The sequence below is a fragment of the Hyla sarda genome, chromosome 4 (genome assembly GCF_029499605.1).
Source record: "Hyla sarda isolate aHylSar1 chromosome 4, aHylSar1.hap1, whole genome shotgun sequence".
Taxonomy (NCBI): domain Eukaryota; kingdom Metazoa; phylum Chordata; class Amphibia; order Anura; family Hylidae; genus Hyla; species Hyla sarda.
In genome coordinates this window covers 375,716,222-375,860,400 of record NC_079192.1, presented here as the reverse complement: position 1 = coordinate 375,860,400, position 144,179 = coordinate 375,716,222, and the positions used below count along the sequence as shown (strand labels likewise).

Below are 144,179 nucleotides of genomic sequence, written 5' to 3'. Positions count from 1 at the left end.
TTTAGGGCCACATATGGGGTATCGCCGTACTCGGGAGAAATTGCCTAACAAATTTCGGGGGGTATTTTCTGCTATTACCCTTTTTAAAAATGTAAAATTTTTGGGAAAACAAGCATTTTAGGTAAAAAAAACTATATATTTTTTACATATGCAAAAGTCGTGAAACACCTGTAGGGTATTAAGGTTCAAATTACCCCTTGTTACGTTCCCCGAGGGGGGTCTAGTTTCCAAAATGGTATGCCATGTGTTTGTTTTTTTTTGCTGTCCTGGCACCATAGGGGCTTCCTAAATGCGGCATGCCCCCAGAGCAAAATTTGCTTTCAAAAAGCCAAATGGGACTCCTTCTCTTCTGAGACCTGTAGTGCGCCAGCAGAGCACTTTTCACCCCAATATGGGGTGTTTTCTGAATCGAGAGAAATTGGTCTTCAAATTTTGGAGGGTATTTTCTGCTATTACCCTTTTTAAAATTGTAAAAATTTTGGGAAACCAAGCATTTTAGGTAAAAAAAATATATATTTTTTTACATATGCAAAAGTCGTGAAACACCTGTAGGGTATTAAGGTTCACATTACCCCTTGTTACGTTCCCCGAGGGGTCTAGTTTCCAAAATGGTATGCCATGTGTTTTTTTTTTTTGCTGTTCTGGCACCATAGGGGCTTCCTAAATGCGGCATGCCCCCAGAGCAAAATTTGCTTGTGACAAATGTGACTCCTTCTCTTCTGAGCATTGTAGTTCGCTCGTAGTGCACTAAAGGTCAACTTATGGGGTACCTCCATACTCAGAAGAGATGGGGTTACAAATTTTGCGGGGTATTTTCTGCTATTAACCCTTGAAAAAATGTGAAATTTGGGGGGAAACACACATTTTAGTGAAATTATTATTATTTTTTTTTACATATGCAAAAGTCATGAAACACCTGTGGGGTATTAAGGCTCACTTAATTCCTTGTTACGTTCCCCAAGGGGTCTAGTTTCCAAAATGGTATGCCATGTGTTTTTTTTTTGCTGTTTTGGCACCATAGGGGCTTCCTAAATGCAACATGCCCCCCAAAAACCATTTCAGAAAAACGTACTCTCCAAAATCCCCTTGTCGCTCCTTCGCTTCTGAGCCCTCTACTGCGCCCGCCGAACAATTTACATAGACATATGAGGTATGTGCTTACTCGAGAGAAATTGGGCTACAAATTAAAGTATAAATTTTATCCTTTTACCCCTTGTAAAAATTCAAAAATTGGGTCTACAAGAACATGCAAGTGTAAAAAAATGAAGATTTTGAATTTTCTCCTTCACTTTGCTGCTTTTCCTGTGAAACACCTAAAGGGTTAAAACACTTTCTGAATGTCATTTTGAATACTTAGGGGGTTGCAGCTTTTGTAATGGGGTCATTTATGGGGTATTTCTAATATCAAGACCCTTCAAATCCACTTCAAACCTGAACTGGTCCATGAAAAATAGCGAGTTTGAAAATTTTGTGAAAAATTGTAAAATTGCTGCTGAACTTTGAAGCCCTCTGGTGTCTTCCAAAAGTAAAAACATGTAAATTTTATGATGCAAACATAAAGTAGACATATTGTATATGTGAATCCAAAAAAAAAAATATTTGGAATATCCATTTTCCTTACAAGCAGAGAGCTTCAAAGTTAGAAAAATGCAAAATTTTCAATTTTTTCATCAAATTTGGGGATTTTTCACCAAGAAAGGATGCAAATTACCACAAAAATTTACCACTATGTTAAAGTAGAATATGTCACGAAAAAACTATCTCGGAATCAGATTGATAAGTAAAAGCATTCCAGAGTTATTAATGTTTAAAGTGACAGTGGTCAGATGTGCAAAAAAGGGCTGCGTCCTAGAGGTGAAAATGGGCTGTGTCCTTAAGGGGTTAATAACCCCATACATTGCACCATAAATGTTGAATTTTAAATTAAGCATGTATGTATGTATTTCAAAAATCCTAAAATTAAAGGCCCAAGCCCAGAAGCATCATGACGTCAAGTAGTTCCTGAAAGACACAGGAGCAGTCAGGAGCATCAGCAGTACCCAAGAGGCTTTAATAACCCCTTACATTGCACGATCACTCGCGAGATCGAGCAATAACAGGTGTGTTATGCCCTCAGAAGTCCGGGGCTGCACGCGCACTACACAGAACGGACCAGTGGGTGTCTATCTTTCACCGACAGGTGTGGGCAACCCGCTGAACCCCGTTCGCGATAGGGATCAGGGATTGCAATTATTTGCCAGGAAAGAAGAATCACAACTAAGCGCGGGTCATAATCTCGGGTCCGTTAAGTCCCTGCCCTTTGTACACACCGCATGTCTCTACTACCGATTGGATGGCTTAGTGAGTTCCTCGGATCGGCCCTGGCGGGGTAGGAGAAGGCCCTGGCAGAGCGCCGAGAATTTAAAGATCATTGTTGAAATTTGCATTAAGCATGTATTAGCTACTGCTAAACTTCCAAACATTGAAGGCCCAAGGCCTCAGGCATTAGTGAGGCAATTATTTCCTGAAAGACACAGAATGAGTCAGGACCAGTCAGGAGCAGTACCCAAGAGGGTTTCATAACCCCTTGCATTTAAAGATCAATGTTGAAATTTGCATTAAGCATGTATTTAGCTACTACTAAACATCCAAAAATTGAAGGCCCAAGGCCTGAGGCATCAGGGAGGCAAGTAGTTCCTGAAAGATACAGAATGAGTGAGGAGCAGGCATTTGCAGTACCCAAGAGGGTTTCATAACCCCTTACATTTAAAGATCAATGTTGACATTTGCATTATAGCATATATTTAGCTACTGCTAAACATCCAAAAATTAAAGGCCCAAGGCCAGAAGCATCAGTGAGGCAAGAAGTTCCTGAAAGACACAGGATGAGCCAGGAGCAGGCAATCGCAGTAACAAAGAGGGTTTCATAACCCTAATTGATAACCCAAGAGGGTTTCATAACCATAATTGGGAAGTGTTGGTGTAGCAGCATGGTCAATCTACTCTGAGGCATCTGGCATTGGTGGCTGGAAATCCTGGCTGATCCATCCCTGATTCATCTTGACAAACATCAGTCTCTCCATATTTTAGTGGACAAACGAGTTCGCCTTGGGGAGACTATGGCCCCGGCCGCACTAAACACACACTATTGGCCAGGCACGACAGCTTTTCCAGGGCAAACTCTGCTAGTTGCGGCCATAAATCAAGTTTGACAGCCCAGAAGTCCAGCGGATCTTCAATGTTTGTTGGCATGGCAATGTCAAGGTATGCCACCACCTGCTGGTTCTGGTCCTGCTCCATGTCTACCTGCTGCTGGTGAGTTGCTTCACTATGCGGGTGAAGAAAGCTACTCATCAGCGACTGTAGACTCAGGCTGCTGCTGATTGAGCTGGTACTGCTCCTGCCACCCCTCCCCTTCCCAGCAGCCATGGCAGTGGAAGGTGAGCGCAGAGGGCCCCCCGAGTCAGACCTGCGAGTGGATGGACCATGTGGCCGATAGGCATCAGCCAACTGACTACGTAGAATCTCTCTGTAGTAGGTCAGTTTGTCCTCCCTCTCACTGGGTGTAAAAAAGGCCCCCATTTTGGGACGGTAGCGAGAGTCTAATAAGGTGGAGATCCAGAAGTCATCCCGCTGACGAATTTTGACAATTGAGGGGTCACAATGAAAGCAACTGAGCATGCATCGTGCCATTTGCGCCAGTGACTCGGAGGGACTACCTGCCTCCATCTCCACTGCATACTGCCACGGTGTGTCTGGGTCCTCTGTCTCAACTTCCTCATAACCCTCCAGCTCCTCTGGATGCTCCTGCTCCTCCTCTCCTGTCCGATGACAAGAAACACCGGCCATCTCATCCAACCTAAACTGTGCTCCGCTCTGCCCATCATCATCCCCTTTCTCCAGTTCAGCCCCCACAGGGCTCATGTAGCCTTGAGATGTAGGCGCAATGTCTCCATTGCCGTGACCAGCCAAGGTTTCAATAGTTTGTTGTAGGAAATGTAGGAGTGGAATTACGTCGTTCATGGCGTAATCCAGGCGACTCACAAATAATGTGGCTTCCTCAAAGGGCCTCAGCAAACGGCAGGTGTCACGTATGAGCTGCCACTGGTTCACATTGAAGTTAGACAGGGGAGTACTCCTATCTGCTTGGATCAACAAGAAATCAGTGATGGCTTTTCTTTGTTCGCATAGTCTGTCCAACATATGGAGGGTGGAATTCCAACGTGATGCAACATCACAAATAAGACTATGATGTGGGATACCATTCTGATGCTGCAACTCAAGAAAGGTGTGCTTGGCGGTGTACGAGTGGCTGAAGTGCATGCACAGTTTCCTTGCCATTTTCAGGATGTTTTGCAAATGGGGGAAGACTTGAGGAAGTGCTTAACAACCAGATTCAACACGTGTGCCATGCAGGGCGCATGTTTCACACTTCCTTGTTGCAGAGCGGACACAATGTTGTTCCCGTTGTTGGTCACCATGGTTCCCATTTCCAGATTTCGTGGAGTAAGCCATACTCAGATTTCTTTACGAATGAACTTTAGCAGTTCCTCCCCTGTGTGACTCCGTTCGCCAAGGAAAACCATGTGAAGAACAGCTTGACACCGCCGTGCCCTACACACATGGTCCGATGAAGGGCCACTGAGATTTGGACGTGCGGTGGAGGTAGAGGACACGGTGGAGGATGAGGAGGCGGTGGAGTCGCACACTGTAACAGGACCAACTGCCTTGGAGCGAGAGCGTGGAGGAGGAAGCGGTGCGACCTGTCCAAGTTGCTGTTGTGGTTGTGCAGGAACCACATTTACCCAGTGGGCCGTAAAAGACAAGTATTGTCCCTGCCCGTAGTTACAGCTCCACACGTCGGCACTGCCGTGCACTTTTTAACACACCGACAGGCTCAAGGACTGGCCCACCTTCTCTTGTACAAACTTATGCAGGGCTGGTACTGCCTTCTTTGCAAAGAAATTACGGCTTGGGACTCTCCACCTCGGCTCGGCACAAGCCATCAATTCTCTGAAAGGTGCACCACTTGAAAAGGGAGGGACTGCAACACTAGCAACTTGGACAGGTGCACATTCAACTTCTGCGCCGTTGGATGAGTGGGCGCCTACTGTTGTCTCTTGGACATGGCTTCGCCGATGGATTGTTGGCGGAATGGCTGACTAAAAGTGGGAGAAGCAGGAACGACAGAAGGAGGGTTTGACACACAGCTCCCTTTGGCTGAGGTGGTGGAGCCTTGGCTGGATGAAGGAGGGAGCAGAGGGCCACTGGGTGATGCAGCAGGCTGGACCACTACATCGGAGCCACAGTTCTCCCAGGCTGCTTCATGGTGGTGAAGCATGTGTTGACGCAGGGCCGTGGTGCCAGCATTGGGACCCTAGTCACGCTTCACCTTCTGCCAACAGATCTTGCATGTGGCTACGTGAACCTCCTCCGGATGCCTTATGAAAAACTTCCACACCACACTAATTGACTGCTACTGGCGCCGTCTCCAGGAACCCCTGTTCCACTACCTCCCGGAAAAGTAGACTGCCGCGAAGCAGGTGTTCTCCCCCGGGCATGTTTGGCTCCTGAATTTCCACTCCTGCCACCACACTGACTGCCAACCGTGCTACCGCCTTGCTGCCTTAAGGGCAACCTTCAACTCTCTTCTCCTGATGATTATGAAGCCCCTTCTGCACCCAGCTCCCAATTGCGATCGGCTTCATCATCATCCACAGGTGTGTGCACGTCACTGATGTCCTCCTCAGGTTCCCCAACAGTGTCTGTTTCAGGACCCTAAACCCTTGCAACACCGCAACCCACGTCACTCTCCGCATCACTACTTGGCCGGCTAGCGGAGCAAGCGGTGCATGTCTCCCCCCCTTCTTGGCTGGGCAGTAGCTGCTGACGGTCCTCTATTAGATCATCCTCAGTAAATAGTGGAGCTGAACCCACAGCATAAGATACTTCTTTAGGAGAGGGAACAGCATAGGACAAAGGCAATGGGAGGACAGGGACTGCTCCCGGGCCATGCTAACTGAGGGTTGTGTCTGAGGAACCCACCGACTGTTGACTGGGGGTGTCAGATGTCACTTGTGATGATGTGGATGAGCGTGTTAACCAATTGACGATGACAGATGGGTTGCTGGTGGAGACACGACCGCTGGCTGATAACGAGAGCTCAGGCCTCTCGCTGCGACTCCTGTTGCCACTCACCCCAAGTCTGCTGCCAACTCTGCCTGAAGTATTTAGGCCTCTGCCACTCCTCTGTGCACGTCCTGACACTTCTCTGCCTGACATACTTAGTGCGTTTATGAGGGTATTACAATACACTACACTACTCTTTAAATAGTATTTGTCTAGAACAGCAGCAGGTGAATACTTACGGCTGTCCTTGAACAGTATGTAGGCCCTTGACAGATTAACAGGTACAAAATGGTACAATACTTGGATGTACCTATGTGGTATGCACTGATGAGGGCAGTAATATGCCTAACTATACGCAGAAAAAAATCAGTATTTTTGTAAAACACCAGCCGGTGGATACTATTGTTTGGACTTTGACGGTATGGAGCACCTCGACAGATTAACAGGTACTAAATTGTACAATACTTTGATGTACCTATGTGGTATGCACTGATGAGGGCAGTAATATGCATAACTATTAGTGTTGAGCGGCATAGGCCATATTCGAATTTGCGAATATTCGCGAATATATGGACGAATATTCGTCATATATTCGCGAATATTCGCATATTCGTTATATTCTCGTTTTATTTTCGCATATGCGAATATTCGCGTATGCGAAAATTAACATACGTGAAAATTAACATATAAAAAATTAACATACGTGAAAATTCGCATATGCTAATTTTCGCATATGCGAATTTTTGCACGCCAGTCTCACACAGTAGTATTACAGCCTTCTTTACACCATACAAGCTGGAAGCAGAGAGGGGTGATCACTGTGATGTGTACTGTGAAGAAAAAAAAAAATAAATAACGAATATTCGTAATTACGAATATATAGCGCTATATTCGCGAAATTCGCGAATATGCGATATTCGCGAATAATATTCGAATTGCGAATATTCGCGAGCAACACTAATAACTATACGCAGAAAAAACTCTGCATTTTTGTAAAACACCGGCCGGTGAATACTATTGTTTGGACTTTGACGATTTGGAACACCTTGACAGATTAACAGGTACCAAATGGTACAATACTTGGATGTACCTATGCGGTATGCACTGATGAGGGCAGTAATATGCCTAACTATTCGCAGAAAAAAATCTGTATTTTTGTAAAACACCAGCCTGTGAATGCTATTGTTTGGACTTTGACGGTATGGAGCACCTTGACAGCTTAACAGGTACTAAATGGTACAATACTTGGATGTACATATGCATTATGCACTGATGAGGGCAGTAATATGCGTAACTATACGCAGAAAAAACTATTTAAAAAAAAAAAAAAACTGCCGGTGAATACTATTGTTTGGACTTGCACAGTATGTAGCCCCTTTACAGATTAACAGGTACAAAATGGTACAAATGCACTATGTCCACTGAACAATCACATATTTCTGAACAGCAGCAGGACCCAACAGTGCAGCACCACAAAAAAAATAATAATCCAGGGATTAAACCCTAAATTGCACCCTGTCACACAATTCTGAGCAGCAGAAGATTTGTGAAGCAAAAAAAAACAAACACAATTGGGCTTAAACATGAGGAGATAAGATTCTTCAGAAAGTTCAGGCAGCTTGGAGAACTGTATGAGGCAGCTGACAGCTATCTGCCCCTCTCTGCTGCAATGCTCAATAACGTGAATAGGAGCTTTAGCTATCAATGATCCTTCTCAGTGTTAACAGCACAGCACTCTGCACTCCTGCCTTTCCCTAATGCTGATGTGACTAGCAGTTGCAGTGTAACGCTGTGGTATGAGCTATTCACACACATGCAGTCCCGTCCTCTCTATCTGAGTGCATAGATGAAATGAAGAGAGGAAAGATGGCCGCCAATTATATAGGGGCCGTGACATCACAGGGGTCAGTGAACACTGATAGGCTGCATCTCACATGTGATTCCGGGTCAGCCCACCTACCTTCATTCCCGCCGCTGTTTCCCGCCCTCCCATAATCCCCTGCCCCATGTACTCACATGTGGATCCGCCATTTTAGGTCTCCAATAGCCTGGAACACTGTAAAATTGAGTTTAATGAAGCGATTTGCGTGATAGAATTGCGGCGATATTCTTATTCATTTCGAATCTAATTTTTCCTGAAATTCGTAACGAATTTTGGTTCGTCAACTTCGATTCGCTCATCTATTGTGAGTACCATCCCACCAAGGTAAGCTACAAATTCTGGGTATGTAAGATCCTGCTATCTCCTGCTTACAACCACCCAGGGGAATGGGAGGAGTACACAATCAAAATGAAGGAAGTTACTCCCTCAATATATAATATAAAAAACTAATATCTGTTTGAACAAAAACTGACCATGGAAGAAACTGCGTTATCTTTTTACTCCAACTTAAATGGTGACTCTCATTAAAACTAATTTTTGCTATTGCACTCCTTATGGTAAATAAAAAATATTTCTAATATACTTTGTTTAAAAAAAAAAGAAGTTTGCTATGTTTTATTTGTGCTTAAAAAAGCTCAAGAGCACATTATTCCCCATCTCATACACAGACTTTGGACCGAAGACCAAACACAGGAAGTGCAGCCTGGAGTGCTGATGGGGGGGGGGGGGGTCCAACCAACAGCATATGGCAGTTAAGTGTGAGAGGAGCTATGATTGAATGAGGCTGGACACCCCCCCCCCTCAGCCCTCCAGGCTGCACTTTCTGTGTTTGGTCTTCGGTTCTAAGTCTGTGTATGGGGGAAAATGTGTTCTTCATATTTTTTAAGCACAAATAAAACATAGAAAACTTCCTTTTTTTAAAAAAAAGTATATTGTAAATATTTTTTATTTACCATAAGGAGTGCAATAGCAAAAATTTGTTTTAATGAGAGTCACCATTTAAGTTGGAGTAAAAAGATAATGCGGTTTCTTCCATGGTCAGTTTTTGTTCAAACAGATTTTAGTTTTTTATATTATATGTTGAGGGAGTAACTTCCTTCATTTTGATTGTGTACTCCTCCCATTCCCCTGGGTGGTTGTAAGCAGGAGATAGCAGGATCTTACATTCCCAGAATTTGTAGCTTACCTTGGTGGGATGGTACTCACAAGAGATGAGCGAATCGAAGTTGACGAACCAGAATTCGTTACGAATTTCAGGAAAAATTTGATTCGCAACGAATACGAATATCGCCGCGATTCTATCCTGCAAATCGCTTCATTAAACTCCATTTTACAGTTACCCTTTAAGAGAACCTGTGGCCGCTCTTCACCTGTCTGGTTCAGTAAATGTGCATTCCGGATCCTATAGCATTTCTGGAGCATCTTTACCTATAGCTTTGAGTTGTGCTGTTTATCTTTTATACTTACTAGAAATGTATGACTAAATAGTCAAATGGGTGTTACCAGTTGAGGGCTTGTCCCTACACTGTGTGGCTGTCAGTTTTAATTGGATAGTGTCAGGCAGTGCAAGAAAACACCTCAAGCTGGAAACACTTAGATTTCTATTCAGCTATTGATCTTCAAGAGATTAATTCAATCTCAATCAATTACCGTATTTATCGACGTATAACATGCCCTTTTAAAAATTTAATTTAAGGCAAAAAGCCTGTCTGCGTGTTATACACAGATAAATCTTCTGGTCACTGATTTAAAGCGAAAACAACAGCAGCTGATTGTTAAGTATTAGCAGCATGGCCACTTTAAATCAGTGACCAGCGGCGGCTCTTCCCCGCTCTACTTTTAATTTTTCTTACCCCCCCCCCCTGCTTTTCATAGTTTTTTTTTTCCTTACCTGGCTGCGCTTCGGCGGGCCAGGTCAGGCGGGGGGGGGGGGGGGACTTGCGGGCTGTGGTCAGTGAAGCAGATGAGTGACGTCCTCTACCGGCTCCTCTGCACAGCATCAATTACATCACTTTTCATTTTCTGAAGTCGCCACACTCTGAACTCTGACTAGCGGCGGTTACAGGAAATGAAAAGTGATGTCCCTGATGCTGTGGAGAGGAGCCGGGAGAGGATGTCATTCATCTGCTTCACTGACCACAGCCCATGGGGGGTGGCAATGAGAGGGGTAAATGTGGCACAGGGACTGATAAAGGGACTGATAAAAGAGAAGGAATGATGTGGCACTGAAGGGGACAGGACCAAACTGAGGTGCAGTAGAAAACAAAGTTGGGGGGATGATGTGGCATTTAGTCTAAGCCATTTGTTTTACATTTTAATTTTTTTACTTATATAGTGTCAGGCAGTGCAAGAAAACACCTCAAGCTGGAAACACTTAGATTTCTATTCAGCTATTGATCTTCAAGAGATTAATTCAATCTCAATCAATTACCGTATTTATCGACGTATAACATGCCCTTTTAAAAATTAAATTTAAGGCAAAAAGCCTGCCTGCGTGTTATACACAGATAAATCTTCTGGTCACTGATTTAAAGCGAAAACAACAGCAGCTGATTGTTAAGTATTAGCAGCATGGCCACTTTAAATCAGGGACCAGCGGCGGCTCCTCCCCGCTCTACTTTAAATTTTTCTTACCCCCCCCCCCTCCCTGATCATTCCCCCCCCCCCCCCCCCCCTGCTTTTCAGAGTTTTTTTAATTTTCCTTACCTGGCTGCGCTTCGGCGGGCCAGGTCAGGCGGGGGGGGGACTTGCGGGCTGTGGTCAGTGAAGCAGATGAGTGACGTCCTATCCCGGCTCCTCTGCGCGGCATCAATTACATCACTTTTCATTTTCTGAAGTCGCCACACTCTGAACTCTGACTAGCGGCGGTTGCAGGAAATGAAAAGTGATGTCCCTGATGCTGTGGAGAGGAGCCGGGAGAGGATGTCATTCATCTGCTTCACTGACCACAGCCCATGGAGGGTGGCAATGAGAGGGGTAAATGTGGCACAGGGACTGATAAAGGGACTGATAAAAGAGAAGGAATGATGTGGCGCTGAAGGGGACAGGACCAAACTGAGGTGCAGTAGAAAACAAAGTTGGGGGATGATGTGGCATTTAGTCTAAGCCATTTATTTTACATTTAAATTTTTTTACTTAAATGTCCCTGTTAAAATGGGGGTGTGTGTTATACGCCGATAAATATGGTAATTCAATCCAAAAAGATCCATTACTTTTCAGTTAAAAAAAAATTTTTTTGTTTTCTGGTTGGTTCCTTTATCCCATTCCTTTATCTATTAGTAAAAAAACAGTGCAGGGCTCATCTCTCCAGGGAACTGTCCATTAATTAATGGAGGAGAGTAATGACCCATGGATCATGGAAAGCAAAGGTAAATAAACATCAGACCTATCAATCTTTGATGGACAAAATAAAACACCATATAGGAGCCCTATTTTGATATTCGCTGTAAGGCTCTCCCTTTTTAAATCTAGGCCACTACTTACTTCCAAGGACAGATCCCTTCTTAACTTGTACTGGGCATTCTTGCGGTAAGCTGATTTTTCATCTTCTTTTATTAAAAGGGTAATTAATAATAATAATAATAATAATAATAATTATTATTATTATTATTATAATAGTAACACTAGTATTATAAATCTGAAAAAACAGGGTCATATCATTGACAATAGGCAATAAAGTTCAGCTCCTTGTCCACCCTTCCTGCATAATGACTGCTTCACTGAGTATGCCCATTACACTCTTTCTAGAATTTATTTGAAATGTCTGTGCCAAATGGCTGGATTGCCACCAACTATAGAAATCAGATTTTTCTAACAAAAATTAGGCCAAAAATGGTGATAATATCAAGGGCAGTAGGAAGAAATTAACACATCCTAACAGAACATGTTTTCAAAGGTCATATAGTAGAGCCAACTTTTGCAGATTTATGTATCTATAAAGAAACATTTTCAGTTTGATCTTTTTTATTTTCCAGCATGTACTTAACCTATTATTCTTACTTGGCATCATGGCATCATTGGATCTGAAACCTTACTAAAGCTCTTCAGTCTTTTTGAGTGGACTTTTTATACATTTTTGGACAGGTTTTCTATGACAGATTAGTAAAAGATGCTCATAGGTATAAAAGGTGCTGTTCTTTATGTTCTTTTGCCTATCCTCTGTTGCATTTAATAAAACCAAGCTAGCATCTCATCTCAGAGGGCCAGCCATTCTGACATCTTATCTGTAGAAAGCAATGGTTATGTGATGCTATCACTGTCATCCGTCCCTTTTCATATTAACTGTGTGGCTTAGTGTAGTACTCTCTTGGCGGGGTCTGTAAAAGAAATAATTAGATGGGTATAAGCTGCCGCCTCTGGGGTTGGAAGCTGATATGATCTCTGACTGCTCTACATTTGCGGTTACATCACCTAAGAGACGTGGCCTGGCCAGACATTGCCGAGTAGCAGATGGAGATCAAACAACAGAATAGAAGTAACGGAGAAAAACTCAATTAAGTAGTAACCTGCCTCCAAAATTGCTGACTTTCAATATACAGTAGGTCGGCTTCTAGGGAGTCAAACACTGAGCTTATTTTTTATCCCTGTAAACAAATAGAACATTGAATGGTTAGAATTTTAAGTGCAAACTTCTTTAGGTACATCTTGTTCTCTGCCATGCAACTTTCAAAAACCGTACAATGCTGGTGTGGTTGTCCACTTCGGTCATCCCTCCAAATGATTACTCACACTGTAAATACAAGAGCAATGAGTGTTTTTTTTTTTTACAGAAACATTTTAATACAAAAATACCACAGTAATTTTTACCTACCTACACAATTCTGTAGGAATTTTTTGACCGGTTTAATATTTGTAAATGAAAATAAACAAAATAAATCTGTACGGTTTTGAGAATAAAAATATGGACACGCCGACTCCGGAAGAAAAAATAAATGTTTTCAAATTAACTGGTCCAGAAGCTTAAACAGATTTGTAAATAACTTTTATTTGAAAAACCTAATCCTTCCTGTACTTATCAGCTGCTATATGGTCCAAAGGAAGTTGTGTAGTTCTTTCCAGTCTGACAACAGTGCTCTCTGCTGACACCTCTGTCCATGTCAGGAACATGTCAGAGTAGGAGAAGTTTGCTATGGAGATTTGCTCCTGCTCTGGACAGTTCCTGACACAGACAGAGGTGAAAGCAGAGAACACTGTGGTCAGACTGAAAAGAACTACACAGCTTCCTCTGTAGTGTATAGAAGCTGATGAGTACTGGAGGGATTTCTAGTTTTAAGTAAAATTAATTTACAAATCTGTATAACTTTCTGGCACCAATTGATTTGAAAACTTTTCCATTAAAGTACTTCTTTAAAAATACAATTTATTTATGGGGTTGTTTTAGAGTTAATCTGGGCCAGTGACTCTTTCTTTGTAGCATAATCTAAGAATAAGCATGAAGAGCAGTTCTGAGCAATACAAACTGTAAATTTATAAACAGGGTGGGATCTACACTACACAAAAAAATTAAGGGAACACTAAGATCACACATCCTAGATCTGAATGAATGAACTAATCGTATCAAATATTTTCGTCTTTACATAGTTGAATGTGCTGACAACAAAATCACACAAAAATTATCAATGTAAATCAAATTTATCAACCTCATCCATGGAGGTCTGGATATGGAATAACACTCAAAATCAAAGTGGAAAACCACACTACAGGCTGATCCAACTTTGATGTAATGTCCTTAAAACAAGTCAATATGGGGCTCAGTAGTGTGTGTGGCCTCACCGTGCCCGTATGACTTTCCTACAATGCCTCTGCATGCTCCTGATGAGGTGGTGGATGGTCTCCTGAGGGATTTCCTCCCCGACCTGGACTAAAGCATCCTCCAACTCCTGGACAGTCTGTGGTGCAACGTGGTGTTGGTGGCTGGAGTGAGAGATGTTGTCCCAGATGTGCTCAATTGGAATCAGGTCTGGGGAATGGGCAGGCTAGTCCATAGCATCAATGCCTTCCTTTTGTAGGAACTACTGACACACTCCAGCCACATGAGATCTAGCATTGTCTTGCATTAGGAGGAACCCAGGGCCAACCGCACAGGCATATGGTCTCAAAAGGGGTCTGAGGATCTCATCTGGGTACCTAATGGCAGTCATTCTACCTCTGGCAAGCACATGGAGGGCTGTGCGGCCCCCCCAAAGAAATGCCACCCCACACCATTACTGACCCACCGCCAAACCGGTCATGCAGGAGGATGTTGTAGGCAGCAGAACGTTCTCCACGGCATCTCCAGACTCTGTCACATCTGTCACATGTGCTCAGTGTAAACCAGCTTTCATCTGTGAAGAGCACAGGGCGCCAGTGGTGAATTTGCCAATCTTGGTGTTCTCTGACAAATGCAAAAATGTCCTGCACGATGTTAGGCTGTAAGCACAACCCCCACCTGTGGACGTCGGGCCCTCATACCACCCTCATGGAGTCTGTTTATGATCATTTGAGTGGACACATGCACATTCGTGGCCTGTTTGAGGTCATTTTGCAGGACTCTGGCAGTGCTCCTCCTGCTCTTCCTTGCACAAAGGCAGATGTAGTGGTCCTGTTGTTGGGTTGCTGCCCTCTTACGGCCTCCTCCACATCTACTGATGTAATGGCCTGTCTCCTTGTAGCGCCTCCATGCTCTGGACACTACGCTAAAAGAAAATGGAAGAGCGCTCCATAGCATAAACCCGCCTATAGGTAATCCCCCAATGTGAATAGGAACTCTTACCATAGGAGATTGTGTGAGCTCACACACAACAATGGTAAGCATGGATGAGCAATAAGACCAGGTCTGCAGCCTCCCCAACCAAACAAACAATAGTGGGTGAAGATTTCCGAGAAGGTGGGTTTCAACGGCGCTGACCAGGCACAGGCACATCATGTAAAGTAGAGAGATTTATTGGATAAAAGAATGCAGTGCATTTCATCAGGCATGACAAGTAAGGTTAGAGGAGGATCTTATATACTAGGTCTTATTAACCCTTTCATATGTCTATTACTTCTCAGTTAATAGAATTATTACACAAGTTCTACCTATATACTAAACAGATACTTGCAAGGAATATCTATAGTTATATACATGCATCTATAAGATATATATACAAAATATATATAGAGAATAAAATATGTAAAAAACATACACATAGAATATACACCTATTAAATAGAAAAAAATATATAAATACATAAATACATATGAAAGTATGGTGGACGCGCATATATATGCATAAAGGTATCAGACATATTTTTATCCCACTAAACCAGATCAAAAACAGTTGGGTAGATCTATAAAGATGATCTGACTATATATCAAATCCATTATCCATATGTTTTATTTTATAATGAATATTCTTACAAAACTACACATAACTCTATGTGCGTCCAAACACATAACTCTATGCGCGTCCAGATATTGACATAAAAATAATCCAAAATGATGATTTAAATAAAATTAAATAAAATAGCTATACAAAAAACTATACGATATGAACCCACAAAAAGGACCCAAAAAAGCAAAAACCGTAACATCAGTAAATATCACAAAATCGCTGCATCTGAATAGAGAACCAGGATCAATTTTAACACACAGTTTCGATCATTGTTGAGTCCCTGAGGGATCAATGTTGCTAGTTTGTGGATCCAAAACGATTCACGATTAATTAAACGTTGAAAACGATTAGGGCAATCTTCTGGGATTTGTTCAAGGATAATTAGACATAGAGAATCTAGATCATTTTTATATACCACCGAAAAATGAATTGAGACACTATGCAATTATTATTTTTTTTTATATATTTGATTTATGTTTGCACATACGGTGCACATATAGTCTGTACGGTGCGTCCCACGTATTGCAAACAACAACTGCAGGATAAAAAGAAAATTGCATATTGTGTGCCACAATCGACACAATCTTTAATTATAAATCTGTGCTTTAGTGCCTGTCCAAATGAAAAATACATCATCTATAAATCTAAAAAATAAAATATATTTAGAATATGCCTGAGACTGTGCCATGTATTGGGACTCGAATTGCAACCATAAACACATTTGCATAACTAGGGTAAAAATGAGTTCCCATGGCACAGCCCCTGGTCTGCCTATAAATAGTACTATTAAATGTTAAAATATCATGCTCCAATATAAACTTAATGGATTCTAGCATAAAAAAGGGGGATTGTTCCTCTTTTAGGTTAGGATCACCTCTGAGGTAATATCCTATACTCTCTAGACCCAGTTCAGTACTGATGTTCGAATAAAGAGAACACACATCAAGGGTTAAAAAAAATAAAAAGATGTAGGAAGAGATATCTTCTTAAAACCTTGAATTCATTGTGTGGAATCTCTCAAATAAGAAGGCAAGTGTAAAACATATGGTTGAAGGAATAAATCAACATCATGGGATAAATGAGCAGTAATAGTAATAATTAATTACTAGTAATAATTAACCCCTTAAGGACCGGGGTTTTTTCCGTTTTTGCATTTTTGTTTTTTGCTCCTTCAATTTTGCACCTAAAAATCCATATGATGGTTTATTTTTTGCGCCACCAATTCTACTTTGTAATGACGTCAGTCATTTTGCCCAAAAATCTACGGTGAAATGGAAAAAAAATCATTGTGCGACAAAATTGAAAAAAAAATGCCCTTTTGTAACTTTTGGGGGCTTCCGTTTCTACGTAGTACATTTTTTGGTAAAAATGACACCTTATCTTTATTCTGTCGGTCCATACGATTAAAATGATACCCTACTTATATAGGTTTGATTTTGTCGGACTTCTGGAAAAAATCATAACTACATGCAGAAAAATTAATACGTTTAAAATTGTCATCTTCTGACCCCTATAACTTTTTTATTTTTCCGTGTATGGGGCGTGTATAGGGACCTATAACACTGCACACACTGATCATCATCATTGATCACTGGTTTCTCATAGGAAACCAGTGATAGACGATTCTGCCGCATGACTGCTCATGCCTGGATCTCAGGCACTGAGCAGTCATTCGGCGATCTGACATCGAGGAGGCAGGTAGGGGCCCTCCCGCTGTCCTGTAAGCTGTTCGGGATGCTGCAATTTCGCCGTGGCTATCTCGAGCAGCCCACTGAGCTAGTCGGCAACTTTCGCTTTTAGCCGCGCGGCTCAGCTCTGAGCGCGCAGCTAAAGGGTTAATAGCGCGCGGCGCCGCGATCGGCGCTGCACGCTATTAGAGGCTGGTCCCGGCTTCACTATGACGCCGGGCCCGTCGTGATATGATGCGGGGTTACTGTGTAACCCCGCGTTATATCAGGAGAGCAGGACCAAGGACGTACCGATACGTCCTTGGTCCTTAAGGGATTAAATCCCTGAAATAATAGGATGACCTGGAGGGTTAACTAAACTCTTGTGTAACTTAGGTAAATAATAAAAAATGGGGAGAGAATAATACTTAATATTTAAAAATGTGTGTTTCTTGAGCATAAGCTTCTCCATGGCTCCATTCACCAGATTAGTATATAGATTAAAATAATCTGATGAAAGATCGCTGGGTAGTATCTCATAGTATTCCATATCTCATAGGATCCTTATTGGCTCACAGATATAGGTTTCTCTATCCAAAATACCTATCCTCCCCCCCCCCTTCCCTTATCAGCGGGTTGGATTATAATATTAATGTCATTTTGTAATGATTTTTTTGCCACTCTCCGGATATTTTATCGCATAGCTGATTAACTCTTTCTGTACTACCGAATAGAAAGTTTCTAAATGGTTGCCTCTATGGTAAATTGGGTAAAATGAGGATGTAGGGCCATCGATAATGGGCTCAACATAGGGTTCAATATGGGATCCGTTTTCAGTTAAAGCTCTATTAGTAATGCTGAAATGACGCATTAAAGTCGATTTCTTAATATATTGATTTAAATCCAAAAATAGCTGAAAATCATTAGGATAAGATGAAGGGCAAAATGAAAGACCCCTATTTAGGAAACTTATCTCATTTTCAGATAATAGATATGTGGAAAAATTAAGTAATGTCATGGTCCGTTTCTTTGGGGAATTTGCGTGTTGGGATTGGGTGGGAAACTGTTTTTGGGTGTTTTCTTGAGGATGCTCCTCACCTGCACCCACAGGATTTCCTTTTCTTTTTAACTGATTGATCATAGGACTTGGGATTGCAGGAAAATAGTGAGTGATCCAATGTGATGTGGGTTAAAAAATGGGTGTCTGGATTAGTGCAGTGTGTGCAAGAATAGGACAGGGGTCAGAAAAAGAGGTGGATGTTTGTTCAGTGAATGTCTAAAGATATAGAATCCTCAAGAACAAGGATGTGTCAATGGAACTACTTTGTGTATCCAAGTCTGAGTGATGTACCTCTAGCTGTATAAAGGGAGAAACTGAAATGGATGGAGAGCGGGAATGTGACTGATTTGTGGAACAATTGTGTGGCAGAGACTGCAAATGGTGTTCTGGAATGGCATACTGCTGGATTGGATATTATAACAGGTGCATCTGATTGGACAGCAAGAGTCTGTTGATCAGGAACCTTTAGACTGGAAATAGACTGTTTATTCGTAGTGTATGCTGAATTAATGATCGTACGACCATATTCAGACTTATTGGGTTTAAATCTTGGAGTAATATTTTCACTTACTATTTGTGAATAACTTTTAGGTCTTGTATCTTTATTTCCACTCTAAGATGGTGCTGAGATTATTGGATTCTCTGACTTCTATGTGTAACAACATTATTTGAATTCCTATTGGAATTATTCTTATCATTAATATTATTTCTATTTCTATTGTGGCCAGCAGGATTACTGTGTGCTGGTGGAATATATATATATATATATATATATATATATATATATATATATAGGCCATTTGTGAATCTGACCACACAAGTTATTCTGCTTGTTGCAATTAAATTTATGAACTTTTTTGTTTATGGGGTCGATCTCTAATTTATGTAACCAATTGTAAATCGCACTGTCCAGTTTTCTGTCATCATGAAATCTGAGGATTACCAATGGATTTTGGGTTGCACTGTACAGCCCAGTGTCAGAAAGCTGAGTTTGCGTCTGAGATCTTGGGTCTTCCAGCAGGACAATGATGGCAACAAAGTGCTGGAGAGTTCTGAAGTGGTCAGCAATGAGTCCAGATCTAAATCCCATAGAACACCTGTGGAGAGATCTTAAAATTGCTGTTGGGAAAAGGTGCCCTTCCAATAAGAGAGACTTGGAGTAGTTTGCAAAGGAAGAGTGGTCCAACATTCCGGCTGAGAGGTGTGAGAAGCTTTTTGATGGTTATAGGAAGAGACTGATTTAAGTTATTTTTTCCAAAGGGTGTGCAACCAAATATTAAGGGTGGCAATAATTTTGTCCAGCCCATTTTTGGAGTTTGGTGTGGCATTATGTCCAGTTAGCTTTTTTCCCTCCTTTTTTTGGTTTAGTACCAATACACACAAAGGAAATAAACGTGTATAGCAAAACATGTGTTACTGCAATCATTTTCTGTGAGAAATACTTCATTTTCTAGAAACATTTCAGGGGTGCCAACATTTACAGCCATGAGTGTGTGTGTGTGTGTGTGTGTGTGTATGTATATATATATATATATATATATATATATATATATATATATATATATATATATCAGTTAAAACTGGCTTTTAGTTTTCACTGAACAACTTTGTGAAAATTAGAATCAACTGCTTTTCCCCAGTGAAAACCAGTTTTGACTGAACACTTTTTGTGAAAACTCGAATTTACTACTTTGCCCTAATTAAAACCAGGTATTTACTGAACACCTCTGTTCAGACTAGAATGTTATTGCTAATACAAATACCGAATGTTGTATCCTATATGTTATACCAAATATTGTTGTATTCTCAACAAAGAACGTCAAAGAAATTTTTTTAATTCCCAATTAACACTTTCAATTGCTTTTAACTGAAGGCACTCAGATTCTTAACCACGTAGGGACCAAGGGTGTACCTGTACACCACTGGGATTTCCGGTCCCCGACACTCACCGGGCGGGGACCGGACTGGGATGCCTGCTGAAATAATTCGGCAGACACCCCTTGCAAACCTCTGGGAAGGTTCTGAGACACCCCTAATTCAGACTCGGAAAATAAGGGGGATCGGGGTGGTTTAAGATATTCCTGTTCCCCTGAAGGGATAGGAGTGAGGTGGCAGGGGTGCCACCCCTCCTTTCCCTGCTACCAATAGCAGATCGGGGGTGGGGATTACATTTCGTTCCTCCGCTTTGCCCACCAACTGTAGTCCGGGCAGAGCAGGGGAACCGTTATGTGACCGGTGCCGGAGGTCACTTACCAGTGGTGATCGGTGGTGGGCGGCAGAGGATGGCGATGCGGCTCCCTGGTGCTGCGATCCTGGTCTGGTGAGTTGTTGCCTAGCAACATCTGGAGGGCTACAGTTTGGAGACCACTATAGAGTGGTCTCTAAACTGTAGCCCTCCAGATGTTGCAAAACTACAACTCCCAGCATCCCCCCGACAGCTGTTTGCTGTTTGGGTATGTTGGGGTTTGTAGTTTTGCAACAGCTGGAGGGCTACAGTTTGGAGATGACTGTGCAGTGGTCTCTAAACTGTGGCCTTCTAGATCTTGCAAAACTACAACTCCCAGCATTCCCACACAGCAGTTTTCTGTCTGGGCATGCTGGGATTTGTAGTTTTGCAACATCTGGAGGGCCACAGTTTGGAGATCAATGTGCGGTGGTCTCTAAACTGTGGCCCTTCAGATCTTGCAAACACTCGGCATGCTGGGAGTTGTAGTTGCGTACCTCCAGCTGTTGTATAACTACATCTCCCAGCATGTACTTGCAGGGAGTTGTAGTTTTGCAACAGCTGGAGGCACACTGGCTGGAAAATACTGAATTAGGTAACAGAACCTAACTGAAGGTTTTCCAACCAGTGTGCATCCAGCTGTTACAAAAGTACAACTCCCAGCATACACGGTCTGTCAGTGCATGCTGGGAGTTGCAGTTTTGAAATAGCTGGAGGTTTGTCCCCCATGTGAATGTACAGGGTACATTCACATGGGCAGGATTACAGCGAGTTTCCTGCTTCAAGTTTCAGCTGTGGCAAATTTTCCACCGCAGCGCAAACTCCTAGCGGGAAACTCACCGTAAACCCCCGCCAGTGTGAGAATGTACCCCAAAAAGACTACACTACATTACACTAACACATAATAAAGGGTAAAACACTACATATACACCCCCTTACACTGTCCCCCCCCAAATAAAAATGAAAAATGTATAGTACGCCAGTGTTACCAAAACAGAGCCTCCAGCTGTTGCAAAAAAAAAAAAAAACTGTCCAGGCATGCTGGGAGTTTAGCAACAGCTGGAGGCACCCTGTTTGGGAATCACTGGTGTAGAATACCCCTATGTCCACACCTAATTTAGTCCTCAAATGCGCATGGCGTTTTCTCGCTTCGGATCCCTGTCGTATTTCAAGGAAACAGTTTAGGGCCACATATGGGGTATTTCCGTACTCGGGAGCAATTGCACATCAATTTTTTTTCTCCTTTTACCCCTTATGAAAAGGAAAATTTGGGTTCTACACCAGCCTGTTAGTGTAAAAAAAAAAAAAAAAATTATACTAACATGCTTGTGTTGCCCCATACTTTTTATTTTCACAACAGGTAAAAGGAAAAAAGACCCCAAAATTTGTAACGCAATTTCTCCTTAGTACAGAAATACCCCATATGTGGGCGAAAATGCTCTGCGGACACACAAAAAGGCTCAGGAGTGAGAGCGCACTATGTACATTTGATGCCTAAATTGGTGATTTGTACAGAGGTGGCTGATTTTACAGCGGTTCTGACATAAACACAAAAAAATAAATAACCACGTGTGACCCCATTTTGGAAAAAACAGCCCTCACGGAACGTAACAAGGGGTATAGTGAGCCTTAACACCCCACAGGTGTTTGATGAATTTCCGTTAAATTTGGATGGGAAAATGAATAAAAAAATGTTTTACTAAAATACTGGTGTTACCCTAACTTTTTCATTTTCACAAGGAAAAATAGGAAAAAAGCCCCCCAAAATTTGTAACCCTATTTCTGCTGAGTAAGAGCATACCCCATAAGGGGATGTAAAGTGCTCTGCTGGCACACTACAATGCTCAGAAGAGAAGGAGTGCCATTGGGCTTTTGGAGAGAACATTTTTCCAGAATTGAAGGCCACATGTGTTTACAAAGCCCCCAGAACAATGGACCCCCCCACATGTGACCCCATTTCTGAAACTACACCCCTCATGTAATGTAATTAGGGGTGCAGTGAGCATTTAGGCCCCACAGATGTCTGACAGATTTTTGGAACAATGGTCCGTGAAAATGATAAATTTAATTTTTCATTTGCACAGCCCACTGTTACAAAGATCTGTCAAACGCCAGTGGGGTGTAAATGCTCACTGTACCCCTTATTAAATTCTGTGAGGGGTGTAGTTTTGGAAATGGGGTTGCATGAAGGGGGGTCCACTGTTCTGGCACCACGGGGGCTTTGTAAACACATGTGGCCTTCCATTCCAAACAAATTCTGCCTCCAAAAGCTCAATGGCGCTCCTCCTCTTCTGAGCATTGTAGTTCACCCGCAGAGCACTTTACATCCACATATGTGGTATTTCCATACTCAGAAGAAATGGGGTTACACATTTTGTGGGGCATTTTCTCCTATTACCCCTTGTAAATATGTAAAATTTGAGGAAAAAACTGCATTTTAGTGAAGAAAAATGTTTTACACATCTGACTTTAACAAAAAGTCGTCAAACACCTGTGGGGTGTTACGGCTCACTGGACCCCTTGCTATGTTCCTTGAGTGGTGTAGGTTCCAAAATAGTATGCCATGTGTGTTTTTTTTTTTTTTTTGCTGTTCTGGCACCACAGGAGATTTCGAATGCAACATGCCCCCCAAAAACCATTGCAGCAAATTTTGCTTTCCAAAACCCAAGTGTGACTCCTTCTCTTCTGAGCCTTGTAGTTCACCCGCAGAGCAGTTTATGTCCTAACATGGGTTATTTCCTTACTCAGAAGAGATGGGGTTACAAATTTTGGGGGGGCATTTTCTCACATTACCCTTTGTAAAAATGGCAAATTTGGGGGGGAAAAAGTGCACTTTAGTGAAAAAAATATATTTACACATCCGAATTAAACGAAAAGTCGTCCAACACCTGTGGGGTGTGGAGGCTCACTGGACCCCTTGTTACAAGCCTTAAGAGGTGTAGTTTCCAAAATAGTGTGCTATGTGTTTTTTACGTTATTGCACCATAGGGGCTTCTTAAATGCAACATGCCCCCCAAAAACCATTTCAGCAAAATTCACTCTCCAATATCCCATTGTCGCTCTCTCCCTTCTTAGCCCTCTACTGTGCCCGCCAAACACTTTACATACACTTATGAGGTATTTCCTTACTCAAAAGAAATGGGTTTAAAAATTTTGAGGGGCTTTATCTTCTATTACCCTTATAAAAATTCAAAAACTGGGTCTACAAGAAAATGCCAGTGTAAAAAATGAAGATTTTGAATTTTCTCTTTGCTGCTATTCCTGTGAAACACCTAAAGGGTTAACAGACTTCTTGAATGTCATTTTGAATACTTTGAGGGGTGCAGTTTCCAAAATAGGGTAATGAATGGGGTATTTCTAATATGAAGGCCCTTCAAATCCACTTCAAAACTGAACTGGTCCCTGACAAATTCCGATTTTGAAAATTTCGTGAAAAATTAGAAAATTGCTGCTGAATTGCCTCTGATGTCTTCCAAAAGTAAAAACATGTCAACTTTATGATGCCAACATAAAGTAGACATATTGCATATGTTAATCAATATAAAATGTATTTGGAATGTCAATTTTCCTTACAAGCAGAGAGCTGCGAAGTATCAACAAAATTTTACAACAATGTTAAAGTAGAATATGTCATGAAAAAACAATCTCTGAATCAAATTCATAAGTAAAATCATCCACGAGTTATTAATGCTTAAAGTGACAGTGGTCAAATGTGCAAAAAATGCTCTGGTCCTTAAGGTGAAAATGAGCTTGGTCCTTAACTCCTTAAGGACTCAGCGTTTTTCCGCTTTTACATTTTCCTTTTTTCCTCATCATCTTCTAAAAATCATAACGTTTTCAATTTTGCACCTAAAAATCCACATGATGGCTTATTTTTTGCGCCACCAATTCTACTTTGCAGTGACATTAGTAATTTTACCCAAAAAATCCATGGCGAAACAGAAAAAAAAATCATTGTGCGACAAAATTGAAGAAAAAATGTAATTTTGTAACTTTTGGGGCCTTCCGTTTCTACGCAGTGCATGCTTTGATCAAAATTACACCTTATCTTTATTCTGTAGGTCCATACGGTTAAAATGATACCCTATTTATATAGGTTTGATTTTGTTGCACTTCTGAAAAAAATCATAACTACATGCAGGAAAATTTATACTGTAACGCCGAGCTCTCCGGGTCCCGTATCCATCCCGGAGCGCTCGCGGCGTCTGGTCTCCTGCAGCGGTCTCTCACTCTGATCGGGAGTGCTGCTACAGTGCTGATGATGGGGATACGATCTGCATGATGGCACTAGTCCGCTTGCGGATCGCATCCCGTTCTGATTACCTGCCCCATCCTCTGTCTCAGCCCCGGCGCGCGCGGTCCCGCTCTTTAGGGCGCGTGCGCGCCAGATCTCTTAGATTTAAAGGGCCAGTGCACCATTAATTGGTGCCTGGCCCAATCTGTTCCTAATCAGTCCTGATTATTGTGGATACTATATAAACTCACTTCCCCTTCCTGTCCCTGCCGGATCTTGTTGCCTAGTGCTTTGTGAAAGCGTTTAGTGTGTGCCAAAACCTGTGTATCCAGACCTTCTGCTGTTTCCCCTGACTACGAACCATTGCTGCCTGCCCTGACCTTCTGCTACGTCTGACCTCGCCTCTGTCTAGTCCTTTTGTACCATCTCAGGGTTTTGGTGAAAACCAGTAACTCCTTAGAACCGGTCCCCTGGTATGGCCGGCGTCAATGCCTCACTGACCAGAGGATCCACTACCGGCATACCAGTCCGGATCCTGACATATACGTTTAAAATTGTCATCTTCTGACCCCTGTAACTTTTTTATTTTTCTGCGTATGGGCCGATATGGGGCTCATTTTTTTGTGCCGTGTTCTGAAGCTTTTTTCGGTACACTTTTTGTGTTGATCGGACTTTTTCATCGCTTTTTATTCATTTTTTTATGATATAAAAAGTGACCAGAAATACGCTATTTTAGACTTTCTAATTTTTTTGCGCGTACGACTGACCGTGCGGTTTAATTAATGATATCATTTTATAGTTCGGACATTTACGCACGCGGCGATACCACATATGTTAATTTTTATTTTTATTTACACAGTTGTTTTTATGGGAAAAGGGGGGTGATTCAAACTTTTATTAGGCAAGGAGTTAAATGACCTTTGTTAACTTTTTTTTCACTTTTTGTTTTTTCAGTGCTATAGCTCCCATAGGGAGCTGTAACATTGCACACACTGATCTCTTATGCTGATCCCTGCAAAGCCATATCTTTGCACGGATCTGCGAGATAGGGGCTCGATTGCGCAAGCCTGTAGCTCAGGCTTGGAGCAATCAAGCCCCGATCGGAAGCGGCAGAGACAGGTAAGGAGACCTCCGCCTACGTCCCTGCTGATCGGAACATCGCGATTATATTGCGATGTCGCGATCAGCCCGACTGAGCTACCGGGAAGCGTTTGTTTTCGTTTTCAGATGCGACGGTCAAATTTGATCGCAGCGTCTGAAGGGTTAACAGCGCGCGGCACAACGATCAGTGCCGCATGCTGTTAGCCCAGGGTCCCGGGTCTGACCCAGTGTGATGCGGGGTCACGGCTTGACCCCTTTTTCACACCAGGACCGGGCTCAGGGCGTACAGGTACATCCTGAGTCCTTAAGAGGTTAAGGGGTACCCTGGTATTTTACTATATAACTGCTTCTTATGCGCTACAATCTTGTGCTTTTTTTTTTGGACTTGTAATTATGCCCTCCCATTTTATTCACACTTTTTATGTGTTCATATTAGTGCATAATACAATGTGGTATTTGCACTGTGCACTTATATACAACCATCTAGATTTCATTAGGCGCTTTACATTTGCAATTGTTCTATTGTTCCATTTTTTGGGTGACAGTGCAATATATAATGTAATACTATTTTACTGACATATTTTTATGATTAATATTCTTATAATTTACTCTAAGACTAACATTGTCATCCTTTAATTATCAATTGTACCTTTGTTGACTCTTGTGATGCAGATGTAGCAGAGTCGTGTTTATCATTTTGTATCTCATCGAGCGATTTGTGGTATTGCACAGGAGTATGACTAACACCTTAGCTGCTGCTTGACATTTTATGTGTTCTATATTCCAGTTACTTTGCTCTTAGTTCTAACACTTTACCTGTGAACTTCAAGAATCAACAGAGAAAAAAAATGTCCCATTAATGGATATCATGTATCTATTTGCTTTCTAGCACAAGAGGACGTTACGTTTGTAATGAGGACATTACGTCAGTAATGTCTACTACTATGGTGGGTTACAGTGAGTTCAGCTGAAGACCTATACACTAGTACAGAGTTCACTAAATGAGACTTATATATCAGGATGTCTCATATGGCTTGCCAAAAAATCTGACAGCTTAGCGGCCTCTTCTTTCCCTGGCTGATCAGTTGTGCCAGATTCACTTATATCTCAGAACAAATAAGTGTTACTTTTCCGAAACATTTCACCCGGCTGCCAGAAGGTTGGAATGAGATCCACACACAGTCTCTTTACCCAACACAATGAATAATTTAACTTTAATAATGACATACAGAACCTTATGTAATGATCAGTACAGAGGGAGGGGGTGTTAAAGAAAAAGAAGGCAGAGCGCAGCGTGAAAGCAAGCGTTCTGTAAGAAAAGGTAATTAAATAAAATGTATCCTAAGGAAGGTGCAATTAGCTGCAGAGTTCCCTCTCCTCACTTTTATCAAACTGCCACAATTATTTACTTAGAAAAAAGGAGGATAAAGTACAAAGAAGGTTTTAAAGGATTTTTTAAGTTTAACTAGAAAATGTAAAGAAATTCATAATTTGTTTTAACCCCTTAAGGACTCAGGGTTTTTCCGTTTTTGCACTTTCGTTTTTTCCTCCTTACCTTTAAAAAATCATAACCCTTTCAATTTTCCACCTAAAAATCCATATTATGGCTTATTTTTTGCGTCGCCAATTCTACTTTGCAGTGACATTAGTCATTTTACCCAAAAATGCACGGCAAAACGGAAAAAAAAATCATTGTGCGACAAAATCGAAAAAAAACCGCCATTTTGTAACTTTTGGGGGCTTCCGTTTCTACGCAGTGCATATTTCGGTAAAAATTACACCTTATCATTATTCTGTAGGTCCATATGGTTAAAATGATACCCTACTTATATAGGTTTGATTTTGTCGCACTTCTGGAAAAAATCATAACTACATGCAGGAAAATTTATACGTTTAAAAATGTCATCTTCTGACCCCTATAACTTTTTTATTTTTCCACGTACGGGGCGGTATGAGGACTCATTTTTTGCGCCGTGATCTGAAGTTTTTATTGGTATGATTTTTGTTTTGATTTGACTTTTTGATCACTTTTTATTCATTTTTTAATGTTATAAAAAGTTACCAAAATACGCTTTTTTGGACTTTGGAATTTTTTTGCGCGTACGCCATTGACCGTACGGCTTAATTAATGATATATTTTTATAGTTCGGACATTTACGCACGTGGCGATACCACATATGTTTATTTTTATTTTTTTTTACACTGTTTTATTTTTCTTATGGGAAAAGGGGGGTGATTCAAACTTTTATTAGGGAAGGGGTTAAATGACCTTTATTAACACTTTTTTTTTACTTTTTTTTTGCAGTGTTATAGGTCCCATATGGACCTATAACACTGCACACACTGATCTTTCATCCTGATCACAGGCGTGTATTAACACGCCTGTGATCAGCATTATCGGCGCTTGACTGCTCCTGCCTGGATCTCAGGCACGGAGCAGTCATTCGTCGATCGGACACCAGGGAGGCAGGTAAGAGCCCTCCCGGTGTCCGATCAGCTGTTCGGGACGCCGCGAATTCACCGCGGCGGTCCCGAACAGCCCGACTGAGCAGCCGGGATACTTTCAGTTTCACTTTAGAAGCGGCGGTCAAAGGGTTAATACCGCACATCGCCGCGATCGGCGATGTGTGGTATTAGCCGCGGGTCCCGGCCGTTGATTAGCGCCGGGACCCACGCGATATGATGCTGGATCGCGGCGCGACCCCGCTTCATATCGCGGGAGCCGGCGCAGGACGTAAATATACGTCCTGCGTCGTTAAGGGGTTAAGGGTGGGTTGACCAGCTCTAACTTTCCCAAAACCATTGTCACTATTAGAGAGCTCCTGTGTGTGGACTCTGCAGCGGTAAATATGGGACCGCAGCCAGACATGCTTGCTGGGAGAAACCATTCAGAATTAGCAGCTTAAGGGGGGGAGCCGTGGAAGGGGTTCGGGATGCAAAGAGATGGTGGCAGCTGGAGCTTGTATGACACCGGATTGATACAATGCAAAATCTTGAAAGGACCCAGGAACCTAGGACCAAGTTTGTTACTGGGGATCTTTAGATGTACATATTTGGCAGACAGCCAGACTCTGGCCACAAGAGCAAAAACCGAAGGTGACCTTCTCTTCTTGTCAGCCTGTGACTTCATGCGAAAGGAGGTGAGAACTAGAAAGCGCCAGGTTTCAGGCCAAATAGCCATGAAGTCCCAAACCTGATCATCAATGGCAGGTACCCCAGAAGCAGGAGGAATAGGAAGGGGTGGAAGAGGAAGGCGACTGTAGACAATGAAGAATGGAGATGTTCTTGTAGCTTCAGAGTCCCGGTAGTATAGGAAAACTCCGCCCAAGGTAACAGATTGGCCCAATCATACTGTCGAGCAGATACAAAATGACAGAGATAATCCCCTAGAATTTGATTCACCCTCTCTACCTGGCCGTTGGTCTGCGGGTGGTATGCCAAAGAAAAGTCCAACTTAACCTTGAGGCGAGAGCAGAGAGCCCGCCAACGTTTCGAGACGAATGGGAGTCCTCGATCTGAAACAATGTGTAACAGAAGTTTTCCACCGGAGTACCCCTTTAACCTCTTAGGGACGCAGGGCGAATGCATACGCCCTGCATCCCTGATCCTTAAGGACTCAGGGCGTACCTGTACTGGTGTTTAAAATGGGGTCACGCCGTGACCCCGCATCACACTGGTTGGTCCCGGCTGCTACTCATAGCCGGAACCCTGGGCTAACAGAGTGCAGCACCGATCGTTGTGCCGCGCGCTATTAACCCTTCAGACGTGGCGATCAAAGTTGACCGCCAAGTATGAAAGTGAAAGTAGCTCAGTTGGGCTGATCGGGACATCGCGATAAAATTGCGATGTTCCGATCAGCTGAGACGCAGGCGGAGGTCTCCTTACCTCTCTCCACGGCGTCCGATCGGGGTTTGATTGCTCAAAGCCTGAGCAACAGGCTTGAGCAATCAAGCCCCTTTCTCAATCATCCGTGCAAATCTATGGCTTTGCAGGGATCAGCATAAGAGATCAGTGTGTGCAGTGTTATAGGTCCCTATGGGAGCTATAATAAGGCTGGGTTCACATCACGTTTTTGGGTGGGGACTTTAGGATTCAAATGCGCATGTGCAAAATAAAAACGTATACATTTCTCCTGAATGGAACCGTATACATGTGCGTTTCCCATTGACGTCCATGTTAAAAAAACGTATGCGGTTGCAGTACGGTTTATAAACCAGAGAAAAAATCGTGGTCAACCACGGTTTTGATTCCGGTTTAAAAACCGTTCTGCAACCGCATACGTTTTTTTTTAAACAAGTCCCCACCCAAGACCCCTCCCATTAAAAATGGACAAAATTTTCAAAAAAGTATGGTTTTTTTTCCTATAAAAACTGACGGAACTGTATGCACTTTTAAAAACAGTATACTGTTTAAAAACGCATACGGTTTACTTTTTTCCATACTGTTCCATCCGTTTTTTTGCCAGACGGTTTTCTTTAGAAAAACGGATTGAAAACAGTATGGCAAAAACATGATGTGAACCCCTCACACTGCAAAAAAAAAGGTAAAAAAAAAAAAGTTAACAAAGGTCATTTAACCCCTTCCCTAATAAAAGTTTGAATCACCCCCCTTTTCCCATAAAAAAAATAAACATATGTGGTATCGCCGCGTGCGTAAATGTCCGAAGTATAAAAATATATTGTTAATTAAATCACACGGTCAAAAGCGTACGCGACCAAAAATTCCAAATTCCAAAATGGCGTATTTTTGGTCACTTTTTATATCATGAAAAAATGAATAAAAAGCGATCAAAAAGTCTGATCAATACAAAAATGGTACCGATAAACTTCAGATCACGGCGCAAAAATGAGTCCTCATACCAGCCCGTATGCGGAAAAATAAAAAAGTTATAGGGGTTAGAAGATGCAAATTTTTAACATAGAAATTTTCCTGCATGTAGTTATGATTTTTTTCCGAAGTACGAAAATATCCAACCTGTATAAGTAGGGCATCATTTTAACCGTATGGACATACAGAATAAAGATAAGGTGTTATTTTTTTACCGAAAAATGCACTGCGTAGAAAAGGAAGCCCCCAAAAGTTGCAAAATGACATTTTTTCTTCAATCTTGTCACACAATGATTTTTTTCCCGTTTTGCCGTAGATTTTTGGGTAAAATGACTAATGTCTCTGCAAAGTAGAATTGGTGGCGCAAAAAATAAGCCATCATATGGAATTTTATGTCAAAAAATTAAAGCGTTATGCTTTTTAGAAGGTGATGAGGAAAAAATGAAAATGCAAAAACGGAAAAACGCTGAGTCCTTAAGGTGAAAATAGGCTGAGTCCCTAAGGGGTTAAGGACTCAGGGCGTACCTGTACATCCTGAGTCCCGATAATGGGGTTTAAACCGTTCTCACGAGCGGAGAACGGGTTAAACCCTGTGGGTCCTGGTTGCTACAGGCAGCCAGGACCCACAGCAAATGCCGGGCACCACTGATAGGGCCAATGCCTGGCATTAACGCTTTAGATGCCGGAATCAAAGTTGATTGCGGCATCTAAACTGAAAGTAAAACTATCCCAGCAGCTCAGCGGAGCTGATCAGGACTATCGCGACATAATTGCGATGTCCTGATCAGCTTACTGGATGACTGGAGGGTCCGCACCTGCCTCCTCCTCATCCGATCAGTGATCTACTGCTCCATGCCTGCGCAGCAGGCTAGAGCAGCAGAGCACAGGTAACACTGATCAATGCTATGCTATGGCATATCATTGAACAGTGTATGCAATCAAAATACTGCATGGTATAGCCTCCTAAGGGGACTAAAAAAAAGTAGTGGAAGACTCCTTGACAAAGCCCTTAGCGAAAATCATCGTAGTACCAGAGCTGCGGAGTCCTGCCTTGTATGTATTATTGCTGCTATCACTGCTGCTGCTATCGTATTTGCACTGTCACTTTTTGAAGTCTCTCATTGGATTTAGTTTCTTTGCACGTATGCACTTTATAACTTTCATCTCCAATTGTGTGTTTTGCACATGTTCTAGGCGTTTTTTGGCCAGTGTTATTTATCACTTTTTGGGATTTCATTCCCTTTCACCTTCCCCCCTCTTTTATGTAGCAGTGTTTTGCTCTATCTATATAAATTTATTTATACATATCCTTTTTTTGGCACTTTTTGGACTCCCCTCCTGTCTCCCATTGATTTATTTGTTTCATATAGTTATAGACAATTTAATATTTATAGCAGAAGAAAGAGGAGTCCAGCGTCCAGAATCTCGGAGGATAATATTTATTCACCAGATGGTCATAACAGGAACACAGGGTACAGTGACGCGTTTCGGCTTTACAACAAAGCCTTAGTCATACACAGCTTGTAGTACAAAAAGACCGGGTTTTATACATGTGGGTGGGCGGACATGACGTAGCGGCACACCTGCACTGACAGGTGGACGTGACGTCAAAAAGCCACACCTACTCAAGATGGTATAACCTCCCACATGTAGAAACCAATGGCAACCGCCACTGCAAAACATGCAAAACATAAATTGGAAATCCATAAAATTGTGTAAGATTTGTCAAATATGGACGCTTTACATGGAAACAGTATTAAAATATATTAACATACATAGATATAACAGTTTCTTTATTACAAAAATATATTAGATATAAAAAAGGAGAAAGATATCAACATCATCTGTAAATTACAGAAATCTATCTCTCATAGTAATAAAAGAAAAGAAAACCGCATATCTTAGAAGCATTCACACTCATGGTTAACATATGTGAGTGTATCGCGGAATTATGCTATCACACTACAGATGTAACAGCTAGAACCATAATAATCGTTGGAAAACAAACAGGTAAGAAAGGGGAAGGGGGGGGAAAGGAGAGGGGGGGAGGGAAAGGGAAGGGGGGAAAAAAATAAAAAAATAAAAAAAAGGGGGGGGGAAGGGAAAAAGAGGGGGGGGGAAAGGGGGGGGGGAAGGAAAAGAAGGGGGGGTGGGAAGGGGCAGTGACCCAGAGAAGAGGAAAAAAGAAGAAGAAAGAATAAGAAAAAAACTTCAAAAAATTCAAAAAATTATATCAGTAATGTAGGATCGTATCCATTCTTTTGTTCAAACCTAGAGGATGTCTGGACCCCAACTTCAGGATCCAAAAGATCTCACGGTCTAGAATCTTATGTCTAAGATTACCACCTCTAGTTGGAACCGTGACCCTTTCGATCCCCTGAAGCCGGAGGCCAGAAGTATCCCCAGCATGCGCCTCCGCGCAGTGCTTGGATACCATTGAGACATTCCTAGATAGGAAATGTGGTACATCGGAAATATGCTTCCGAATCCTCATTTTCAGAGAACTTGTGGTGCAGCCAACGTATTGTACCTGACAGCTAGTGCATGTAAACAGGTATACGACACCAGTGGTGTTACAGTTTACATACTGTTTAATTGGAAAACTAGTGTGGTTAACTGTAGACACAAATGTAGTAGAATTAGAAATATAGCTGCAACAAATGCACCTTTTAGCCCCACACTTGAATGATCCAATGTATGTCAGCCAAGTGGGTTTAGTAGAAGCCTTATCCTGGAACAGGCTGGGAGAGAGACGTTGGCCAATAGTGGGTGCTTTCTTAGACACACATCTATGGCCCCCTATCAAAGCCTGTTTAAAGTCTGGATCACTACTTAAGATCGGCATTTACTTATTGATGACCTTCTTAATTTTATGAAACTCTATGCTATACTGGGTGGAAAACACTACTGGTGAATTACTTCTGTTATCAAACTTAATATTTTTGTTATCACTATAGCTATGAGTAACATTTCTATCATCACCATTATGTGTTTCACCGTGCATGTCAGAAGTAATGCCCATCAGAGACTTGCGATCTTTACCATTGGCAACCGCAAGGGCTTTATCAATGGTCCACTGTGGATAATTCCTTGCTCTAAGGCGGTTGCCTATGGAGACTGCCTCCCCACTAAAATCAACCTCTCGGGTACAGTTACGCCGAGCTCTAATGAGCTCACCAGTTGGAAGGTTCTCTATGACGTGTCTGGGGTGACAGGAATCGGCATGCAGGATGGAATTCACTGCAGTATGTTTCCTATAGGTAGATGTTATAACCTGTCCGACTCTGTATGTGTATACAGACCCCTTCCAAGTGACCCGACTCCGAAATTTAAGAAGATCTTAGAGTCCCTGGTGCATCTTGGTGCAGTGAATGGACATATCACAGAAAGTATTGCAAAATATTTAATTATTGATAGCCCTGTTATACCCATATTCCATTCGCTGCCCAAGGTGCACAAGGGGGTATTTCCCCCTCCACTTAGGCCTATCGTGGCGGGGATATCTTCTCTCAATGAACGGTTGTGCGAGTGGATTGATTCACTTTTACAGCCACTCATTCCCACTATCCCAGGCTACATAAGAGACACAAAACATGTGTTAGAAATGTTGGACTTGATACAATGGCATGAGGGGTATCAGTGGGTGACAGCTGATGTCACCTCACTGTACTCTGTCATACCACATCATCTTGCTTTATTAGCCTTATCCTGGTTTCTGGAAACCTATTCTCGATACCCCGGTGGTCTCCGGGAATACATGTTATTGGTAGTAGATTATTTGTTAAAACATAACTTTTTTATGTTCAATGGCGTGTTCTTCCTGCAGACCACCGTTGCTTCGATGGGGGCGAAGTTCTCCCCCTCTCTCGCCAACATCTACATGTGTTGGTGGGAGAGGGGGATTCTCTTCGCCCCCAACAATCCCCACAGTCACGCTTTGGTGTGGTATGGCCGCTACATTGATGATCTCCTCTTTATTTGGAGGTCTGATGTAGGGGCCATACAGGAATTTTCGGAATACCTCAATCAGAATGAGTTGAATTTAAAATTCACTGTGACTGTGGAGAAAGAGGTGATCAATTTTTTGGGATTTGCGTCTGTGGGGTGACAGAGAAGTCGGCCAGGTTATAACATCTACCTATAGGAAACATACTGCAGTGAATTCCATCCTGCATGCCGATTCCTGTCATCCCAGACATGTCATAGAGAACCTTCCAACTGGTGAGCTCATTAGAGCTCGGCGTAACTGTACCCGAGAGGTTGATTTTAGTGGGGAGGCAGTCTCCATAGGCAACCGCCTTAGAGCAAGAAATTATCCACAGTGGACCATTGATAAAGCCCTTGCAGTTGCCAATGGTAAAGATCGCAAGTCTCTGATGGGCATTACTTCTGACATGCACGGTGAAACACATAATGGTGATGATAGAAATGTTACTCATAGCTATAGTGATAACAAAAATATTAAGTTTGATAACAGAAGTAATTCACCATTAGTGTTTTCCACCCAGTATAGCATAGAGTTTCATAAAATTAAGAAGGTCATCAATAAGTATATGCCGATCTTAAGTAGTGATCCAGACTTTAAACAGGCTTTGATAGGGGGCCATAGATGTGTGTCTAAGAAAGCACCCACTATTGGCCAACGTCTCTCTCCCAGCCTGTTCCAGGATAAGGCTTCTACTAAACCCACTTGGCTGACATACATTGGATCATTCAAGTGTGGGGCTAAAAGGTGCATTTGTTGCAGCTATATTTCTAATTCTACTACATTTGTGTCTACAGTTAACCACACTAGTTTTCCAATTAAACAGTATGTAAACTGTAACACCACTGGTGTCGTATACCTGTTTACATGCACTAGCTGTCAGGTACAATACGTTGGCTGCACCACAAGTTCTCTGAAAATGAGGATTCGGAAGCATATTTCCGATGTACCACATTTCCTATCTAGGAATGTCTCAATGGTATCCAAGCACTGCGCGGAGGCGCATGCTGGGGATACCTCTGGCCTCCGGCTTCAGGGGATCGAAAGGGTCACGGTTCCAACTAGAGGTGGTAATCTTAGACATAAGATTCTAGACCGTGAGATCTTTTGGATCCTGAAGTTGGGGTCCAGACATCCTCAAGGTTTGAACAAAAGAATGGATACGATTCTACATTACTGATATAATTTTTTGAATTTTTTGAAGTTTTTTTCTTCTTCTTTCTTCTTCTTTTTTCCTCTTCTCTGGGTCACTGCCCCTTCCCACCCCCCTTCTTTTCCTTCCCCCACCCCTTTCCCCCCCCTTTTTTTTAATTTTTTCTCCCCCTTCCCTTTCCCTCCCCCCTCTCCTTCCCCCCCCCTTCCCCCTTTCTTACCTGTTTGTTTTCCAACGATTATTATGGTTCTAGCTGTTACATCTGTAGTGCGATAGCATAATTCCGCGATACACTCACATATGTTAACCATGAGTGTGAATGCTTCTAAGATATGCGGTTTTCTTTTCTTTTATTACTATGAGAGATAGGTTTCTGTAATTTACAGATGATGTTGATATCTTTCTCCTTTTTTATATCTAATATATTTTTGTAATAAAGAAACTGTTATATCTATGTATGTTAATATATTTTAATACTGTTTCCATGTAAAGCGTCCATATTTGACAAATCTTATACAATTTTATGGATTTCCAATTTATGTTTTGCATGTTTTGCAGTGGCGGTTGCCATTGGTTTCTACATGTGGGAGGTTATACCATCTTGAGTAGGTGTGGCTTTTTGACGTCACGTCCACCTGTCAGTGCAGGTGTGCCGCTACGTCATGTCCGCCCACCCACATGTATAAAACCCGGTCTTTTTGTACTACAAGCTGTGTATGACTAAGGCTTTGTTGTAAAGCCGAAACGCGTCACTGTACCCTGTGTTCCTGTTATGACCATCTGGTGAATAAATATTATCCTCCGAGTTTCTGGACGCTGGACTCCTCTTTCTTCTGCTGTTCATTTGGGCGAGGTCCGCGCCCTGTCCGTGCGCACCTGGGGTGAGCTGAAGCACTGCTGTTTCTCTATCTCAATTTTATATATATACACACATTTTTTATTATATTTTTTAACCATACTCATGCATTTTTATACTGTCCTTGTGTGTATTATATCTTTGTTATGATGAATTGACTGAATAAAAATGATTATATTTTCATATTAATTTTATTCATTTATTTATTTACATTTTTCTCATTTGGGGTAACATGTGTGCACATTTAGTGTGCTTATAGGTGTATATTGTTGGTTTTCCTAACCCCTTTATATATACATTTTTTGAGCCGATTCAGGGTAGGGCTATATTGGTTCTATCCACATAGTGGTTTCAATCTGTTATCTCAGCACAAAAGCGCAATGACAAAGAAAAGGATCTTGTCGACAATAGTCAGATCTATTTCTTTTCCATTTTACTTGAGCGCTGATTTACCAACCCACCCAGGCTTATCAATACTTTGGAGGATCATGGCTGCAGTACCATGAATTGTAATATTCTACATTTTGAATGAGGTCTTGTGCTCTACGCGTAACACTATCGGGTGAATGTGATATTATCCCAACATTGTGACATCTTCTTCACAATGGGCACTCACCCTTTTTTCCTTAATTTTTGTGTGCAGTTTAAAGGGGTACTCCGCCCCTAGACATCTTATCCCCTATCCAAAGGATAGGGGATAAGATGTCAGATCGAGATATAGCAAGCAGCACCCACCTGTAACTGCTTCCGGATGCACTGGAGGATCTCAGGCTAATTCCTCCTGACCACGGGGACGGAAGATCGTGACGTCACGACTCTGCCCCGTGTGACATCACGCCCTTCCCCCTCAATGCAAGTCTATGGGAGGGGGCATGACAGACTTGCATTGAGGGGGCGGGACGTGACGTCACACGAGGGTGGAGTCATGATGTCACGATCTTCCGTCCCCGTGTTCAGGAGGAATTAGCCTGATATCCTCCAGCGCTTCTGGAAGCAGTTATAGGTGGGTGCTGCTTGCTATATTGCGGGGCTCCCCAGCGGTGGGACCCCGGCGATCTGACATCTTATCCCCTATCCTTTGGATAGGGGATAAGATGTCTAGGGGCGGAGTAACCCTTTAATCTGTTAGCTAGATCCTACATGCACCCAGTTTGGATGCCTTAAACCCAGGAAAGGTGAGTGAATAGGAAGTTAGGGTGTCATTCTAAAGAAGGTGGATGGGGGACAAGTTTTGATAAAAAGATGCACTGAGAGCTTCAAATTTACATTTATAGTTAATATAGCAATAATTCCATTTAAAATGGTCCATATCTATGGTGTTCATGTGCTTTAGCATTTGCAGAGTGATGCTGCAACTCTTCTAGTGCTTGTTCTTGTAAATTGCACAGGGATTTATTAGAATATTAGCTAAAATATGCCCTTACAGTCCTTCATACTAGATATCACTGGGGATTCTTACTACGCTCAGAGTTATCAGTATTTAATAGTCTATTCCATGGATTGTAATGCCGAAGCTAATGGATATATAAGACACCCCCCAGGTCTCTTTTTGCCCTCCTCCCCCCTTTTTTCTATCCTTATAACTAACAGTGAATGCTCCAGGAAGTAGCAAGTTAACAGCTTAGGGAAAAAGGGAAATATATTTAGCTTAACTGAGAGAGATAAAATTAGATGTAACCCATTCCTATGCCAAAAGTGTTTTGATGAGTTGTTTGGCTCAGTATATGGAGAATACAGATCATCATTAGTGCAGTTGTTCCCGGTTTCTCTTGCCGTATTGACAGCTACTAACTATGGGATGAGAAACAGACGACTACAACGATTTCTTGCTTATGAGCAATTTATCTGAAATGCTTCTCACTCCCATTTATAAATGAGTGGTTCACATAAAAATGTAATTAAGTAAGGACAGAATCTGAATCTTCAAGACTGATCCAGACCTTGTAACCAAGTTACATTCCCTCTTTTTTGTGTTAGGACATCAAGTCAGCCTCTTCATTTTTTAAAGAAGTAGTTATTGTTTTGCTTCTTCAAAATCCTTACATTGGTATCATGTTAAAAAAATAAATAAAAAATCTGTCATGAGTAAGGGCTTCTAATAATCCTGAAGTTCGCCAGCTATTCTGCCTTCTTTTTTTATGGAATATATATATATATATATATATATATATATATATATATATATATATATATATATAAAGCAAAATCATCTGTAGTTGCAGTATCTTGTCATAGCTTTTTCCTTTTTTATTGGACTAACAAGATTATGTAGAGACAAGCTTTCGGGATTCCTCCCTTTATAACTTGATAAAGGGAGGAATCCCGAAAGCTTGTCTCTCCATAATCTTGTCAGTCCAATAAAAAAGGTATTACAAGATAATGCAACTACAGATGATTTAGCTTTTTGCATCACTGGACTAATACAGCTACTCCTAACTAATATCTCTTTCTTTGAGTAGCCATATTAGTCCAGTGATGCAAATGCAAATCAAAAAATACTGCAAGATACTGGAACATTTTTTTATTTGCATATATATATATATATATATATATATATATATATATATATATAGTTATATTTATTTATATTTAGAATAAGGAATCAAGGTTTACACCATGAGATGCCGCTGCCTCACTCAGCAAGCATGGTGAAAAAATATACCATTAAATAAACCAGAAGAGAAAAGGAAAAAGATCCAGCATTATTTTTTTCTGACTATAGAAATGAAACTTTTTGCTTATAATTCTCATTGGTTCCTGACATCAATTCTTTGTGACAAGTCTATGCCATGGGACTTATTAGCCTAAGTTAAAGATCTAACATTTACTTTTAAGCATGCTCATTCAGCTTTTTGGTGGATACTGGGTTAGGCGTTTGGCAACAACTGCTATACATTTACAGAGCTGGTGCAATGTCCTTAACAGCCAGCACCATGAGCGAGCTGTGCCCATGCCATCAGCAAGCAGGTGTCAGCTGCATATTACAATTAGTGTTGAGCGGCATAGGCCATATTCGAATTCGCGAATATTCGCGAATATATGGACGAATATTCGTCATTTTTGCGAATATTCGCATATTCGTAATATTCTCGTTTTATTTTCGCATATGCGAATATTCACGTGTGCGAAAATTAACATATACAAAAATTTGCATATACAAAAAATCAGCATACGCAAAACTTCGCATATGCGAAAATTAGCATATGCAAATTTTGCATATGCGAAAATTCGCACACCGGTCTCACACAGTAGTATTAGAGCCTTCTTACACCACATAAGCTGGAAGCAGAGAGGGATGATCACTGTGATGTGTACTGTGAAAAAAAAAAATAAAAAAAATAAAAAAAAACGAATATTCGTAATTACGAATATATATCGCTATATTCGCGAATATTCACGAATTCGAGAATATGCGATATTCGCGAATAAAATTCGAATTGCGAATATTCGCGACCAACACTAATTACAATATTGTAACCCTGCTGCAATGGCTGGTTCCGAGGCAATTCTGGTTCTCATGTAACCCACTTCAGATAGATGTTGTGGCATTTTAAAAATGTTGGACAGAGAGAGGGGGCACAGATGAGATGCCATGGAATGCCACAGTTAAAAAAAAATATATATATATATATATATATATATATATATATATATATATATTATTATTATTTTTTTTGTTTTGTTTTTTTGAGTGTTGGGAAATTGCAAAAACAAAGGAAATTAGTTTTTTTACACACAAAAAGTTAAATTTGGTATCACCATAGAGCTGACTGGATTAGCCCCTGAAAGGGGGTACCTAGTTTTATCAAACTAATTTTAGCTGGTGTCAGGTGCATATGTGGTGAGGGTGTGATGAGGGCATATGTCATTACCCTAGAGGCAGATGGCATTTACCCCTTGCATTCGTGACGCCAGGGCATGGTTAACCTCTGTACCACCCGAGGTAGGGCCGCTGGATGTTGGGCTAGGCACGGGGCAAATAATGACTACAACGCCAAGTTACAGCAGCTTTACTGAGGCAGACAGATGGAATAGTCTTTAGAGGTCAGTTAGGCCCAAGGAGGTGACCTGTGACTTGAGATATGTGGGCTCGCTGGGACTTGTACTGGACTTGGACAGAATGCTGCAGACCCACGCTGAATTTAGACCAACTTCACTGACTTGACTAGGATTGACTAGACTTAACCCCTTGTGTAGCTTACCAGGCTTTGACGTTCACCTGTGGGACACTTGGTGATGGAAGCGTGGGTGCATAACTAAACCTTGGGTATCCTCAGGACACACTCTCAGGTCTTGACTTACTGCACTCAGCACAGAACTAACTAGCTAGCTCCTCCCAGGCTTTATATGGGGGAGAATTTGGAGGGGTCCTATAGGTCACCCACAAGTTATCTGGTCACTGACACCTTACCTGGTTACAAGACATGGTAACAACATTTAAAGGTATATAACATTATAAAGGCATTCTAAAACATAACATGAGGCACATGTTAACCATTTATGGGACTCAGGTGACACTGCAACAGAGTCCGTCACACAGGAAAGCAAGGGTACAGTGGTAAAACTCCTGTACTACCACCATGGTACATACACCCTTGGTAGTGTTGCTCACGAATATTTGCAATTCGAATATTATTCGCGAATTTCGCATATTCGCGAATTCGCGAATTTCGCGAATATAGCGCTATATATTCGTAATTACGAATATTCGTTTTTTTTTTTTTTTCACAGTACACATCACAGTGATCACCCCTCTCTGCTTCCAGCTTGTGTGGTGTAAAGAAGGCTCTAATACTACTGTGTGAGACTGGCGTGCGAAAATTCGCATATGCGAAAATTAGCATATGCGAATTTTCGCGTATGTTAATTTTGTATATGCTAATATTCACAAATGTTAATTTTCGCATACGCGAATGTTCGCATATGCGAAAATAAAATGAAAATATAAAGAATATGCGAATATTCGCGAATATATGACGAATATTCTTCCATATATTCGCGAATATTCGCGAATTCGAATATGGCCTATGCCGCTCAACACTAACCCTTGGTTGATATCCGGTTTTAGCTGTTTGAAGAGCCATGACACTTGGGTAACCCCAACTTCTTCAATGTTTACCAGCACTCATTTCAGCATTGCCATACTTTTAGTAATGTAGGTGCAAGGTACTGCAACTTTGTCCCATTCAAGTAAAAAAGGCAACACTGCAGTACGTTACACCACTGTTACTAAAAGTACAGTGCTGAGTCTGATTCCAGAATACAAAATGGGCCATGGTTGTGTCACAGGTAAGTAAACAACTTAAAATTTCCCAAGATTCTAGTGAAATGAGATTGTTCTACCCTCTTTGTTACCCCACATAAAACATAACTTTTATTAGACAGTCATAAAGAAATGCTAGCACAAAAACTCTTTAAAAATACCTATAGTATAAATATTAACCCCTTAAGGACCTAGGGCGCATGGATACGCTCTGGCTTCTGGTACTTAAGGATCCAGGACATATCCATATGCCCGTAGGAATTTCGGTCCCCGCCGCGTGCCGGGCGGTGACCGGACCGGGGTGGCTTCTGATATCTATTAGCAGGCACCCCGGGCAAATGCCCAGGGGGGTCATCAGACCCCCCCATGTCGGCGATCGGCGCAAATCGCAAGTGAATACACACTTGCGATTTGCGCCGATTCCGGGACATAAGGGTCTATAGTGACCCGGAATATAAGGGGGATTGCAGTTGTCTAAGACACTAGTGTTGAGCGGCATAGGCCATATTCGAATTTGTGAATATTCGCGAATATATGGACGAATATTCGTCATATATTCGCGAATATTTGCATATTCGTAATATTCTCGTTTTATTTTCGCATATGTGAATATTCGCATATGCGAAAATACCATATGCGAAAATTTGAAAATACAAAATCAACACAAGGAAAAAATTTGCATGTGCGAAAATTAGCATATGCTAATTTTCGCATATGCGAAAATTCGCACACCAGTCTCACACAGTAGTATTAGAGCCTTCTTTACACCACACAAGCTGGAAGCAGAGAGGGATAATCACTGTGATGTGTACTGTGGAAAAAAAAAATGAATATTTGTCATTACAAATATTTGTGGTCATGGCTCCAAGAGCCTAGAGTGGGACCTGTACAAACTGTATAATACTGACCGTACTTACCGACCTGGAAACAGGAGACCATCTAGAGGACCTAAGAGGGAAAACTAGCGGATGAGGTGTGCCCAATTACCGCGACCGTTGGTATGCCTGATAGAGGGCATACCCTAGTGGGAATTATGAGAAATGAGGGAGGGCTGGGTGGGTGACGCCAACGTAACACACGCCCCCAGATGTGGGAGAGGGGTGATTATATACCCCACGCCACTCCCACAAATAAAGCCAATTAGGCTTAACACTTGTGGTCATGGCTCCAAGAGCCTAGAGTGGGACCTGTACAAACTGTATAATACTGACCGTACTTACCGACCTGGAAACAGGAGACCATCTAGAGGACCTAAGAGGGAAAACTAGCGGATGAGGTGTGCCCAATTACCGCGACCGTGGGTATGCCTAATAGAGGGCAAAGAGTCGGAGGTAGGGTACAACTGAGTTTTATTTGAATTTACAGAGCCAACACTTTAAACACCCCCGCCATCTCGGTGGACGGGTCAGGGACGTAGCGCTCGAAACAGCCAGAATTCCAGCGCCCCAACTTCTTGATGACGTGTGCAGGGGCATTGTGTTTAGACGCTGCAGAGGCTGCTCCGATCCTAAACGAGTGACCTGAAATGCCACTAGGCTCGTGTCCCAGGACTCTGACAAGGGACCGCACGTGTTTGGTGAACTGTGAAGAGGAGAGTGCTGACCCATTGACCGGCAGAAGAGGGCTGTGCGCTGGCTGTCCAGTGAACGTGGAAAGGAGTTGTGTGAGGGCCAGGACCGGACACCATTGGTGAAAAGTGGGGAAATAGCGTATGGTGGCTCCCCATCTACAGGTTTTGGTGGAAGACAGAGTGAGTGCAAACCCTGCCCCGTGCGGTGATAGTTGGCTCAGGAGAAGACCCCGTGACCTTCGACCGCAGCGTATGAACTCCCCCGGCCTCAAGAATCCGTAGAAGGCCAAGTAGATCGCTGCTTTGATGACAGTGCTGAGTCTGGGACCAAACGGGTGAGTGTCCAGGAGTGAGGACATGGATCGGAAAAGGTCGCCAGTGACTGGTGCACGGGAGGGTGGTTTGGGACGTGACAGGACAAGGATGCCTTTGAGTGCCGCCTTAATAGGGTTAGTGGACAGTAGAGAAAGTGCGTCGGGATGTGAGAAGGATCTATGGTGTTGTAACCCTGCTAAGTGAAGCTTGATGGTGTTGTGGGAGAGGTGAAGAGAAGAATGGCAGAAACCGACATAAGCAAGAGAGGAACGAACCGAAATTGTGGCAGGGAGACCTTGTTTGTGCATGAACGTGGAAAAAGAGGCTAGAGCTGCGTCATACGCCCGTTTGGTGCTGGGTGCAAGGGACTGTCTAATTAAAGAATTTGCCACTGTGATGAAGTCTGTTAGTCCATCTGGAGATACTGTGTTGAAGGAACTGGGACCCCGACGATGTCTGCTTCTGGGTGTACCTGAAAGAACAGCTTCATGTTACCTCGTGACAGAGCGTCAGCTGCTGTGTTTTTAGTACCCTCAATGTGCTCAACACAAAAGTGAAAATTGTGCTGAAGGGCGATCAAGACAAACTTCCTGACAAAACGCATGATATGCGGGGACTTAGAACGCCCTTTCCTTAAGATGTCTACTGTGGCCATGTTATCACATCTGAAGCGGACAGTGGAGTTGACCCACAAATCACCCCATACGGCAGCGGCTGCTACTATTGGATAGATCTCAAATAAGGCCGAAGTTTCGTGAAAATTGGGGATAAGCAGTATGTCCTGAGGCCAAGGACTGGCCAGCCAGTGTGCGCCATGGAGAGCGGCGAAACCGACGGCTGAGGCGTCAGAAACCACGGAGGGGGATGTTTCCGTGGCTGAGGGGACAAAGAGCGAGATTCCGTTCCAGTTATTCAGGAAGTGACCCCACATGGCCAGGTCTGACATTGCCTCGCTGTCAATTCGAATGACATGCCTCTGCCCGGAAACTGAAGGAAGTAAGTCCAGGAGTCTGGATATGAATGACCTACCTTGCGGAATGATCCTCATCGCAAAGGCCATCATGCCTAGGAGGCTTTGGAGCTCCACCCTGGATACTGTGTGGCACTTTGTAATTTTTTGGATAACCTCACGGATCCTAGCCAGTTTCTCCTGGGGAAGCCTGGCTTGCATTTCCTCTGTGTCTAAGATGATGCCTAGGAAGGTGAGCTGAGTGGACGGGCCTTCGGTCTTATGGGGTGCGATTGGGACCCCAACTTCCTTGAACAGCCTCAGCAGTGACCTGAGATTGGAGGGACTGTGACCAGGGTGTTCCAGCAACAGGAAGTCGTCCAGATAGTGGATAGTGTAGTGACAGTTGGAGACATGTTGTAAGGCCCAGTGTAAGGCTGTGGCTAGTTGATCAAAAAGCCAGGGGCTACTTTTGGCTCCAAAGGTGAGTTTAGTGGCAAAGTAATACTTGCCTGCCCATTTTACACCATGCCACTGCCACAGGTCTTGCTTGATGGGGAGAAGTTTGAAGGCGTCGGTAATGTCAGCTTTGGAGAGCCACGTGCCCCTGCCCAGCTGTAGTATGGCCTGTATGGCTTGATCGATAGTGGAATATTTCATACTGAACTGATCGGAAGGGATCAGTGCATTGATGCTAGGGATGTTAGAAGAGTAAGGCGCGGAGAGGTCATAGATTAACCTTCTTTTATTAGAAAACTTCCCAGTGGCTAGCCCCAACGGACTAACCCTCCAGACAGAAAAAGGGGGTACATCAAAAGGGCCGATCATAAAGCCTTTCAGAAGTTCGGTTTGTATTAATTCTGACACCACCGTGGGTTCAGCGAGTGCTGACTGAAGGTTAAGGCATTCATACGTGCTTTGAGGCAACGCGACCAACCCTGTGTGAAAGCCTTCGCGAAACCCCCCAACTAACCATCTGACCCAGCAGGGATCAGGGTGGCTGGCTAGAATGCGGGCCAGGGCGTCAACCCGCACCACGCCTAGTCACGCCTGGTTGCCTTTTTGAGAACAGATGGAGCTGGGGTGGGCCCGGAAACAGAGAAAACACACATTGAGAAGCTTGCAGTTGCTGTAGGTGCATGCAGAGAGGTTGAAATTGTTACATATCTGAGTCTTGCCCAGAAACCTGACCGGCCTACCTAGCCTGTCTAGAGCAGGAGAGTTCCTCTGACTGGGGCCTATGGAGATATTTTGGCTCCTGTTGGTGCTTGTATCCGCCTGATCTTTGCTCAGGGGGCACCAATTAGTGGTGTGTGCAGTGACCCCCCATAAGCTGCAGGAGGGGGCTTTTAGACCTGCGAAATGCTCGCAGTAAAGTTCAGTGTCAACGGCTCCCCAGTTGGTCGTGTAATTGAATTGCTCGAAAGAAGCAGCTGCCTTAGCAGCAAAAGATTTGTGGTACTCGTAGAAAGTGGACCCTCCGTGTTTGTACGCCATTTGTGCGATCTTGTGGAGGTACAAATCAAGTTCCTCCCTGCGACTGGGACTAACTGAGCAAATGATGTCTCTATATAGCCCAAAGGCTATGACAAACTCGTTAATTGTTAGTTTCCTGTTAAGCCTGGCATCTTTGCTTTTGAAGGTGACAGCGAGATCGCCACAGGCAACGGTTTTGGTGTCATTGATGTCCGTGGTGGCTATCAGCAGAAGAGCCAAGTTGACATTCTTGCCCTCCAGAATGTCTTTTTTAATTGCTGCCGGGATAAAGTGTGCGGGTGTAACATTCGGGGGAGGCTGAAGCATACCTGAAGGCGGAGCCTGAGAGGTAGAAGCAACAGGAACAGCGGGGCCTGGGGCTGTGTCCGTGACCCTGGCGCGTTCCATGTCCTCTAGTCTATCCTGTAGCCCGGACACTGATGTGAGCACCTGGCTCATCATGGTGTGGAGCTGCGAAAGTGAAGCACTGGACGCTTGGTCCGATGCTGCTGCCTGCCTCGCCGGGGGGGCCCGGTCTGTGCCCAGCAGGTTGAACAGCTCCCCTTTCTTGGCTGAGGCTGGAAAGGGGGTGCCCCTCCTCCTGAGTTCCTGCATCAGTTTGGGGATTGTCCAGGTACGGTAGGAGGACATGCTACCCCGGTCCGAAGCTCTTGCTGGGGTCTCGGGGACGGAGAGGGTGTCCTCAATGTCAGAGGGTTGCGACATGCTGCGTCGGAACCTGTCCGGGCCAGTAACGGGTGCCGGTAGACAAAGTTGGATGCTAGTGAGAACAGGGATGGTACCTGAACAACTCTGGCTGCTTTCTTGTAACACTGACCTGCTGTATCCTGAGTTGTGGGAATAGAGGGAGCCTGAATAGGCACGATCCGGCTCACGGCTGAGGGGATACACAGAGACAGACAACAAATAAGTGAAAATGGGTGGCAGCTGAGTGCCTGACGTGATGAGTGCGTGACGTGGTGGGCTAAAAATGAGTTTCCCCCTATATATATTTTTTTTTTCTTTTGGGGTGTGTCAGATAACGGATGACCCAGTGTTCGTGTGTGTCGAGTTGCGTTGTGCTGAAGCAAGTCAGGAACAACGGGCTACACCAAGGCCCCCACTGACGCGAACGGCCCAGGCTGAACGGGGGTGTCGGCCGCCCGAGGCCCGCGTCATCGGCGGGTCCAGCGCGTGAAATGTGTTGGCCAAAATGATTGAATGTCGTGCAGAAGTGAGAACTGATGGCTATGTGAGAAGAAGTGAAATCAGTATATGCTTTTTTTTTTTTTTTTATATACCTCGAGCTGAAAGCTGAGAGGCGAAGCCACTTGTGGGGCTTAGGAACGACAGTGGAACCTGAAGGGTAAGACAAATATTTTATTTATTTTATTTTTTTTGAGAAGGAAGGGGGGGGGGCAGGTGTGACATGGTGGCCGAACCTGGGTGATGCCGACACTCACGGCCCGACAGCCCAGACCCCGGGCGCCTCCCCCCCTCGCGGCACCCGACCATGCATAAGCACGCCAGGAGCTAGCAGGAAAGGGGGGGGGAGAGCGCCCGGACCCGACTGTGGGATGGCACCCTGCGAACGTCCCGGCCGGCCCCCATGACAGGGATGGTGTGGCTCCGGGGAGTGGCGCCGCCCCCCTCAACGGCGGGGCCCCGCCCCCGCAGCCCGTGTCGCCGCAGAGCTGGGTGCAGGAACAGAGCCCCCCCCCCGTGGCGACGCGGCGCCGGGTGATGACGCGGGACGCCGGGACGCGAAGCTCCGCCCCCCCCCCCCCCCGGCCGCCTCACGGCGTCGGCCGGAGCGGGGAGTGGGCCCCGGGCCCGGCGAGCACGCGTACTCTCGCCCTCTGTATTGTCGGAAGGAGTGACCGGAAGCGGCGCCGAATGGGGACCCCGCCCCCCGCAGCCCCGCGCCGCAATCTGGAGCGTGGGACGGGATCCCCGAGCCCGGCAGCAGGCGCAACTCCACTCCCTCTGGACCGGGAACCGGGCGGGCCAGGTGAGCGGTGGGGGAACACGGGAAGGGGAAAACATGCAAGAAAAAACGGGGTACAAAAAACCTGGGGGAGCGTGAGGAGGCAAGCGACCCAGCTGGGGGTGAGCCTGCTCCGGCACTACGAACCCGGGCTGAACAACATAGAGCCACACTGGCACTTACCTAACCAACCTCTGCGAGGACGGGGGATAGAACCGTTACACACTACCAACGACACTCCAGGGGGGGGACGTATGCACAAACACGGTAGACTACTAGAGAACTACCGCCAACGTAACACACGCCCCTAGATGTGGGAGAGGGGTGATTATATACCCCACGCCACTCCCACAAATAAAGCCAATTAGGCTTAACACATAGCGCTATATTCGCGAATATTCGCGAATACGCGAATATGCGATATTCGCGAATAAAATTCGTATTGCGAATATTCGCGAGCAACACTATAAGACACCTACAATCCCCCTTAAGGGATAGGAGTGAGGTGGCAGGGGTGCCACCCCTCCTATGCCTGCTATTGGTCGCCAGAAGCGATGACCAATAGCAGATCGGGGACGGGGGGTTAACTTTTGTTTTCCCTGTCCTGCCCACCCACAATAGGTGGGGCAGAACAGGGAAATCAAGGGGAACGAACGCCGAAGATCCACTTACCCGTCCGGAGGCGGCGGGCGGCGGTGATCTGCAGGCGGCGATGTTGTGCGGCAGAAGAGGATGGATCCCTGGATCCTACGGAAGCCAGTAAGTTGATCTGGAGGGCTACAGCCTGAGACCACTGTTGTAAACTCTAGCCCTCCAGATGTTGCAAAACTACATCTCCGAGCATGCCCAGACAGCTGTTTGGGCAAGCTGGAATATGTAGTTTTGCAACAGCTGGCGGGCTACAGTTTGAGACCACTATGCAGTGGTCTCTAAACTATATCCCTCCAGATCTTGCAAAACTACAACTCCCCTACAACATCTGGAGGTCCACAGTTTGTAGATCACTGTGCAGTGGTCTAGAAACTGTAGCCCTCCAGATGTTGCAAAACTGCAAATCCCAGCATGCCCAGACAGCAAACAGCATGCCCTTCGGTGATCAGTACATGCTGGGAGTTATAGTTTTGCAACAGCTGGAGGCACACTGGTTGGAAAATACTGCAGCGCAAACTCCTAGCGGGAAACTCACCGGAACCAGACAGCGCGAATGTACCCTAAAAACACTACACTACACTGCACTAACACAAAATAAAGGGTTAAACACAACATATACACCCCATTACACTGTCCGTCCATCCCCCCCCCCCCCCCCCCCACGGCAGTGTACACTGTACGGCAGTGTTTCCAAAACGGAGCCTCCAGCTGTTGCAAAACAACAACTCCCAGCATTTCTGGACAGCCACTAACTGTCCAGGCATGCTGGGAATTTAGCAACAGCAGGAGGCACCCTGGAGAATACCCCTATGTCCACCCCTATGCAACCCTAATTTAGTCTTCAAATGTGCATGGCACTCTTTCAATTCGAAGCCCTGTCGTATTCCAAGGAAACAGTTTAGTGCCACATATGGGGTATTTCCGTACTTGGGAGAAATTGCACTACAAATTTTGGGGGGCTTTTTCTCCTTTTACCCCTTATGAAAAGGAAAAGTTGGGGGCTACACCAGCATGTTAGTGTAAAAAAATAAAACATTTTACACTAACATGCTGGTGTTGCCCCATACTTTTTATTTTCACAAGCAGTAAAAGGAAAAAAATACCCCCAAAATGTGTAACGCAATTTCTTCTGAGTATGGAAATACCCCATATGTGGACGTAAAACGCTCTGCGGACGCACAAGGCTCAGGAGTGAGAGCGCACCTTGTACATTTGAGGCCTAAATTGGGGATTTGCACAGGGGTGGCTGATTTTACAGCGGTTCTGACATAAACGCAAAAAATAAATACCCACATGTGACCCCATTTTGGAAACTGCACCCCTCAGGGAACGTGACAAGGGGTATAGTGAGCTTTAACACCCCACAGGTGTTTGACGAATTTTCATTAAAGTTGGATGGGAAAATAAAAAAAGAAACATGTTTTCACTAAAATGCTGGTGTTACCCTAAATTTTTCATTTTCACAAGGGAAAATAGGTAAAAATCCCCCCAAAAATTTGTAACCCCATGTCTTCTGAGTAAGAGCATACCCCATACGTGGATGTAAAGTGCTCTGCTGGCACACTACAATGCTCAGAAGAGAAGGAGCACCGTTGGGATTTTGAATAGAAAATGTGTCCGGAATTGAAGGCCACGTGTGTTTACAAAGCCCCCATAGTGCCAAAACAATGGACCCCCCCCCACACACACATGTGACCCCATTTTGGAAACGACACCCCTCATGTAATGTAATAAGGGGTAAAGTGAGCATGTATGCCCCACAGGTGTCTGACAAATTTTTGGAACAGTGGTACGTGAAAATGAATAATTAAATTTTTCATTTGCACAGCTCTCTGTTCCAAAGATCTGTCAAACGCCAGTGGGGTGTAAATACTCACTGCACCCCTTATTACATTCTGTGAGGGGTGTAGTTTCCAAAATGGGTCACATGTGGGTGTCCACTGTCAGGGGTGGACTGACCGGCCGGTCCGTTCGGACGGGGTCCGAGGGCCCCGGCAGGGTAAAGGGCCCGCTGCTGCTGGGGATCCTGGACACTTGTCCCTGATCCCAAGACAAAAAAGCACTGCCTTTCAGGTCCGGCAGCTAAATTTTGCCGCACTCCAGTTCTAGCTCCCGGCCCCAAGTCCTATCCCCCGGCTCCAAGCTCTATCATCTGCGGCAGGGACACTGTCTCTTTAAAACAGCAATGCTTTCTGGGAGAGAAGTGCCGTGCGCACGTCTGCTCCCTCCCCCAACGTGTCCCTGCCTCAGCTCCTGTGCTCCATACCGTCTTCTTTGAGGAAAAGTTTAGCCACAACCCCCGGACATTCCTGAACCTGGAGCCGCCTAGGCAGAGGACAGAGGGAAGACAAGAAACACTGACCTGGTGAGACCCTGTGCCATATGTCTGCAAAACTGTTTTTCGTCTTTTAATGTGCGCAACAGTCTGCTGTGCTCTGTATCTAATCCTGTCATGTGTGCAACTGTCTGCTGGGCTCTGTATCTAATCCTGTCATGCATGATGCTGTCTGCTGTGCTCTGTATCTAATCCTGTCATGTGTGATACTGTCTGCTGGGCTATGTATCTAATCCTGTCATGTGTGATACTGTCTGTTGTGCTCTGTATCTAATCCTGTCATGTGTGCAACTGTCTGCTGAGCTGTGTATCTAATCCTGTCATGTGTACAATTGTCTGCTGGGCTCTGTATCTAATCCTGTCATGCGTGCAACTGTCTGCTGTGCTCTGTATCTAATCCTGTCATATGTGATATTGTCTGCTGAGCTGTGTATCTAAATCAGTTATGCATGATACTGTCTGCTGAGCCTGTGTATCTAAATCCGTTATGTGCGATACTGTCTGCTGAGCCTGTGTATCTAAATCTGTCATGTGCGATACTGTCTGCTGAGCCTATGTATCTAATCCTATCATGTGTCATACTACTGCTGAGCTGGGGGCTGGACGGGCCATTAAGCTATAGAGGCCATTTGAGATAGGCCGCAATAAGGGGCCCTGAGCGGAAGAAAAGGGAGCAGAGGAGTCAGGAGGGTTTAGGGCAGGGGTCCTCAAACTACGGCCCACGGGCCACATGCGGCCCGCGGAGCACATTTACCCAGCCCGCCGGGTGTTTTTACCTCTGGACATCCCTGTCTTCCGAAAGATGCTTTCGGAACACAGGGACGCCTCTGTTAAGGCCCTGCGTTTACTGCAGAGCTAGCGCACGCAGGGACATCACTGACGTCCCATGCGTGCGCCCATGGCAAATGAGCGCGGAGGAGCCGGGAAGAAGTAAGAAGGACGCACGCTGGCAGTTGGTAAGTGTTTACCAGCGGCGCATCAGCTTCGGTGTTCCGACCACCGATCCTCCGGTCCTGCTATGGCCGGAGCAGTGGTCGGAACACTGAAGTGGGGCAGTACACAGGCATACAGCCTCCAGCCATACTGTATCGCTGGAGGCTGTATGCCTGTGGGGGAACTATACTGCACCTAATGTGGGGGGACTATACTGCACCTAATGTGGGGGAACTATACTGCACCTAATGTGGAGAACTATACTGCACCTAATGTGGGGGGAACATACTGCCAACGTAATGTGGGGGACTATACTGCCAGCCTAATGTGGGGGAACATACTGCCAGCCTAATGTGGGGACTATATTGCACCTAATGTGGGGGGACTATACTGCCAGCCTAATGTGGGGACTATACTGCACCTAATGTGGGGGGACATACTGCCAGCCTAATGTGGGGAACTATACTGCCAGCCTAATGTGTGGAACTATGCTGCCAGCCTAATGTGGGGACTATATTGCACTTAATGTGGGGACTATATTGCACCTAATGTGGGGGGACATACAGCCAGCCTAATGTGGGGACTATATTGCACCTAATGTGGGGGAACATACTGCCAGCCTAATGTGGGGACTATATTGCACCTAATGTGGGGGAACATACTGCCAGCCTAATGTGGGGTAACTATACTGCCAGCCTAATGTGGGGTAACTATACTGCAAACTAAATGTGGGGGAACTATACTGCCAACCTAATGTGGGGGAACTATACTGCCAACCTGTTAAGGCCCTGCGTTTACTGCAGAGCTAGCGCACGCAGGGACATCACTGACGTCCCATGCGTGCGCCCATGGCAAATGAGCGCGGAGGAGCCGGGAAGAAGTAAGAAGGACGCACGCTGGCAGTTGGTAAGTGTTTACCAGCGGCGCATCAGCTTCGGTGTTCCGACCACCGATCCTCCGGTCCTGCTATGGCCGGAGCAGTGGTCGGAACACTGAAGTGAGGCAGTACACAGGCATACAGCCTCCAGCAATACTGTATCGCTGGAGGCTGTATGCCTGTGGGGGAACTATACTGCACCTAATGTGGGGGGACTATACTGCACCTAATGTGGGGGAACTATACTGCACCTAATGTGGAGAACTATACTGCACCTAATGTGGGGGGAACATACTGCCAACGTAATGTGGGGGACTATACTGCCAGCCTAATGTGGGGGAACATACTGCCAGCCTAATGTGGGGACTATATTGCACCTAATGTGGGGGGACTATACTGCCAGCCTAATGTGGGGACTATACTGCACCTAATGTGGGGGGACATACTGCCAGCCTAATGTGGGGAACTATACTGCCAGCCTAATGTGTGGAACTATGCTGCCAGCCTAATGTGGGGACTATATTGCACTTAATGTGGGGACTATATTGCACCTAATGTGGGGGGACATACAGCCAGCCTAATGTGGGGACTATATTGCACCTAATGTGGGGGAACATACTGCCAGCCTAATGTGGGGACTATATTGCACCTAATGTGGGGGAACATACTGCCAGCCTAATGTGGGGTAACTATACTGCCAGCCTAATGTGGGGTAACTATACTGCAAACTAAATGTGGGGGAACTATACTGCCAACCTAATGTGGGGGAACTATACTGCCAACCTACTGTGGGGGAACTATAACCTAATGTGGGGGAACTACAACCTAATGTGGGGGAATTATACTGCCAACCTAATGTGGGGGGAACTATACTGCCAACCTAATGTGGGGAAACTATACTGCCAACCTAATGTGGGGGGAACTATACTGCCAACCTAATGTGGGGAACTATACTGCCAGCCTAATGTGGGGAACTATGCTGCCAGCCTAATGTGGGGACTATATTGCACTTAATGTGGGGACTATATTGCACCTAATGTGGAGGGACATACAGCCAGCCTAATGTGGGGACTATATTGCACCTAATGTGGGGGAACATACTGCCAGCCTAATGTGGGGACTATATTGCACCTAATGTGGGGGAACATACTGCCAGCCTAATGTGGGGTAACTATACTGCCAGCCTAATGTGGGGTAACTATACTGCAAACTAAATGTGGGGGGAACTATACTGCCAACCTAATGTGGGGGAACTATACTGCCAACCTACTGTGGGGGAACTATAACCTAATGTGGGGGAACTACAACCTAATGTGGGGGAATTATACTGCCAACCTAATGTGGGGGGAACTATACTGCCAACCTAATGTGGGGAAACTATACTGCCAACCTAATGTGGGGGGAACTATACTGCCAACCTAATGTGGGGGGACTTATACTGCCAACCTAATGTGGGGGGACTTATACTGCCAGCCTAATGTGGGGGAACTATACTGCAAACCCTAATGTGGGGGAACTACAAAATAATGTGGGGGGATCTATGCTGCCAACCTAATGTGGGGGGAACTATGCTGCCTACCTAATGTGGGGGAACTGTGCTGCCTACCCAATTTGGGGGATGATGTGCTGCTTACTTAAAGGGGTAAACCTCTAATAAGATATATGTGCATTGGAATTTGTTCATAGTTTTTTTTTTTTCTTCTTAACTATAGTCCGGCCCTCCAACGGTCTGAGGGACTGTCAACTGGCCCCCTGTTTAAAAAGTTTGACGACCCCTGGTTTAGGGGTATGATGGGGTCAGATGGGTCTGGAGGAGGAGGGGACAGAGGGGTCTGGAGGAGGGGACAGAGGGGTCTGGAGGAGGACACAGTGTTCTCGGGACAGAGGGGTCTGGAGGAGGACACGGTGGTCTGGGGGGATAGAGAGGTCTGAAGGAGGAGTTAGGGGTCTTGGGGAAGAGGGGTCTGGAGGAGGATTTAGGGGTCTGGAGGAGGAGGGGACAGAGGGATCTGGAGGAGGACAGAGGGGTCTGGGGGGAAAAGGGGTCTGAAGGATTTAGGGGTGCAGGGGACAGATGGGTCTGTAAGGGATACATTTAGGGGGCACAGTATCTGTCAGGGTTATAATAATTATTGCCTTCTTATGTAGGTTGAGGATCTGCGGTGCCTAACCTATGATCTGCTTGTGTCAGACTCTGCAGAGAAGATGGAGCTGGAAGAAGTCCTGACGTCTGGAGCAGATAAAGAAGAAATAGAAATTCAACAGAGAAGATGTCACTCAGGTCACTGATATCATTGTGTGTTCTGTCTGACTGTCCCATCAGAGCTGTAGTCACTGATATCATTGTATAGTCTGTCTGACTGTCCCATCAGCTGGAGTCTATTGTACGTTCTGCAGGGATGATGGGTGATCATGTACTCCAACCTGTGGCTCTGCAGCTATTACAGAACTACAACTCCCATCATGCCTAGGGCTCTCCAGCATAGTCCAAAATGATGGGAGTTGGGAGGTCAGGCAGCACACTGGGTTGGCACAATCTTTTGTAGTGGACACTATTATGTTTTACGGGTCTCTTGTATGGTACAGCTATGTACTGAGCACACAGCCTATGTACTACTATACTATGTCATGGCACACAGTGTGTGGCTCTAGTATACCCTAGCGGCACATTGTGTGACATTATTATACCCTAGCGGCACATTGTGTGACATTATTATATCCAAGCAGCACAGTGTGTGACATTATTATATCCACAATAGGTGGAGGTCGGCACTTCCCTAGTTTGGTGGTGCACGTGGATGGATCAGGCCCAGAACATAGTAGAGAAGTAATCCCAGCACTCACCATATGTTCAAGGATATGCAATAAGCTACATTGAATATATGGTAAGTGCTGGAATTATTTCTCTACTATTACTATCGGTGGCACAGTGTGCAGCACTGGTATATCTAGGAGGGACAGTGTCCGGCACTGTTAAATCCTGGTGGCATATAGAGTATGTAGAATTTTATAATTGCCCCCCCACCCCTTCTTTTGTGCTAGGGATGTTTGGGACCCGCTACATACAGGTGGCCGTGATGGGGCTAGCAGGCTTGTACTTCATGATCATCAAGTACACTAACGACCCATTAGTGTAATGTATAAGTATAATATTTTGTGTGATGGGGTGAGACATGAGGAGGGATTTGGGTGGAATGGGGGCATGGCCAGGGCAGAGTCTTGCAAGGGGGCCCTTGCTTTATTTGGTCCGGGGGCCCTGAGTGTTGTCAGTCTGCCCCTGTCCACTGTTCTGGTCACGGGGGGCTTTGTAAACACACATGGCCCCTGACTACCATTCCAAACAAATTATCTTTCCAAAAGCTCAATGGCGCTCCTCCTCTTCTGAGCATTGTAGTTCGCCAGCAGAGCACTTGACTTCCACACATGGGGTATTTCCATACTCAGAAGAAATGGGGTTACACATTTTGGGGGTCATTTTCTCCTATTACCCCTTGTAAAAATGTAAAATTTGGGGAAAAAACAGCATTTTAGTATTTTTTTTTATTTACACATCCAACTTTAACAAAAAGTCGTCAAACACCTGTGGGTAGTTAAGGCTCACTGTACCCCTTGTTACGTTCCTTAAGGGGTGTAGTTTCCAAAATGGTATGCCATGTGGGTATTTTTTTTCTGTTCTGGCACCACAGGGGCTTCCTAAATGTGACATGCCCCCCAAAAACCATTTCAGCAAAATTTGCTTTCAAAAAGCCAAATGTGACTCCTCTTCTGAGCATTGTAGTACGCCAGCAGAGCATTTTATGCCCTAACATGGGGTATTTCCATACTCAGAAGAGATAGGGTTACAAATATTGGGGGGCATTTTCTCCCATTACCCTTTGTAAAAATGGTAAATTTGGGGGGAAAATTGCACTTTAGTGAAAATTTTCTTTTTTCCATTTACACATCCGACTTTAACGAAAAGTTGTCAAATACCTGTGGGGTGTTAAGGCTAACTGGACCCCTTGTTACATGCCTTGAGGGGTGTAGTTTCCAAAATGGTATGCCATGTGGGGTTTTCTGCTGTTCTGGCACCATAGGGGCTTCCTAAATGTGACATGCCCCCCAAAGACCATTTCAGCTAAATTCACTCTCCAAAATCCCATTGTTGATCCTTCCCTTCTGAGCCCTCTACTGCGCCCGCCGAACACTTGACATACACATATGAGGTATTTCCTTACTCGAGAGAAATTGGGTTACAAATTTTGGGGGCTTTTTCTCCTATTACCACTTGTAAAAATTCAAAAACTGGGTCTACAAGAACATGCGAGTGTAAAAAATGAAGATTTTGAATGTTCTCCTTCACTTTGCTGCTATTCCTGTGAAACACCTAAAGGGTTAACTCACTTACTGAATGTTATTTTGGATACTTTGAGGGGTGCAGTTTTTATAATTGGGTCATTTGTGGGGTATTTCTAATACAAAGGCCCTTCAATTCCACTTCAAAACTGAACTGGTCCCTGTAAAATTGGGCTGGGTCCTTAAGGGATTAATGTGTGCCACAGGGCTAAATAGTGTATACCTCAATGGTGCTTATAACTGTACGCTGTATTGCACAATCACCCTCTTCTATGGTCTTAGCAAACTGGTAGCTGCAGTCCATCAGCCTGCTTAAGGTACTCTGGCGAGACTAGACTTTAAACTAGTAACACACCTAGCCCTCCTGACTACCTTTTGTTAAGATCACACATTGCCAGCTCATGCTACATGACATTCCCATCATGCCTGTCTGTTATAAGGCAAGTGCAATATCCAATCATTAAAGCAAGGCCTATGCTGACATTTTTACCTGACAGGCACGTTGTTAGCCACTCTCCTGCTATAGTCTATAGTAAACAAACTCTAGTGCTCATCAGGCTATTTTATCATTCATTAATTCCAACGGTAAGTATGTTAGATTGTGTAATAGGGATGACCAGTGCTACATAACTTACAGATATTGGTAAATTTGGTCAGCCAAAAAAACTCGAAGTGCACCTATTATAAAGGTGCAATGATCAGTTAAATAATGGGCATTTATTGTCTAGAATGCAAAAACACTAAAGAATGCAAAAACACTAAACAAGATTTCTTCTTTTTCAGGAAAACTGTCATCATTTGTCTCTTAATAAATATAATCTGATGATAATTGTCTCTTTGTCATTATTTATCATATATGAATAGTATATCCACATATCCCTTGTACTGCTATTCCAAACCACAATTGCTGTTCAAAGTATAATACCAATTAGCATTCTACAAGCATCACCCTTCTTATAACATTAGATATAATTTAATATGGAATTAATCTCTGTATGGTTATTAATTTTATCAAAGGGGGGGAGAGATGTACATACCTCCCATATTTAGTGTATATACCTGTAAATTTACTTAATCCACAGTTTTCATATACAGGATATAGGCACCTGTTGTCTGGAATGCAAGTGATGTCACAAAGTATGTCACTTCTTTCTCAGGAAAACTGTCATCATTTGTTTTTTTAATAAATGTGATCCAACAAGATCATCACATATCCCTTGTACATTTATCAGCTATGAATAGTATATCTGCATACCCCTTGTTCTGCTATCTCAAGATACTATTTATGTTCAAAGCATTTTACAAGTGTCACCCTTCTCATGGCATTATATATGGTTTAATGTAGGATTAATCTCTTAATGGTTATTGATTCTACCCATAGGGGGGAGATTTACATATCTACCATATTTGCAGTTCATATCTATCAGGAAAATGTATGCATAGTTTGCATATATCTGATGTAGCAGACTTAGATTCTAATCTATATGTAGTATTCCTAGATGTACATTTAGGTAAACTGAGAGTTAGTACACTGGTATCTGACAATGTCTCCCCAGAAGGTATTACCGATTATTCCATCATCATCCCAGATTTCTCTTCTCCACGGAAGAATGTAGAGAACTCCATATACTAAATTTGCGACTTGGTATAGATGGACAACCGTCCTAACTTTTAGGTATACAACTTCGTAGTAATGAGAGCCAAAAGGCACATTCATCCAGCTGTATCCTCAAAAGATGAAAATTAGTTTATCCTCAATTTCGAGTCAGACTCCCACAGATTTAATCCTGAGGATTTTATAAGGCCGGACAATCCTTTTAAGGACCTGTCCTTAGGACCAAATTTATTCATTTCCTTAATTTCTCATCAAAGCTTTCCGATGGCTATATGTTTGTTTGTTTTATTTATCTATTGAAAAATCTCTATAAAGGGCTTGTTCTTTGTAAGATGAGTAGTATTTTTTATTGCCACCATTTTAAGTTAAATATAATTGTATATTGACTATCAATGTTTTTACCATTTCCCATTGATTTATTATTGCAGTAGACCCTTGTGCAATTGTAATGATCCCAAAATGTCTAAGGTTTTAAGTACTTTTTCTGAATGAAACCACATGATATAATATATATTTATATTTTAAAAGGGTTTATTTATAAAGATCAAGTAATGTCTGTTTTGTATTCTTCTGTTTTGGGTGTCTATTCACACATTAAGCATTTTTCAGACCTTGTTTGTGTGTATTATCAGTTTCTGTGCTATTCTCCCTGGATGGAGAATAGTTAATGCTCTCCGCCAATGACTGCTTGGGTGGGGCTATTTAAACCCGAGCTTTCCACAACTCTGGGCTGGTTATTTGTGCAATAATGCTACTATGATGTCTGTTTTATGATGCACCTTGCTTTTTGTCTGTCTTAGTATTTATCTGAGTTTTAACCATGCCTATGCCTGTTTGATATCAATTTTTAGGACTTCTGTCTCTTTTAGGATTTGTATGTCCGTTCTGCTTTGCTTAATTTGTGTTCACACTGTGAGAGTCCTGTCTCTCCACATTGTGGAGTTTGGTTTTGAAATTATCCTGTCTTGTATCTTAAAATATATTCTGTTTTTTATCTTGAAAAATATCCTGTCTAGTATCCTGACCAGTGTTTCTCTATGTTGTAGGGTTTGGTTTTCATGTATCCATTTTTGTGAGGTTCATGTCAGTTATCTTAGTCCAGTGTGAACAGTGTTCTATGTTCTTGATCATTTTTGTGTTTTACATTCAGTTCTTCTGTTCATCCCCTGCATTTCCTGGCTTCTGCTGTTTAATCCTTTTTATACCCTGTCTATTTAATTTATTCATATCTGCCATTTATCTGGATTACATTTGGGGAACTGTTTGTTAATACACTATATTGTGCCCTTTTTGTATTTGTATCCTGTCTGGTTTATCTATTCTGATTTTTATATTCCCGTTCTGTTTCTGTCTTATGACCGACTATTTATATTATCTTTTGGTTTACGCCCATTGCACTTTAGTGCAAATAGGGACCGGCTAGTTGTCGATCCACCATTTAGGGTAGATGGGCAAGTAGACAGGGAGAGTATTACTAGGGATAGCTTAGGGCTCACTCTGCCTGTCCCCCCAGTCAGTTATGACAGATTATCAAACAAACAAGCAAATACCAAAAAAGAAAATAAATCTTACCGGGCCGAGTAAAAATAAATCTCACATAATAGATTTCATAAATAGCTAGACAATCAAATGAAAAACAGAAGAAGTGAGCAAGAATCTCTACAAATAATCAAGCAACTGACGTCCGACAAACATGAAGGCCTTTCCAACTGTCCACTCATGAAAGCACACTCATGCACACCAGCCAAAAAAAAAAAAAAACATCCGTTCTTCCTTTATCCCCAGCCCCTAGGTGTTCTGGAGTCAACCAACAGTCACATGTGCTTTAGTTGGCTTAACCCAATCATACCAGACTTTTAAAAACCTTCCATGGACATCACCAATTCAGATACACTTGAGTACAATGGCGGAGCAAGGCCCTGCCAGTCACATATATTGGGTGCACTTGGGCCACTATGAGCCTCCAAATGGGGGCATCACTACAAAGAGGGGGAATTATTATAAAAATAAGGACATTATGTTGGGATTAATATGAGGGCATTTAGTGGAGGGCAATATAACTAAGTGGAGGGCACTAAGAGGGAAATTAAGACAGTGAGGCACAGAGGGGGAATTATCACTAAGTGGGGAGTAGGGAGCAATATAGGAAGCACCTTCACTAAAAGGGCATAACGTTTACCAGGGCACATCAATATTTAGCGGAGACACTAAAGGAGTATTGTAGGGGACACTTAAGTTGGCACTATTACGGAGTAAGAGGCCACCATTTCTGAGGGGTTGGGCCAATTACTGTGTGAAGGGCACTAAGTTTGCACTTATACTAGGGAAAACACTTTTACTGTATGCTCATGCACTATTACTGAGGGTGAATTAAGGGGTTATCATTACTGTGGGGAAAGGGGCACCATAACTCAAAGGGAGTAACTGCTAATATGGGGGGCAATAACAAGCCACTGTTTTTGAGGGATGCAGTTATTCTGTGGTACACAAAGGCAGGCACCAAACTGTACAGAGATGAGTCATGTCTTTAAGAAGTCATCATGGTCATGGGTTGCATGAAAAAGAAAAGGGAAAGTGACCAACTCCGATCACAGAAGACAGTGGATGTAACTGTCAGTGGATGTAACAGCACAGTAACTATATGCAGTGGGATTATATCTACTGTGCCAGTGTTCTACTAGTACTATTCACAGATATGTTATACATACATTAGTGTATATGGAGTGGACATTGTGCTGATTAGTGATGTATCTAAGTCTAACATGCTCTAAGACTTGTTTTATACCTTTATATCTACTGTATGTATATTTTTGGTGGTTGAGGAAGGGGGCATAATACATGCCTTTGGGCTTATGTCCCTGTTCTTTTTAGATCTAAGCAACACCCCTGCCAGTTCATATAGTGGAAATTGTACAAGGAGATATAGTGGTTGAACAACTTAGCCAATTGCACCAACACAGGAACAAAAGAGTTGCACATGAAATATAGGCATGTGGGATTACTGAAAACTACAATATTCAATACATCCAATAAACAAACCTGCGGGGACAAGACCCTAGGGTAGGCAATGTGTTGGCTCATGAAGAGCAAACCGTCCAACCAGAAGAGAAATACCCTAGTGCAAGACCATGGAATTCTAACAGAAAACAATTCCATAACATGAATTCCACTTGAACCTACCACACCAATCCCTCATCCCTACCTAGGCCTAACTGATATAGATATAGCGTAGAAACTCCTCCAAACCCAGCAGAGTCAACCGGCGCTTGAGACCAGGATAAAATTGAAATTTTTATTTATTCCCACAATGCAACGCGTTTTGCAGAACTTCCGCTTCATCAGCGGAACTTCCGCGAAACGTGTTACTTTGTGGTAATAAAGAAAAATGTAAATTTAATCCTGGTCTCAAGCGCCTGTTTGACTCTGCTGGGTTTGGAGGAGTTTCTACGCTATATCTATATTTGCATGAGGTGGAGCAGCTGCAGAGACCCCATTATATCACATCACACCTGTATCCATGGATGTACTTGGACGGAGTACAACTATTTCTGGTAAGCGCATATTCACATGTTGCGTTACCATTGTATCCTGGGATATCACACTACGGAGCGCATCCTGTTGTTCTTTTATGTTCTAGGCCTAACTGATGACCATTACATAATGAGCTTCTGCAATCTGCAGGTAGAATTCATAGATGCTATGACCCATGTCGATTCAAAGGGAGGAAAGTGATTTGTTTTTCTTCTCCACAGCATGGAGGCAGTACCTGTGTCAAAACTATCTATTTTTATTATCCACTGACATGCTGCTTCTACAGGTGTCTAATGGTAAATACAGCCCTGCCAATGTGCCATCTCTTTTGTCATAGAGATCCAAAAATAATAATTATATGTTCTTATAGGCAAATCTACCACAAACTGGTCCTGAGACAAAAATGGAATGCTCCACAACAACCTTGGGCCTCCTGACCTGACACCTATGAATGTCCAAAGGCAGCACCCCAGGCAAAGTCAAGCTTCAGATAGCGGGTGCAGCTTGAACAAAGCACCCCAACCTTGCTGGTTTCAATAGGGTATTCATTTAACTATTGTCCCCTGTAAAGTTTTCCTCCCAACTTTATAATGCACTTATTACAATTGTTAAACTGATTAAATGATTTTTAAAACCCTTGAATCTGGTGTGTCACCATCATATCCATACCGTATTCATGAATTCCAACAACCTACAATACTTTACCACATGATTACGGATTGTATCATGTAGACATAGAAAGAATGTGTTGCAGCCCTTTCAATCTAAACATTTACATATCCCCCAGGTCTACATTTATATTATTCAAGCCTTTTTTTCTTCTCTCAGGCTTCCTTTGTTGCATTCCTCTCATACTGGTGATCTAACATTATTAATGATTAAACGTGTGCTCTCAACTCTTCTGAAAGGGCAACTCGATACCACGGTGGAATTAATTTCTTGGCATTAACCTTGTGTGAGACTCATGCATAAAAATGTCAGCCTTTTAATATTGGGTGATGCATTCAGTGCAAATGTTGTCAGAGAGGTTTAGATATTAAGTTTTAACTAAATGTTGACCATCTACTGGTCTGGGGCCAAATCACGTTCACCTCACTTTTTCTATGTGTAATATACACACAGTTCTATTCTTATGAAATAGTTATATTATAGATGCTACGGTTGTATATTAACCCCTTTTCTTTCCATCAGCTTCATTTCCTAACTGGTACACACAGTGACCAGCCATGACTTCAAAAATCACCTGCTTAATATGGTATTGGTCCCCTTTCTATGCTCGCACAGCTCTAACCCTTCAAGGTCTGGACTCCACAAGACGTAATCCTGTAGTATATTCTTAAGAAATCTAAAATAAATAGGCAGAGCTCCTCATGGGGTAAATAATGTCTTGTCAAGGTATAAATGTAGGTATGTAAACCACAATGGTAATGGTAATCTTCTCACCTGGCCCAATTGTGCACATGACGTGGTAAGAGGTGGTGCTGCCTTCCGATTTCCGTTCAAAGTGCAATCCGGCCGAACAGCATGCAGAGGATGAGGAATCAGAAAAGAACTGGATACCTGGCTCAATCCACCGGAATGATGAAGAGAACAGTTTTCATAGAATACTATATTGGTCAATCATAATGCATTTTGGGGCATAGGATCCCTTTTGTCAGATAACCTATGTAAAAATAGGGATGCAGATTAGTTATTAGTTATCTGCATCCCAATTTTTACATTATACTTACCTCTATTGGTCCACTTAATGTGCCTGACATCTGTTTACGGGCTACCTATTAGTTTTTAAGTCCATGCCCCCCTTCTCAATTTTTTATCAACTTTGGCATCCCCATTGTTACCGATATGTTTTTCTGGCTATTAGTCATCATACATATCTTTCTCCTTTAGCACATGCGCAGCACGCAGTAGTGCCATCATCATTAGTATTTTTCTCTGTTAGCATGGTCCCGCTAGCATTATCTTTCTCCGTGTGCTGGTGCATGCGCACACTTCTTTTACATCCGTATGGAGCAATGGAGTTTTCCCTGATATTACCTTTAGGTATGGCATTGTATGACTATTTTCGCTTCTCGGCCTTTTGGCTAAGATCAAGTGTACTATCTGTTCTTATCAGTTTTCATGCTGGTGGGGATGGGTGCTGCATGGAGGATGCAGGTGTACCAGGGCTTTCCGGGGCTGGTTCTGAGGAATCAGCTCGACGGCTGCCCCGATGTGACCGGTTCCCTCCGGGTCTCGCCATGAGGCTGAGAGGGTCTAGAGCCGAGGTACTTTTGTGCCTCGGGGAGTGGTGACCCCGAGGTGCCGAAACTCACTGGGAGGATCGGCTCACTGAGTTGAAGCACGGGCACCATAATCTCTTCACCTTGTGGCACTCACCTCTTGATTCCCGGCCTTCTGGCTAGGATCAGAGAAATTTTTATGGATCCGGCCGGATGTCCGGGCAGTATATCTGCACACATTCACTTATTTATTTCTTTTTGTCTCACTGTGTCACTTTTTGTGTGTTGTGTGTTCACAGGATTTGTCAGGATGCGGTAGCCCTTCTGGGTGTCCCTCCTGGCGGTCTAGGGGAGGTGTGTGTGGCCATTAGGTTCCGCACCTCCCTGCAAACACCCCAGGTACTCCTGCTTTGGCAGGGTACTTACCGTTATCGGCTCTGCGGGCATATACCTTGGCTAACGCCAAGGGGGATGCCGGGAGCATTTGTGGTCCCCTAGTAGCTTCGGCGAAAAGGGACATCGAACCTGGAACCTCGCAGGTACCTTTTGGTCCGGAGGCGAAGGGTAAGGTTTGTTGGGGGGGCTCTCTCCTATCGGAGAAGGGCTTGCGATAGACCGCATCCTTTGTGCAGGTTTTTTTAGTGTAACACGTTTGCACTTTTTCTTGCACTTTGGGTGAATTGAGAGCACGTTCCTCGGCTTTAAAAAAAAATTGTAAGACTGTTTAATTTTTTATTTTTGTTATTGTTTTCTTTTTTACTAGTGTGTGTAATTTCTATGTACTGAAGGTGTGTTGTTGACATTTGTCTCACAGTGGGGCAAAAAAAGTATTTAGTCAGCCACGAATTGTGCAAGTTCTCCCACTGAAAATTTTGAGAGAGGCCTGTAATTTTCCTCATAGGTATACCTCAACAATGAGAGACATAATGAGAAAAAAATATCCATAAAATCACATTGCCTGATTTTTAACCTCTTAAGGATGCAGGGCATACATGTACGCCCTGCTCCCGGTCCTGGTATATAACGCGGGGTCACGCGTATGCGCCAAAAAATTGCAAAGTCCAAAATAATGTATTTTTAGTCACTTTTTAGATCATGAAAAAATGAATAATAGAGATCAAACAGTCCGATCAATACAAAAATGGTACCAATAAAAACTTCAGATCATGGCGCAAAAGATGAGCCCTCATACCTGCCCGTTTGTGGAAAAAATAAAAAAGTTATAGGGGTCAGAAAATGACAATTTTAAACAAAATACAAAATCAAACCTACATAAATAGGGTATCATTTTAACCGTATGGAACAAAAGAATAAAGATAAGATATCATTTTTAACACAAAATGCACTGCGTAGAAATGGAAGCCCCCAAAAGTTACAAAATTGCATTTTTCTTCAATTTTGGCGCACAATGATTTTTTTTTCCATTTTGCCATGGATTTTTTGGTAAAATGGCTGTCACTGCAAAAAATAAGCAATAATATGGAATTTTAGGTGCAAAATTGAAAGCATTATGATTTTTAGAAGGTGATGAGGAAAAAATTAAAATGCAAAAATGGAAAAACCCTGCATCCTTAAGTGGTTAAAGAATTTATTAGCAAAATATGGTAGAAAATAAGTATTTGGTCAGTAACAAAAGTTCATCTCAATATACCCTTCGTTGGCAATGTCTTCTGTAAGTCTTCACAAGGTTTTCCCACACTGTTGCTGGTATTTTGGCCCATTCCTCCATGCAGATCTCCTCTAGAGCAGTGATATTTTGGGGCTGTCACTAGGCAACACGGACTTTCAACTCCCTCCAAAGATTTTCTATGGCGTTGAGATCTGGAGACTGGCCTTGAAATGCTTCTTACGAAGGCACTCCTTCATTGACTGGGCGGTTTTTTTGGGATCATTGTCATGCTGAAACACCCAGCCATGTTTCATCTTCAATGCCCTTGCTGATGGAAGGAGATTTTCACTCAAAATCTCACGATACAAGGCCCCATTCATTCTTTCCTTTACACGGATTAGTCTTCTTCGTCCCTTGGCAGAAAAACAGTCCCAAATCATGATGTTTCCACCCCAATACTTTACAGTAGGTATGGTTTTCTATTGATGCAACTCAGCATTCTTTTTCCTCCAAACATGACGAGTTGAGTTTTTGCCAAAAAGTTCTACTTTGGTTTTATCTGACCATATGACATTCTCCAAATCCTCTTCTAGATCATCCAAATGCTATCTAGCAAACTTCAGAAAGGCCCGGACATGTACTGGCTTAAGCAGGGGGACATGCCTGGCACTGCATGATTTGAGTCCCTGGCGGCATAGTGTGTTACTGATGGTAGCCTTTATTACTTTGGTCCTAGCTCTCTGCAGATCATTCACTTGGTCCCTCTGTGTGGTTCTGAGATTTTTGCTCACTATTCTTTTGATCATTTTGACACCACAGGGTGAGATCTTGTATGGAGCCCCAGATCGAGGGAAATTATCAGTGGTCTTGTATGTCTTCCATTTTCTAATAATTGCTCCCATGGTTGATTTATTCACACCAAGCTGCTCACCTATTGCAGATTCAGTCTTCCCAGCCCAGTGAAGGTCTACAATTTTGTTTCTGGTGTCCTTCGACAGCTCTTTGGTCTTAGCCATAGTGGAGTTTGGAGTGGGACTGTTTGAGGTTGTGGACAGGTGTTTTTTATACTAATAACAAGTTTAAACAGGTGCCATTAATTTAGGTAACGAGTGGAGGACAGAGGAGACTCTTAATCCCTTAGGGACTCAGCCCATTTTCACCTTAAGTACTCAGCCTTTTTTTTTGCAATTCTGACCACTGTCGCTTTATGCAATAATTAGATACTTTTACCTTTTATTCTTATTCAGAGACTGTTTTTTTGTGACATTTTTCTAACTTTGAAACTTTCTGCTTGTAAGGAAAATCGCCTTTCCAAATAAATTATATATTGAGTCACAAATACAATACGACTACTTTATGTTGGCATCATAAATTAGACATGTTTTTCCTTTTTATAGACATTAGAGGGCTTCAAAGTATAGCAGTAATTTTCAAAATTTTCATGAAAAATTCAAAATCAAAATTTTTCAGGGACCAATAAAGTTTGAATGGATTTGAGGAGCCTTTCTGTGAGAAATACCCCATAAATGACCCCATTATAGAAACTGCGCCCCTCAAAGTATTCAAAATGACATTCAGAAAGGAGTTTGGTAACCCTTTAGGTGTTTCACAGGAATAGCAGCAAAGTGAAGGAGAAAAATCTAAATCTTAATTTTTTACAATCGCATGTTCTTGTAGAGCCATTTTTTTTAAATTTTTACAAGGGGTAAAAGGATAGAAATCCCCCCCCCCAAAAAAAAAAAATTGTAGCCCAATTTCTCTTGAATAAGGAAATACCTCATATGTGGATGTAAAGTATTCTGCGGGCGCAGTAAAGGGCTCCGCTCAGAAGGGAAGGGGTGACAATGGGATTTTGGAGAGTAAATTTTGCTGAAATGGAAATACCCCATGTGGTGATGTCAAGTGCAGTGCGTTCACACTACAATGCTCAAAAGAATCACATTGGCTTTTGGAAAGAAAATTTTGCTGAAATGGTTTTTGGGGGACATGTCACATTTAGGAAGCCCCTATGGTGCAAGAACAGCAAAAAAAAAAAAAAGAACACATGTGTCAGGCCCAAGGCCTGATTATGGAAACCTACATGTGCTTTATCATTGCATCTGTGTATAAACTAAGACCTGGGGGGTGAGGGGTCATTCAGACGGTGTATCCTGTGTCTTTTGTGTATTGCAGTTTATTGGGGGGGTCTGGCTGTGTGTTTACATCGTCTTTGAAGTCCTGCACGCTGGTCCCATCATATAATCAACCAGATAAGAGGGCCAGGAAGAGAGATGCCCCCCTGGTGGGATCAGAGGGGAGGGGGAGAATGGAGTCCCTCCAAAAAGGAGATATATAATATTTTAACAATGCTAGAGTCAGGGTGTTAAAGATCTGTGCCCCAAGCTGACAAGACCATCCTAAGGACAGCTGGAGACTCACTCTCATGGACTGCTATACTATTACTAAGAACTTCGTTTTTGCTTTTCTGAACTTGGATTGCTAAAGTCTTTTATATATTTTTATATCTGTATGTCATTCATCTCTGTATTTTCATAGTCAGCACTGTGATACCTTTTATCGGATTAAATGTTTAATTAATCAGCTCTGGTCTTAAATATATGAGCTCACCTTTCTGAAGGCACCTCGGGTGAAACACGTTTATCTAAGGGTTAATTTGGTGACACACTCTCTCTAGTGTCTTGGCTGGACCGATAGGGTGTGATCGTGACAACATGGCACACTATTTTGGAAACTACACCCCTCGAGGATCGTAACAAGGGGGACAGAGAACCTTAACACCCCACAGGCGTTTGACGAATTTTCGTTAAAGTCAAATGTGTAAATTAATTAGTTTTTTTTCACTAAAATGCATTTTTTCCCCCAAATGTTTCATTTTTACAAGGGGTAATCGGAGAAAATGCCCCCAAAATGTTTAACAAGATTTCTACTGAGTATGGAAATACCCCATATGTGGATGTAAAGTGCTCTGTGGGCGAACTACAATGCTCAGAAGAGAAGGAGTGCCATTGAGCTTTTGGAGAGAGAATATGTTTGGAATGGAAGTCGGGGGCCATGTGCATTTACAGAGCCCCCAAGATGACCCCATTTTGGAAACTACACCCTTCACAGAATTTAATAAGGGGTGCAGTGAGCATTTACATCCCACTGGTGTTTGACAGATCCTTGGAAGAGTAGGCTGTGAACTTTACATCCACATATGGGGTATTTCCATGCTCAGAAGAAATGGGGTTACAAATGTAGTTTTTTTTTCCTATTTTTCCTTGTGAAAATGAAAAATTTAGGGTAACACCAGCATTTTAGTGAAAAAAAAATGCTTTATTTTTTTTCATTTTCCCATCCAACGAAAATTCATCAAACAAAATGGGGTCACATGTGGGTATTTATTTTTTACGTTTATGTCAGAACCGCTGTAAAATCAGCCACCCCTGTACAAATCACCAATTAAGGCCTCAAATGTACATAGTTTGCCAGCAGAGCACTTTACACCCACATAATTTGGGGTATTTTTGGGGGGTCTTTTTGTTAGGCAATTTTTCCCGATTACAGAAGTACCCCATATGTGATACTAAACTGTTGCCATGAAATACAACAGGGCTCCGAAATGAGAGAGCGCAATGTGCATTTGAGGCCTAAATTAGGGATTTGCATAGGGACGAACCCGGATGCAAGAATTACACTTGCCTCCGATACCAAAATAACCCTATGGCTGTTTCCCAAACAGGGTGCCTCCAGCTGTTGCAAAACACCCTGCCCGTGTGAATATATCCTGCAAATTCACATGGGGGGGGGGGGGGGCAGATCTCCAGCTGTTGCAAAACCACAATTTCCAGCATGCCCTCTGGCTGTCCGTGCATGCTGGGTGTTGTGGTTATGCAACAGCTGGAGGCACACTGGTTGCAAAACACTGGTAGTTTGTTACTTAACTTAGTGTTTTGCAACCAGTGCGCCTCCAACTGTTGCAAAACTACAACTACCAGCATGTACGGTTTATCAGTGCATTCTGAGAGTTGTAGTTTGTAACAGCTGGAGGCACACTGGTTGTGAAACAATGAGTTTCGCAACCAGTATACCTTCAGCTGTTGCAAAACTACAACTCTCAGCATGCACTTAAAGCTGAAGGGCATGCTGGGACTTGTAGTTATGCAACAGCTGGAGGCACACTACTGCAACCTGTCCGTTCATGCTGGGGTTGTAGTTATGCAATTGCTGGAGGCACACTTTTTCATAGAAAAAATGTGCCTCCAGATGTTGCAGAACTACAACCCCCAACATGTACAAACTACCAAAGGGCATGCTGGGAGTTGTAGTTGTGTCTTCTGATGTTGCATAACAACAACTCCCAGCATGCCCTTTTGTGGATGCTGGGAGTTGTTGCTAATCAACAGTAGGAGGCTAGCCCTACCTCCTGCTGCTGCGCTCCGAGGATCCGCCTTCCTCCGACTTCACTCCTGGGGCCCCGATCCCGCCACCGATGTTGGGGTTCGGGAGCCCCACGCCAGGTAATGACTCCTGGCACCTGCTCTCGCCCTCCGGAATAGGGGCGGAGCAGGTGCTGTTACAGGACACCCCCACAGCAGGAGTCCTGATTTGTCTGCCATTACCGGCCAACAGATCAGGACGATCGTGAGGTAGCACCAGTGCCACCTCACTCCTGCTGTTACAGGGTGATAGGTGCTGTATCAGAGACGGCACCTATCATCCTTTTTTCGGGTCATCCTTTTTTACCGGTGGGCAGGCATACTGGTCTATTCCCCACCAGGCAAGCGGCGGGGACCGGAATTCCCACAGGCGTATGGGTACGCCCTGGGTCCTGAAAGATCGGGAATGCAGGGCGTATGCATATGCCCTGCATCCCCAAGAGGTTAAAGATGAAGTTACAGGTCTGTGAGAGCCAGAAATCTTGCTTGTTTACTTATTTTCCTCCATAATTTGCAAATATATTCTTTAAAAATCAGACAATGTGATTTTATGGATTTTTTTTTTCCTCATTATGTCTCTCATAGTTGACGTATACCTATGACAAAAATTACAGGCCTCTCTCATCTTTTTAAGTGGGAGAACTTGCACAATTGGTGGTTGACTAAATACTTTTTTGCCCCACTGTAGGATATGATGCAATGTTTTTCTATGCCCATTCGGCATGGCCTGCTATGTTTGGCACATGTTTGTATACATGGTGGCCTCAACCTCACTTTTAGTTATCACGCCAGTTCATATGACGAGGGCTCCTATGCCCCAAAATGCGTTATGATTGGCCAATAATGTATTCTATGAAAACTTTTCTCTTTAACATTCCAGTGGATCGCACCAGGTATCTGGTTTTTTTTTCTGATTCATCATCCTCTGCATGCAATGGTGTATGGCACAAAGACCGTAGCAGCAGATGATGGAAGTCCAATAAGGTTTGAGGTGCTGCCTCCACAGACTTCCTTTTCCAGCATATCCCACAGAGGCTCAAGTTTAAAGGCCAAGTCAACACCTTGAACCTTTCCTTATGTTCCTCAAACCATTCCTGATTAATTTTGCACTGTGAACGAGGCATTATCCTTCTAAAAGAGGCCAGGCCATCAGGGAATCCTGTTGCCATGAAAGTGGGGACTTGGTTTGTATAATGTTTAGGCAGACGATACAGGTCACAGTCAAATCCACATGTTGCTAGGTTTCCCAGTAGAAAATTTCCCAGATCATCACACTTCCTCCTCTGGATTGTCTTTTTCTCCCAGTGTCATGATTTTCTCCAATAAGTGATAGCACTTAAATATATAAAAGAGAGCAACTCCTTGTGCATTATCTACAAGCAAGATAATCAAAGAATAATAATTATACTTACCAAAGGCTGTTGTGCTGAGAGCACAACACATCTGTGTAAACCTATACAGTCAGCAGAGGGTTATCAGCCACACGATCCACCCAAATTTCAATGCAGGTTTGGTATAGAAATACTAGTTTTACAAGAAAAAGGATCCTGGCAGGGTTTCTTCTCCTAACTAACACCAAAGTAACTGTGTATTAAGTAAATATTTATTAAAATACTGGACACAATCATAACAACTATATGGGACAACATGTTTGTGGTCCAGAATGGACCCTTCCTCAGGCATTTTCATGGTGGCCACACACATCCAGGTCATCCACATGAGGTAGATAGAATTCTTTAGGAGTTACCCCCTGCAAGGAAGATTCAGCACTCAGCATTCAGATGAAGGCTTAAAAAAATCCAACTTTATTCCAAAACATGATAAAAGGAGAAATAATATTGAATAGAGCTCTATATATCTAAAAACCGATGCATTTCGATGACCTTTCAGCACTAGACGGGGTCAGGTCAGGTACTCTGATCAGTAAATGACTGCACAGCGCCCTATACAGTGGGCTTAATGCGCTGTATGTTTTGCCAGCAGTAACTTTTTTTTAGTAATTTGTGCTACAGTGGCTCTGGTGTGGAATGAGATGGGCTACTGTCTGTCCATCCTTGGACTTCTTTTGGCAGGTACTTACCGCTGAATACTAAAAATGCCTCAGAAATGCTATATTAGTGTCATGCCCAAGACAAAATCACTCAGATCCTTACGCTTGTCCACTGTTTCTGCTTCCAACATATTAACTGCACTTTCTGTCTTATTTATTCCACCCATTGACAGGTACCATTGTAACAAGATAATCATTGTTATTCACTTTACCTGACATGTACACTGTGTTTCAGTCTACAAACCTGTATCCCAAATCTCTCAGTACTCCAAAAATCCTAATTGAAAAATGTTACCACGACAACTGGTAGGATATGTAACTGAGCCCTTCTGTATGTGTAGTGGAACTTGAATTTTTGGGAGCATCTAAGAAAAAACATGAGAAGTCAAGCATAAGAATTTGTGAAGAACTCTTGTTCTATACAAGTAAAGTCTTCTGACCTCTTCTATTCTCACAGCCGGTCCAGATAGTAGCTGCCTAGCAACAGAAAATTTACTAATCGATTATTCTATCTTAGGGGGCATTAACATTACATTTTGTCTATACGGGGACCAGATCCAGCTGGGAGATGGGAAAACCGGGTGCTCCCGTATTCCAACTGGACCTGGCCCCCATCACATTCATTTGAATGAGTCGACCGAAGTCAGATAGAGACTCCGGTTGGCTGATTGTAGCCCCATATCCATTTTTGACCTGACCTAAAACCATGGTATACAACGGTTTTAGGTCTGGTCACAAAACCGGATACGGGGCAAAAATGAGCCAACCAGAGTAACTATCTGACTCCGGTCAGCTTATTAAAGTGAATGAGAAGCTGCATGGGAGCATGGGATACGGAAGTGCCCGGTTTTGAAAACTCCCAGTTGGACCCGGCAGCCGTAGGCTGCAAACGTAATGTGAATGCAGCCTTACAGTCACAAATTCTTTATTAAAATAATTGGGTCCCTGTTATTTGTTCTTTCCTTTACCTTCTTTGTAACTTCTTCTGAATTTAGTTTAACATCGATGTCAGTGATTAAAACGCTAGAAAAATTAAGGAAGATGTCCAATTTAAAAATAAAATAAAAATGATAACCCCCATAGTATTCATATACTACATCCTCAGCGACATCTCCAAGAAATTTTATAGCAATAAATGAAGACCTAGTTTAATAAGGACCATGGTGATTTCTCAGGAGTTTTCAACAAATGGATTGCACTGTTATCTGCTAATATTTCATGTGCCATTGTCATCCTAGGCTCCTTTTGAAATTTCTTCAGATGTAAAATACTTTTAACAATTTCCCTCTAGAGGAAACAAAGAGAAAGAATACTAAAGCTTTTGCAAGGTCTCATGCACATGGCACAGATAGAGACATATCTGTCTTTAACCATCAGATTCTGTATAAAAAATATCAGCCTTTTCCACCAGATGTCATAATACAGATATATTTTCCAGGGAATTCAAAGACTCCATAATACATGATACTACACTATTTTTTGCTATACATATTGCAATCATGAAGGTAGACAAATGACAACAGTAGGGCCGGCCCCCCTTATCTAGAAAAACCAACATAAGGTGTAATGTAGGGAAACTGGGGTGAGAATCCTTTAACTCCACCTGCATCCCTGTTGCTACCTATTTGAAGATCCACCCTAAGAGGTGACGGCCCAAAATGGGCAATGGTCCCTACCTAAGTGGCCGGGGAACCTATCCTAAGAAGAGGAGAATAGTCTAGCTTTCCAGGTCTGTATTTGGAGGAAGCATAATGACAGAATTGTACAGTAGTTGTATCAGCAAAGAGCGGTAGCCAGGTTCAATCCGAGATCAAAGTCAGGAAGCAGTGGTATACATAGAGGAATAGGGGCCACATAGAAATGATCGAAATGGGCCTCCTACTGTGGTGTCTGATTCCTCCGCCCCAGGACAGAAAGATCTAATGTTTTTTTTTTTTTCTTTTTTTTTTTTTTTATTGCTTTCCATCACCCAGAGGTCTATACCCCTCCATTAATCTGAGGTATGACAGCAAAACAACAGGTATTTCTGACATGCCATGGTAAAAAGTTCAGGGGCAAGGTAAAGGCAACGTCTGTTTAACGTAAAAAAAAAAAAAAAAAAAAGCATCACTAAGTGTGAAACAGACATTACCTTAAAACCTTGCTCCTTCACCTGCACTCTCTCCCCTGGCAAGTCAGTTAGAAAGACCTGTTTTTTGTGGCAATGCCACCATAAATGTACAGATGTCTTGAAGATACTGTGATGAGTGCCATGCTTTACTTCTCTTTTGAAACATTGAACTCTTTAATTTATCTTATAATAACTCCTTTATTTAAAAGTCATCACAGCTGCTCCCTAGCAAAAAGTGGATTTACCATCAATTATTCTTTTCCCTGGTAGTTGACACTACAGGAGATATGTAGACTGACAAAAGACAGACAGGACAAAATAATTGACGTAATAAAGCAAAATGTAATTTTTCTGGCACATATCTGCAAAGCTTTTTTCCGAAAGTCAGAGGTGACCCATCAACTATTCACCTATACACCCCCCCTTAAAGGGGTACTCCACTGTCCAAGCGTTGGGAACATTTTGTTTTGAATGCTGGGTGTGGGCTGAGGGGGTTGTGACGTCATACCCACGCCCTTTGTGACATCACGTCATTCCCCCTCAATCAATGTAAGTCTATGGGAGTGGGCGCGGTAGTTGCCACACCCCCTCCCATAGACTTGCATTGAGGTGGCGTGATGTGAAGGCATGAGGGGCGTGGTCATTATGTCATGACCCCTGCAGCCCGCACCCAGCATTCGGAACAAAATGTTCCCAACGCTGGGGCAGTGAAGTACTCCTTTAAGTTTTTCCCAAGTCATCAGGAAAGTGAACCTGAGGGATCCAAGAAGCAGCATCTGGTTTTCTACTATTCCTTAAACTCCTATTACTTGTTCAGCTTGCAGATTAAACTTAAAGTGTCATGTTCTCGCCACAGCACAAGATGGAAATATATGCAATGGAATCAGTTCAAGACCATGTAATGTCACTTTCAAGACCATGTAATGTCACGGTCGTGGTCGTGACATCACGACCACCCAAACCCAGCGTTCTGAAAATAACTTTCATAACGCCAGGTGACGCACAAAGATCGCAGGGGGGTCCCAGTGGTGAGACCTCATGACAAAATCTGTCCGGAGATTCCGAATGAATCAGTTGGTGCTAGGACTGCACAGACATTGCTGTCCCCAGAGGGTTAATTCTTTTGGTGGCGGAATTTCAGTGAAGAAATATCTGCTGCTGAAATACCATAGTGGGCACTGTGCAGCAAAATCCCATTGCCAGCAATGGGATTCTGCTGCACCGGAATTTTCTACCAAAATTCCTTAGTGGAATTCCGGTCGGAAATTTCATAGTGGGAACCTAGTCTAAGTTTATGGAGCCAGTCTCCTGCAGTGAAATAGAGATTGCAGTGAGTTGGGGAGAGAAGCTCTTATCTGAGCATTTCTTCCTCCGGCATCTAACAATCTGAACACCCTGACCCCAACCGATTAAAACTTTTAACTTGTCTTGATGATATATCAAACACTTTTTAAAGTGAAAGGGACACTTTAAAAACTCACAGTAGATGATTAATACTTTGTAAAAACACAGAAACCATTTAACAACCAATACAGTTTTGACAGCAGAATCTGTACTGGGATACTGCACCATGTGTAGGGACTGAGAACAAGAAGCTCTGTCAAACAGGACTGGAGCCATTGTAACATTCTGATGGGGAATTGGAGACAGGTAAGTATGTGAGTTTTTTTTTTTTTTTTGTTCCTGCCAACCTGAGCAAGTATAGACATTAAAATATTTTCCAGGCAAATCCTGTAAATATGCTGCTGGGAATGGTCATCAGGGAGCACTGGTTATTATGATGCTATTGTGCTATATCTTGACTAGATTAGAAGAATATTCACATAGAATCTGTGTAATGTCATGTACTCAATATCCTGAAGGAAAAACATTGTTATGTGTTCAACATCCTTCAATTACAAGGAATATGCTGTATGTCACTAACACAGCAGCACAAAGTGCAGTCTTCTTGGGAATTTCAAATACTGGCGCTTTAATTATTTCTCGCCAAAAGGAATAAAAGAAAACACTGAGCTGCTGTGTTTATGGACGTGCTTGCTGTTTTTATTACAGAGATACTATCGCCAGTTATTCCCAAGTGCAATAACCTTGAGCCAGCTGCAGAGCCCGAGGGTGAGAGATGAGCGTAAAGCAGGGAGGCATGAGGTGAGCAGCAGGCGAACAGTATGAACAGTCTTGTGCATTTGTTGTGAGAAGCAGCAGTGCATATGAAATCTCTGAAACTAAATCATGTATTGCCCACTGCAATATTTCATGTAACATGTACTGTAAGACCATAGATATGTCATGAAAACAAAAGAGGACAGAAATTCTCCTTCTTTATAGGGTTATCAAGTACTCAAAGGGTACTCCAGTGGATTTTTTATATATATTTTTTTCAATTCAACTGGTGCCAGAAAGTTAAACAGATTTGTAAATTACTTCTATTAAAAAATCTTAATCCTTCCAGTACTGCTAATATCTCTGCCCATTTTAGGAACCGTCCAGAGCAGCATATGTTTGCTATGGGGATTTTCTCCTACTCTGGACAATTCTTAAAATGGACCGAGATGTCAGCAAAGAGCTCTGTGTTCCAAAAAATAAAATAATCCTCCATTGTATTCAGCAGCTAATGAGTACTGGAAGGATTACAATTTTTTTGATAGAAGTAATTTACAAATCTGTTTAACTTTCTGGCACCAGTTTGATTTAAAAAAAAAAAAAAAAAAAAAATTCCACCGGAATACCCCTTTAACATCTTCACAAAAAGGGCTTTGCTAACATACAAGCTAGACTAAAGGATGTCCATACATATTAACCCCTAGGTGACAAATAAAGATCCATATTTAGTGCACCATGCTGCACCATTTAGTTTAACAAGGTCTCATACAATGCATCAAGTCTATGAAGTGATTTTAAATATACTTATTTTGGTAGAACAATATTACAAAAATTGTTAGTATGGTTATCATTGTAATCATATTGACCCACCTAATAAATATTACATGTCAGTTTTACAAAAAAAAAAAAAAAACATAGTAAACAAGCCCTCATATGGTGCTGTGGATGGAAATGTTATTAAAGGGGTACTACGCTGCTCAGCAATTGGAACAAACTGTTCTGAATGCTGGAGCCAGAGCTGGGAGCTTGTGACATCATAGCCCCACCCCCTCATGATGTCACTCCCTGCCCCCTCAATGCAAGTCTATGGGAGGGGGCATGACAGCCATCATGCCCCCTCCCATAGATTTGCATTGAGGGAGTGGGGCGTGATGTCATGAGGGGGCGGGGCTATGATATCACAAGCTCCCGGTGCTGGCTCCAGCATTCGGAACAGTTTGTTCCAAATGCTAAGCAGTGGAGTACCCCTTTAAGGAAAATAAAACTATAATGCAAAAATAAAAATTGTCCGATTCTCGCTGTGTCCTTAAGGGGGTTTAACTGTATAAAAATGAGCAGCATTAATAAAAAAAAAAAAAAGTCCATCAGAAAAGGACAATAGTTTCAGTCAAGCAATGTTGCACTGTAATTGTCTTAAAATGACTCAACTGTGCTTGAAATAGTGTTGTTTAGTCAGAGGAAAGATATTTCATTCAGGAAAGATTTTTTTTTTTTTGTTCCAAGGAAGATTGTCTGTCCTCTGGTGTCATTGATTATGTATGGCAAGTGGAAACACCTTGTTTTGGTCAATATGCACTACAAAGTATATGGCAGTGTCTGCAAAACAGTTATTTATTCGATGATCGTTTAACTGTTGTTCAACAAGTAACCTACTTATGTATATGGCCATTTGTAGGGTTGCTTTAAGCCCTTGTCACATAGGGCATGGAGAAATATGTCCCTGAGCTCATCCAGAAGAGCTTTCCCTTCTTTTGCATGTCTGTCCTAAACAGCGGATTCACAACTGGACTGAAGCTATATAAGGTACAGGGGTGACACAAGTAAAATACTAGACAGAACTGTATGGGAAACAGGTCAGGTTACATAGGGTAAACAAGAAAGATTGAACAAACAGGAAATCTGGACAATATATAACGGCAGGTATGCAAAGTGATAACAAACAGGTTATCAGGAAGAGATTGCAGCAGGTATGTAGAATACTTTCTAACAGCTTCAGGACCAAAATAGTATGGCAGGAATGAGTCTGTTGACAAACAGGTTACCAGGAAGATATAGCAGCAGGTTAAACAGGAATGAAGGTGAATAAACAGGCAAAGCAAGAAGCAATGGGTCAGTTCCTATACCATGGTGGAATACAAAACACAGACAGGTCCGAATACAAATCAAAATATAGGTTCAGGTAAACACTAGACAGAACAGAGAACAAACCAGGCATGGAGACAAAGCAAAAACCAATGGGTCAGGACCTATACAGTGGTGCAATACTAAACACAAACAGGTCTAAATACAAGTCAGGATACAGGGAACAGATACAAACTAGACAGAATAAAACCAACCATAGTACAGACAGGACAGGGCTAACTACAGAACTACAATACCACCATAGCAAAATCAAAGTATCAAACAGGACTAAATTAGAACAAAGGTAAAAGGCAATCAAATCCAGAGCACAGCCAGAAGGCTGAGGAGTAATTAAATACCCGTTCTCAGCAGCTGATTGGCCCGGGCTTGTAACTCCTGCCTGACCAGAGCACGACCTGCAAAGCCTGGCCAGGTGCGATCTTACAGCACTACTGACTGATTTAGATCATTGATTAGACAGGAAAAAAAATGTATTCCATAACATTTGCTTTTACTTATACACAAAGTTAGCAAATAGCACGTTTTTAAGTTGTATCATCTTACAAATGTTTTCCAAGTCACAGTTCCTGTTGTAAGGGATTCCCACTCACCTATTATACAAGCTAACACAACCATTTTTGCATGAGCTATGTGCATTTTAAAACAGCAGGTTGACAGGTTGCTGGGTGGGGCTGGAGAGGATCCAGAAGTCATGGTACATATTGGCACCAATGACAAAGTAAGAGGTAGGTGGAGTGTCCTTAAAAATGATTTCAGGGACTTAGACCGCAAGCTTAAGGCAAGGACCTCCAAGGTAGTATTTTCTGAAATATTACCTGTACCACGAGCCACACCAAAGAGGCAGCAGGAGATTAGGGAGGTAAACAAGTGGCTCAAAAGCTGGTGTAGGAAGGAGGGGTTTAGGTTCATGGAGAACTGGGCTGACTTTTTCTGTCGGCTACCAGCTCTACCGTAGGGACGGGCTGCACCTCAATGGGGAGGGTGCAGCTGTGCTTGGGGAGAAGATGGCTAGAAGGGTGGAGGAGTGTTTAAACTAGGGGGGAAGGAACCTACAACATAGAGCGGGAGGTAGTGTAGATAGAGAGGGGGGACTAAGTTATATACCTGGGGGTGGAGTGGTGGGAGGGGTTATAATAATTAATAGGGATAGGCTTCATAGGAAGAAAAAACAGATACCATTGAATTGCATGATGACAAATGCCAGAAGTCTGACCAATAAAACTGACGAACTGGAGTGGTTGATGTCTGAGGAGAATTATGACATAGTAGGTATAACAGAGACTTGGCTTGACGATAGCTGTAACTGGGCAGTCAACATACAGGGTTATAGTCTATTCAGGAAGGATCGGAAAAAACGGAAAGGAGGAGGAGTTTGTCTTTATGTGAAATTGAGTCTGAAGGCCGCACTGCGGGAGGATATAGGGGAGGGAAACGATAATGTAGAGTCACTATGGGTAGAAATATATGGAGATAAAAATAAAAAAAAATTCTGATAGGGGTTTGCTATAAGCCACCAAACATAATGGAAGAGGCAGAAGATCAATTACTGAGGCAAATAAACAAGGCAGCAAATCAAAACGAGGTGATAATAATGGGGGACTTTAACTATCCTGATATAAATTGGGAGACTGAGACCTGTCAATCTCACAAAGGAAACAGTTTTCTGACTATAGCTAAAGACAATTATCTGTCCCAAATGGTGCAGGGCCCGACCAGAGGGGGCGCCCTACTAGACTTAATATTAACCAGCAAACCTGATAGAGTAACTAATGTGCAAGTAGAAGGATACCTAGGAAATAGTGACCATAATATAATACATTATAACTTGTTCTTCAATAAGGGAATCTCTCGAGGGGCCACAAAAATAAAAAACTTCAGGAAATCAAAGTTCGATCAACTCAGAGAAGCCCTTAACAATATAAAATGGGATAATGTCCTCAAAAACAAGAATATTGACACTAAATGGGAGACTTTTAAAAATATCTTAAATTTTCACAGCAAGATGTATATACCTTATGGGAATAAAAGGGTCAGAAATAAAAGAAAACTAATATGGATGAACAAAAATGTTAGGGGGGCAATAAATGACAAAAATAAAGCATTTAAAATACTAAAACAGCACGGCAGTGAGGAAGCATTAAAAAGCTATAGAGAAAAATGTAAAATATGTAAAAAACTGATAAAAAAATGCAAAAATAGAGACAGAAAGACTCATTGCCAAAGAGAGTGAAACTAACCCCAAAATGTTCTTTAACTATATAAATAGTAAAAAGATCAAATTAATTAAAATTTTGGATTTACTACCAAAGCAATGGTGGAAAAATTGTTACAAATCTCATATAAGCTTGATGGTTGCAGTATCCTTTAGACTGTGCTATTACTTGAACATTCAAGAACAAAACCAGAACTGTCTGCAAAGCACATTCATTATAACTTTCTCCAGAAGGTCACTGTTAAGTTAGCTCAGACTCTGTATAGTCTATGAATACTATTTACTTCACATCAATAATATCAGTTCAACGTAATAACACAATTTGTTAAAAGAGGAGGGTCACTACTGCCCAGGCCCTTTCACTAAGTGCCATTCCCCATCAGACTACTAGTAAACCAACTAGTAGCCACACCACAAGCCCCTTAGAAACCAACCTCATGCCACATGCAGGTCCCCATCCTCCCACAGGCTGATATCTCACATGATTCCTTATGGATTGTCGCCTCAATTGGCTTTGAGTAAAGCACCACCCAAACCAACTTGGTTTCCTCCCAGGCTAATGTCTCTCACAGCCCTAGTAGAATCACCAAAATGGAATGCTCCCCAGGCTGACAAATTCTCTGTTCTTAGGCAGAGTTCTGAAAGTTGTTACTTTCATCGCAAGTCCACTACTCTAAGCTGACAAAGATATCCCAGGTCGCTTTTCTCAGTCCTACATCTCAGCGTTAAAGTGAATCACTTTGACATAACAACATACCTGCCCCAATGAGTCTCAGGCATTTCCTGGGCCCATGTAAAATTTTAGCCTACCCCTGCTAGCTGCCAGTCATGAAACAGTTTATTCTTGCTGTCAGTTATTGTGGGAGGGTGTGATGGTGCTGCCAAACACTAGTCCATTAATCAGCATAACAAAATGTCATTACATAATACAATGTCACAGCATCACACGTACACATTGGCTTAGATTTACTATGCAAGTTCCTTTTCTCTATTTTTGCCACTGTTCTTTTCTATTTAATTTACTACTAGTGGACCTGAGGAAGGCATCTGTAGATGCCGAAACACGTTGTCCCCCATAAGCAATAAATATATTTGTTGTCTTGCGCTACCTGAGTCTGTTCTTATGTCCGCACTGTACCTTTTTTTTTCATCCTATCTGTTCTTTTGCATTTTCATAAATTTGGGATTAAGGAAAAAAAAAAACAAGGTTTAATTGTGGCATGCAGACTTTGAAATCCGCAGGAATTTGCCATCACCAAAGCTTGTCCACAAAATGTGCCACAGATTACAATAGTTAAACTGCACCATTATATTAACTGTACATTACATATAACAGGTAATAACCATAAAGCAAATAATTGTTTGTTTCCGTAAACAAGCAGTCTTTGTATGTGAAACAAGCAAATAAAAGAAGCCAGTAGTCACTTTACCGACAATGGGAATATATAGTTAACCCCCTAAACCCCACCCCCATGTTTCATATGGAGCATGTATAGGGTTAAGAATGACTTGTAGGCATTGTATAGAGCTCAGGAAATAGTATTGTATAGTGAATGTATTGAGATGACTTGACAGGGTGAACGTGACTGTATGAGTGTGTGTGGGAAGCTCAGCATGTATTCCATTATACAATGGAGCACAATTTCCAAGAGGAAAATACATTTTCTAGTTGAGATTTAAATACTAAGGCTAGCTGGTGCATTATTATTTCTACTATATCCGAATGAACAGATCTGAAGAGGCGAACGTCTTTTCACAGATAATTACTTTATTTTCTTTATTTTTTTTTCCTTTATTTGTCTCTTTTAATGGCCAATGAATCAACATCAATATTACCATTTATCCAATCCTTTGGTATTAGTGTATATTATAATAAGATATTGATGGTGTATCATTAGGATATCTTTTAATAATTCCCAGAAACCCCTTTAAAGAAATACCTTCTGACATAGCACATGTTTATGTAGTTAATACAGTTACAAGATAAGGGTCCATTAAGTCCAACTTAGTGTATAACGTTGCTGTGTTAATCAAGAAAAACAAATTAGTTATCCAGGAATAGAAAAATAGAGCTAATTTCTTTCAAAAACAGATTCACGTCTGTCTCCAGGTTGTGTGGTATTACAACTTGGCTCCATTCACTTCAATGAAACTTAGCTACAGAACCACACCCAAGCTGGAGACAGACGGGGCGCTTTTTTTTTTAAAGAAATTATCTCGCTTTAAATGGGTACTCCAGTGGATTTTTTAAATCAACTGGTGCCAGAAAGTTAAACAGATTTGTAAATAACTTCAATTTAAAAATGTTAATCCTTCCAGTATTTATCAGCTGCTGTATGCTCCACAGGAAGTTCTTTAATTTTCGATTTTGTTTTTTGTCTGACCACAGTGCTCTCTGCTGACACCTCTGTCCATGTCAGGAACTGTCCAGAGCAGGATAGGTTTGCTATGGGGTTTTGTTCCTGAATTTGAGAGTTCCTGACATGGACAGAGGTGTCAGCAGAGAACACTGTGGTCAGACTGGAAAGAACAACTCAACTTCCTCTGTGGTATACAGGGACTGATACGTACTGGAAGGTTTAAGATTTTTAAATAGGAGTAAAAAAAAAAAAAATTCCACTGGAGTACCTTATTAAGAGACAGGTGCCAACTGTCCTATATCAGGGAAAAAATGACTTCCCAGACTCCGAAAGAATCCCAGGATATTTTCATTGTCTCCATAAATCTCGCTATAACTTGTAATGTTATACTTTTTAAGAAGGACATCCAGGCCCCTCGAGTTTGTTCAATGAGTCAGTCATCACAGCATTATGTGGCAGAGAGTTCAATAGTTACAATGTTTTTACAGTAAAGAACCCCAGTTTTAGGACACTGGACAAGTATCAGCACTTTGTCCTACAAGCACACAGTAGCACCTGGTCTCATTCTTTTTACTTTTAAGTAAGTTTAAAGGGGTAGTCCAGTGGTGAAAAACATATCCCCTAACCTAAGGACACGCCCCCTCAATACATCACCATGGAAGAGCCGGAGATTGCCGAAGGCAGCGCTCTGGCTCTGCCATAGAGTTGTATTGAGGGGGCGTGTCGGCCGCTGCTTTGTGGGGGGTCGACACGCCCCCTTCGCGTGGGCTGCCGGGGCCCTGTACAGGAGATCGTGGGGGGCCCCAGCGGTCGGACCCCCCGCGATCTGCAACTTATCCCCTATCCTTAGGATAGGGGATAAGTTGTTCACCACTTGTTCACTACTGGACCACTCATTTAATGAAGTTTCACTTCTTATGTTTAATATATATCTATATCCTGTACAGTCTGGGACACCAGTAATCACTTAGTAATTTTCCGCTAGTCTAGCAGATTGGCCCCCTGCCTAAGCACTCCTACTGTTAGCAATATATATACATAATGATTTTAATACATTTGATTAATCTCAATAAAGGCATATTTTATTAATAATTCAGTTACAATACATTATAACTGATTTCCTCAGCTATACCCAGGTAGCCTAACATGTCCTATCCCTGCACTGTAATATGACATCCAGCTATTTTCTATATACCTGGTGACATCACTACTAACCTCTGGGTCATCTGTAATCCCACTAGAGTTTTTACTATGTTATAAATATATCGTATGAAATACTTTCGTCTTTATATGGTTGAATGTGCTGACTAGTGTTGAGCGGCATAGGCCATATTAAAATTTGCGATATTTTGCAAATATATGGACAAATATTCGTCATATATATGCAATACTCGCATATTCGCAATATCCGCTGCCTTTTTTTTACTATGCGCCATAAAATTTGCATGCGCATTCACCATACAATTTGCATGCGCTTGCGCAATATCGCGTGATAAAAGAGCTAAAAGAAGGGAGGGATCAATATGCCCGATAATTCGCATATGCAAATTTTCGGGCGCTCACCAGTCTGACACAATAACTAGTATTGGAGCCTTGTTTACTCCACAAGCTGGAAGCAGGGAGGAATGATCACTGTGTTGTGTACTGTGGGGAAAAAAATTGAATATTTGTAATTGTGAATATTTAGCACTATATTCGCAATATTCGAATATTCGTGCCAAACACTAGTGCTGATAACAAAATCACACAAGAATTATCAATGGAAATCAAATTAATCAACCTATGGAGGTCTTTTTTTTTTCTTGCCAAATACAAACATCAAGTAAATAAACATTTACATTCATAATTACTTTAAAAACATCGTATTTTCACCCCCCTTATCCCTCTACTACCTTCAACCCCCCACCCCTTCTATCTTCTAACTTCCACCCCCGCCCCCCTTTTAACCCTATCCCCTCCCTCCCTCTCCCATCGTCAGCCTGGTATCCTTACATATGATACTATTCGTATTTTATATCCATCTTTCACATTCTTTTGTGTTTGCTACCCTTTTCTTTTTACCCAGATAGTATATTTCCTCATATTTTCTAACTTTATCTATTGCGGACAACCATTCATTTATGTGAGGTATCCGTGGAGAAAACCAATTCCTGAGGATAATTATCCTAGCCAATCCTAATAATTTATAAGTTAGTATTGTATTCCCCTCAATTTCTAGCCCCAGCAATATCATAGTGAAGCTATGTTTTAGGTTAATTTCTAGATTTTTTTCCAACTTCCCTAGAACTTGTCCCCAAAACCCCTGAATCTTTACACACTTCCATATCATATGTTCTGTATCTGCATCTTCCCTTTGACATCTGGGGCACTTCGATTCTGATCTTAATCCAATTTTAAATAGTTGTAGAGGGGTGTACTGTATTTTATGTATTAATTTCACTTGTGATATTTTATGATTGTTACTGAGTGTAGAGTTATCAATATTCTTAAAGATTTCATACCAGTTCTTTTCCTCCATTCTCCCTATTTCTTTTTCCCATTTACCGCTAATTATCTTCATATTATTTAGTACTCTATGATTCATCATGATTTTATAAATCTTACTCATCCTTCCCTTATCTTGACATCGGTTATCCATCAACATGTCAAACAACGCGTGGTTTTCAATCGCCCACCTAGGATTATTTTTTTTCCGCCTGTAAGGCCCCTTTAACCTGTTGATAGGAAAATCTATGTCTGCCTTCTAATTTGTATCTGGAGGATAATTCATTCCAGGGGCGGAGGCATTTATTGTTTACTATTTGTTCTACTCTGGAGATTCCGTTTGCCTCCCAATTCACATATTTTTTCAATTTATATACCTCTGGGAAATACATATTGCCCCAAATTTTCGAGAATCCCAGTCTACCCACTATCCCGGTTATTCTCCTTGCCACTTTCCAAACCTTATTAATCATTGTAAAGAAAAGGGTGCTCCCAATTTTGCTTTCTAAATCTCTTTTCCCTTCTAATGTTTCCCATATAGAGGCATTTTCCCGTCCAATTACGTTCAGGAAGGCATTTATCATCCCATCCTCTGAGCGAAGCATATTTCATTGTGATGCAAGGTAGTACAACTCAAAATTGGGTGTACCCATCCCTCCTAGTTTAACTGGTGGATTAATCATGTGCTGTTTAATCCTAACCTGTTTTCGTCCCCAAATGAATTCATTTGTGCATCTCTCTATTTCTTTAAAATATTTCTCTGGGATCCAGGTTGGGGCTGCCCTAAGGGAATGAAGTAACATTGGTAACACAATACTTTTTAATAGAATCACACGATCCGCAGAGGATAGTGGGAGTCTATTCCATATGTTTATCTTACTTTGAATCATTAATATAATCGGGGCAATATTTAACTTAATATATTGTAAAATATTTCTTGTAATTTTAATACCTAAATATTCCATTACTTCGTTAGATCTAAAGCGTGAATTATCTTCTGACAACGAGTTACTTTGACTACCCAACGGGAGGATAACCTGACTTGGACCAGTTAATTTTATATCCCGAAAATTTTCCATATTCTTCCACTATCTCTCTTATTATCTTTCTTTTGTCAGCGGGGTCTTTAACAAAAAGTAACACGTCATCCGCGTAAAGTAAAATTCTTCCCCCGGGGCCCCTAATTCCAAATCCTTCAAATTTGTCAGTAATTCTAATGGCCTGTGCCAATGGTTCTATTGCTATGGCGAAGAGGGAAGGCGATAGTGGGCATCCTTGCCTAGTACCTCTTTCAAGGGTAAAGCTCGATGACATTATTCAGTTTATTTTTATTCTGGCTGTAGGGGCTCGATATATTACATTTATGGCTCTCTTTAATAACTCCCCCAAATTCATCTCCTCAATCACCTTTCCTAGATAGCCCCACTCTACCCTGTCAAACGCCTTGTTGGCGTCCAGTGACAGGACAGAGTGGGGCCCGTCTGTACCCATTTGCATGTTCAGGAAGGTTCTCTGGATGTTGCTATAGATATTTCTTCCTTGTATAAAACCTCTCTGATCTTCATTAATTATATCTTTAATCACTTTCTGCAACCGGAGTGCCCAAATTTTTGCAAACCCATGGAGCTCTGGATATGGAGTCACACTCAAAGTAAAAGTGGGAAATCACACTACAGGCTGATCCAACTTTGATGTAATGTCCTTAAAACAAGTCAAAATGAGGCTCAGTAGTGTGTGTGGCCTCCACGTGCCCGTATGACCTCCCTACAACGCCTGGGCATGCTCCTGATGAGGTGGCGGATGGTCTCCTGAGGGAAGTCCCCCCAGACCTGGACTAAAGCATTCACCAACTCCTGGACAGTCTGCGGTGCAAAGTGGCGTTGGTGGATGGAGCGAGACATGATGTCCCAAATGTGCTCAATCGGATTCAGGTCTGGAGAACGAGCTGGCCAGTCCATAGCATCAATGCGTTCCTCTTGCAGGAACTGCTGACACACTCCAGCCACATGAGGTCTAGCATTGTCTTGTATTAGGAGGAACCCACGGCCAACTGCACCAGCATATGGTCTCACAAGAGGTCTGAGGATCTCATCTTGGTATCTGATAGCAGTCAGGCTACCTCTGGCAAGCACATGGAGGGCTGTGCGGCCCCCAAAGAAATACCACCCCACACCATTACTGACCCACCGCCAAACCGGTTATGTTGGAGGATGTTGCAGGCAATAGAACGTTCTCCACACCATTTCCAGACTCTGTCATGTCTGTCACATGTGCTCAGTGTGAACCTGCTTTCATCTGTGAAGAGCACAAGGCGCCAGTGGCAAATTTAACAATCTTGGTGTTCTCTGGCAAATGCCAAACGTCCTGCACGGTGTTGGGCTGTAAGCACAACCCCCACCTGTGGACGTCGGGCCCTCATACCACCCTCATGAAGTCTGTTTCTGATCGTTTGAGTGGACACATGCACATTTGTGGCCTGCTAGAGGTAATTTTGCAGGGCTCTGGCCGTGCTCCTCCTTGCACAAAGGCGGAGGTAGCGGTCCTGCTGCTGGGTTATTGCCCTCCTACGGGCTCCTCCACATCTCCTGATGTACTGGTCTGTCTCATGGTAGTGCCTCCATGCTTTGGACACTACGCTGACAGACACAGCAATCCTTCTTGCCACAGCTCGCATTGATGTGCCATCCTGGATGAACTGCACTACCTGAGCCACTTGTGTGGGTTGTAGACTCAGTCTCATGCTACCACTAGAGTGAAAGCAACACCAGCATTCAAAAGTGACCAAAACATCAGCCAGGAAGCATAGGAACTGAGAAGAACTCCTTTATTGGTGGTGTCTTGCTAATTGCCTATAATTTCCACCTGTTGTCTGTTCCATTTGCGCAACAGCATTTGTGAAATTGATTGTCAATCCGCGTTGCTTCCTGAGTGGACAGTGCGATTTCACAGAAGTGAGATTGACTTGGGGTTACATTGTGTTGTTTAAGTGTTCCCTTAATTTTTTTGAGCAGTATATATATATATATATATATATATATATATTTATAAGGACCTGACAAAGACAGTAGTATATCTCTAATAATGTGTTACCCAAGAATAAGACACATTTTTTCCATCATTTCAGCCCGTATATGTTACTCCCATCTGCTGTTGAGCATTATTCTGCCAAGCCAAATTTCGGGAAAATCTGCAAATTCCCAGCCTTCATTTTTTGCCATTCTCAACCCCTTAACCTGGACTTGTATCAGAGCAAAACTGCTCCTGGCTCCCAAACAAGTCAACATGCTGATATAACAAATTTATATGCTTTTAACAGTGTTGTACCTACAGCACAACACAAGAAGGTGAGCACCTTATACTCGCTGTGTCTATATTCATTACTTGTGTAAAGTTAAAGGAAATCTGCAGCAGAAAAAACAGGGGGGATAAGTGTCTGATCACGTGGAGTCTGAAAGCTGGGACCCCTGGAGATCTCCTGCATGGGGCCCCGGCATTGCTGCGGCTCTTCCGTGCAGGAGGCATGTCGGCTGCAGCATGACGTTTAGGGCGACATGTTCCATCCATGTATCTCTATGGGAGAGGCGGGGATGCAGTTTTCGTGCCTCCCCGCCTCTCCCATAGAGCTGTATAGAGGGGGCGCATCCGTGGAGCTCAGTAAGCTCGACACTACGCTCATTTGCCAGCTCACAGCACTGCAATACCGGGGCCCTGTTTGGGAGAACCCAGGCTTATACAGCTAACAATCAACTCAATGAGATATGCATCAATCTGTAATGCAATGCAATGATCTCCTTCTATCGGAGGCTGCAGATAGATGCTATGATAGTATTGTGATAACTAAGGGTGGTGTGTAAGATGTACTGATGGGGTGTTGTGACTGAAATAGAGTTTGTGATGCCAAGAGTATTTAACACCACACTACCAAGAGTGCACAGGTCCACAGTAGAGGTCTGGAGTTGACCTCCACTTTCCTCAATTCACTCCCTAGACTTCTCACCACTCACTAGCTCTTCCTCGTCTAGCCAGACTTGGGGAAGCAGGGCATAAGCCATGGTTGGCTGTAGCAGTCATGTGTTTCCTTAAGTATCCTCCTGCACAGACAAATTTACTCTTGAGGACACAATTAGAGCATAAAATAAAAGTACATTAGACAATAAATATTCAATACAATAAATTAAAAGACACAATACATATAAACCTCAGCAGTTGGCCAGAGCAGACACGTTAAAGTGACATCCACCTGACTGGGCAGGTAGACAGGTGTGTTCTGCATCGGGACACCACAGTACCAGAGCAAACTGATAAATTAATTAATTGCATAAGGGCATCTCATGCCCTGTCTCTATGGTTGACACACCATTACATGTAAGAAGATTGGATTTTACATTGCATTAATGATCTTGAAGAGTTAAAATGACAGTTTTAAATGTTTACACCTATTCCAACTAGTTAGAGTAGAGCTGAGTAATAGTCTTACTGCTTATTGTTAACCATTAATGGGACATTGTAGTCAATTACAATATTTACACAGGGAGTGTTAATAAAATGCTGTGCAGTTTGTGTCTAGATGAACAATTACTAATACAACACATTTCTGCTATCTTCCCTCATTACCGGTAATGGAATGCACTCAGGTGTCCGCCTTGGACATAATTATAGGTCATTTTACAAATCACTCAACTCCCATGAAACTGGAATGAAGAATGAAAGAGCCGTAATTTCTGAAGACATTTTATTCTTTTAGATCTACTGTATTATAAAAGTACTGTAACATTATAGAAATTGGCTTATATAATTATAAAAATCCTATAACAGAACTCACTTATTATATTTAAAAAAAGCAGGTTGAAGGGTTCTTTGGAAACCACAATGACATCTAAAAGTCATTGGACAGGTTTCTTGAGCAAGATGATACCATAGGCAAAGGGGTTAAACTACCATTTCCAGGCTAATCACCTCCCCTTCCTGATAACATATTTTCATTTTTTGGGAAATATGGATGTTAAAAGCCTTTATGTGTAACACATTGAAAAAATAAACAACACAAGTTTCCAAGTAAAAACAAAAAACAAAAAAACAAATGTTTTAGTTTTTAAGTATAGGTTTTCAAGAACTTGGCAAATCCTTCCAAATATGACCCTTTAACACCTTAAGCACCACAGTTTTTTTTTTTTCATTTTTGCACTATCGTTTTTTCCTCCTCACCTACTAAAAATCATAACGCTTTTAATTTTCCAATCTACAGACCCATATAAGGGCTTTGTTTTTTTGCACCACCAATTTTACTTTGTAATTACAACAATCATTTCCCCACAAAATCTATAGCGAAACCAGAAAAAAAAATTGTGGGGCAAAATTGAAAAAAAAAATAAAAAAAAATTTGGGGGGCTTCTAATTCTACAAATAGCACTTTTCGGTAAAAAAAAAAAAAATATTCTGTAGGTCCATACTAGAGATGAGCGAATTGAAGCTGACAAACCCGAATTTCTTACGAATTTCATGATGTGGTCAAGGCTCCAGGGCATCTAAAATGGTGGATCCACATATAAGCACATGGGGCAAGGAATGCTGGGAAGGCATGGCAGGAAGAGAAGTAGGCGGGATGACCCTAAATCACATGCAGGATGCAGCCTATCAGCAGCCAGTCACCCCTATGATGCCACAGCCCTATATATTCGGATGGATAGCTTCAAAGAGGAACACCGGTCTGTGCGTGGCGCTGGACACAAGTGATTCACACGAATGGATAAAAGCAAAGTAGTTTATTCTCCCATCATGCAACGCGTTTCACTGCAACAGCAGCTTCATCAGGTATTGATGCCTGATGAAGCTGCTGTTGCAGTGAAACGCGTTGCATGATGGGAGAATAAACTACCTTGCTTTCATCCATTCGTGTGAATCACTTGTGTCCAGCGCCACGCACAGACCGGTGTTCCTCTTTGAAGCTATCCATCCGATTCCCAAGTTTGACTGGTCGGCTGCGGACACCACCACTACATGCGCTCACCATTGTTGTGTATGTGGAAACACAACCTCCATAGGTGAGCGGGGAATTTTTATTCTATATACCTCACAGGTTTATCTTTTAATACACTATGGAGCGCTGTATCTTTCTTTGTTTGTTTTAGCTATATATTCGGCAGCCATTTTGCGGCTCATCATATCATTCATTACACTGCAGAAGGGTCATAGGACGGACATCGCTGTGTGTGTGTTACACAGAAAAGCTCATTCCAGCAGCGTTTCACATCCTAGTCACATCAGCGTTCTGGTGGACAGAGAGAAGTGTTTTTTTCACTGAAAAGGATTTTTACTGTAGCCATAAACCTCCCAGTTACTTTCTGAAGCATAGTATTATAGAGAGGGATAGATAGCTGTGTGTTGCCTTCAAGAAGCTGCCTCAGCTTCATAAAGCTTAGCAGAGGAGGCACGAATAATTTTTCAGCACAATTCTGTGTCTTTGTTCAACAACAAATCATATGGTGGTTATACTAGTATGTAGACAGTATTGTGGTGTCCTGGTACCGTATCCTATCCGGTACCTGCGTATGTGGGTCCCCTTAGCCAGAGTCCCTAGGACGTCGGGGTCCCCGTTGTCTGGTTCACCCCTGGTCACCTCTCATCTAGATAGTTATTGAGCTAATGGTTTATTTAGGATGCATGTAAATATGATTGTATAAATGTCTATAAATAGTTGGTTGCCTGTATACAGCGTGGCGGGACCTGTGGGTCACGTGATCGGGAAAACTCTGTGGTTTTGCTTTGGGACCTTTGGAGGTCCCTGTGACGTATACTACCCATCACTCCTTGTAACGGTGAGTGGAAGTTACTGGGACCAATCCAAAGCGGCCCTGCCCATATGGGGGAGCGGCGGCCATTGCTCTCTCTCTCTTTGCTCCTGACGAGGAAAGACCTGTACAGCTATCTCCCGCAGTGAGTTAGGCCCGAGCCTTGCGGCAACGGCTGATCGATTCTAAATTGAGAGTGTATAAATCCCTAAGCACTCTGCATGATCACCGGACCTTATCTATCCCCTAAATCCAGACGAATCTGCAAATATTACCCTAAATTCAGAGACTGTATCTAAAAGTCAAGGTCTGCAACAACTGTCAGTCATTGCACTATATAGAGACTGTATTCCTGAGACTGTTATTGTGCATTGGATGTACCGTAAGCCTTTCAGTAAAGTTTGTTCAAGTTCAAGTACCTTGTGGACCTTCAGTCATTTTGTATATGCACCTATCGTTACTGGGAAGGGCGGCGATAGGCCGGAGAATTACCTTAGCATACTAGCCCTCAGCCTGGCGTAGCAAATTATAGGGTTAACATTAACCCCTCATTTACCGAAACAACACCCCAACTACCATACACCCCCCAAGGGCTACCAAAGTATAATACCTAGCAGTCCATTCCTAATAGTCTATGACAGAGTGCAATTTTGTGTTTAGTAAACAGCTTTTTTTGTGCTGCAGAACTGTTGTGTACTGCTGGTGTTGTGCAAAGATAGTTTTTTTTTTTTTGGCATACTGTACCGTATTTTTCTGCCCTCATAAGTGCATACCACATAAATACATCTAAGTAGTGTACTATTTTGTACCTGTTAATCTGTCAAGGGCCTAGATACTGTGAAAGTCCAGGCAAAAGTAATCACCGGCTGGTGTTTTACTAAAATATGTTTTTTTAAGCGTACTGTACCACATTTTTATGCCCTCATAAGTGCATACCTGATACCACATACCTACATCTAAGTAGTGTACTATTTTGTACCTGTTAATCTGTCAAGGGTCTATATACTGTGAAAGGACAGCTAATAGTATACACTTGCTGCTGTTCTAGACAAATACTGTTTTACGCATAGTGAAGCGTATTGTACTCCCCTGATATATATGCAATAAGTATGCCAGGCACAGTAGTGCCAGGGCATGCACAGTGAAGTGGCAGAGGCCTCAATTCATCAGGCGCAGGTAGAGGTCACAGCAGAGTAGGGGCGGGTGGCAGCCGGAGTCGCAGCGAGAGGTCTGAGCTCCTGGTGTCAGCTAGCAGTCGTGTCTTGACCAGCAACCCAGTAGCCGTGATTGATCGGTTCACTCGGTCATCCACTTTATCCCAAGTGACATCCGACATGCCCAGTCAACAGTCGGTGGGTTCCTCAGACCCAACCCTCAGTTGGCATGGCCCTCATGCTGCTGCCACCTCAAGGCTCTGTCATTGTGCTGCTCTATTGTCTCCTCATGCTAATGCTACCATCTCCAGGCTCTGTCATTGTGCTGCTCTATGGTTTCCTCATGCTAATGCTAACACCTCCAGGCTCTGTCATTGTGCTGCCATATGGTTTCCTCATGCTGATGCTTCCACCTCCAGGCCCGCTCATTGTGCTGCTCTTTGGTCTCCTCATGCTGATGCTACTGCCTCCACGCTCTGTCATTGTGACACCATATGGTCACCTCATACTGATGCTACCACCTCCAGGCACTGCCATTGTGCCGTCATATGGCCTCTTCATGCTGATGCTGCCACCTCCAGGCTCTCTAATTGTGCTGCTCTATGGTCTCCTCATGCTGATGCTACCACCTCCAGGCTCTCTCATTATACTGCCATGGATACTGCAAAACATATTTAAGGTGCTGTTCCCCAGTTTTTAGAAATTCCTCTGCATTAGGGTCACTTTCAGGACTCCTGATGCTGCTGCTGCCACCTCCAGGCTGTCTCATTCAGCCACTGTACGGTCTCCTCATGCTTCAGCATACTCCAGGCTGTGCCATTCAGCCACTATATGATCTCTTCATGCTGCCACAAGCTCCAGGCTGTGCCATTCAGCCACTGTGTGGTTTTCTCATGCTTCAGCCAACTAAAGACTGTGCCATTCAGACATTATATGATCTCTTCATGCTGTCACAAACTCCAGGCAGTCATTCAGCCACTATATGGTCTCCTCATACTGAAGCAACCTCCATGCTCTGTGATTGTGCTTCCATGTGACCTGTGACTCCTTGTTAAATCTGGTCCTGTGAACCAACACACCCAGGCCTGGGACACTAGAACTTGTGAGTTAAAATTTAAATTTCAAAATCTTACATTTTAATGGTCTCCTCATGCTTAGCCACCTCCAGGCTGTGCAATGCAGCCACCATATGGTCTTATAATTCAGCCACCTCCAGGCTGTGTCATTCAGCCAATATATGGTTTACTGATGCTGCTGGGCCTAAACATTTTTATGTAGGTAGCACTAGCTAGCATAAATATTCAATTTAAATTTCAAAATTAATCTTTTAATCTTAGGGATTGGGAAGCCCTGGTTTCTACTCATGCTGCTGCAAGCTCCAGGCTATGCCATTCACACACTATATGGTCTCCCCATGCTTCCACAAACTCCAGGCAGTCATTCAGCCACTATATTGTCTCCTCATACCGATGCCACCTCAAGGCTCTGTCATTGTGCTGCCATGTGACTCCTTGTTATGTTTGGTCCTTTGTACCCACACGCCGGGACCCGAGACACTAAAACTTGGGAACTAAAATTTAAATTAGAAAATCCTCAATTTCAATGTAAAAATCTTACATTTCCATTAAAAAAATCTTAAATTTCCTAAGAACCTATGGCACGCGTACCACAGATGGCACGCCGAGCCCCCACTCTATTACTGACTGCCCTGTGCATACTCAGAACAAGGATATGCTCTCCCTTCAACCCGATTCTGCAGACCACATTGCTTCCACCGTGCATCAGGCTGGGGGCGTGCATGGAGCGTGCAATGGATCACCGACCGTGGGGGGGCTTGACTCACATGCTCCCTCCTCAGACAATGGCCCCCCACGCAGGAATGTCCTTGACTGGGCTACTGAGATGGAAGTTGCTGACTCCAGGTCTGACAGAGGCTCATGCGTCTCGTCTGATGATACAGACACTCCTGACTATTGGGGGGCTAGCCCCCCCGGCTAAGAAAAAACTGTTCAAGACTCTGCTGAAACTAATCGCTAGCAGACATCGCAAATCTAGTTGCTCTACTTCTGACGATTCACAGTGCGACACTCAGCATACTCCTAAATCTTCCAAATCGAGGATCTCTCCTTTACCTGAGATGGCCCTCTCACAGTCAGCTCAAAGGAACTTCAGTGCCATTCTACCATCTCCAGAAATGGCGGATAATACACTCAAGAGGCTCTGCTGGCTTTACTCCCGACAAAAAATGGACATGCTGTCCTTTGCGACTTACCTGAAGTCAGCATGGAAAAAGGACCTCCAACCCGTTAAACCTGAAGTTTCCCGCTTGCAAACAAGAGTACAGTCCCTTGAGGACTTTAAAACATCGGTCACTACACAGATAGAATCTCTTCAGGACACAACAAAAGCTCTCCCCTTGCAACATGCTGCTACTATTGACCACATGGACAATATGGACAATAGAAATCATAGAAATAACATCAAGATAAAGGGCTTACCGGAAACTGTCCAGCCACAAGACCTTACCATGACCTTGCAGAGACTGTTCAATGAAATCATCAAAAAAAAACCTGACAATGTGATCAAACTTGACAGAGCACATCGAGCCCTAAAGGCGAAACACCAAGATCCGAATAAGCCTCAGGATGTTATATGCAGGGTGCACCACTTCATACAAAAAGATGAAATAATGCGGAAGGCCCGCTCTGTTAAAGATCTCAGGTTCAATGGATCAGCAATCCAGCTCTATCCAGATTTATCACTCCGCACACTGAGGCTGAGGGCAGCTTTGAAACCTCTCTTACGGATGCTTCAAAATGCCAAGATCGTATACAAATGGTGCTTTGACAGCACAATACGGCTCCACTACAGCGACCCTTCGGAAACCAGGAGACCTCATTTTTTGGGTGCCTTCAAACTGCTGTCTATATATTTACCCAAATGGGACTCCATGTTCCAGGACTGTGTCCATGGGATTTGGGTGTCTCGAACACCTATGCCTGGTCGCTCTCTTATGACCCCCTGGAACCCCCTCTGCCGCAACGCCAGATGCAGAAGAACTGACCACAGACTTGAGACTCTTTTTTCACCCATCCATTTGAATTCTGACTGGAGGCCCACTCTGTGAGCTATTGGGATAGTGACACTATCAGACCATGCCCCTGTATTATGCACCTTCACTCTCCCTTCCTTCAGCAAGACTTATGCTTCCTGGAAACTGAACGAGTCACTGCTCTTAGATACCCTTTGCCTCCAAGATCTCAGAAACACTGTTCTTGAATTTGACAGCGACCATACCTCTGATCCCACAGCCTTTACAATAAAATGGGACACATTGAAGTGTGTGCTAAGGGGAGTTTTGAGGAAGCATGGGGCCCGGTTGAAAAAGGAAGCTTCTGCCAAGTATCAAACCTTAACACACACCCTTCAGGCCCTAGAGACACAACACAAGCAAACACAACAAGATCAGATCTATAGGGAACTGCTAGAACTAAGGAACTGAAGCACCGTTATTATAGGCAGCTCACGACCTGGGTTTTTTATGAGTGGAGCAACAAGTCTGCCAGACTACTTGCCTCTGCCCTTAAAAATAAAAACTCCTCCACTTTCATACAAGCCATCCGGACTGTCTCTGGCTCCACCTCATACCTAACCCCTGAGATTATTGCAGCATTCCGCGATTACTATACAGACCTATACAATCTTCCTAAGCCATCTGCTTTGTCAGACCCGCCACAGCACCCATGTCCCTACAAGACTACATAGACTCCACAGCACTCCCGACCCTCACGCCCAAAATTACCCAGGCCTTGAAATCCCCCTTCACCCATGAGGAATTGGAATCGGTGATCTTGGCCCTTCCATCGGGTAAAAGTCCAGATCCTGATTGATACACTGCAAAATTTTATAAAACTCTCAGCAAGGAATCGCTGACTGCGCTCCTCTCATGCCTTCAATGGCATCTCTCGAGACTCCCCACTACCCCCGTCCTTCATGAACGCATACGTGACCGTCATACCGAAAGAGGGTAAGGACCCTCTGCTCTGTCCCAGTTACAGACCGATCTCATTGATTAATGTGGATTCCAAGATATTCGCTAAACTGATGGCCAATAGGCTGGCCGATCATCTGGGCTCCCTGGTACACCCTGATCAAGTAGGCTTTGTTCGTGGTCGAGAGGCTCGGGACAACACACTGAGAGCCTTCTCCTCCATCCATTATGCAAAGCACCACTCAACACCACTGTTGCTCCTGTCCCTCAACGCGGAGAAGGCCTTTGATCGGGTGGACTGGGATTTCCTCGCTGCAACATTGAGGCAAATTGGTCTCGGTGAGAAAATGCTATCCCAGATCCTAGCAATGTATGATCGTCCTCAAGCACAACTCCGTATAAATGGTCAATTGTCAATACCCTTCCCTATCCGTAATGGCACGAGGCAAGAATACCTCTGCCCACTATTGTATGTCCTGTGCATGGAGCACTTACTGGTAGATATAAGGCATCATCCAGACATACGAGGGCTCTCCCTGCCACCATGTCATTACAAATGTTTTGCTTTTGCAGACCATCTCCTAATATACCTGTGTACCCTTTGATCTCCTTGCCCTCTCTCCTGGCCTCCATACAAAAATTCTCCTGTGTTAGTAATTACAAACTAAACCCCTCGAAACGTGAGGCGTTAGGTATCTCCATCCCTTCACACATCTCCTATTCCCTGAGAGCATCTTACCAATGGCAGACCCACTCGTTAAAATAACTAGGCATATGGCTCCCCTCTGATCTAGCAGATACACATCGCCTTAATTTCCCTACATTCTTTCAGACATTGCGCTCAGATCTGGCCAGGTGGGAGTGCAGAGACTTCTCATGGTTGGGCAGGATAAATATATTCAAAATGAATGTGCTCCCAAGATTACTCTACCTATTCTCTGGGATTCTGATTCATCTCCCTCGTTCCTTCTTCTGGGAGGTCTCTGCAATCCAGACTGGCTTTGTCTGGGCGCGACGTTACCCCCGCATAACTAGACAGGTGTTAACTAGAAGAAAAAGGGCAGGTGGACTGGCACTACAGGATTTCACCTTTTACTACCTGGCCACCTCCCTCACTAGAGTTCTGGACAGCTTTCACAATGAATAGACAAAATTATGGGTGTCTTTTGAGAGTAGATCCCTAGGCTGTGCCTTTAAGTCACTGCTGTGGCTCCCCAATAAAACGTTCCCTAGGAAAGCACTGCCAGACATCCCACTGATTGCTGCATCTTTGGTTTTATAGCATGGTTTTATAGCATCTCGAGGCCCTGGAAGGAATTTTTATCTTCACCTGAATTCGAAACCCTTCACCTAGCTATTTCATCCTTGCCCCTGTGCGAAAAACAACTTGTCCCTGCCGACACGCTCGCTCCTGTGCCCGGGGGCTCCCTAGTCCAACCTGCACCGGGAGGTAAGTGCTATTTTCTTCCCAGACTTGTTTCCTTTCCTTCATCCCTTCTCCCTCCGTCCCCCTCCCCTCCTCCCTTTCCCCACCTACCCTGCTCCCTCCATCCTCCCCCTGCTCCCTTACCCTTGCTTTCCTTCTTTTCCTTCTCTTTTCCTCTCACTTCTTTCTTCTGCTGCACTCATTCATAGATATTAGTGACCCCTGAGACTTGAAGGGGAACGTGAATGCTCTCTAGAATAGACACGGCTGCCCTCCTCAATGTGCTGAAATAAAAAAAGCACAGACGGATGCGCTCCGTAGTGTAACACCAAAGGTGAGTTGGTAACGCTAAGTGTGAATTGCGCTTACCACATGAAGTTGTACTCCAACCAAGTACAACAATGGAACAGGGTGTATCATCAAAGGGTCTCTGCAGCTTCGTCCCGCTGAAATAGAATCACGATAAAAACAAGCAATCTCCAGGTAGCAGAGCGGGATCAATGGAAGCGCTGAGACCAGATAAGAAGTTAAAAGGATTTATTTCCCATAATGCAACGCGTTTCACGGTCACCCGCTTCCTCAGGCAGGAAGGAAGCGGGTGACCGTGAAACGCGTTGCATTATGGGAAATAAATCCTTTTAACTTCTTATCTGGTCTCAGCGCTTCCATTGATCCCGCTCTGCTACCTGGAGATTGCTCCTCAATGTGTGGGATATTTCACACTAATAAGAAAAGCGTAGTTTTCTTCCAGCCTTCTGTTGATTTGTTCTATCGGCCGATAGGTTTCTGGTTTAAAATGCTTATATGAGGGATACAGCTGTTCTATTATTATGACTGTACTGCTTATTTCTGTACTGTAATACCATCCTAGTGAGTGAGACCTAGTTGGGGTTCCCCTGCTTTTGTGTTAAGCTTCCTTTTATGGCTGTGCTTTGTATTCCATTGTCTATTGTTGTACTTTCTTATAAAACTTAATAAAGTTTTACTTCGAATTTTTTTTTTTTTATAAAAAATGTCCTCTTCTGACCCCTAAATTTTTTTTTTTTTCAGTGTACGGGGCTGTGTGAAGGCACATTTTTTGTGCCGTGGTCTGTAATTTTTATCAGTACTATTTTTAATTGATGGGACTTTTGATCTCTTTCTTTATATTTTTTAGTGTAAGTGGCAAAAGATACGTAATTTTGGAATTTGGTATTTTTTTATGTATACGCCATTGACCGTGCGGTTTAAGTAATGTTATATTTATATAGTTTGGACATTTATGCACACAGAGATACCACATATGTTTATTTTTATTTTGTTAACATATTTTTTATATAAAATTTGGGTAAAGGGGGTGATTTTAACTTTTAATATGGAAGGGGTTAATGGGTGTTTTTTAAACTCTTTTTTTTAAATACTTTTTTAGTCCCCTTGGGAGACTTTTCCATAGAACTACATTGATCTGTGTGCTCTGCGCTCGATTGATAAAGTTTGGTCTAGCCAGGCTCTATTAATCACAGAGCTGGAACCGGGACAGAAGCTGAGGTAAGCTCTCCAACTACCTACATAATCAATTGCGCTCATGATCACGCTGCGCACAGGGGGGGGGGATGATCCACCCCACTGGACTACCCCACTGGTCCCTTTAGACACCTCTGTGAGCTCTGACAGTGGCAATCTGAAGGGTTAATAGCCGGCTGCGGCGATCGGCGCATGTCGGCTATGAACAGCAGCCCTCAGCTACAAGAATAAGCTGAGGGCCACCCGGTATGGAGTAGGCTCAAGTCCGTAGCTCGTGCCATATACTGTTTGCCATCTTAGGAAGAGCCGGCTCCTCCTTAGATGGCAACCGGTTAACCCCTTAAGGACTCAGCCCATTTTGGCCTTAAGGACTCAGACAATTTAACCCCTTAACGACGCAGGACGTATATTTACGTCCTGCGCCGGCTCCCGCGATATGAAGCGGGATCGCGCCGCGATCCCGCATCATATCGCGTGGGTCCCGGCGCTAATCAACGGCCGGGACCCGCGGCTAATACCACACATCGCCGATCGCGGCGATGTGCGGTATTAACCCTTTAGAAGCGGCGGTCAAAGCTGACCGCCGCTTCTAAAGTGAAAGTGAAAGTGACCCGGCTGCTCAGTCGGGCTGTTCGGGACCGCCGCGGTGAAATCGCGGCGTCCCGAACAGCTGATCGGACACCGGGAGGGCTCTTACCTGCCTCCCCGGTGTCCGATCGACGAATGACTGCTCCGTGCCTGAGATCCAGGCAGGAGCAGTCAAGCGCCGATAATGCTGATCACAGGCGTGTTAATGCACGCCAGTGATCAGCATTAGAGATCAGTGTGTGCAGTGTTATAGGTCCCTATGGGACCTATAACACTGCAAAAAAAATGTAAAAAAAAAGTGTTAATAAAGGTCATTTAACCCCTTCCCTAATAAAAGTTTGAATCACCCCCCTTTTCCCATAAAAAAAATAAAACAGTGTAAAAAAAATAAAAAATAAACATATGTGGTATCGCCGCGTGCGTAAATGTCCGAACTATAAAAATATATCATTAATTAAGCCGTATGGTCAATGGCGTACGCGCAAAAAAATTCCAAAGTCCAAAAAAGCGTATTTTGGTCACTTTTTATATAATTAAAAAATGAATAAAAAGTGATCAAAAAGTCCGATCAAAACAAAAATCATACCGATAAAAACTTCAGATCACGGCGCAAAAAATGAGCCCTCATACCACCCCATACATGGAAAAATAAAAAAGTTATAGGGGTCAGAAGATGACATTTTTAAACGTATAAATTTTCCTGCATGTAGTTATGATTTTTTCCAGAAGTGCGACAAAATCAAACCTATATAAGTAGGGTATCATTTTAACCGTATGGACCTACAGAATAATGATAAGGTGTAATTTTTACCGAAATATGCACTGCGTAGAAACGAAAGCCCCCAAAAGTTACAAAATGGCGTTTTTTTTCCGATTTTGTCGCACAATGATTTTTTTTTCCGTTTCGCCGTGCATTTTTGGGTAAAATGACTAATGTCACTGCAAAGTAGAATTGGCGACGCAAAAAATAAGCCATAATATGGATTTTTAGGTGGAAAATTGAAAGGGTTATGATTTTTAAAAGGTAAGGAGGAAAAAACGAAAGTGCAAAAACGGAAAAACCCTGAGTCCTTAAGGGGTTAATTTTTATGTTTTCATTTTTTCCTCCTCGCCTTCTAAAAATGATAACTCTTTTATATTTTCATCCACAGACTAGTATGAGGGCTTGTTTTTTGCGCGACCAGTTGTCCTTTGTAATGACATAATTCATTATATCATAAAATGTATGGCGCAACAAAAAAACACTATTTTTGTGGGGAAATTAAAACGAAAAACGCAATTTTGCTAATTTTGGAAGGTTTCGTTTTCACGCCGTACAATTTATGGTAAAAATGACGTGTGTTCTTTATTCTGAGGGTCAATACGATTAAAATGATACCCATTATTATATACTTTTCTATTATTGTTGCGCTTAAAAAAAATCACAAACTTTTTAACCAAATTAGTATGTTTATAATCCCTTTATTTTGATGACCTCTAACTTTTTTATTTTTCCGTATAAGCGGCGGTATGGGGGCTCATTTTTTGCGCCATGATCTGTACTTTTTTTGATACCACATTTGCATATAAAAAACTTTTAATAAATTTTTTATAATTTTTTTTTTATAAAATGTATTAAAAAAGTAGGAATTTTGGCCTTTTTTTTTTCTTTCGTTCACACCGTTCACCGTACAGGATCATTAACATTTTATTTTAATAGTTCGGACATTTACGCATGCGGCGATACCAAATATGTCTATAAAAAAAATGTTTACGCTTTTTGGTGGTAAAATAAGAAAAAACTGACGTTTTACTTTTTTATTGGGGGAGGGGATTTTTCACTTTTTAATTACTTTTACATTTTTTAACATTTTTTTTTACACTTGAATAGTCCCCATAGGGGACTATTCATAGCAATACCATGATTGCTAATACTGATCTGTTCTATGTATAGGACATAGAACAGATCACAGATCAGTGTTATCGGTCATCTTCTGTTCTGGTCTGCTCGATCACAGATCAGAGCAGGAGATGCCGGGAGCCGGACGGAGGAAGGAGAGGGGACCTCCGTGCGGCGTTCTGAATGATCGGATCCCCGCAGCAGCGCTGCGGGCGATCCGATCATTCATTCAAATCGCGCACTGCGCAGATGCCGGGATCTGTATTGATCCCGGCAACTGAGGGGTTAATGGCGGACGCCCGCAAGATCGCGGGCGTCGGCCATTGCTGGCGGGTCCCTGGCTGCGATCAGCAGCCGGGATCAGCCGCGCATGACACGGGCATCGCTCCGATGCCCGCGGTTATGCAGAGGACGTAAATGTACGTCCTGGTGCGTTAAGTACCATCGCACCAGGACGTACATTCACGTCCTGTACTCCGGTGTAAATAAATATTTTCAAATCATAAATCATCATCATAATCATAACAATCATAAAGTTATACAGATTTGTACATTTCTTCAATTTAAAAATCTTAATCTTTGCTATACTTATCAACTACTGTATACTACAGAGGAAGTTGTGTAGTTCTTTCGAGTCTGACCACAGTGCTCTCTGCTGACACCTCTGTCTGTGTCAGGAACTGTCCAAAGCAGGAGAGGTTTGCTATGGGGATTTTCTTCTACTCTGGACAGTTCCTGACACGGACAGAGGTGTCAGCAGATAGCACTGTGGTCAGACTGAAAAGAACTACACAACTTTCTCTGAAGTATACAGCATCTGATAAGTATGCGGGGCATGCATTTAGGACCGTTACTGGACCTTGAACTAAGCTCAAGAGCCATGTCTCACCGCTAATGCTGGACACTGATGATCATACCAATGTTCGAGGAGGTATGATGCAGAGTACCCATGTGACCCTGGTTGCCCAATGGGGGGCCCCCCCTATCTAGGCCATATATAGTGTAGGGGTGGAGGAGTTATCAAGTCTTGAGAGTGTGTGTGGAGTGCAGAGCTCAGTGTGAGCTGCAGTGTGGAGAGATGTGTCCATTTGCCTCTTGACAACGCTACTTCGGTAGGGAAACATGTTATGGGGGGCTGGTTAAGTTTTAATATAGACACCCTGTCCTGAATACTTACCTGAGCAGGTGTTACCGCAGGCACCTTGCACTGTTTAATGTGTCCACTAAAATAGACCGGTCGGTTAAATCATTGATCACTTATCAGGTCAATATGGCGGATGACAATTTTAAACATATTATCATGTGCGAGAGTTGAAATAATAAAGATTGCACTTTTAATATTAGGGTGTATGGGAAATTTGTATTTTTTTGGGGTACCCAAGGGTAGCCTATAAGTTAGTGGATCTGCAGTGTGGAGAAGAAACAGCAGGAGTATGAGATGATTCAAGGGAAGCCTAAAGTAAATATTCAAGCAAGTGACCATGTCATTCTGCAAGTGTTCCCTGCCCAGGAGGAGTTGGAATTTCCTAATTGTGAGCATAATACCTGGTGAGCCGACAGGCTACACAGTGATAGTTCATACACTGGTGGTGTAGCGTTAATTGGACACTATCAGAACCCTAGTCAGTGTGGGAGACATCAAAATTAAGTCTAAAGTATCAAGTAAAATAATACAAGTCACAGGAAGTCTACAGGGCTTCCAAGGGTTACTCTGCATCACCCCTACTCTAATCTGCGCTGTGAGGATTGTAACTTAGACTCCTGCCTCAAAAAAGACAGTTATCCATAACCTGGCATCTGTGTATTTATTATTCCGTGCCTGGCCCGGGAGAAGCTGTCCTATCCTTGGACCGTGTAGGTCAACAGCACCCTGGCATTCCAAAGAGATACATCTCACTGCCCCGAATCATGTACCATACCACAGTCTGTCTAACTTCCCATGGCTGCCACAATAGCATGTAACAATGTTTTCACAGTGTTTATATGGGGAGTGAATATAGAGAGTAAAATAATATGTTAATAAACCGTTTTCCCCCTTTTTAAAGTAAAATAATGTAAACAAAAAGAAACACCAACATATGTGGTGCTGATGCATGCAAAAAATGTCTGAACTGTTAAAAGATAATGTTAAAGGAGTACTGTGGTGTTAAACAATTTATTCCCTACCTAATGGATAGGAAACAAGTGTCTGATCACAGGGAGTCTGACCCCTGAAGCAGTGGCCACGCAGTGGTCAACACCCCCCTCCATGGATCCTTAGGCGAGAACCGGAGATACACCAATGCTGCTTCAGTGGTCAGACCCCGGTGATCAGACACTTTCCCTATCCTTTGGATAGGGGATAACTTGTTTAGCATCACAGTGCTCCCTTAATGAAATGACATTGGGAATTGTGTAAACTTAAAGGTGTACTCCTCCGAAAACCATCTTATCCCCATCCGGGCCAGCAGTGTAATGTCCCACCTCACATAAACATGAATGAAGGGGGCGTGGAGGAGGGACCCCGCAATAAGATGATATTTGGTGGAGTACCCATTAACCCCTTAAAGGGGTACTCCGCCCCTGGCATCTTATCCCCTATCCAAAGGATAGGGGATAAGATGTTAGATCGCCGCGGTCCCGCTGCTGGGGACCCCGGGGATTGCCACTGCGGCACCCCGCCATCATTACTGCACAGAGCGAGTTATAACGGGCGTAATAACGGGCGATACAGGGGCCGGAGCATCATGATGTCATGGCTCCACCCCTCATAACATTACGGCCCGTTCCCTTAATGCAAGTCTATGGCAGGGGGCGTGATGACCGCCAAGCCCCCTCCCATAGACTTGTATTGACGGGGGCGGGCCGTGATGTAACGATGCTCTGGCCCCTGTATTGCCCGTCATTACGTGCAGAGCGATCTCGCTCTGCGCAGTAATGATAGCGGGGTGCTGCAGCAGCGATCCCCGGGGTCCCCAGCAGCGGGATCCCAGCGATCTGACATCTTATCCCCTATTCTTTGGATAGGGGATAAGATGTCTAGGGGCGGAGTACCCCTTTAAGGACCCAGCCAATTTTCACTGTGGGACACGGCCATTTTTTGCACATCTGACCACTGTCACTTTAAACATTAATAATTCTGGGATGCTTTTACTTTTCATTCTGATTCCGAGATTGTTTTTTCGTGACATATTCTACTTTATGTTAGTTGTAAAATTTTGTTGATACTTGCATCATTTCTTGGTGAAAAATTCCAAAATTTGATGAAAAAATTGAAAATTTAGCAATTTTTTTTTTTTTACTTTGAAGCTCTCTGCTTATAAGGAAAATGAATATCCCAAATAAATTATATATTGATTCACATATACAATATGTCTACTTTATGTTTCCATCATAAAGTGGACATGTTTTTACTTTTGGAAGACATCAGAGGGCTTCAAAGTATAGCAGCAATTTTCCAATTTTTCACAACATTTTCAAAATCGAAATTTTTCAGGGACCAGATCAGTTTTGAAGTGGATTTGAAGGGCCTTCTTATTAGAAATACCCCACAAATAACCCCATTATAAAAAAACTGCACCCCTCAAAGTATTCAAAATGACATTCAAAAGGTTTGTTAACCCTTTAGGTGTTTCACAGGAATAGCAGCAAATTGAAGTAGAAAATTCAAAATCTTCATTTTTTACACTGTCATGTTCTTTTAGACCCAGTTATTGCATTTTTACAAGGAGTAAAAGGAAAGAAATCTTACTAAAATGTGTAACCCAATTCCTCTCGAGTAAGAAAATACCTCATATGTGTATGTCAAGTGTTCTATGGGCGCAGTAGAGGGCTCAAAAGGGAAAGAGCGACAGTGGGATTTTGGAGAGTGAGTTTTTCTGAAATGGTTTTTGGGGGGCATGTCACATTTCGGAAGCCCCTATGGTGCCAGAACAGCAAAAAAAAAAAAACACATGGCATACTATTTTGGAAACTGCACCCCTCGAGGCACGTAACAAGGAGTCCAGTGAGCCTTAACACCCTACAGGTGTTTGATGACTTTTCGTTAAAGTTGGACGTGAACATTTATTTTATTTTTTTTCACTAAAATGCTAGTTTTCCCTCAAATTATTTTTTTACAAGGGATAATAGGACAAAATGACCCCCAAAATTTGTAACCCCATCTCTTCTGAGTATGGAAATACCCCAAATGCTTTGCAGGCGAACTACAATGCTCAGAAAAGAAGGAGTCACATTTAGCTTTTGAAAAGCAAAATTAGCTGAAATGGTTTTTGGGGGGCATGTTCCATTTAGGAAGCCACTATGGTTCCAGGACAGCAAAAAAGAAAAACCACATGGCATACTATTTTGGAAACTACACCCCTCAAGGCATGTAACAAGGGGTCCAGTGAGCCTTAACACCCCACAGGTGTTTGACTACTTTTCCTGAAAGTTGGATGTGTGAATTATTTTTTTTTCACTAAAATGCTAGTTTTCCCTCAAATTAAAATTTTTTACAAGGGGTAATAGGACAAAATGCCCCCCAAAATTTGAAACCCCATCTCTTCTGAGTATGGAAATACCCTATGTGTGGACGTCAAGTGCTCTGCTGGCGCACTACAATGCTCATAAGAGAAGGAGCACAAGGAGCTTTTGGGAAAAAAACTGTTTGGAATGGAAGTCAGGGGCCATGTGCGTTTACAAAGCCACCCCGTGGTGCCAGAACAGTGGACCCCCCCCCCCACATGTGACCCTATTTTGGAAACTACACCCTTCACAGAATTTAATAAGGGATTCAGTGAGTATTTACACCCCACTGGCATTTGACAGATCTTTGGAACAGTGGGCTGTGCAAATGAAAAATTAAATTTTTCATTTTCATGGACCACTGTTCCAAAAATCTGTCAGACACATGTGGGGCGTAAATGCTCACTATACCCCTTATTACATTACATGAGGGGTGTAGTTTCCAAAATGGGGTCACATATCGGTATTTATTTTTTATGTCAGAACCACTGTAAAATCGGCTCCCCCTGTGCAAATCACCAATTTAGGCCTCAAATGTACATGGTGCGCTCTCACTCCAGAGCGATGTTGTGCGCCCGCAGAGCATTTTATGCACACATATGGGGTAGTTCTGTACTCAGGAGAAATTGCGTTACAAATTTTGGGGGTCTTTTTTTCCTTTTAACGCTTTTGAAAATAAAAAGTTTGGGGCAACACCAGCATTTTAGTGTACATTTTTTAATTTTTTTACACTAACAAGCTGGTGTAGCCCCCAACTTTTCCTTTTCATAAGGGGTAAAAGGAGAAAAAGCCCCCCAAAGTTTATAGTGCAATTTCTCCCAAGTACGGAGATACCCCATATGTGGCCCTAAACTCTTTCCTTGAAATACGACAGGGCTCCAAAGTGAGAGAGCTCCATGCGCATTTGAGGACTAAATTAGGGATCGCATAGGGGGGGACAAAGGGATATTCTACGCCAGTAATTCCCAAACAGGGTGCCTCCAGCTGTTGCTAAAATCCCAGCATGCCTGGACAGTCAGTGGCTGTCCGGAAATGCTGGGAGTTTTTGTTTTGCAACAGCTGGAGGCTCCGTTTTGGAAACACTGCCATACAATACGTTTTTCATTTTTATTTGGGGGGGACAGTGTAAGGGGGTGTATATGTAGTGTTTTACTCTTTATTATGTGTTAGTGTAGTGTTTTCAGGGTACATTCGCACTGGCGTGTTACAGTGTTTGCTAGGAGTTTGCGCTGTGGGGAAAAATTTGCCGCAGCCCAAACTTGAAGCAGGAAACTTACTGTAAGCCTGCCCGTGTGAATGTATCCTGTACGTTTACATGGGGGGGTAAACCTCCAGCTATTTCAAAACTACAACTCCCAGCATGCCCTGACAGACTGTGCATGCTGGGAGTTGTACTTTTGCAACAGCTGGAGGCACACTGGGTGGAAAACCTTCAGTTAGGTTCTGTTACCTAGCTCAGTATTTTCCAACCAGTCTGCCTCCAGCTGTTGCAAAACTACAACTCCCAGCATGCTCTGATCGCCGAAGGGCATGCTGGGAGATGTAGTTATGCAATAGCTGGAGGTACGCAACTACAACTCCCAGCATGCCGAGACAGCTGTTTGCTGTCTGTGATGCTGGGATTTGCAGTTTTGCAACATCTGGAGGTTTTCAGTTTTAGAGAACACTGTTAAGTGATCTCCAAACTGTGGTCCTCCAGCTGTTGCAAAACTACAAATTCCAGCTTGCCCAGACAGCAAACAGTTGTTTGGGCATGCTAGGAGTTGTAGTTTTGCAAGATCTGGAGGGCTACAGTTTAGGGACCACTAGATAGGGGACTCAAACTGTAGCCCTCCAGCTGTTGCAAAACTACATATTCCCGCATGCCCAAACAGCTGTCTGGGCATGCTGCGAGTTGTAATTTTGCAACATCTGGAGGGCTACAGTTAGAGACCACTGTATAATGGTCTCAAACCGTACCCTCCAGAGGTTGCAACTCACCGGCTTCCGTCGGATCCAGCCGCACGTCATCGCCGCCCGCCGATCTCCGTCGCCCGCAGCCTCCGTCACCTACCCGGATCGGTAAGTGGATCTTCGGCGCCGGTCTCCTTTTGTTCCCCGTTTTGCCCACCCTATTTTGTGTGGGCAGGATGGGGAAAACGAAAGTTAACCCCCTGCCCCCGATCTGCTATTGGTGGTAGTGTCTAGACCACCAATAGCAGGGATAGGAGGGGTGGCACCCCTGCCACCTCACTCCTATGCCTTCAGGGGGATCGTGGGTGTCTTAGACAACCGCGATCCCCCTTATATTCCGGGTCACCGGTTCACTATGGACCCGTAATGACCCGGAATTGCGCAAATCGAAAGTGTGAATTCACTTGCGATTTGCTGCGATCGCCGACATGGGGGGTCTGATGACCCCCCTGGGCGTTTGCACGGGATGCCTAATGAACGATTTCCGCAGGCATCCCGGTCCGATCCCCGCCAGGCGCGTGGCAGGGGCCGGAATTCTCCATGACGTACACGTACGTCATGGGTCCTTAAGTACCAGGTTGTCATGACAAGGGTCTTTAACCCCTTAAGGACCGGAGGTTTTTCCGTTTTTGCATTTTCGTTTTTTGCTCCTTGCCTTTAAAAAATCATAACTCTTTCAAATTTACACCTAAAAATCCATATGATGGCTTATTTTTTGCGCCACCAATTCTACTTTGTCATGACGTCAGTCATTTTGCCCAAAAATCTATGGTGAAGCGGGAAAAAAAATCATTGTGCGACAAAATTGAAAAAAAAAAACGCTGTTTTGTAACTTTTGGGGGCTTCCGTTTCTACGTAGTACATTTTTCGGTAAAAATGACACCTGATATGTATTCTGTAGGTCCATACGATTAAAATGATACCCTACTTATATAGGTTTGATTTTGTCGGACTTCTGGAAAAAATCATAACTACATGCAGGAAAATTAATACGTTTAAAATTGTCATCTTCTGACCCCTATAACTTTTTTATTTTTCCGTGTATGGGGCGGTATGAGGGCTCATTTTTTGCGCCGTGATCTGAAGTTTTTAACTGTACCATTTTTGCATTGTTCGGACTTATTGATCACTTTTTATTCATTTTTAAATGAACTATTTAAATGCACTATTTTGGACTTTGGAATTTTTTTGCGCACACGCCATTGACCGAGCGGTTTAATTAATGATATATTTTTATAATTCGGACATTTACGCACGTGGTGATACCACATATGTTTATTTTTATTTTTATTTACACTGTGTTTTTTTTTTTTATTGGAAAAGGGGGGTGATTCAAACTTTTAATAGGGGAGGAGTTAAATGATCTTTATTCACTTTTTTTTTCACTTTTTTTTTGCAGTGTTATAGGTCCCATGGTTTCTCATAAGAAACTAGTGATCAACGATTCTGCCGCATGACTGCTCATGCCTGGATCTCAGGCACTGAGCAGTCATTCGGCGATCGGACAGCGAGGAGGCAGGAAGGGGCCCTCCCGCTGTCCTGTCAGCTGTTCGGGATGCCGCGATTAGCCGCGGCTATCCCGAACAGCTCGACTGAGCTAGTCGGGAACTTTCACTTTTAACCGCGCGGCTCAGCTCTGAGCGCGCGGCTAAAGGGTTAATAGCGCGCGGCGCCGCGATCGGCGCTGCGCGCTATTAGAGGCGGGTCCCGGCTTCACTATGACGCCGGGCCCGCCATGATATGACGCGGGGTTACTGTGTAACCCCGCGTTATATCAGAAGAGCAGGACCAAGGACGTACCGGTACGTCCTTGGTCCTTAAGGGGTTAAGGACACAGGCCATTTTGGTCTTAAGGACACAGACAATTTTATTTTTGTGTTTTAATTTTTCCTCCTCGCCTTCTAAAATCCATAACTCTTTTATATTTCCATTCACGGAATTCATTTGCGGAATCATAAAATGTATTGTAAACCACAATTTTTTTTTTGTGTAAGGAAATTTAAACGAAAATCCCCAATGTTGCTAATTTAGGGGGAATTAGTTTTCACGCTGTACACTTTAAAGTAAAAATTACATGTTTTCTTTATTCTCCGGGTCAACAAGATTAAAATGATACCCATGGTTACATACTTTTCTATTATTATGCTGCTTTTAGTAAATCTCAACTTTTTATTTTTTTAATTAGAATGTTTAAAATTATCCTATTTTGACCACCACTAACTTTCTAATTTTTCCGTATACAGGGCTGTATGAGGGTTCATTTTTTGTGCCATGCTTTTTTTTTTTAGATCGCTGTAGTTTTTTTTTATTGCTTTTTGCAAACAAATTTTGCTATGTGATGTGACCAAATTTACATTTAAATACCAAATATGTTTATTATTTATATTGTTTACAGTTTTTTTTTAATTAAAATTGGGTAAAGGGGAGATTTAAATCTTTATTGGGGAGGGGCTTTTTCAAATTTTTTTCACTTAAAAAAATTTTTTTTTTTACATTTATTTTACACTTTTTTAGTCCCTATAGGGGACTATTTATAGTAATCATCAGATTGCTAATACTGTTTAGTGCTATGCATAGGCATAGCACTGATCAGTATTTTCAGCAATCTTCTGCTCTGGTCTGCTGGGAGGCAGGGGACCTCTGCCCACCATCTTGGCTGATCTGATCCCTGCAGCGGTGTCGCGGGCGATCAGATCAGCCATTTTAAATGCTGTATTTCCACATACTCCACGATCTGTATTGATCACGGCATCTGAGGGGTGAATAGGTAGATCTCATCTAGTCAGTAATGTTTCAATTCAATGACAACAAACAGGGATGTTGAAAATTAACTGGTAGCTCCACAACAGCTGGAGTGCAATAGTTTGGAAACCATTGCTTTATGTGATGCAATGACAGATATGCTAGCAAGGAACAGTAAAAAAGTAAGGGTATTTTTATGATGTTTTATGGAGTTTTATAATGTCGTTGATAGCTTTTATGTGAAGGAGGGACTGACATGACTTATTACAATTGCAATATACATTAAAAATGTAATTGTTTTTTCATGCTGTTTTATTTCAAATCACTTTTTTTCCAAAGTAGCTCATCTCCAAAAGATAGAAAGAAAAAAAAAAAAATATCCATCGGAATATACAAGGCAAACCAAATAACAGGAGAGGCTTGCAGTGCAGTCTAATGTATTCTGTCCTAAACATAGAATCATGGGGGCGAGGGTTATGTTCACAGAGCCAGGAGGCAGAGTTGATGGTTTAATATATTGCTCTAACAATTGGTACACTTTAAATGGGATTGGAATTTTTTTATTCCAGAACCAGCACCACAACTGTCCGAAGGTTGTACGTGGTATTGCAGCTTAGCCCCTATTGATACCAGACAAAACTAATCTGAAAGATGTGTCACTGTTTATGGAAGAAACCCCCTAGGTTTCTCTAATCTTTCTTTAATGGAATTTGATCTAAAGCCATCATGCGACAGTTTGTTTATTTAAATAGCATTCTTATTTTTTCAAATTATGGAGTGGATGGGAGTCTGTCCCATCAATCCCCAGAATTATGTTATATCAGAGCTCCAAAGGAACAGTCTATCTGAATGATACTTAAAGGGGCACTACGCCCCTAGACATCTTATCCCCTATCCCAAGGATAGGGAATAAGTTTTAAGGGCAGCGCTCCAGCCATTCATTCTGGCCGCGAGCGCTCCCTCCTCCCTGCTTTATGCAACCCCGGGACTCGCAGTGTGGGAAGCTCCTGCACGCATGTCCCGGGTGTTGCTATTAGTAACGCTCCTGCCGTTCAGTCCGGCGGGGAGCCCACTCTCTTCCCTACCTTCGGTGGCTCCGGGACTCGCTTTGCGGGACGCGCCCACATACAGTGTTGGACATACCCTTACCTCGCTCTCTCTCTGGTCCTTCTCCTCCTGCGCATTGCTGGTGCCCGTATCCCCATCCTTAGGGCGGGAGCGCACCGGCACTTCTAGATTTAAAGGGCCAGTATGCCCATAATTGGTTCGCTGTTGGGCGAAGCTTATATTAGTCCGGCACCTACCTATTATGGTGCCGGATCTTTGTGCTTGTGCCCTAGAGAAAGCGTTATCTTGTGTAGCACCATCTTCTAGAGGGTTCAACAAATCCAGTCAGCATTTTCACAGATCACAAAAACCTTTAATATCTACAATCTGCACAACACCTGAATCCCTGTCAAGCTAAATGGTCACTCTTCTTCTCTCGATTCAATTTCATCATTCATTTTTGTCCTGCTGAGAAAAATATTAGAGCCGATGCTCTTTCTCGATTCTCCGATATTGTTGGTCAGGATATCACTCCACGTCATATTATTCCTCCTGAGTGTCTTGTTACTGCGGCCCTAGCTTCTCTTTTTCAAGTCCCACCTGGGAAGACATTCCTCCCTCCACGTCTCAGACGTTGTGTCCTCAGTTGGGGATACTCTTCTCTACTGGCTGATCACTCCGGAATAAAGAAGCCTTAATCTCATGACTATATTGGTGGCCACATCTCAAACGGAATATCACTGACTTCGTTAGCTCTTGTACTACCTGTGCTCATGACAAGTTTCCACGGTTTAAACCAGCAGGACTCTTACAGCCCTTACCCATTCTGGATGCCCCGTGGATTCATATTACCATCGATTTCATCACTGATCTTCCTCCTTCCGATAACAATAATGTCAATTGGGTGGACGTTGATTGTTTTCCCAAGATTGCACATTTTATTCCTTTGCCCGGACTTCCTTCTGCTCCTCAGTTGGCCAAACATTTTATTTAACAAATCTTTTGCTTACACGGTCTTCCATCCCACATTGTCTCGGATCCTGGAGTACAATTTGTTTCCAAATTCTGGCGTTCCCTCTGTTCTTGTTTAAAGATTAATCTAGACTTTTCTTCTGCCTACCATCCACAATCCAATCAGCAAGTGAAGAGAGTTAACCAAATTCTCCAAGGCTGTCGTTTTGTCTCGGCCCAGCAAGACAATTGGGTTGATCTTCTGCCTTGGGCCGAATTCTCTTATAATCACAGAGACTCCACTAAGAATTCTCCCTTTTTTTTATCGTTTACAGTCTTCATCCTTGCCCACCTATTTCCCTATTTGATTTCTCTGGTGTGTCGGCCGTAGATGCTTTAATTTGAGATTTTGAATCCATCTGGCAAGAGACTAAATGTTCCTTGTTGTCTGCTTCCTCCCAAATGAAGTCTCAAGCGGACGAGAGGAGACTACCTCCTCCATCTTTTTCTCCTGTTGACAAGGTCTGGCTCTCCTCCAAATATATATTTATAGTTTAAAAATTCCCAGTTACAAGTTGGTCCTCATTTTCTTGGTCCATTTCTTCAGAAGATCAACCCTGTTTCTTACAAATTATGTCTGCCCTCCTCTCTTCGATTAGTACTGAAAGGATTAAGATTTTTAAATAGAAGTAATTTAAATAATTAAAATCTGTTCAACTTTCTGGCACCAGTTGATTAGAAAAAAAATGTTTTCCACCTGAGTACCCCTTTAAGGACCAATTTTCATTTCCGTGTTTTTATTTTTTCCTCCTCTCCTTTTAATCCCTTAAGGACGCAGGACGTACTCAAATGGCCCCTTTTCCGAGTCCTTAAGGACTCAGGACGTTTGAGTACGTCCTGTCAAATCCCGGCCCCCCGCCGCTAGCTGGAGGGGAGCCTGTGTCCGATGCCTGCTGAAATCGTTCAGCAGGCATCTGGGCATATCGCCCAGGGGGGTCATTATGCCCCCCATGTCGGCGATGGCCGCAGATTGCTGGACAATTCAGTCCAGCGATCTGCGGCAGATTCCGGGTCAATCTGGTCTCCGGTGACCCGGAATTACAGGCTGTTTGGGGCCGTCTCCGACAGCCCCGAACAGCCAGAACATGCAGGGGTGAGGTGGCACTGGTGCCACCTCACGATCGCCCTGATTTTTCGGCCGGTTTCCCGGCTGACCAATCAGGACGCCTGCTGCGGGTGTCACTCCCGCAACCCGCTCCGCCCCTCTTCTGGAGGACGTGAGCGGGTGCGGGACGTGCACCCCGGGAGCTGGGGACGCCGATCCCCGGCGTCAATGTTGGGATCGGGGCCCCAGGAGCAGCGACGACGAGGGACTGATGTGATGCGGCTGGATCGCTGGAGGTGAGTGACAGCCTCCTGCTGTTGCTTAGCAACAGCTCCCAGCATGCAAAAAGGGCATGCTGGGAGCTGTAGTTATGCAACAGCAGGAGGCAGACCACCACAACTCCCAGCATGCCCTTATGGGCATGCTGGGACTTGTAGTTTTGCAACAGCTGGAGGCACATTTTTTCTATGGAAAAGTGTACCTTCAGCTGTTGTGTAACTACAACTCCCAGCTTGCACAAACAGCTAAAGTGCATGCTGGGAGTTGTAGTAGTGCATCTGCTGGTTGCATAACTACAACTCCCAGCATGCCCGTTGGCTGTCGGTGACTGCTGGGAGTTGTAGTTTTGCAACAGCTGAAGGTTATGTAGCAAACCAGTGTGTCTCCAGCTGTTGCATAACTACAGTCCCCAGCATCCCCAGCCAAAGTAGTATGCCTCCAGCTGTTGCATAACTACAAGACCCAGCATGCCCTTCCGCTGTCCGTACATGCTGGGGGTTGTAGCTTTTGCAACAGCTGAAGGCACACTGGTTGCAAAACACTGAGTTTGTTACCAAACTCTGTGTTTCACAACAAGTGTGCCTCCAGCTGTTGCAAAACTACAACTCCCAGCATGCACTGATAGACCGTACTTGCTGGGAGTTGTAGTTTTGCAACAGCTGGGTGTTTCTCCCCCCCCCCCAATGTGAACGTACAGGGTACACTCACATGGGCGGAGGATTACAGTAAGTATCCGGCTGCAAGTTTGAGCTGCAGCAAATTTTCTGCCGCAGCTCAAACTGCCAGCGAGAAACTACTGTGAACCCCAGCCTGTGCGACTGTACCCTAAAAACACTACACTACACTAACACACAATAAAATAAAAAGTAAAAAACACTACACATACACAGACCCCTAAACAGACCCCCTCCCCAATAAAAATGAAAAACGTCTGGTACGCCACTGTTTCCAAAACAGAGCCTCCAGCTGTTGCAAAACAACTACTCCCAGTATTGCCAGATAGCCACTGACTGTCTAGGCATTCTGGGAGTTTTACAACAGCTGGAGGCACCCTGTTTGGGAATCACTGGCGTAGAATACCCCTATGTCCACCCTATGCAGGTCCCTAATTTAGGCCTCAAATGCGCATGGTGCTCTCACTTTGGAGCCCTGTCGTATTTCAAGGCAACAGTTTAGGGTCACATATGAGGTATCGCCGTACTCGGGAGAAATTGTGTTACAAATTTTGGGGGGTATTTTCTGCTTTTACCCTTTTTAAAAATGTAAATTTTTTGGGAAAAGAGGCATTTTAGGTAATTTTTATTTTTTTTTTTACATATGCAAAAGTCGTAAAACACCTGTGGGGTATTAAGGTTCACTTAACCCCTTGTTACGTTCCCCGAGGGGTCTAGTTTCCAAAATGGTATGCCATGTGTTTTTTTTTTTTGCTGTTCTGGCACCATAGGGGCTTCCTAAATGCGGCATGCCCCCAGAGCAAAATTTGCTTTCAAAAAGCCAAATGTGACTCCTTCTCTTCTGAGACCTGTAGTGCGCCAGCAGAGCACTTTTCACCCCCATATGGGGTGTTTTCTGAATCGGGAGAAATTTGGCTTCAAATTTTGGGGGGTATTTTCTGCTTTAACCCTTTGTAAAAATGTTAATTTTTTGGGAAACCAAGCATTTTAGGTATTTTTTTTTTTTTTTTTTTACATATGCAAAAGTTGTGAAACCCCTGTGGGGTATTAAGGTTCACTTTACCCCTTGTTACGTTCCCCAAGGGGTCTAGTTTCCAAAATGGTATGCCATGTGGGGGTTTCTTTGCTATCCTGGCCCCATAGGGGCTTCCTAAATGCGGCATGCCCCCAGAGCAAAATTTCCTTAAAAAAAGCCAAATGTGACTCCTTCTCTTCTGAGACCTGTATTGCGCCAGCAGAGCCATAAGGGGTGTTTTCTGAATCGGGAGAAATTGGGCTTCAAATTTTGGGGGGTATTTTCTGCTATTACCCTTTTTAAAAATGTAAAACTTTTGGGAAACCAAGCATTTTAGGGAATTATTATTTTTTTTTTTACATATGCAAAAGTCGTGAATCACCTGTGGGGTATTAAGGTTTACTTTACCCCTTGTTATGTTCCCCGAGGGGTCTAGTTTCCAAAATGGCATGCCATGTGTTTTTTTTTTTGCTGTTCTGGCACCATAGGGGCTTCCTAAATGTGACATGCCCCCCAAAAACCATTTGTCGCTCCTTCCCTTCTGAGCCCTCTACTGCGCCCGCTGAACAATTAACATAGACATATGAGGTATGTCCTTACTCGAGAAAAATTGGGTTTCAAATACAAGTAAACATTTTCTCCTTTTCACCCCTTGCAAAAATTCAAAAATTGGGTCTACAAAAACATGCAAGTGTAAAAAATGAAGATTGTGAATTTTCTCCTTCACTTTGCTGATATTCCTGTGAAACACCTAAAGGGTTAAAACGCTGACTGAATGTCATTTTGAATACTTTGGGGGTGCAGTTTTTATAATGCGGTCTTTTATGGGGTATTTCTAATATGAAGACCCTTCAAATTTACTTCAAACCTGAACTGGTCCCTGAAAAAAAGCGAGTTTCAAAATTTTGTGAAAAATTGGAAAATTGCTGCTGAACTTTGAAGCCCTCTGATGTCTTCCAAAAGTAAAAACACGTCAATTTTATGATGCAAACATAAAGTAGACATATTGTATATGTGAATAAAAAAAAAATATTTGGAATATCCATTTTTCTTACAAGCAGAGAGCTTCAAAGTTAGAAAAATTCTAAATTTTCAAATTTTTCATCAAATTTTGGGATTTTTCACCAAGAAAGAATGCAAGTTACCACAAAATTTTACCACTATGTTAAAGTAGAATTTGTCACGAAAAAACAATCTCGGAATCAGAATGATAACTAAAAGCATTCCAGAGTTATTAATGTTTAAAGCGACAGTGGTCAGAGTTGCAAAAAATTTCTGAGTCCTTAAGGTGAAAAAGGGCTCAGTCCTTAAGGGGTTAAGACTGCCCAGACTATTATGACCTGAATAACAATCCCCTTATTCCCTTCATGAAAATAATGACAGGACTACATATTAACTTATAAATGGGTTGGGGTAGGCCACAGCATTTATTTAAATATATAAACAAATATAAATAACTCTTATAAGGCACTCAAAACTGTAAACATGGGTGATTGCGGTATGCTCCCCCGACTCCGGTGAGCTCGAACGCACGGAACACCCGTAACTTGTGCAAATTGCCTTTCCAATACTGCCTCGCTTTGACTTGATCAGGAACACACTAATAATTAAACACAAAAACAGTCCAAAAGTACATAAAAAGGTGTGTGTGTGGGGGGGTACAACCTCCTGTGGGGGTGGAATGGCGGCAAACAACCTACATGCCCAAGGAAAAAACACCCGGTCCTAATAGGCTGCATGTACGCAGAGACCCTCCCTTGAAAAGGTGGGGGGGGGAGGATAACAGCACCAGCAGCATGAGAAGGGTATGGGGGATGGATGGATCCCTGAACATGCAGTGCAGTCAGAGGGCCCTAGGCGACAGCCATCGCCGGACCCTGGCAAATCCATAACTCTTTTATTTTTATACCTACAAACCCATATGACAGCTTGATTTTTTGCAAGACCAATTGAACTTTAATGATACTGTAATGATATCTTTCATTTTACCTTAAGATGTACCATGAAACCAAAGAAATTATATTTATAGGCAGAGCTTTGTAAGAAAACTGCAATTTTGCAACTTTTGGGGGATTTGGCTTTTACGCAGTGAACTTTATTGTACAAATTATACATTATCTTTATTCTGTAGGTCAATGCAATTAAAATTATATCAAATTCATATAGTTTTTCTATTATTGCATTACTTAAAAAAAATGCAAACTTTGTTTTAACAAAATTGACATGCATAAAATTGTCCTTTTCTTACTCCTATAACGTTTTTATCGTTTTGCATACAGGGATGTATGAGGGCTAATTTTTTGTGGTACATCTGTTAGTTTTCATCTGTATAATTTTTGCTTTGATGTGACTTTTTGATCCCTCTTTATAAATGTTTTTGGTGTTTGGTAATTTCCCACATTTATGATGTTTACCTTGCGCAATCATAAACATTATATTTTAATAGTTTGGACATTTAAACACGCGGCAATACCAAATATGGGGGTATTTATTTTTTATTAGGGGAGGGAGTTTTATATAATTTTAGAAACTTTTATTTATTTATTTATTTATTTATTTATTTTACACTTTTTAACCCTGTAATTAACAGTGAGTGTCTGGCTACTGATAGTAGCCAACACTCATTGTTCTAAAGCGAGCCCATCTCCTGCGCTTGCTTCAAAGCCGCTTAAGGACTCAGGGCGTCCTTCATCCTTAAAGGGGTACTCCGGCGCTAAACATCTTACCACCTATCAAAAGGATAGGGGATAAGATGTTTGATCGCGGGGATCCCTCCGCTTGGGACCCACACAATCTCTCCTGCATCCCTCCCATTTTTCAGCTGCACAGAGCCAGGGTCGCTCTGTGGCTGATGATGGGCAGTGTAAGGGACAGAGTATTGTGACATTACGGCCCCGGACCCTCATGACATCACGCCCCGCCTCCTCAATGTAAGTCTATGGGAGGAGATGTGGCAGCCGTCACAAGGGGCAGAGCCATGATGTCACAATACTCCATCCCCTGCACCACCCGTCATCAGCCACAGAGCGACCCTCGTTCTGTGCAACTGAAAAACGTGGGTGCTGAAGGAGTGATCATGGGGGTTCCCAGCTGAGGGATCCCCGCGATCTAACATCTTATCCCCTATCCTCTTGATAGGGGATAAGATGTTTAGCACCGGAGTACCCCTTTAACAGGTTAAAGGGAAACTGACAGTTTCATGCACTGAACTCAAAACACAGGGTTAAAGTGTGGGTAAACCAGATAAAAATGAGGTATAACTTACCAGGTTCTAGAGATAGATTCGTTATTAGCCGACATTGCAAATAGGCTTATCGATGGCGTTGCACAATGGAGACGTTGGGTATGCAGATCCTGCCTCTATTGCGCAAAGCCAGAGATTGGGTTTTCTTTGGGTGAACCGGCTGTCTGTTTCGCTTTAAAGTGAACCTGTCATCCGATTTTAGAATATACAACGTATGGCAACACATTATATATGGTAAATTGTTCTTTTTCATCATCCCTGGGAGACATTTCTGCCTGCAGAGATAGTGAGGATATATAGTTTAAAAGTGTCCTCCATATGCCCCGTAAGTAGCCCTCTGGGTGAGGAGCTTTAATCACCTAGTCTCGCTGCTCCGACTGTAATCACGCCCCCTCAGAATGATTGACAGCCTGCGTCCCCGCTCTGCTCCCTAAGCAGATGGAGCAGAGTGATGACCAGGACTGTGTCTGGACTGTCATAATAATAATACTGTGTCATATGCTTTTATTACCTTGTTGCGCCATTTTGTCCCTTTTCATACTCGGGACCCACACTGTAAAGTGTGCAAGTCATTATATTTTACTGTTATCTCTGACCCTTCCCAGCATTCAATGCGAGCAGTGACAATGGGGGAGATTTTTAAAAACCTGTGTAGAGTAAGAGCAATTTAGTTCCCCTTAGCAACCGATCATAATGCTTCTTTCGATTTCAAATAGGCCTCTGAAAAATGAAAGAGGCAATTTGATTGGTTGCTATGGGCAACTGCATCACTCTTACTTTACACAGGTTTTAAAAAATCGCCTCTAGTATGTCATATATCTCATGGTCTCCAGGGAGACGCTGCTATGCTGCAGTGGGTGGGTGGATAGCATTACTTCAGTAAATACCTTCACCCTGCTATCCACTCACATTGCTTCTTCTACTATTTCTATTTTTTTCCAGACCTTTGTGTGACCTTTAAAATATACGTACTAACATTTTGTATTGCTCTATGAAATCTATATTAAAAAAATACTTTGCAAATAGTCTTGATTAAAAATATCTTACCATTCTGTGTATACAGCTTCACTGAAGACGAATGTGTCGCTATGGCAACAGACTGCAAAAAAAAAAAAAACCTCTGGTGAGTCTGATCATGCAGTCATACTGCCTCCAATCTGCTCTTTTCTAACATACATTTGGAAGATTACAGAAAGTAAGCAACATATAAAAGGGATGTGACTGCAGGAGAAGAATTCCAGGGTTTGATGTTACCAAAAAGCAATGTTTGCCAGCCAGTGTGCCTCCAGCTGTTGCAAAAACCTACTACTCACAGCATGCTGGGAGTTGTAGTTTTGTAACATCTGGACAATAGAAGGATGCAGGAAGTTGGAAGCTTGGATCGCGCTGCCGAAGAGGATCAGTGTTCAAAAATGGCAAACGTGGGAGACTTGAGATATCTTTATGCGGTATTTTATTCATACAACACGTTTCTGGGTGTATAAAACCCTTTCATCAGGCGTGATATAACAGAAATGAAAGACACCAACTTTATACACAGAAAACAGTGACATCATTGCCAGCAGGGATGCTGGGAACTCTGTGTATCACTGTGCATCATCCAGCAACCGCTCGCTCCCACCGCCATCTTCCTCCTCAGTGTGCCTGTGCAGTGCTAGGTGCAGAGAGCGCGCTTCCTCTCTGCACCTAGTATCGAGAACTAACCTGATTGCGCGCTGCTCTGCCCAGGCACACTGAGGAGGCACATGCGCTTGGACCTGTGTGTCAATCAGCGCGGAGGTCTAAGCGCGGACATACGGAGTAGGCGTGGGGGTGGGCGGCGGGGCATCACGTACCTCGCGCCACGCCTATCCGACCATCAGTGGCTTTGAATAAAAGCCTTTTTTGCAGTCATGAAAGAGTGCAAATTTCAGGTAAAAAATATTGCTATACCCACCACCTGCACACAGTACAAAGGCTGTGTGCAGGTTATTGCTCCAAAATTTCATGACAGTTACCCTTTAAGATCTGTCCAGAGCAGCATATGTTTGCTATGGGGATTTTCTCCTACTCTGGACAGTTCTTAAAAAATGACAGAGGTGTCAGCAGAGAGCACTGTGTTCCAAAAAAAAGAAAAAAGAAATTCCTCTGTAGTATTGAGATTAAGGAAGGATTAAGATTTTTTACTAGAAGTAATTTACAAATCTGTTTAACTTTCTGGCACCAGTTGATTTAAGAAAAAAATTATTATAATTCCACCAGAGTACTCCTTTAATGTTGTGACAATGTTTGTTCATCCTTGTGCGTAAGCATTATACGGTTCTACCTATTTATCAGAGGGATAGCTGTTTTAGGTTTTTTGAGCCTACTAGGTGCCAGATCATTTAACAAGGTTTTGGCTCTCCAATATGTAATGGCAGGTCTTTTTGGAAGTAATTTTTTTTAAATGGGGTCGACCAACAAAGTGGACCAATGTTTGTTTAAAATTCCACTTATTTTATTTGGTGCATTGTTGAAAGTAGTAATAAAATTATATTTTCTTGTATTGTTTTTCTCCAAATTGATCCACTTTTTTTTTTTTACCATTTTGTCCAAATGTGTCTTATAGCATCCTTTTCACCAACATAGGATTTAAAGAGGAAGTTGTGTTATTCTTTCCAGTCTGACCACAGTGCTCTCTGCTGACACCTCTGTCCATGTCAGGAACTGTCTGGATCAGGAGAGGTTTGCTATGGGGATTTGCTCTTACTCTGGACAGTTCCTGACACAGACAGAGGTGTCAGCAGAGAGCACTGTGGTCAGACAGAAAAGAACAACTCAACAAGCAGCTGATAAGTACTGGAATGATTAAGATTTTTTAATAGAAGTGATATACAAATCTGTTCAACTTTCTGGAGCCAGTTGATATTAAAAAAATGTTTTTAAAACTTGAGTACCCCTTTAAATAGCAAGGCAAATGAACAAGCATTGGGCCCTCCCCATCCTGAAGCTTGTGGGAGTATGAGCTAAAACATGGCCAGTTATACCATCTTGTTACCAGCACGTCTGCCACTTCACAACAAATCTCTTAATCCCGTTTTTCTTTCCCCTCTAATAATATTAAAGCTCTTGTTGGTATCTTAACTTATGGACTAATTAAAATGATGAGTCAATGTACAATATATATTACTGCTAGATCAAAACACTTAATCATGAGATGTCTCTTCTGTGCATCGAGATGATGAGTCGGCGCCAATAAAACATATCCAAGATAATTTAAATAATCAGCCAGAAATATTATTATTAAATAAAACATTTTCTATTCTAACTGTAATTCATTTTGTGACACAAAGTAGTAAGTTTTGTGTTAGAAGAAAACCAGTTTTATTATTCATCTGGAAGACCGCCGTGGAATACTACATTTCTTTTGTGGTAACCGCTTCTGAGACAACCCAATGTCAATGATGCAACTCCTTTAAGAATGTGCCGGCTGTACAACATAATTCATGAGAACAGTAATTAAAAAGTACCCCTCATGATCTAGTTACATTTTATAATCCTCCCAGTTCACTGCCCCCATCATGATAAACCACCCCCTGCCCTTATTTTTATTATTTGTTAGTTTTCTACCTTGATATAGTTCTGTATTTTCTGCTCAGTCATATTCACACACTGGGAAGGGGTGTTCCCCAGAAGGCGTGACATCATCTGAAGTCATACAGGGGTGAACTTCCTCCCTCCCTCTGCTACACACAGCCAGAGCTGTTCAGTGTGTGAGATGAGCTATGATTGGCTAAGGCTGGACACACACCCTCAGCACTCCAGACGGCATTTCCTGATTTTGGACTTCTGCCAGGCCAGCAGCAGTTCAAAGTCTGTGCAAGTGATGGTGGGAAATGTGCTCTGGACAAGTAGGGAGACACCTAGAGACAGCTTTTTTAAACACAAATGAAACATAGAAAGCTTCTTTTTTTTTTTTTTTTTAAACAAAGTACATTAGAAAGATTTTTTTATTTACCATAAGGAGTGCAATAGCAAAAATTTGTTTTAATAAGAGTGCCCCTTTAAGTCAATTCTTCAATTCTGGTAAAGTAAAAATTCACAGAACAAGCTACAGAATGCAATTTCACTTACCTCAAAAAGTAACATAAAGGGCTGAAAAAATTACATCCATCCAGTTCAGATCCTCAGGAAGGGAAAAACAGCAGACAATTGTCTTCATCTTAGGGGAAAAAAATGTTTCCTATTCAAAATCAGGCATAAATCTCTGGATCAACAACCCTTTTCCAGAAATGTAGTTATCATAAGGCTAGGTTCACACAGTGCTTATGTCCAGGCAAATTACATTTGTACAAATTGGCTTTAACATTTTTAAAACACTAATGTGCTTTATGTAAGTCTATGGGAAAGTGGTTGTCTGTGCACGCAATATATAAAAATATGGATGCATTTTTTTCTAGTTGCATAAATATGTGACAGGTACAGTGTGCCAGTAATGTGTAAAGCATCGCTGGATTACTGTTTGAAGACATGATGAGTTGGGTGCATTGTGCTCAGTTCAGCGAGTCTGACTGCTCACTGCTAGACCATAGCTGCTGTGGACTAAAGGAATGTGCAAAGTCATGGAATAAAGTTTCGGTGAACTACTTGAGAATTCAGCCAGTCACACTTTTAATTCTACACACCAATCCTTCACCAACTTTCACAGTGGGTGTACAGGTCTACAAGCCATAGTGTTTCACACCCACTATAAAATTTGGTGTAGGACTGGTGATGTTCTAGGGATGCTTCAGCAAGGTAGGAATAAGACAGAGTTGTCTTTGTGAAGGAGGCATGAATCAAGCCATGTTCAAGGTTATCCTGGAAAAACATTTTCTGCCCCCTGCACTGATGATGTTTTTTAAAAGGGTACTCCAGTGGGAAAAAAAAAAAATGTTAAATCAACTTTTGCCAGAAAGCTAAACAGATTTGTAATTTACTTTTAATAAAAAAAATCTTAATCCTTCCAGTACAGAAGTTCTTTTCTTTTTGAATTTCTTCTTTGCCTGTCCACAGTGCTCTCTACTGACACCTCTATCCATGTCAGGAACTGTCAAGAGCAGGAACAATCCCCCATAGCAAACCTCTCTTGCTCTGGACAGTTCCTGAAATGGACAGAGTTGTCAGCAGAGAGCACTGTGGACAGACAGAAAAGAACTTCCTCTGTAGTATACAGCAGCTGATAAGTACTGGAAGGATAAAGATTTTTTAATAGAAGTAATTTGCTAATCTGTTTAACTTTCTGGCACTAGTTGATTTAAAAAAAAAAAATGTTTTCCACCGGAGTACCCTTTTAACTCTGTTTTTCAAGCAGTACAATGCTTTATGCCACACAGCCAGGTCATTAACCCCTTAAGGACTCAGCCCATTTTGGCCTTAAGGACTCAGACAATTAAATTTTTACGCTTTCGTTTTTTCCTCCTCACCTTCTAAAAATCATAACTCTTTTATATTTTCATCGCCAGACTCGTATGAGGGTTTGTTTTTTGCATGACCAGTTGTCCTTTGTAATGACATCATTCATTATATCATAAAATGTATGGCGCAACCAAAAAACACTATTTTTGTAGGGAAATTAAAAAGAAAAACGCAATTTTGCTAATTTTGGAAGGTTTCGTTTTCACGCCCTACAATTTACAGTAAAAATGACATGTGTTATTTATTCCAAGGGTCAATTCGATTAAAATGGTACCCATTATTACATACTTTTATATTATTGTTGTACGTTTATAATCCCTTTATTTTCATGACCTATAACTTTTTCATTTTTCCATATAAGTGGCGGTCTTAGGGCTCATTTTATGTGCCATGATCTGTACTTTTTTTGATACCACATTTGCATATAAAAAACTTTTAATACATTTTTAATAATTTTTTTTAATGTATTAAAAAAGTAGCAATTTTGGACTTTTTTTTTTACATTCACGCCGTTCACCGTGCAGGATCATTTACATTTTATATTAATAGTTCGTACATTTACGCATGCGGCGATACCAAACATGTCTATTAAATATATTTTTTACGCTTTTTGGGGGTAAAATAGGAAAAAACTGACGTTTTACTTTTTTTTATTGGGGGAGGGGATTGTTCACTTTTTTTTCACTTTTAATTTTAATTTTTTTAACATTTTTTTTTACAATTGAATAGTCCCCATAGGGGACTATTCATAGCAATACCATGATTGCTAATACTGATCTGTTCTATCGGTCATCTTCTGCTCTGGTCTGCTCGATCTCAGACCAGAGCAGAAGACACCGGGAGCAGGACAGAGGCAGGTGAGGGGACCTCCGTGCAGCGTTCTGAATGATCGGATCCCAGCAGCAGCGCTGCGGGTGATCAGATCATTCATTGAAATTGCGTACTGCCGCAGATGCCGGGATCTGTATTGATCCCGGCATCTGAGGGGTTAATGGCAGACGCCCGTGAGATCGCGGGTGTCGGCCATTGCCGGCGGGTCCCTGGCTGCGATCAGCCGCGCCAGGCACAGGCATCGCTCTGATGCCCGCGGTTATGTACAGGACGTAAATGTACTTCCTGGTGCGTTAAGTACCACCGCACCAGGACGTACATTTACGTCCTGCGTCCTTAAGGGGTTAAAGGTGTGGATAGAGGACTACCGAATCAAAACATTGTCATGACCAGCCCAATTTCCAGACCGGATCCAAGGAGTGTAATAAAGTCACCCAACGGAAACAATTGCACGGACTCCTTTCAAAGACAGGTGACCCTGCTTCCTTTAAAGTGTGTTAAACTAATAGCGTAGCATACTTTGCAGCAGATTAGGCACACCAACAGTAAAGTAGTAAAGTTAGTGAGGGCTATATCTTGGGCAACCCTGTAGGTTAGTGTCCAACCCATAAAGAGCCTTAAATTATGATAAGTAAGATTGAGTTATGCACCAATCCAAAATATCTACTGAAAGAAAGGAGACACATCTGTAGACAGATGTTTTGAGGTCCTGGTCTCTTGTCAGTACAAACACCAGGGTACTGGTTAGTTAAGCCAACTAAGATTTCCTCTGCCAACTGGCAGTCTCCTCAAGGAGAAACAGTACATCCCCTCCCTCTGGGGTCGTGTCAAAGACAACTCTGCAGCTAAAAAACGAAACAATAAAAAATACCATGAAAATGACTATTGTCTTTATAAGTACACTGCTTTGGAAAGTTTTACAGCCACAAAGCTGTTTTTGCATTGACAAGGCTTTTACAACAATAGCTATTTCTTTGTCAAAGGGAAATAAATACATTAATTAAATTGTTATACAGACACAAATGACTTTTTCACTGGAAGTACTTTGCTTTGGTAAAGTAATGGCTTGGGAAATATTCGTTGTAAAATCCATATATCATGTAATCTAATATATAAAACCCATATAATTTGTTGTGTGGGTGTCACTCTCCAAAGTATGACTCAAGTTTCAGCTTAATCTTAGTACTTTAATAATCACCTTGAAGGTGTTTGGCCTTTTGTAAGCAACGTTGGATGAAAGAGTGGAATATGCTTATGTGCTTGAATCAGATTTGCCATTTATTAGTGCATAGATAATGCATTAATGATCACTTATTAAAGATATACCAACGTAATCTTCGGACGTTACTGGAAAGAAAATATGTAATTATAGTTCTTAGGGGGTAGCAATTAAAGATCATTTTCTTCAAAAACAAGAAAAAGTGGTTGTAAATAAAATGTATGATTATTCTGTGTGTACTTCCTATGCATTGACTTGGCTTGGCTATCAAATTCACTGCTGTTTTTTAGTACTAAGGCCTTGGTCCATATCTCCCGGAAAGCCCTGCAGTGCTTAAAAGAGTTCTCAGGGCACATGGATGTTATGAGGTGCCAATATACCTAAGGATGAATCAGATGATGTTGGTGGGGAGAAGGGTCAAGTTTATATATTTTCAGTGTTAGGGATAAGCCTTTTCCAGAGCTGTCTGGCTGCAGCCTACCCCTCCCCATAGAGGAAACATGACTGTTCAGCTGTGCCAAACGTTTATGTATATGGGGAGGTTAAGAGAGACAACTGTCGGCCAAACAAACTTTTTTCTGACAGTTATTGAAATGTATGACCATCATTAGGGGGTCTTCTCCGCAAAATAAATTTCCTTAATCAGACAGATTGAACTGCTGCAAGTAAATAAGAGCTGCCCTGGTTGAACCATGCCATCCATTCATTACATGGTTGACCAGCCGAGCAGTTTCATCTGCTGCCCCAGGATGAGTACGTTAACAGTTATTGGGTCTTACTGGCAACCAAAACTGCTACAATGCTACTAATGAGGTTTCCAGTTGTACTGTATGAGACAAAGAAAAGTACATGGCCTAAACTGTTCATTACAAACTTGTGTTGTTAACTATGCTACTTCACTGCCAGCCCAAGATCTCTTCCTATGTTAACCTTCCCTTTGCTTGACCCCTCAATGCCTCAAGCCATAACCCACTCCGAGATCATTCTCATACATAGCAATCAGATAGTCCCTCGTAGGGAAGATCAGAATGGGACAGGGTTATAGGGTAAAAACCTAGGTGCTACTTAGACAAATTTCTTGAGAGGGACCCAAAGTCAAACCAGTTGGGTGGTACAGCCAACTCATCACCATTTTAAAGATATCTGGATTCAGCTATATCCAGTGTAGGAAGTCATCTATCAAGAAAACAATCTGCACTCAATGCATATAGTTTACATGCATTGAAATATTATAATAAACTATGGATAGGGAAGAGAGTTGTACTGTTGAGGCATAACATGAAGCTTTCAGGCTGCAATGTAAACAGGACCGCTGCCTACTATGTGCCATGTGCAATACTGGTATCTTCAAATGAGGAGCCTTTGGTGCTAGTTCTCACTCCTCCTACTGTATGCCTCTGCTGTGGATGTGTACAGCTCAGGTCCCTTTTATACTACCGTCATCACACAGTAGTGTGACGGCTGTCTGGTCCACCGGGGAAGATAGCAGGAGAAAAAATACAGCTTGCGCCGCCTTTATCTCCTGCTACTTCCGCTGAAAAAAAGTGGCAACTGATGGACCCCATTGACTATAATGGGGTCCCTCGGGACCTGCTGTTGCCAGTTGCGCCCCATCAAAATGACGTCTGTCAAGCTTAGAAGAAAAAAAGAGAGTTTGACTGCCCTTCTTGACGGGGTGCAGCGGCAGTGTGAAGGAAGCCTCACAGAGAAATGTTAATATTTAATAAAGTAAACTTTCAGCATAAGTATTAGGGTATTTTAAATTCACTGCAAACATAGCCTGCCATTTTTTCTGTAATTGACATACAGCATGTTTGTTGGGGTTTAGCCCAAGTTTTTGTCAAATGTCAGTTGTTCCCAAAGTGAATGGATTGGTAGTGTGCATGCTCGGTCACCTCTCCATTTTACTGTCTATGGAACTTGCAGTGTTCATTTCAATCGAAAAGAGTGAATAAAGTGGTAAGCAGTGAAACCTTCTATGGCTCCAATCATGTGGGGAAAACATGACCTCCTTCCTTGTGTCCCAGCTGTCATACCCCATTGATCAGCTGTTCATTTCCTTTCCTGTGGATAGGGGATAACTTTTAATGGGATATCCCTTTTAATCCTGCATAAGTTTCTGCTCACTTAGCAGGTATCAAAGTCAAAACTAATTAAGAAACAAAATTAAAGTTAAAAGTGTTTTTTGATTTTAGAAAGTTAAATATATCTCAACCATTACTATATGATTTATAGATACGTAGCCATAGGTGGTATGAACCTGCATATTAACAAATACAAGAGGAATAATAAGTCTCTTGTCTACTGCTATCTTTCTAGCTATCAAGATAAAAAACCAATGAAGGAGTTAAAGCTCCTTTGTTCCTTTTGATATTTATTTTCCGTTGTGCTTTCCTATAGTCTAAAATAAGCTGAGGATTTCTCCCCTTCTATTTCACTTAGTTCTCAGATTTGAGCTAACGAAATGCAGACCATGTTTTAGAGCACAGCAATTTACCATGGCAACGGCTTCCTGTGGTTCGGGCCCTATTGTGTCTCCCTCTCTATGGAATAAAAGAGACCCTTGGACTGGTTGGTTCAGAGTCAGAACCCCGCTTCCCTGTTATATAACCTATTTACCTCCAGCTTTTAAAAGCACTGGAAGCTGCAGGGGTCAGGTAACCATCATGAACAATAAAACTTCACAGCCTCAATTGCTGGCTTTCTTTTTTGGGAATTTATTTTGTATTCTGTTTACTGAGCCAAAAATACCAAATTGTGTATTGTAAGTGGCGCAGCACAGTCTTCAATAGGGATGTGATGCTGAAAGAAATTAAAGGGATATTCCACTTTACAAGAATCTTGAGGCATGTCAGAGTATAACTTTGATCAGTCTTTGGGTTCGCTGACCGTGAAGACTTTCTTTTTGAGATTCCTATATTTTCACTGGGATCACAGAAAAAACAGGAAGTCTACGCTTAGTTTTAGACCTAGTGGCCAAAACTGCAAGATTTCTAAATTATTTAAAAATATAGGTAGAAAAATGGAAAATAATAAAAAAAAATAATCAAAAATTCTTCTAACATTCTGGACATTTGATACCCACCGATTAATTACTGATGGCCTATCCAGAGAACTATAATGTCAATGGGCTTTCAAATCCATTTCTCAGAGATTATACAGGGTGGGCCATTTATATGGATACACCTTAATAAAATGGGAATGGTTGGTGATATTAACTTCCTGTTTGTGGCATATTAGTATATGTGAGGTAGGGAAAATTTCAAGATGGTTGGTGAGCATGGTGGCCATTTTGAATTCTGCCAATTTGAATCCAGCTTTTGTTTTTTCAATAGGAAGAGGGTCATGTGACACATCAAACTTATTTGGAATTTCACAATAAAAACAATGATGTGCTTGGTTTTAACGTAACTTTTTCTTTCATGAGTTATTTACAAGTTTCTGACCACTTATAAAATGTGTTCAATGTGCTGCCCATTGTGTTTGATTGTCAATGAAACTCTCTTCTCCCACTCTTCACACACTGATAGCAACACCGCAGGAGAAATGCTAGCACAGGCTTCCAGTATCCGTAGTTTCAGGTGCTGCACATCTCGTATCTTCACAGCATAGACAATTGCCTTCAGATGACCCCAAAGATAAAAGTCTAAGGGGGTCAGATTGGGAGACCTTGGGGGGCCATTCAACTGGCCCACGATGACCAATCCATCTTCCAGGAAACTGTTCATCTAGGAATGCTCAGACCTGACACCCACAATGTGATGGTGCACCATCTTGCTGGAAAAACTCAGGGAACGTGCCATCTTCAGTGCATAAAGAGGGAAACACATCATCATGTAGCAATTTCGCATATCAAGTGGCCTTGAGGTTTCCATTGATGAAGAATGGCCCCACTATTTTTATACCCCATATACCACACCATACCATCAATTTTTGTGTTCCAACAGTCTTGGAGGGATCTATCCAATGTGGGTTAGTGTCAGACTAATAGCGGTGGTTTTGTTTGTTAACTTCACCATTCACATAAAAGTTTGCCTCATCACTGAAAAAAATCTTCTGCGTAAACTGAGGGTCCTGTTCCAATTTTTGTTTTGCCCATTCTGCAGCACCTGAAACTACAGATACTGGAAGCCTGTGCTAGCATTTCTCCTGCAGTGTTGCTATCAGTGTGTGAAGAGTGGGAGAGAGGGTCACATTGACAATCCAACACAATGGGCAGCACATTGGACACATTTTATAAGTGGTCAGAAACTTGTAAATAACTCATGAAAGAATAAAGGTACGTTAAAACCAAGCATATCATTGATTTTCTTGTAAAATTTCCAATACGTTTGATGTGTCACCCTGACCCTCTTCCTACTAACTAAAAGTTGGATTGAAAATGGCCGACTTCAAAATGGCCGCCATTGGTCACCACCCATCTTGAAAAGTTTCCCCCCTCACATATACTAATGTGCCAAAAACAGGAAGTTAATATCACCAACCATTCCCATTTTATTAAGGTGTAGCCATATAAATGGCCCACCCTGTAGATCAAAGTTAAAAAGAAATGTCATTGGCCCCTAATATGTCTGATCATCGGGTCCTGCCACTGGGACACCTGTGATCTCTGTGCAGCTTCTGGCGTTCATTTAGACCGATTCAACGCCCCCTCCCATAGACTTGCATTGAGGGGGCGTCGTGTAACCACAAGGGGGCATGGCCGTGAAGTCACAAGCCTCTGTTGCCTTGTAAGCATTGTAAACAAATGCCAGGTGCTGAAAAGAGATTGTGGGGGTCCCGCCGCTTGGGGTGGAGTACCCCTTTAAAGAATTATTACCCTACTTGAAATGCCACATTATGGCTCATGCACATAGCTGAATACCTACACATTCAATGTCCAAATTGTGTAGACCTGTGATACCTCCCTTGTATAAATCCTAGGGTCCGCAATATACCACCATGCCTTGAATTTTACTCTGAGGTGTAAATGAGAAATAATCAGCTTGTCATATACAGAACATAAACCTATGTGTCATGTTCCTTTTGGATGCTGTATTTCAGTGGTATCTTTTATCAGAACCATTGCAAATGGAGCACAATATGGCGGCACGTTGAATGCTTGCGTCTCTTGTAAAAAGCAGAGGGGCATTCTGTGTGCCATTGTAGAGCTTCCTGCCTGTGGCTTTGTTGTTTCCAAAAGATCTTACAGTGAAGAAAAAAATTCCTAATCTTGCCCAATGTAGCACTACCTTTTCTAGCCACCCTTATGCACATGTTGTGAATTTCTATCTCTCAGTCCTTTGCAATATGTTGGGGCAATGCTATTTCCTGTTAACAATTTATTTGAAATATGTTTTATCATTGGATGAAACATGGTCCTGCACTATGCTTAAGCCTTGTCAGGTTGATTCCCTCAGTAACCTGGGGGCTCTCCTGCAGTTATTATAAGTGCCATTTATGGTCATAGGATTATAGTCAGTGTCCAACTGTATATAGTCTAAAGGACCTGTGAGATGTCTAAAGGACCTGTGGAATGTCACGTTATGTTGTCACATGACGTTACCCAGAGAGCCCTTGCTTAACCTATGACCCGCAGCTTGACCAATGGGCCTTAGTCCAGACCCCCTCTTTATAACGGGGTGGCCATTACAATTTTCTCTTCTATTACCACCTGCTACTGAGCACCGCAACCATCAGAGATCTCAGTGCTAGTGACCAGCATCTGGAAGACCACAAAGCTACAGTCATTCCAGTAAGTCAAAAGTCCATGTCTGCTGTCACTACAAATAGTCAAGTTCAGCCTATAGTCAAGCCTGAAGTCAAATCTCTAAAGTCTGTTACAAGTCTAATTGGTCCTTTTGGGTTCCTTGCTACCTCTCTTGGAATATGGCCTAGCTGTGAAGATAATTCCATCTGTCTTAACTCAGTAAAGCCTCCATTTGACCATAAATGGTTGTGGACTCTCCTTTCACTAACTAGCCATTGGAATAGCGGATATGCCATTCGTGTGGTTCCGGTACCCAAAAACCACTCTGGTGTCACGAACACTAGGGGTTAACAACATCTTGCCCCAGGGGTTAATACCATCTGGTAATACTACCAGTGCTTCCGCCATACACCGTGGGTCACCACACTTTTCTAAACCACAAATAACTAGAAATCAATGCTACAGAGAGACCTAATAAATCATGTTGGCCATTACATACTATCCTATCATTATCCGGATATAGTCACCTTAAATGTAACATTTAATAGTTCAGCAAATATGCATGTAAAGAGTTATGTAATGTAAAAAGAGCATAATGTCCAATTAAACAAAAAGAACTATATAGATAAGGGGGCTTTTACACCACGATTTGGCTTTACAAGTGAACGAGCCACAATCATCCAAAATACCTGGAGCACCTAATTGGAGTGGGGAAATACACCTACCTGCTCTCAGGCAGCTTTTTGAATATGTAAGACAGGAACCTGGGTGAAATCTACACCACTACTTTACCCCTGGTTCTTTCACCCTAGAAAAGGTATCAGCATTACCAGGCTGGTGCCTGGGTCTATGCTCCACTGTAAAACTTGTAATTATAGAAACCACAGGGGACTCTCCTGTTCTTCTCACATCCATTTGAGAGGGGTATTGTCAGCTACAAGTCGTTCTGCCCAGTAGATAGTTCTTGAGTGCCTCTTATACCCATTTAATTGCCAAATACTCCTTCTTCCCAATACAGTACATTTTCTTATGCTCATTCAGTTTATTTTTTTACTCAGGTAAACTATGGGTGCTCTTCGTCACCCCTCATTTGGGACAACACAGCCGCTACAACAAAATCAGGGGCATCTTTCTAAACAGTGAACTCTTTCTTGAAAGCAGGGGTCAGGTCCTGAGGAAAAAAGTGTGGGAACTCACCCATGTTTTTCACTCAAGGGCTTGTCCTGTAGGACTCCTGCTAATGGGAACAGTGTTCCTTCAATAGAAAAAGTGCAGGAACTCTGTTCCCTTGTGTTCCTGCAGGACTTGAGTCCTGCTTGAAAGCAGGAGTTATAAACACTGGCTGGGCAAATAGAGCTTGTTTTATGCACTGGAAGGTCCGCTTGGCCTCTCTACGTTCCCCCGTTGCTCCGATGTAGGTGTCCCGTAGGGACATTTGACTTTGACCGAATCCATACCCCTTGGCAGTGGCAGATCCAGGGGGGGGGGGGACAACGGGGCAATTGCCCTCCCCCCCCCCCCCCCCCGAGATGTCTGCCTCCCTCCCTCACTCCCGATTTTTAGCATGGTAGAGCGGGAGATGACAGCTCCCGCTCCACCATTCACTCATTTGTTTACCTTTCTCGCGAGTCGCCGCTAAGACGTGATCACCAATCAACGGCAGGCCGGCGCGACGACGTCATATTATCGCGCCGGCGCCTGAAGATCCTGTCACCGCGGCTCACTGCTGACCTGTCGGCAAACTGCATTGTGCACGCAAGAAGAAGAGAGCTGCTCAGCGGGGGAACATAACATAAGTAAGTTAGTTTTAACTGTATGGCATTGGGTTCAGGGAGCAATGTAAAAACGTAGGGGGCACAAAAAAGGAAACATTTAAACTGAGGAGCCCATGACAGGGGGGCATTATAGGGAAGAGCACATGACAGGGTGTCCTCTGTCATGTACCACTCACACATAATGCCCCCTGTGCTGTGCCCCTTACATATAATGCCCCCATCATCATCATGTGCCCTTCAGATATATTGCTCCTGTCATGTGCCCCTCACATATAATGCCCCCTGTGGGGCAGGACAGGGGGCATTATATGTGAGGGGCATGTCACAGGGGGCATTATATGTTAGGGGCACAGGACAGAGGACAGTATATGTGAGGGGCACATGATGGGAGCATTATATGAGGGACATAGCACAGGGGGCATTAAATGTTAGGGGAGCATGACAGGGGCATTATATGTAAGGGACATAGCACAGGGGGCATTATATGTGAGGGGCACATGATGAGAGCATTTTTTGAGGGACACAGCACAGGGGGCATTATATGTGAGGGGCACATGATGAGAGCATTTTTTGAGGGACACAGCACAGGGGGCATTAAATGTTAGGGGAGCATGATTGGGGCATTAAATGTAAGGGGCACAGCACAGGGGGCATTATATGTGAATGGCACAGCATAGGGGGCATTATATGTTAGGGGCACAGGACAGAGGGCATTTTTATTATGTGGGGGAACAACAGGACAGACATTATTATTATGTGGGGGTGCAGGAAGGGTCATAATTATTATATGTGGGGGCACAGGATGGGGCATTATTACTATATGTGAAGGCACAGAGTGTTTTGCATTTTAGAGGTATGGTGTATATTATAAAGAAATTTCAGGGCGGGTTACGATTTTTATGGGCCACATTACATTACGGTATTGTATTCAGAGGGTGCACTGCACGGCAAGGTTATATTCAGCTGGTACAGTGTGTGGTAGTATTATATTCAGAGAGTGCGGTGTGTGGTAGTTTTATATTCAGAGAGTGCGGTGTGTGGTAGTATTATATTCAGATGGTACAGTGTGTGGTAGTATTATATTCAGGGAGCGCAGTGTGTGGTAGTATTATATTCAGAGAGCGCAGTGTGTGGTAGTATTATATTCAGATGGTACAGTGTGTGGTATTATTATATTCAGAGAGCGCGGTGTGTGGTAGTATTATATTCAGATGGTACAGTGTGTGGTAGTATTATATTCAGAGAGCACAGTGTGTGGTAGTATTATATTCAGAGAGCGCAGTGTGTGGTATTAATATATTCAGAGAGCGCAGGGTGTGGTGTATTATATTCAGAGGGTACAGTGTGTGGTATTATATTCAGCGAGTGCAGTGTGTGGCATTATATTCAGAGAGCGCAGTGTGTGGTAGTATTATATTCAGAGAGTGCAGTGTGTGGTAGTATTACATTCAGAGGCTACAGTGCGTGATAGTATTATATTCAGAGAGCGCAGTGTGTGGTAGTATTACATTCAGAGGCTACAGTGTGTGATAGTATTGTATTCAGGGAGTGCGGTGTGTGGTAGTATTATATTCAGAGAGTGAGGTGTGTGATATTATTATATTCAGAGGGTGCAGTGTGTGGTAGTATTATATTCAGAGAGTGCGGTGTGTGGTATTATTATATTCAGAGGGTGCATTGTGTGGTAGTATTATATTCAGAGGGTACAGTGTGTGATAGTATTATATTCAGAGGGTACAGTGTGTGATAGCATTATATTCAGAGAGCGCAGTGTGTGTTAGTATTATATTCAGAGAGTGCGGTGTGTGGTAGTATTATATTCAGAGAGCGCAGTGTGTGGTAGTATTATATTCAGAGAGTGAGGTGTGTGATATTATTATATTCAGAGGGTGCAGTGTGTGGTAGTATTATATTCAGAGAGTGCGGTGTGTGGTAGTATTATATTCAGAGGGTGCAGTGTGGGATATTCAGAGGATACAGTGTTTAGCAGTATTATAATAATTATTGTTTTCATATAGAGAATCAGAATCTGCTGACAAATTAACGAGCGATCTGGGTGTCATTTCCTGCAGAGAGAAGATTTAGCTGACAAAGTCACAGCGGTATGTACCATCGAAGCTGTCACCTGTAGTCACTGATATCATTGTGTATTCGCCTCACTATGTCCCATCAGAGCTGTAGTCACTTGTAAGTTTTGCAGTAATGATGGGTGAAACAACAACTTCCAGCATACCCTCACCACTGCTTAGGTCATACTGGGAGCTGTAGTTTTAAATGGTAAAAACTTCTTTAGCACTTTCCCATTCTGTGACAATTGGCATATTTGATTATTATACTGGAAATTATTTTCTGCAGTGTGCTACACTGCGGGCATCACAACTATACTACCAACCTAATGTGGAGGAACTACAACCTAATGTGGGGGAACTATACTGCCAACTAAATGGGGGGGAACTACAACCTAATGTGGGGGAACTATACTGCCAACCTAATGGGGGGGGGGGGACTACAACCTAATGTGGGGGAACTATACTGCCAACCTAATTGGGGGGGGACTACTACCTAATGTGGGGGAACATACTGCCAACCTAATGTGGGGGAACTACAACCTAATGTGGGGGAACTATGCTGCCTTCCTAGTGTGGGGGGAACTGGGAACTATGCGGCCTACCTAGTGTGGGGGCACTATGGTGCATACTTAAAGGAGTACTCCACTGCCCCAGCGTTCTGAACATTTTGTTCCAAACCCTGGGTGCAGGCTGCGGGGGTTGTGATGTCATAGCTATGCCCCTTGTGAAATCACACGACACCTCCTCGATGCAAGTCTATGGGACGGGGCGTGTCGACCAGCGCATGATACTCTAATAGTGCCCCTCCCGAGACTAGACTCTGGATCCGCCCCTGCCCTTTGGTGAGTAAGTTAATAGGGCAGCAACGCTAGCAAAGTTTTCAATAAACTGCCTGAAGCACCCAGTTAACCCCAGGAATGTCCTCACTTGCTCTTTGTTTAAAGGCCTGGGCTAATTCTGAATAGCCTCAATCTTGTTTATTTGAGGCTTGATAATACCTTGTCCAATTGTGTACCCCAGATACTTTGCCTTTTTTTTGGTGTGGCTGTCTTATTACTTCCCTAATTGAGTTGAGAATGGTTTGAACTTTGGTCAAATGACACATATGATGACAAATATTCACATACCCAAGCTTTTCCACAATTTCAAAAGGGTCTTGCCATATATTAAAAAACTTACCAATACTCTATCACCTGCAGACCTATTGTAAATCAGGGCAGGCTCTCCCTGGGCCTGCTGTAAGTATTCATTTACAATAGGTATCACTTTTTCAATCCTATCCTGCATTTTAGCAATGTGTTCAATCACCCTTTTGTATGGTATAACCTCATGTTCCCAAGTCTCTTTGGCAATATAAAAAAAGACCTTGGGGTGTTGTCCATGTACTAACTCAAAGGGAAATAAACCCTGTAAATGCCTGTGGTACCTCACATACAGTAAAATAAGATAAGGTAAAAAGGCAATTCCAGTCTTTCCCATCCTGTGCCATTTTCTCAAAGAGTACCTGTCACCAAACTAAACTTTTAATATTTTGTTCCTAATGTAATTATACTACACTTTGCTATTTGCTTGATATTAAAATTCTCAACCTTTATATATTTTTTATGTGAATGAAAAAATGGCCACTAGGTGGCTTTGTTCTGTTCCTGGCTGCAAGTTAAACAGTTAGTTTGGTCTCCTCCCAGCCTGGCAGGAAGTGCAGGCATGCATGGCAAGCCACAGTTCTCGTAGGCTTCAGTGACCATGCGCCTGCTGGGGAACTCCAACTTTCTCCTGCCAGGAGCTCACACTATGTGAGCAAGGGGAAAGGTATGATACACAGCTTTTTAACGCTCTGAATTTTTTTTTTTTACCAGTCTGGGACAGAGGGCGTATACCTGGTATTTCTGATCACCACAGCACGCCGGGCGGCATCGAAGTGGCGACGGAGGCAGGTGGAGGCATGCCAGAGAGTGCGGTGGTGGAGGAGGCTGCATTAAAGATCGCTGGTAAGTGATGTTCACTGTGGCCTTCTAAAAGTTGCAAAACTACAACTCCCAAACACTCCCAGTTATTCCGATTACTATGCTCGCACACATTACTTTCATATTATGAAGTCAGTTTTTGTTCTCTTATTTCCGCTATTTTATTTGTCCAGAAGTCCCATATCTTGCAATTATAATCCTGCATTACTGGGCTATCCATTTTGTCCAATCTTAACCTTTCCATTTTGCATACATGACTTAAGGAATTCAAAATTTCTATTATATTTGGAACATGCAATAGCTTCCAATTTCTAGCTATTGCGGTGCGTACCACTGATAATACATGAAAGCTCATTAATCTATCTTTATATGAGAGTACTTCCAATCCTATGTTTAGAAGAGCTACTTCAGGCCCCCACTTTATTTGCTTCGACAGTATGGTATTTAGTAGAGTATATATTTATTTCCAAAATGACTGTATTAGTGGGCAAGTCCACCAAATATAGATAAGTGAACCTAGTTCCTTCCTGCACCTCCAGCAGCAAGGGTCAATGTTATTATTAGGGTACATTTTAGCTATACGTGTTGGAGTGTAATACCAGCGATACAATAGTTTACGGGAATTTTCCAAGTGCGTAATACAATGAGAGACGCTTGTAGGTAAAGCATAGGTTTTAGCCCATTGTTCAGGTGTAATATGCATGTCTAAGTCTTTTTCCCATTTTGCCTGGAAACTTGGGCCTAAAACTTCATTATACATTATACATTATATTTCTGAGATATATGCTCAAACGGTAACAGAAGACCTTTATTGCTCAAATGTTTAATTTTAGTAATACCATTTTTAATCCAAAGAGAGAAGCCTGTACCTGGAAATAACTTCTGGATCACTTTTATAGGGATGTTATCATGATTAATGTAGTTAATAATGTGCTTCGAGAGAGCATACAACCAGTTGGACTGCATGTGGGGATTGTTTGTTTACTCAAAGAAATTTGGCGTCCTGGTTAAGCATGCTTCTATTGGTATCCATTTAGCAGATATGTCATTATGCCACCATTTTTCAACTGGGTGCGATGGACTGCTCTATAGTAGTTTCTGAGGTCAGGGCACCCTAGTCCTCCCTTCTTTATATGTTTATAGAGTGTTTCTGATGCTACTCTAACTGTACTATTTTTCCAAATATATTTTGTTAATATAGATTGTAATTTTTTAATAATAGCAAAGGGAATTTTGAGTGGGAGGTTGCGAAACAAATATAATATTTTAGGAAGTAACACCATCTTCACCACTCCTATCCGCCCCAGCCATGAAATCGTAGTTTAGAAAATGTTTTAATATCTTCCTGTAGTCTGTTACAAAGCATCCCTATGTTAATTAATACTGATTGTTTTGGGGATGGGCTTAGGTTAATCCCCAAGTATGTGAGGGAGTCCACTGACCATTTAAAAGGATATTTTGTCATTAGTTCAGCTTTAGAGGTACTATCCAGTGAGAGGGGAGAGCTACTGATTTTGATATATTTAATTTGTAATAGCTTATTTTTGCAAATTGATCTAATATGGACATTAAGGGATTTAGTGAATGTTTAGGTTCTAAGTCAGACAGCAAAATATCATCGGCAAAAAGCCCTAACTTTTGAATATTAGCACCTATTGTTATACCCTTACTCTCATGGCAATTCCGTATGGTTTGTGCTAATGGTTCTATTATTAAAACGTAGAGGAGTGGTGACAATGGGCATCCTTGCCTGGTGTCATTAGAAATACAGAATAGTTGGGATTTTGTCCCACCATTGCACACCCTAGCCGAGGGTGAGGAATACAAGGCCATGATTGCTGACACCAACCTAGGTGGAAATTAAAATTTTTCCAGGACCAATTTCAGGTAGCCCCAGTGTACTCGATCGAATGCCTTCTCCGCATCCAAAGAAAGGAGCAGAGAAGGCATCCAATCAGTCACTGCTTTTGTAATTATATTTAAGAAGCGCCTAGTCCCATCTTGGGACTGGAGGCCCTGTACCAAGCCTACCTGGTCTGCGTCTATCAAGTCCAGGAGTACCCGATTCAATCTACTTACCAATAACTTGGCATATATTTTAATATTGCTGTTCAGTAGGGATATTGGTCTAAAGTGAGTTGGTTGAGTAGGGGTTTTCCCAGGTTTTGATATTGTGATTATAGTCGCTTCCAGCATCTCTTTACTCATATTACCTGTATTAAGTATGGAATTAAAAAGATCTGTTAGGTGCAGGAGTAATGTTTTTACATGAGTTTTATAAAATTCGTTAATTATGCCAACTGGCCCTGGCGCCTTTGAAATTTTTAGTGTCTGAATGCATTTTTACACCTCTAGTGCATTAAAAGGGGTAGAGAGAACTGTGCTTTCTTCCTCTGAGAGCGATGGTAGGGAGATTTTGTTTTTGAAAAGCATCTATTGATTTTATTACCGGTTGGGGCACTTGCTTATTTTCTCTTAGGTTGTATAGCTCCTGGTAATAAGCTGCAAAACCATTCACTATTGCTTGGGGGTCCTGCGCTCTCTCTCCTGATGGTAATAATAAATGTGGAATTTTGTTTTGGGAGTCTCTTTTCCTAATTTGACGTGCCAAGAATGTGCCTGGTTTATTTGCCAACCAATAAAAGTTTAATTTCAATTTTTTTATTGCTAAATCAAATTTATATAAATCTATAATATGTAATTCTGCATTGATTGCGGAAATAGAGGCAGTTAGATGTGGGCAGTACTTTATTTTATTTTGTCTATGGAGGTCTGTTAGCTTTTTTGTAGTTCTAATTTCTTGTGTTGGGTTTGTTTTTTATGATATGCCATTTGGCCTATAAGTTGCCCTTGTAGCAAAGCACACCATAAAGTAGTCTCCAAAGGTACAGAACCTTTATTGATGTCGTAAAAGGATGAGATCCATGAAATTAATTGCTCCTTCATCACTGGGTCTTTAATTATATGTGAGTTTGTTCTCCATGGCCGTTGTGTTGGGGTACCCAGAGTATCTTTTAAAGTCAAGACTATCGGCGCATGGTCTGACCATGAAATATTTTTGATGTTGGAGGATACTGCTACTTTTAAGACTGGGATTGTTACTAAGAAGTAGTCTATTTGTGTACATGTTTTATGGGGGTTTGAAAAAAAGGTATAGTCTGCCTCAGTAGGGTGCTGCACTCTCCAAACATCATATAAATTAAAATGTGCCATTGTATGAGATATTTTGGTTGGTTCTATATATGGCACTTTAAATGTTGAATCAATTGATGGCCACATCACGTGATTAAAGTATCCCAAAACTACCACTCTTTCCTGAGATGAAAATCCTGCTTTACGTAAAACCTTACGCAGGAATTTATCCTGGTTGCTGTTAGGTGCATAGATCCCAATGAGCACAAGAGGCACCGCATTAATCCTACCTCTCACTATTAAATATCTCCCCTCTGGATCTATTTCACTGACTACGTCTGTGAAATCAATTTTTTTTATTTATTATTAGAGCCACCCCCCCTCTCCTTTTACTAGAAGCATGAGCCTGTATGATAAGAGGGTATGCTCCGTGTTGCAATCTATATGCATCCTCTGCCCTCAGGTGAGTCTCCTGCAGGGAGAGTATGTCTGCTTTTAAATTTTCTGCCTTTTTCAACGCTTAGTTCCTCTTAAAGGGTGAATTTAAACCTTTACAGTTCAGAGAGACCAACCTTATCGTCATTGTCTTATATGTTTGTAGCTTCTCTCTTCAAAAAGTTGGGTCTGTTCTATTTTTCAGGGGTCCTGTCGGTGCTTTCCACCTTGTATGTATAATGCTGGGTGGGAGGAAGGAGTCAGTCAGTGAACTCATTCAAGCAAACAGACATACTTGCAAACACAGATAATTTATTCATTATCCAAACCAACATACACTATTTTATATGGACTTAATTTATAAGCCCTTAAGGAGTATTGCAGGAAATACTCCAGCAATATTATGCAAGCTATACCGGCTTTTTCTTTTTTTTTTATGGGCAAAAGAAAAAGGTGATAAAAGAAGAAGGCGAGAAAGAAGACAAATGGCATATGGGTAGTAAATATATACTGTAAGAATTAGCCCAAAAGGTTCAGCAGAACCATTAGCCAGGTACCATAACTATGAGGGAGAAGAGGGGATAGCATGCCGAAGAGGGGGGGTCAGTGACAGTTATGTTTTCTTCCTATTATACGTCACTGTTGTCCATTCTAGTGACATTCTCTGTAGCATTTTATTCGGAGGTGTTGATTTTTCCAGCACAGACCCCATTCCTGGCACATACTCATCATCCTCTGGGGGTTTGATATGATATGCTTTTCGCCATTGTAATAATTAGTTAAACAGGGAAGCCCCATTTGTAAATAATTCCCTTGTCTCTCAAAAGACGTGTT

General features: G+C 42.7%; 1 long non-coding RNA gene and 1 pseudogene across 2 annotated transcripts; one reads left to right on the top strand and one right to left on the bottom strand.

Moving 5' to 3' along the window:
* The first annotated feature begins 64,349 nt into the window (after positions 1-64,349).
* LOC130267877 (U2 spliceosomal RNA) lies at positions 64,350-64,459 on the top strand (annotated as a pseudogene).
* Positions 64,460-72,148: 7,689 nt separating this feature from the next.
* On the bottom strand, positions 72,149-135,658 carry LOC130267305 (uncharacterized). Of its 2 annotated transcripts, XR_008843137.1 has the most exons (5): positions 135,588-135,658; positions 124,909-124,996; positions 121,864-121,915; positions 72,829-72,949; positions 72,149-72,284 (listed from the first exon to the last, which is right to left on the bottom strand). It is a non-coding gene; the product is annotated as an uncharacterized LOC130267305 (long non-coding RNA). The 2 variants fall into 2 exon arrangements; XR_008843136.1 differs by lacking the exons at positions 72,149-72,284; positions 72,829-72,949 and adding an exon at positions 118,988-119,172.
* Positions 135,659-144,179: the final 8,521 nt, after the last annotated feature.